A 144,179-nucleotide genomic window follows, 5' to 3' on the forward strand; every position below is an offset into this window, starting at 1 on the left:
TTAGGTAGCTACAGGTAAAATCATACTAGGCGTTATAGGAGTAGTGCAATCAACATTGCATTATTTGTCATGTTTCGGAGCTGCCAATTTCAACCCAACATGAATGATGGGAGACAATACAGACAATATTGCTCCTACCAAGACTAACTCCTACTTGCTCCCACATACTGCATGTTGCTCTATACACTGCCGACAAAAATAGTAAACCACACCTACATTGTTAATATTAGGGAATATTGATGGTTTGAGTGGCAGCACTCTGATGCCACTCAAAACCCTATAGTTTATTATGATTAGCAATGTCAGAAAGAGCAGAACTCTTCAATAATCCCCCTCTACTTTGTCATATTGGTATCGTCTCACAACAGCTGTTGATTGATCATCATCATCGACCCCAATCTTCGCTAAGACCTTTGGGACTTTATCAGAATAATGTGTGAAAAAACTGTCTGGATTTGGCTTGGCTATCGAGACTAAAAGGCGCCCAGACGATCCAATATGTCGTTTTATCTGACTCTGTCCAGGCTGCAGCCACTGTCACCACAACCGCATCAATCACTAGATTTCTCCTATCAATATAAATGCAAATCATACAATCTGAGAGGCTGTGGATTATGACTTAGCAATAGACTGTCTGTGCAAATGATGCTGTGAAAGGTCATTGGCTCATTAAGTTAGAGCGATTGCCAAGACTGGAGCACCGAGCATAAGGGGATGAGTCGACTCTACTATACAGTGTAAAGAGCAGGAATATTGCCAGGTCTTTCAAGATTTACAGAGCTGAGACTCATCGTGGGCTGCAGCCTACAGTAGAGGGTAGCAGCTGTCTGATGTGTCAGACCACTTACAGTAAGGTATATCTGGAGGATATAACAGGATGGCCTTTGTCATTTGTTTCCATCTTTTTTATCTTTTGTTTGGCTTACCTTGTTTAACATACATCTGGGCAACTACTGTATCTACTGTAGAGTACACACAATACAGATCATTCATATTTAAAGACAGCATGATGCAAAGCTACCGTGGTTTCAAAGTAGAAGACGGCAAGACATAATGAAAATTAATGTAATAAGATTTCAAGAAAATTGTTGAGGGGACATTTTAGGGGGCAAAAAAATGTTTGTGCGCATAATAAAGAGAGCATGATTTGAATAACTTAAACGAATTACTAAAAATGTCCGATGCACATATTCATGAGTCCTAATGGGCAAATTAAATATTACAAATTAGTATTTCACAACATGGTTGGGCTTTTGATATGCCCCAATGACAACACACTGTGTGTGTGTGTGTGTGTGTGTGTGTGTGTGTGTGTGTGTGTGTGTGTGTGTGTGTGTGTGTGTGTGTGTGTTAGTTATTATAGTCTTGGATTTTTCATTAGTTTTTATTTTCATATAGCTTTCAATTTTTATTTCAATTTCAGTTTAGGTTTAGTTAATTTTCAGTCTTCCAGACTTTTGCTTACTTTTAATTCTTTACAAATGTTTACTTTTACTAGTAACTAGAACTAGTTTCAGTTCTAGTTTTAGTGTTTTTGGTAGGGCTGGTAATTTTTAAGTTGAGAACAGGTATTTTGTACATATTTGCAACAGGTATTGTGTAATACAAACAATAAATGATACATTCTTTTGAAAATTAATTTACATTCATTTTTCAAAACATCTACTCTAACTTAAAGTTGGGACCAACTTGGTTTCATGCTGCACAAATGAAATGCAGCAGCAGACTCAACAGCAATCTGAATTCCAAACAGGACTGCAGTGTTTTCTCCCAAGTATTTCTGATTGCATTGGCAACGCTGGCACTTCCTCCAAAAGCAGAAGAGGCTCATGGGATCTAATAAGTCGCGCTACGGGATAGCGCCCCCTTGTGGCGTAGTTTGCATTCAGTAAAAATAGCCAAAAATTCTCTGCCCAAAATTCTTGATTTTTTTACACTGCAAATAAAAAAAAAGACAAAATATTTCACATATTTTTATTTTATTTTAGTTAGTTGTAGACATAGTAGTTCAACACACACACAAACACACTCAAACACACACCCACACCCACACCACACCCACATCCACACTCACACACAAACACAAACACACACACACACCTCTGCCCTGGACTTAATCTAGTGGTGACTAAATTCCAGCCTCTATCAAACGGTCCATTTCAATTAGAGACCTTTCTCCACTCTGGGGATAATTATCCCCATTATTCTACTGATGAAGGGGCACCTGAAAATCCTTTTAATATTTTACAGCCTTTGTGTTTTGCAGCTCTAATGCAACAACATGCCTCCTCTCTCCCAGAAGTACAAAGGTCTTGAGAGGAAGTTATAATGACAGTGTGGCCTTGTGGTTAGAGAGACAATCACATAAACAAAAATTCACTGGTTCAACCTCCACAACAAACATGTGTCCATTCCTGTCAAACTTCTCTTAAGGAACACACTGTCTGGAGAAATGTCTACATGTATGCAAGTAAATAAATTGCAACAAATTCCTGATATGATGATCAATGTGCATTACAGTAGCCTAGAAACTGCCTTAAAATATACAAATCACCAAGTTATTCCACAAATTGTTATTCATTCATGCTGTCCTCACCCCCCCCAACCCCCCTCACCCTCCCCACCCCTCCCTCTTCCTCTCCCTCTCACAGAGGTTTCAGCGGCACGGCTTCTTCCTCATTTGTTTTGCAAACTAATTCAGAGCTATCAGTGGCCGGGCCGATTAATTAGGCAATCAGTGGGGAGCAGAGGGAGTTACGAGGTCACTGAATGAGGTGTCTATTATTCTCATCTCCAGGCAAGGTGTATCTAAACCTCGTACTCTTGGCCATTTATCAGCGAATACAATACTGACCCTGAATGTGTAAGTGACTTACTCAACATTATGTGGCATATAGATTTGTGTGCAAGAGTAGAATAAATTGGAATTCCTTTTCAAATAACTTTGGAACAGAGATAATGTGAAGTACACTGATCCCCTCAAAAGCCAAACTATCAATCCCTGTTGCAGTGCCGTTGAGGCCATAAATGTACACCTACTTGTTCCAGGTGTTGCCGGCTGCTATTACATTCCTACTATAAAACTCTGTAAATTGATTGCACCATTGTCACTGAGAAAAACTGCCTCTAAAAGTGATTTAAATTTTTGATGGCAGCACATTACCAATCACAGTGACATAAGAGAGTTGGATGAATATTGGTCATAACTGTGAAAATGTGTTGCATGTCCCTGTCACTCTGAAAATGACTGCCTGTATCAAAATTGTATCTCTCATCATTCCTATAGGCTGCTCAAGTGAGTCTGATTCTGTGGCATTATCGGCGACATTTAACAAATCCCCTAATTCTGACTGGTTGAACAGTCATTGTTGCTAGTACAATCCTGGAAGCTGCGGGTTGCTATTCACACACACACACACACACACACACACATACACACACGCACACGCGGGATCATGGGGACTGAGGAGACTGCCCTAATCAATGTCATAACAAACGGTTGGCTCATAGTGCCCCCTGCTGGATAATGGGGATTATAATACACTTTGAGGATGCAGCGGCTGACAGTTCAAGTGCAACATGCTGAAGGTGCAGACCAGCTTCAATTTGGCACGGCTAAGCTCACACACTCGTGTCAAACTAAAACTGCACTGATAAAGTAAAGTGTTAGCGTGGGAAATGCAACAAATCGTAGTGATAATTCTTAGTGAAAGCTGGTGATATGCTGTCTTGATTGGTCCATAAAGGCATGGCGTTTTCTATAATCAGTTTGCAAAGAGTGATTTCCAGGATAGACGAGCTGCTGCAACTCGAATATAATACGAACTAGCCTATATAATATAAAAAGGATTGGTTTACTTTATACTTTTGTGTCTTTGTGGCATTTGTCTAAAATTACGTGGTTTTGTTGGATGCCTTATTAACCAGAAACAGCAAAGTGATTAATAAAGTGATTTGGTCAAAACTGATTGATGAATTAGTCCAGCGTCTTTGTGTTCTTTATCAATCCGAGACCTGACTTTCGTTCCAATCACACAAAACCAAAAAAAGAGCACAACTTTGGAGTTCAAATAAAAAAAAGTGTGTTTGATGTTGTCACAATAAAGAACTCTGAAAGGACGAGTACAGTTAGAAATCACACATCCTCTAAAGCTTTTTGATATTTTCACAACTCGTGCTCATCAAAAAGAGTCCAAGCTTTGTAGTTTGCTGTCTGCACTTTCTTCTGCGTGGGCTACGTGTGAGTGTGAAAGTGTTCAGAAGAGCGCCTTGTCAGATGTCATTGTTATCATATATTATGCCTATTTACACCCATGACAGTTTTATACGCCGTTATTTACTTTCATCTGCGGTAGTTTCAAGTTTCAGGTGAGGCTGTTTTATCGGGTTTTATTTTTATTTTTTATCATTTGAAGTGTTGCATTAGCAGCTCAATGTTATTGACGCCCCCCTTAACCAACTCACCAAAAGTTTGAACTGCAGTATAAGTGGATGAGTGGATGCTCCTATATGGGAATTAAATTGATGCCATTGACTTCATTACCATATCACAGAGTTTTGTAGCTCATTAAAGATAATATCCTGGCAATCATTTTCCTTGACGTGGCTTCTTTGAACCTTTGAGGAAATGGAAACTTCTTCCAGTTAAATTTAGGATAGGATATTTTTTTTTATAGGATATTATTTATTATTATTTACAGTAGAGTCACTATTATTTGGGTCAAATTTTGACACATACAGACAAAATGATCAGCCTTTATAAACAATATATTTTTAAACATACAAACAACAAACTATACAAGCCTATAATAACAACTGCATTTTTGTTGACAATTTACGATATTCACATTTAATTGAAAAACATGACAGAGCATTAAACTGAACTTTTGAGTATACATGTATGATTAATAGACTGTCAGTTGTTTACCAGTATTAGGACTTATAGCAAATTGTACCATACAATAGTGACAAGTACATTTAGAGTATAGCTATAGTAGGTTTCATTATTATGCTTGGCCTAATCTCTCAAAAGTGACAGGATAAAATGGGAACCGGTGGGAAATGACAGATGATTAAAATGTGTCATGGAACATATTGACCAGCATCATTTTTCCCCTAGAGGAGATGTTGTGTGAAATGTTGGCCATTATAGCCGGCCCATTACAAAGTGGAAATGTGATAGATTATTTTATTATTATTAGCTCCGTTGTCCCAGGCCTAACAGGTCATGACAGTTCACAACAGAAGGTGATTCGTGATTAACTCCCGTGTTGGTTCCCCATTAATCACAGCGCTGTGTCCAGCTTGTAATCTCCTTAACTAATATTATAGTCATGCTTCCTTATCAAAGGGATCTCTAATATACACAACAACAACAATCAGTGGAGAAGTATTAAAGTTGTTCACACCTCGGCCACTACAAAGAGCGATTGGTTTCGATACACAACGACCTTGTGACATTGTAAAGCTTTGAGCTCTCTCTGTATTCCCGTGGATCACACACACCCTTCAAAAGCTCGTGGCTTGACAGAAGTCTTCAAAAGACAGCAGTAGCAATTGGGCTTTCATAAGCGACTATAACTCCAGGTCACAGCATCTCAACTCAGTCTCAAACAGAGAGGCTAAAGAGAAGGACCTCCTGCGTCTCCTGTCTCTACCCAACGCATAGACCTATTGAGCATCACTGATTTGGATCTACCTGCCTACCAACTCGGAATTATGAAGGGACTAACTCTGGGTTTCTCATGTGCGCTTCTTCTTCTTCTGGTGGATTTGGTTCGGGTTCTTGGCGCAGGGCCCTTTCCTAGGATCCACCGGGACGCACTGCTCCTCGGGATGGCTGGTCTTCCTCGGCCCGGCGGCTCCAGAAGCACCGTGCAGCACCAGCAGTCCAGCAGGCTGCCGCTCTACATGATGCAGCTCTACCGGACCCTACTGGCCGAGGACCGGACCAGGACGCCGGCTGTCAGCTCCGGCCGGACCCCGACCGAGGACAACCCCCGTCTGCATGACTCCGACTCCGTGACCAGCCTTGTCGCTAAAAGTAAGTCTATTCAACTTTGAAAAAAAAAAAAAGTAGGCTAAAGTTTGTGATAAATCATAGTACAAAAACATATCTTGACAATAAGTAAATTTTTTCATGTGATTTAAGATTTTTTTTAAGATACAACGGTGCTTTTTAGAATAAGCTTGGTTAAATGCCGTTAAAAACTGGTTATGAGTCTGTAGGGCTATCTTGTTATTTGTATAAATCCACGTTTCCTTACGAAAAAAAATAGGCCTACGGTAATCCTATAATACATTTTATAAGGATTTCACACTTGTAGGCCTAAATACTAGCAAAAACTATATATAGTAGCTCTTGCACTTTGGCACCTCCTGCTGTTGGAGAACTTGAAATGCTTATTGCAGAATAGGCCCTATGAGCATGTACTATCCCAGTGTGTATAGCAGTCCCAGGCTGTCACGAGTGTGTCAAGAGCAAAGCAATCCACAGTGAGACAATAACAACATGTTTTTGTACCTGCTCATCACATGTCAAAAGACACTGGGCCTTGGGGACAAGCATATAAAAGCCCAAAGAGGTGCAAGAGCAGTTGTGTTTCCCTGCACACTATCCTAATCTTGAATGCTGAGACTAGTTCATGAATAATCCTAACCGACTTGTTTCCTCTCTCCTTTATAGGTTGCCAGCAGATTGGTGGGAGGTGGTCTGTCACCTTTGACTTGTCTTCCATGTCTGCAAGCGACAACGTCCGGCGGTCTGAACTTCGCATCCGCCTACCTGCCTTCACTGAGTCTTCCCGAGCCTCTGTGGATATCTACCACTCCCAGAGAGGCCAGTGCTCCAGCAAGCCGTGCCCAGAGAAGAGGCTGTTCCTTGGCCGCCTGAAAGCCCAACCCAGTGCTCTGGTCTCTCCCTCCTCCTGGAAGGTGTTCAACATGACAGAGATGCTCCGTCGCTGGCTGCAGCAGGAGCACTCCCCACCAAGGCCTGAGGAGAGGGAGGAGGAGCAGCAGGGCCAGGAGAGAGTTCAGCACCCAACAGCCGACCAGGTCATGATGGTTGTCTTTTCGAAGCATAACCAGAACCCTGATGGCCTGCGAACCCCGACACTCATCCGCACAGCAGAGCACTCCAAATACGTCACCCTGGACAGGGAGCGAGTGACAGCTGGCTCCAACACCAGGACAAGGAGCCGCAGAGCCAAGAGGCACCACCAGAGGCAGCAGAGAGGCAGCGTGGTGGGGGCGGCTCCTGCCAGCATGCCCACAGAGGAGAGGAAGGGCCCCTTGTGCAGGAAAGTGGACATGTGGGTGGACTTTGACCAGCTTGGATGGAGCGACTGGATTGTCTATCCCAAACGATACAATGCCTACCGCTGTGAAGGGAGCTGTCCTACACCAGTAGACGAGACCTTCACCCCAACGAACCATGCATACATGCAGGTAAGACTGAATCTCTGCACATCACCAAGACAAATTCCTTTACTTTTATTGTATTTGCTGATAAAATTATTTTGATTCCTACCCTATTTGCATAGATTGACTCTAACCCATCACTTTCTTCTCTTTCTCTCTCCAGAGCCTGCTAAAGCTTCACCACCCAGACCGGGTGCCATGTCCGTCCTGTGTGCCAACACGCCTGGCGCCGCTATCCATGCTGTACTACGAGAATGGAGAGATGGTTATGAGGCATCACGAGGGCATGGTGGTGGAGGAGTGTGGCTGCCACTGAGCAATAGGCCCTTAGGCCTATGGCCTTATGTCACATAAACATTGGACTGTAGCCACTGAGCCACTCAGAGGCAAAAATGGATGAATGTCCATTGGCACTTTACACAGTCCAGTCTGACACTGGAACACAGGTCATTGCTGTGAAGGAGGACTGAAAGAAGGAACTATGCTGGACACTGTTCTCTGAATTCACCTGATTCCAAAATCAGGTATCCATATATTTGAAAAACGTGACACCTACTCTTATAAAATGATTGACAGAAAGACATTTTAAAAATTATGGTACTTTTGGGAGAACAGTAGGTGACTTGGTCCTTGGTTGACAAAATTACAACACTTTTGCCACTGGATCTACTATATGAGATAGTAAGGATGAGACAACAAGATCAAGATATCAACACAAGATGGTCACTGACAAAAGCACTAGAGGAGATTCACAAAAAGTTGCACACAAGACGTCACTGTACTCGTTTTTTTGCCTGAAGACTCCATATTTTGTAATGCCATGAAAATGACTTATACAAATGTCAGAATTAACAATGGTGCAAGCGCTTTAACCTTCCTGCGAAGTTTGGGTCAAACTGACCCATGTATATGTTTACTGTATAATAAAATTTATTATTCTTAAATTCTTATCTTGGTGCAAGGTTTCATGATTGTCCATTTTGATTGCGTTTAAACAACATTTTCCTCTTTTTATTTTTACAATGGTGGTGTTCATAGGTTTGACCTCATAGAAAATGTATTGGTTGCTGACAGCATCACAATATTTAATGCCACAACTCACTTCAACCAAAGCACATAAACAATGATTGACCCCTCCATTACACTCACCGGAGTGTAGATAGTACAGAAAAGTTTTAATAAAATACAACTAAAATAACACACACACACACACGCTCAAATACACTCTTTCTCTCTGTCACATACACATGCAATCACATACACACACGCACACACACGAATACACTCTATCTCTCTCTCACATACAATCACACAAAATGTCCCTTGCCTTGATCTTTTGTCCTCCCCTTTCCCCACATGCTGGATTGTGGGAACTATTTATTTATTTTCACAAGAATGAATAGAACGTACGAGGTAGGGGAGTGAAAAATATCACACTATCACATAGTTTTCTTGCTTTGTTGATGTACAAAAGTACAGAAGTACAGATTGTTCAGGGCATTGTCCACATTTCAGTGTGTAGAAATATCTGTCAAACTCAAAAAGCTTCCCTCCCCAAAAGAGAATGATAATGGCATGAGGAAAGTGCAGGATGGATTTCTATTTGAATGATATCGCACTCAGCAAAGAAAACAGATTTCAATACTATTATTTATTTATTTTTATGAAAGGCAAAGGGTGATACTGAGAGGAGAAAGTGTCTACAACGTATGAATGATAAAGCCTCCTCTGCTGTAACAAAACAATCCAAAACAAAACAGTAAAACTGGGGCCTAAATAACCAGTGGGAGGTAGAGAAGGAGGTTAACTGGAAACACAATCACAATGGCCGAATATTCAGTTTAAAGTTACACAGGTACAGTATGTCTGTTGCATTGTTACTAAAACTAATTCTTATACAGGACATGATGTAGGCCTAACAATCCTTGGTGCCATAATCCAAGGTGAGCATCCATACAGAAGCCCAAATCAGATAATATGATGATGTATTATGATGTATTAACACACAAACCGTGACTATAGAGGACATCAAGCTAACCTGTCATAAATCTACAGGTCCATCAGACAGGCCGCACCATTCACCAGCCACCTAATTTAAATATTACAGGGTTGAGTGTGTGACTGCGGGTATGTCATGGAGTTATCAACCATCACAGATGTTTTGTTGAATTAGGCACACTACACCTCCAGAATTAAGGCTCAACAGTGATTCCCCCCCACCCCCACCCCACACACACACAACACCAAACACAGCTATAATCACCTACAATACACTGTACATACACTTAGGCTTATCCCTAATTACTACCTGACATTACCCAATAATTTCTAAACTCGCTACAACAATAAGCTAATGGGACCCCCAGAAAATTTTGACTGCACTCCCAGTCAAAGCAGGCTATGTCTGGCCCTGAGTTGACCCTTTTTGGATTCAAACAGCCTGTTCAGCACTTCAGAAACCAAAATGTATCAGCAAACAGTAAGCTTGGTTATGTAAAACAATTATACCAAGAGCAGAGAACGGTGTATGGCTACCGAAGCTATCTATCATAGAAGAAATGGATCTTAAATTGGACTTAACTGTTTTCTAAAATAAAACTGACATATATTGTTACTTTAGATGATACATCTTGACAAGAAAATAAAGTTTTCTTTATGACTCACAATAATTTATTTGAAAATATGTTTCTGACTTTATTGTGACAACACTGAAGATTGTACTCATGCACAAAGTGTTTAAAGTCATCAAATAAATCAAATTACATAAAATACAAATGCCATTTTAACTGTTTAATTTAATTTTGTAAAACAGTTTACAGCTATACAAGAAACATTTTCTTTTAATTTCATGTTTCAGTTACACTAGACAAATTTGTAAGCAACTGAATCAGTTGTTCCATAGTTCAAAATATCATCACATGTTTAACAGTACAAAAAAAATACTGTCTTGTTTTCAAAACCCTGAGAGCAAAGATTACACAGCTTAGTAAGACTAGGCTCTTCGTTTTAACTGGTATACTTTCATACCATCACACAGACACTGACACTGGTAGGAATTACTTTGATCTTCATGGGTCTACGCTTCAAATGTCCATTTCAAACTGGGCATCTTCTCCTAGGAAAACAAAATAATACAGTTGAGTAGGGGGGACACACAATTGCAGACGCATGTGCACACAGATGCACACACACACACACACACACACACACACACACACACACACACACACACACACACACACAGTCTCTCTCACACACATAGGAATGCAAACTCTCTCTCTCTCTGTCTCTCTGACACTGTCTCTCTCTCTCACTGTTTCTCTCTCACTCTCTCATATACAATAATAATAATTGATAGCAGTAATGACAGTAGGAAGGATAATGAATAGACAATAACAATTATAATGACAACAACAATAAAAAAAAACAGTAAATGATTATAAGTTCATAACAATAAGATAGATATAGTAGCAGGGAAAGAAATGAAACTATGAAACAGTGTTGGCACGGTATAATTCAGGTGTTTCGTACTCTCTCTCATTCTCTCTCTCTCTCTCTTACACACACACACACACACACACACACACACACACACACACACACACACACACACACACACACACACACGCACACACACACACACTTTCAAGACCCTTACCTGTGCTCTCCTCTGTCAGCAGGCTGTGGTTGGTGTTGTTGGCTGTCTGTTGGGGCAGGCTGTGTCAGGCAGGGCGGAGCAGTCGGGTTTGAGCGGCTGGTGACTCCTGGGATGTCCGGCAGGCTGGGGGGGTGCGCGCCAGAGGGGACGTCCGACACTGCAGGAGGAACTTCCTGTCGTAGATGATTCTGGTTCCTGGGTGGCAGCGGCGAAGGTGAGGTGAAGTCCAGTGGGATTTCACACAGAGATGGAAACAAAAAAGGAGACATTCATCATACATTTTCTTTTCATTTCACACTTACGTTCCTCTAGATAATGTTTTAAACAGACTGAATATTTTTTTCCTAAAGGTACAAAACACATCAAATAAAGAGTTCACACTGTCTTATATTCAAAAGCCTGAGAGCTCTTAGAGATCTTAACACCTCTTTGCTAATTATTTTCAATGACCAATATTTCACAGCAGCTGTGCTCAGATAGTCCTTTTTTGTTGAATAGTTGATTTGAATGCACAAGGTTTTATTTTGGCTAGTCTACTCCATCAACTTCTTCTGTTAGGAAATGTGTTATTTGGGTTATTATTTTTCCAAAGGTAACTCAGTGTACCAGCAGCTAACCTTGACATTAAACACTTAGCTACACTGAACAAATTACATTTCCGAAACTTAGTTTTTCCAGGCCTGGAAATTACAATTTTCAAATGACTTTTCTTACTGCTATATATTGTATAATATTGTATACCTGAAAACAACCTGCTGAGCTGGAAACATCGCTGAATAAAACACCAAGGGAACATCAATCTAGTGTGTATGTGCTTCTTTTTTATTTTTTTTCAAACTTTTGTATCAAACGCCTGGTCAGTATTCTGGAGGTGCACACACTACCTTCTTTCTGCAAGAGCTTGAAATGTGTCACATGCTATGACAGTTTCCATGAGAGTGTGACTTAGGGCTGGGCGATATTTTGTATAATATCGATAATGTGATATGAGAATAGATATCGTCTGGGATTTTGGTTCGTAATATTGTGAAATAACTGAAATGTTACTTCTTCCTCATCTTAAAGGCTGCGTTACAGTAAAGTGATACAGTTTTCTGAACTTATTAGTTTGTTCTGGCTGAGTAAATTGAACAATGATTGGCTTTATCTGCTCATCATATCCACATTACTTATTACTGATCACACATTACTGATTACTAATTATCATTACTAATTTTTGGAGGTAAATACCTTATGAAAGCACCAATACTCATTCCCCCAAAATATCGTCACATTATCGATATGGAGGATTCTGTCTAAAATATTGTGATATTTGATTTTTTCAGTATCATCCAGCGCTGCAGTGTGAAGTATAGGCTACACATGCCCATACATGCCCATGAACAATGACCCATTTCATTTGGCACCCATATCAGTGAGGTTTAACACACCTTGACTGACTCAATTTTATTTGATCTGGCAAAACCTGTTCCACCTGGGATTGTTACAGAACATGATATCACTTATGGACAGCTGCACTCTGCGCCAACTTTCCCACAATATCCCGATGGGCACAAACATCTTCTTTTGGTGCGACTGTTGACTGTTCAGTGTGGCAGCAGGATTCAACAAACAGGGTTACTCAGTACCAAAACTGGCCACTGCCCAAGGTCTCCCCATGTAGGAGTTTGAGTTAAAACGCTGAAGAAGTAGCTACACAACTAAACCAGCTGACGAAAGAAGGGATTTCTATGAGCCAGGGTTTTCTCTGGATGATGAGCTCAGTTAACATTATTTGTACTGTTTTGTTTCCATGATGGCTGAATAAAACTGCCTCTAAAAGAATTGTGTTTTGGTTCAAATTAATGTTTAAGTTTCCTATATTATCCTCATTATGTATTTCTACCAAGAATTAATATATATCTCATTACATATTCAAATTATGTGACACATGCACCGGGCCTCAATCCCTCCAAAAACAAATTGCAATGAATCAGTTTTCTGTAAAGAGCTGGAAGGTGGTGGATTGCCAGGGATTTCTAGTTATTTGCATATGTCCATTGAAAACTATGTGTTCCACTTTATAAAGTACTTAGTAGCTTCCGTTCTTATTCATAAAAATAATCACAGTGTCAGCTATAGGGCACAGTGTAGCCCACATTTAGTAAACATGTTGTGGCAGTCCAACAACAGCCTGCTGTAATAACAAGAAACACACCTATAAATAGGATCTGACGGGGAATAGGCCTATATTTGACCCTACAGATGCTAATTGTAGGTCTGTGAACAATCCAGAGCTAGGGGTTCCCCATTCTGGATATTGATAGGTCTACTGATTTCTGATTTCAGCTATGCAGAATTGCAGCCAATACCAATCAATGTGGATTCACTAAAAAACTTGCCATAACAAGTGCTAAAATGTGACTGTGTGTTAAGTATAGGCACAGAGTGTCTTTGGGAGCTTACAAAGAAGGAATCAGGCTATCACACATAAACTACAAGCAGGATTGCTTAATAACATTGTTAGAATTATATGCTGCAATGAAATAAAAAATAAGATAATGCACTGAAGTCTGTGCAGTCTTTTTGCTGGTGTGGTCGAAGAAACATCCATTTTTTCACTGCCTTCTGTTAAATCTGCCAGCCGACAGCCCCTATATGAACATGACTGTTGAGAATATCAAATGAAGGCTCGCATGGGTGAATATTAATTGACAACGGTTTAGCGCTGCAATCAATTCCTACATCAAAGACAACCAGTGGAATGTTTTAAATTGGTAACAGTAGTGAAATTGGCCAAGACCTAACATATAACTTGATATCAAACACAACAACTTGTCAAATCGTACAATGTGCAGCATAATATATTTTCCTGTTCCTTTAGCCCTCACCAAGCACCAGTGCTGCCAAACATGAACACAGGCAAAAAAGACAACATTGGAAACAGGTTTTAAAAAGCGTTTAGTGTTGTGATGAATCAACAAATGATTCAAGCGCTTAAAAAAACCCCCAACAACTCTCAATCAGTTTTCAATCAATCACAGTCTCCTGTTTGTCTCAGTTTCTATATCACAAAGTCCAGCTTCAAGAATCACTAGGCTTTATAAACTTTTAATTTGCAACCCATCTAGGCTACTCCACTGTTAAAGGGCCAACATACAACCTGACCAAGAGATAGACTATAGGCAGGTTTTGGTATAGACCTACATCAGTAAACATTACATTTCTGTCCCCAGAGTCAAAAGTAAACATGGAGAAGCAGCGTTCAGTTTTTATGCTCCACATATCTGGAACAAACTCCCACTCTGCTGCAACTCTCAGTTCTTTTAAATCAAGGCTGAAGACTTTTCTGTCTGCCGCTGCCTTTTATTAAATCAAATAACTATTCATCTCTCACACTGTAACCTTTATTCTTGTATTTTACACCTGTCTTATTCTATTTTAGCCTATTTTTGTTTTGGTTTTATTCTCTTAGCTCTTTAATGAACTTTATTTTGTTTTGGTCTTTTATATGAATTTCATCCTTTTCATTTTGTCTCGATTTGCTTTTAATGTTTTAAAGCACTTTGAATTGCCTTGTTGCTGAAATGTGCTATATAAATAAACTTACCTTGCCTTGCCTTACTTCCTGGCAGAGTAGTGCTATAAAGTCTGAATTGGATCATAACTCGTCTTATTGCATCATGTTGCCCAACAGAAAGCGGCTGAATATGAAGGGCTATAAACCGCATTACCTTTCCCGATACTGCCTCGGCATCCTTGACTTATCTGCTTCAGGTTTCGCATCTTCTAACAGTCTGCCTATCACTGACGGCTGGAAGCGGGGTGAAAAGTCTGCTCCGTCCTCTGTCTTGACACTCGCTATTCTCATGGCAGGCTACAGACCTAATTCCTTGGCCTTGTCTTAAAAAAAAATAACATTCCTGATAAGATTTTGAGTTGTTGATTCTTTTCCCTTTCTAACTCCCGCCCACACCGACATGCCCCGGCTCATCATTACCTCCTGGCGTGGTGCTGAACAGGGTCCCGCCGGGGGTTGTGGAGTAGTCCCGGGGCATCAGGGCAGCATCGTGGATGATGACCCGTCTGGTGGCCGGGATTTCCCGACTTTTTGTGGTCTGGCTTCCCGTCGACATCTCTTAACGACCGGACAGTGGACAGGGACAGACGAGGAAAGTAGTTTTGTGTTGCCTTCTGCAGCTTGGGGAATTAAGTGTAAACAAAAAAACAAACAAACAAAGATGTAGTCCCCGAAAGTTTTGTCATTCAGGTTCTTGTTTTCGCGGCCACGTTACCTTGAGCCTCCACGTGGTGTGAGCTGCTCCAAAACAACCCACAGCCTTCCTTCAAAACAACACGTGGGACGGACAGCTGTGATTGGCTGAAAATGGGGGAGGGGAGGCGGCATTAACAGGGGAAGTTGTAGTTTTTCCGGCTATATAGGTCAGAGTGTAAACCTATGGCTCAATTCTAATAATAAACCTGTGGTAATTACATAAGGGTCAAACCTTTTGCACGTGGTTAAAAAATAAATGTGTAAATTCAAGTGAGCATCTGTCAGCAGGTGTGCTAATGAATGGGGTGTTAATTGCTGGGGGTGTGGACTGGATTATAACCCTTGCGTTTATGTAGGCTATTTATTTATTTATTTATTCATGTATTTTTTTTGCATTTGTTTTAATATTGTTTATCTGTTATTTTTCTGTGTGTAATCTCATGTCTATTATGTCTTTAAATTGTATTCTGTCACCCTTCCTCAAAGAAAATGTAATAAAAAAAAAAAAAAAAAAAGTATGATAAGGTCACTACAAAGTCATTACTGAGTATGACATACACACTATAGGAATACTGTAACAGAAAGAAAATAAATATAAATAAATGCACAAATTTTACTTTCACCAAAGAACAGGCAGCAGTTATGTCACATCTTTGTTTATTAATTCTTGTAAATGGTTTGAGCTGGTGTACAGGGTAAGATGATCTATACATATCTTCATGTCAGAATGATTCTGATTGAAAGGCTTGTATACATATTCACGTTTGTTTTTCCTCTCTCCAGGACGATACAAAAGAAAAGAAAACAAGTGGTAATACCTACAAAGCCTCTACATTCCCCATGATGTGGGCGTTTGCCTAGTCTAGATAATGCTTAAAGAACATCCATAACAACTCTATGAGGGTGCATAGCATTCTAATTAAATATATTTTGTCATATATTTATACATATATTTTCATAAAAACATCTTTTCTTGTGCATGTGCGCAGTTGCATTCCTTAGGATAGAGTAATATGATATTGCGTTTACATTGTCATGTATCCATTCTAAAGGAGTATAGGTGATCTCTATTCTTTGCAACAGTTAAAATTTTACAATACTCTTTTAAAATACATCGTCGTAGGTTAAATGTCCTCTCATGTCACTTGCCCACTTTGAAAACCTTCTCTCCTCCCCCTGATACAACTAGTTTTTGAACCAGGCACTCACACACTCACACACACACACACACGCACACACACACACACGGTGGAGTCTACTTTTGTCATAGTGCAGAGGCTCACCGACTAGTTTAAATCAGACTGACGGTAAATCCAAACCATCTGTTAAAAATCTTGTAGACACAGAAGATTCCCATAACTAAAGACTATTCATCAAGCATATTGTACAGTACACCATTTTCATTTTTTCACTCAGTGGCCAAGTGTCAATACCATCATCCCTTTGCATGTGATCAATACCTGGTCTTTCCATTGCATCGCTAAACACAGGGATATCTAATCAAACACAGTTAACACAGGATTACATAATTTATTTTCTGTGCAGGCCTAAATTCAGCCTCTTTCTTGTGCTGATGCAAGAAAGAGATTGACTTACTAATAGAATCAGTGAAGTGAGAAATCAGTTTACTGACTGAGAAAACCCCCCAAACCCTTCATCATCCAAAAGCAGTAAACTGAATCAATCACCTCACCTGGAGGTGAGGAGAGAAAGTCATCATGTCGCCCTCTGGTGGGTGCGTTCAAAGCTCAGTGAGAAAGGCTTGATTTCTCCATGGGGAATTTCATATATAGTGCATTCGATTTACATTTCCATATAAAAAACAATTTTCCTTAAAGTGTAATTTACCTGTGGGCTGCTAAAGACTGAGCTTTTATAGTGTTTTCAGTGTTTTATTGCAGTTATTTATTTTTTGTTTTGTTTAAGTAATATTTTGTAACCTTATCTTTTCAGCTGTTCTAACAGCTGTTCTGGTAAAGTTCAAACAGGTAATGGTTCATGAGATTTTCTTTTTTTTTTTTTCACCAATGGCAAAATTAATTGGTATTTTCTTTGGATGAACACAACCAGCAGAGGTGTCAGTTGTCACTTTCCCTCCCCAGCGGAGAAGACGGCTCTCCACACAGAATTGCACCTACAGGGCTTCGCATGGCTACTGAACTCACACTTCGTACCCTGTGTCCTTTTTGGTCTTACTTAATAAATAAAAGAGCTCCCCACCACACACACACACACACACACGCACGCACACACACAAACCACCATGCTTCATACACCCCCCACAATCCCCCGTGCGTCCCCATCCCACCCCAGCTGACCCCAACACCAAAGTCTTTTTTCTGAAGCACTCATGTTGGGTCCCGCACTCTCCTTTGAGAGCGGGACTCAAAACTAAAAAACAGAAGAGGGCAAAGCTTGGATCCTGACAGAGCAGAACTGAAAACCTGAGTGGAGTTAAGAAAGTGGAAAGTAAGTGATATGTAATAAACATGTAGCATCCCAGATGAGGCTCTCATGTGCACGGACTGGGCAGGGAATACGCGTGACTTTGTGAATGTGTGATGTGTAACTAGTCTATTCATTCATTCAGTGTCTCACTCATTCGAGCTACAGTAGCATATACAGTACTCATGGGATAAATATTGTGTTTTGATTTCCAGGAAATGTATGCTACTATGGTATGACCCCTTTGTAGTGCTGTTGTCGGACAAAAAACACATATCTGCAAAACGTACGTGTTTTGGAAGTGAAGAGAACAATACTTTTCTTTTTTTGTTTGTTGCAGCGGTCCAAGAGACATGAAACTCACTAAAATCCATTAATGACAAAGCAAAGTTACAATTAAAGCAAGAAAAAGAAAAAAAACACCAAAACTGCAGTTATGTGGTTTCCCCCCGGCAGCAGCAATAGACTCATTCATAGGTTTCAATGTATGAAGTTCACATATCCTGGCTTATATTTTGCTACGTTAAGTGCTGAACAACAAAACCATCCCTATCAGGCCTTTTACTGTCCCACACTGCTACAACTGGGTCGCCTGATCTTGTATTTCCACTCCCTGACATAGAGTGGCAGTGTGTCCGCTCTAATTCGCTCACATCAAGATCAGTGGAACCAGACAGATACAGCACAGTTGCCCAGTGCTGAACTTGAACGCTGCTAGTCCAGATAGAGTTCAGTTAAAATACTGGCCCAACGTTACACCTTCCATGCCTTTACATGCTTTTTTTTAGTCTGTATCAATCCTTTAGATACACATTGAACACACTCCTACTTCATACATTCTTCTGTGTTCTTTTTGTTAGGTATTATTGCTGTGGCAGACACCAAAAACAACCAGTCTGACCAGGCATTCATTATTTATGTACTGTACGTGTTTATGTTTGCGTGTGTGTGTTTGCATATGTGCGTGTGTGCTTGTCTGCGGATGTGCATGCAATTTTTGTCGGTTTATGTGAATGTTTGTGTTTCTTCACAGTTCACGAGTCTGGGGTCAGTGTTAATAAGACGATCACAGTGCTATCCTGTCTGTCTTTACTGCAGAGTTCCTATATCGCAACACGCGTTACAGTGCCGTACCGCTAATTTACACCGGCAACTCTTTTTCTAGGATATCCTCCAAATCGCCATGTATCCCCACACGAAGAAGATTCTCCATGTTTTCTCCACTTCACTCACTTTTTTGTTTCAAATGAACAAACCAAAATGTGGACCATCTCAGGAATCAACAGCGAGGCGCTACAGCCATTGCAAACAGAGAAAGAGAGAGCACATAAAAGTTTTTAAAACATTAGATGGAGGAGCACTAGATGTCGATGTAAAGGCGTATGATTTCACTGCATATTGACTGAGGCTACTGGAAAGCATGTCAAGATTGTGGATCAACATGACATGTGTGCTACTAGGTAAAATGACAGAAGAAGGTAGAAAAGGTCATCACACCTGCCATCCTAGGAAAAAAAAAAAAAAGTAGCAATCTTTGTGTTGTAGAGTCCACTGGCTGCTGCACAATGCTATCAAGCAACCAACCCCTTTCCAAAGAAAACATTCCCAGTGTCTGAAAAACACACTTCCCCCCCAAAAAAAAACACAAGGGGGAGTGGGGGGGAAGAGATTCAGTTCCCTACCGAAGTCAAACAAAGCTTAAAATCAAGGTGGACAGGTCCCAAAGAAACAATACAGGAAGCGATCGCGTTCACAAAAGGAAAGACATCAGCACACGCGGACGGAACACTCACAAGCAAAAAGGGGGAGCACAGCGGCTTTCTCATTCCAGCGCTGAGCACGCCGTGACATCACAGGGGCACGGACCAATCATGGGGCGGGCTCAGCGCCAAGCCAGAAGCAGGGAACACATGCGGTAGAGAAGAGTACACGCACACATACACACACATACACACACCGACACACGTCCACGTAGCATAGAGTGCATATATCACATTGAGAATAATAGGGAAAAGGGTCCAAGTGGATGAAGCATTGGTAGGCTCAGCGTCGGCTTAGCTGTATACAGAACAATCCATTGAGGGAAAAAAGACTGTTGCTTTTTTTGGCTGTAGTGTTATCGGACTCGTCTTGCTGACACAAACAACTCCATTTGGGGGGAATAAGGTCCATAACTTGGCCTGTGGCCCGATCTTGGGCCGGGCCCATACCTTGTACCCCTTCAGTTTGTAGATAATGACAGTTCAAAAGGTCAAAGGGCATGCACCAGCAGTCATCATGCGATTACAGTTGACAGGAAGCACTTTTTGTTGCTTTTTTTTTTTCTCGTTTGTTTTTTCCGACATTTATTTTTTTGTAGAAAAATCATCATGCCCTAGTCTAGTTGATATTTTTTCTTTAAAAATGTTACAAAACTACAAGTTTGAACTCCTCTTTTTTCCTTCTCTTCTCTTTTGTGGTGCTCCATGGTCACTTTGAGGATGATTTTGTGTTTGTAATTTTGTAGTTTGCACTTCTAAGTCTTTGTCTCAAGTCTTCTTCTCCTCGCTCAATCCCTTCCTCATTTTCCTCTGCGTTCTGGTTGTGTTTTTGTGGAGGATGGTTTGGCAGTGGATGTCCGGTCCTAGAAAACAGAGAGACTCCATTAAAACATAAAACGCAGATTAAGAACTAAATTATTATGACCGTTTTCACTTACGGGTTAGGTGAAAAAGCAAGAGAATATGGGTTGTATACAAAACATCAGATCCTAATTGATATAGTACATTGACTCAGCGTGTGGGTGAGAGTCGGGTCGTTCACATACACACTAGGCTCTGATGAACAGAGTCCAATAGATCCTCACAGAAGCCTCTATTCAAGCACTGGGATGCACAAGTGCTTGGTGTGTGTCCCGTACCTTGAGGACTGGGTAGTATGTGTGTTTCAGTGTTTTACTCTCCGCAGACTGGTGCGCTTGACTGACTGAGCGCCCTTTCTCACATCCACCCCCACCTGGAGCAAGGAGGGAGGGAGGAGGGAAGGAAACAAGACTTGGACCAGTTAACTGCTGTAGCCTCTACATGGAAGCAGGGAAGGAAACTAACTTTTGTGTCCACCGGCCAGCTGCAGTGGCTGGTGCATCCCAAAATCCACCAGCTGTCCCTGTTTTACCATTTCATCTGCCAATTAGATTGGAAGAGATAATTTCCAAAACACTTAAAATCCATTGTCAGAAAAACAAACAAACAAAAAAACATTACCCTAACCACATTATTCAATATCTCTATAATATAGTGGATCCAGTCTGTAAAGGTGTTAGCGAACCAAGAACTTAGTTTTCTTTTTTCCTTCCAAAAGTATGACAACATCTGTTTCAATTTTGTGCTATCAATCATTTTGTGCGAGTAGGCGTCACATTTTCAAATGTAAAATATCAAAATATCTCATTTTGGAATGAAACTCTTCCAAGTTCTCAAAAATCATAGCTGGTTTGTCGCCAGATTGGCTGGTGTAGGGGACATTATGCATTTTATCAGCATTTGGCTGGCGGCTGGTGTTAATTTCCCACCCTCTGCGCAAGGCTACATGAGTGTGTCACAGTGAACTGCTGTCTGCTTGGGTTGGGTTGGCTGTGTTTGTGTGGGAATATGGTTGTATGCATATTTGTGTTTGTGAGTGTGTGTATCTGTGTGAATATGACTCAGTGTAAACGATGTAAACATGACATACTCACCTTTCTAGTCAGGACGTTTCCATGTTCATCAACAAACTGCTCCTCAGCAGCGTACTCCTCTTTCTCATCTCTCTGTATCAAAATAACACAATTTACATATAAATAGCAATTCATATTATTCATACTATTGCAATGTGTTGTTTTGCAGTCAATCATGTGAAACAAAACCAAAAATTATTTGATATGGCAGATTTCCCCCATGTGTTGCATCAAACCAAACAACACATTTCTCTGGTCATGTTCTGGGACATCATCAAAATGATCAGTTTTGATGGTTGGTATTTTGTAAGACTGAAATTGTTGATGAAAAAATCATATTGAATAATTTTCTTCTCATTCGATATTCTGAAAAAAAAAAAAAAGAATAGGAATGGACAGGAAGTTCCTCCTCCAGGCACAGGAAGCGGCGGGTGGTCGGCGTGACAACCTGACCTGGCCCCGCCTCCGCTCCTGTTCCCAAGCACGTAGCCCCGCCTCCTGGTGAGAGAAGCCCAGCCCCTTGTCAAAGGGCTGCGTGCCCTGCAGGAGGCGCCCACGCAGCACATGTGAGTAACCCGTGTCACACACCGGAGTCAGCAGAGCCTCCTGGGCCACGCGCAAGCCGGGCACACTGCCGTCGCGTCCCGATGACACCCTGGCCTGTGAGCCCACCCAGCCCTGCAGGGAGTCCTTATCTGGCAGGTAGGGTTGGAACGCTCCGCCTCCCACAACCCTGGAAACCAGAGAGAGAGAGAGAGAGAGAGAGAGAGAGAGAGAGAGAGGAAGAGAGAAAGACAGAGTAGAGGAGACAAATAAGGCAAACGGACAGAGAAAGAGAAACAAGGAGAAACAACAAGAGAAAGTGATACAGGAGATATAAAGACCATTTTGACTACTGGCAGGGAGAAGCACAGCACACAGTGTTGCAACACAGTTTGACTTGAGTTGCAGTGGTTTTACCTGTTGTCTCCATTATGCTCCACAGCGCGACTCAGTCCCGACATCTCACACAGCTGGGCATAAACCTGCTGGCCTGCAACAACAGAAAGCCCTTCCACTGAACCCAGCCCTACACCTCCACCTCCTCCTTTTGCTCCTCCTCCTCCTGCTGCATTGGCCTCCCCCCTCCTCCCGTCCGACCTCTGACCTCCCAGCTGGCCGTTTAGGTTGACCTTGGGAACGGCGCCACTGGCCCTCACCCTGTCCCTCTCCGCCAGTGCGGTTGCCGGCTCCTGCGGCGCCTCCTCCTCCTCAACCTCCCCTTCCTCCTCCTCCTCCTCCTCCTCCTCCAGCTCCATGATGGAGCCGCTGGCCCCGCTGGCGCAGCTGCTGGGCCGACCCAAGCTGCAGGGAAGGGAGAGCGTGGCTCCCTCCGAGTCGTCGGCTCGACTGCTGCCCTCTAGCGACGAGTCCTCCACCGTAACCAGCGAGGGGCTGACCCCCGCCGGCCACACCTGCACGTCCGACATCTCCATTAACGTGTCTTCCTCGGTGGTGGCGATGGGGGCGCACTCTAGGCTGGAGACTTCCTGCCAGTAGGGCTCCGCGCCCAGCGGCGAGGGCAGGCTGTACTGCATGGAGGCCGGGGACAGCAGCTCCTCCTGCACCAGCCCATAACCTGGAGGGAAGACAGGGGCGAGACAAGAGAGAGACTAACACCACGCAGGCACAGCGGGGGCGAGGGGTGGGGAGGAAGTGGGGCGACTAACCTGAAACAGCGGGGCTCGGCCCTGTCCCAATATACAAGGAAAGAGACGAGAGTCGGTCTTTATCAAGCACTTCAGAGTGGGACCGCTGATTTAGGATCCAAATATCCTTCAGTCTATTTCATTCAATGCGATAAAGAAAGACATATTGATCCTGAACCAGCAACCCCACTCCAAGATCCTCAATAAATTCCAGCCCATATGTTTTATGCTACTTTCAGTTTAAAAGGTAGTACACATTTCTAAGAATTTTAATGATTCCCAAATCTTACTGGAAGTAGTAAAACATCGTCTTTCTTTCCTAAAACTTCTTTTCAGCTTCCTTTATCTTTCTACTATTGACTTGATGAATCTGTTGATATATTTCCTCCTGTTTGTGGGTTTGAAGCAAAGGAAGCAGTTTAGGTTACCATCATTGGGACACAGCAATACAAGTGAAGTGAGGGATAAGGGGTTCAGGTGTGTCATCCATTTGTCTGTGGGGTGATGAGTGCATGGCTCTAGTTTCTTAATAGGTAAGAAAATGAAGCTGCAGCGGATACGCTGTGTTCCTTGATAAGAAGAGAGAAGAGGTGAGTCTGGAGTTAGGTGTTGTAAATGGGGTTGGCACGATATTCAAGGTTCATTTATCATAATAGTGGCATGAGGCGTTTCACCACTGTTGAAAATGTTGGATTTTCTGGATCTGGATCAATTGCATTGCAAGTATTCATTTCTGACCATAAAGAGAAATGAAAAAGGAATATATCTAGTGCAAATTTGACATGGTTAAATGTGTGCCACATAAGTTTATGGTATCTTCCCCTGTAAAATTAAGCTGTACCAATAAGAGTTCAGTGTCCTGATCACAACTGCAGCTCTCTGAGAGGCTGGCAAGACACAGGAAAAAACTGTAGGACTGACATACACCCAATCACCAATAGACCAATATGTATCAATTACTTTTGATTTTTCAGAATTCAATAACAATATTTAAAGGGTACATATTTGAAATAAATCAGTCGGAGTGGTTAAATGTGAGGCAAGCCTGGAGTTTTATGGCCATCACAGATATTTATTTGGATCTATTGCATATAGTATTTCACTTCTGTAGATCACTGCAATGATCAATCAAGGCAGAGGCTAGGTGCTGTACTGTCTGTACTTTCAAACTGTTGTAGACGTTTAGAAGACCAGAAAAAAGTTGTACTGAAACGTCTCTATTATCGTTCCAACCCTCATCACAAGTCATAGATGTGGGTCAGCAGCAACTTGCAGATTCTGCAGAGGAAACTGCAAGTTACTGTTGTTTCATTCTTCTGTACTTGCACATAAGAGTCATGCATTTGTGTATGTATCCAAAACACACTCATAGAAATGTCATTACACATACACACACTCACGCACGCGCGCACACGCACACACACACAGGACAAAAACTATTAACTAATATTTAAAGAAAGCTTTCTAGTTTATGTGTCTTTGTTAGCAGAGTCATTTTATAAGTTATTATAGCTAGTATTCATTAAGTATTTATTCATTTATTCCAAAACTCACTGGGTCATTTATTTTCCGTACATAATAATCACGTAGTTATATGTTATTTTGTGAAGTGCAAAAAAAGCTTGTGTTATTTATGAATCAGAGGCTTTTATTTATATTATTTATTTGATTGGATTCTCATTAACTCCAGCAAAATCTGCAGGTATTCTTCTTAGGGTCCATAAAGATCATGACCTTATAGACATAACTGGACCGAAATAACAAAAAAACAAAAAAAAGAGTGAAGACGACTGTTTTCTTTTGAGAGCTGCACAGGATAGAAACCTCTTTATGACCATGGCTTTGTACTGTGTTGCATTTATTTGTTTTAGGTTTGGAAAGTATAAATAGACCTTCAGTTGCATGTGTGGTTGGGTTATTTTGTCTGTCTGAACTGAATAAGAACTGCTTATACAGTACATTTGTAAAAAAAAAAAAATAGATTACAGAAAGTAGCAAGACAGTTTTTACTTGAGCCAGGACAGAGACTCATGGTGCATTGAGTTTATATTCATTCAATATGAGCAATGAAGAGCAACATGCTTTTTTAAGCTTTTTTATGGTCTAGCTGCACTAGACCATACTGTTGGGAAGTAGCCCAAATGTGACAACCCTAAAACATGAATCACTTGTCTGATGGAATATGGTGTCAGAAATGTTTAATATCTTCCATAACTGACTATTCCCCATTGTAAGCACAATTTTATCTCTATGCTTAGATCATGACAATTCATAGCCGCACCAAGGAGTTTTGTACGCTTCTTCAATATCCAAATTCAGCTGAGTCTGACAAAATGATCTGTTCCAAGTCTAATGCTTTTTGCCTTTGAGAATTTGAGCCCAATTTCAGCACCGCCTGCAAGCAGTGAGCCTGCTGGCTGTGTTTGCTGACACACATATTCTTCAGTTATCTGCGGATGTGAAGACACTGACCTTGAGGGCCAAACGTACATCATAAAAGTAATGTGTAGTAGTGGACCTAGTGGACATTTAGATCAAATAGTTTGATCTAAATGTGACGGGTCCTTCATGTTTAACGCATACTTCTAGTTAGACTGGTATTGCTTTTATATCATCATTTTAATTTCTAATGTTTCTAATGTCTAAATACAGACCAGAATATAGAATGACTTCCGATGTCATTTAGATTTTATCAACTGATTTTTCTTTTCATGATGTTAAGTCATGTCATTACATCCAGCATTTTTATTCCCTTTCTCTCTTTCATCATTTGGAATGTGCAAGTAAATTTCAAATTAATAATTTAATTTAATAATTTATTGTGTCATATATATATATATATATATATTCATTCACTGTGTTTAAAAGTTTTATGTAATTCACGGTTAAATGTTTGTTTAAATTTTTCCAAATACAAATATTAAAGTATTTAAAATCTTTACAGATGCAGAAGTCTTGAAAAACATGAAAGTGAAATGCAATGTAAATAAAGCCTGAGTTAAAGACCATTGTCATTTAAACAACACTTTCAGTACAATTTTGCTCATAAATTGCTGTATCAATGAATTCCGATGAGATTAGGTGGAATTAAACAGTTAAAAGAGTATTTCACCCAAAATCAAAGTTAGGGTGCATTCGCACTATTCTGTTTTTTTGTGCCACAGCCTTAAGCCAATGGGGCACAGCTGCAAGGTGAACAGAAAGCTGCCAGTTTGAAAACGCAATGTGTCTGTCATCTTGTTCAGCAGGCAGAGCACTTTGGTTGAGAAGGTTGAGAAAAGCCAAACTTTTTAGAGGAGCGGCTATGATGTGGACTTTTATGAGCCAAATATAACAATGAAGGTGGGGTTTCACCGCATGTATGAAGCTGGCAGTTTACGACAACAACAACCAGAATGAAAATGGTAAATAGTAGAAAAGTTGGTAGTAGGCGTTACTCTGATGGGAGTGTATTCGTATATGGTAAGAGTTTGATGATAGCGGCAGCTGGTTGTTATGGAAACAAAAGTGCATGTTGCGTGCATAAAATGTGTAATAGTGTGAGCGCACCCTTGGGGTTTTGTGATCATCATTTCACTTAATCTTTCGAAAATGTAGATTGGTACAAGTTCATGTCACAAGGAATATTACCTATGATGTTGAATATTTCACATTGCAATGAAACAATTTAATCAAAAGCTAAGATTTTCAGCATCTTCTGACCTGCTCCTACCTAGATTCTTCTACAAACAGCGGCATGTAGCTGAGGAACGCAGATGTAGCTTCTTTAAGGAATCAATTACAGGTTATGTTTGCTGATTTAATTCATCCCCAGACTTTATACCAACAATGATTTTTTTCTATAGCAATAATACAGAAGAGGGTAAAGGTGATGTTCTGTGCAAGTGTTGGTATCAACAAAGTAACCATAATTAGTAAAGAATGCTCACTAAGCTATTATGGCTTTTATACAGAGGTTAGCTACCCACATATGTTTGCTATATGGAAAGTAGTGCTCAGCTATAAAACATAAAACACAGGAAAACGTAAGAGAGATCGCTAGAGATCACAAGAGTTAAATTAGCAGCCAATTCCCCATAAAGCACGGCTAGCTGTGCTTTATTGAAATTGTCAGCATAGTTGACACTTTTTTGATCAATTGTTTGGCTAAAGCAACACATTGTATAATGTTAAATAACTTCCTAACCAGTAAGTCATAAAGGTCCAACTATAGGTGGAACAGGATCGGGTGAAACTATAGAGCAACGTTCACCTTGCTTGACCTGGCAATAAGGTTTCAATAGCTCAAAGGTCCGATGCTCTTCGTCAATGTAGATAATTTGCGTTTTACCATAAAGATTTGGAATGAAAGCTTACAGCAATTCAGATTAAACAAAATATTGCAAATACAAATGTGTAGCTAAAAGCTAAAAAGCTAAACGTCTTCTGATTGAATCCATAACACCTAAGGTGAGTACAAAATAATAAGTATTAATGGGTGAAATACTTCTTTCACTGGAAGCTGGATAACACTGCTGGTTATTATGAAGTTGACTGAAGTCGCTGTCTTTCAGAGTGTTTATGCCAATGGACACCAGTGTGAATAAGCATGTGTGTGTGTGTGTGTGTGTCTGGGATGGTATAGGGCCAGGATGATGAGAGGCGGTTTCAGAATGAGGTGAATGGGAGGGGGGGATGAGTCAGAATTAGAATGAGTTAGAATGAGTTAGATGAATCTGGGTTAGCCTTTCCCTTCACTCCTGCTATTTAAACATAAACACACACACACACACAGGTGTAGAAGGCACAGAATGTGGTGAAGCACAAATAAACTCCACAGAGATTGTCATGGCACAAAAAAAACAACAAAAAAAACCACAACACAACACAATACACTGCACAGCACGCCACTCACACAGACACACACAAACACACATAAACAACACGCAGATATTGCACTCAGATTGAAAAAACAGATGAGGACACACTCTTGGTTCACAGGTGAGGCCACATCTTGAATGTACTCAAATACTCTTACACACACCCAAAGCACTACATGAACACACTTCACACCAATATTCCTGCTGGCAGATAATGTTCAGACGATGTAACAGTGAGTCAGTCATCAGACATGGGCAATAAACTGTGTATTAAATGTAGTGTTAAATATCTGAATGTATGCTTGATTTTAACTTGTGTGCTTTATTAGTCTCTGAGTCATTTTCAACACATCCATGTGGGACAACACGTTTATTTTTTTTTACTTTTGAGCACAACACATGTTAATAGCAACATATAATGGGACAATAAACATTTGTTGTGTTGAAAAGTAACAGAGATGTGAGTTGTCCAAACTACACATGCGTATGTGTTGAAAATGACACGTCGTTTTTGTAAAAACTGGTGAGATAATATAAGTTGAACTCATATTTATTAAATATAATTAACCATTATTTTGCCCATGTCAGGTAGGCATCACATCACAGCTACATTGTACCTCCAACATTATGTGCTGTGCAGTTGACCATGTGTTACAGCTTAGCATCAAAAAACACACCATTGATTTTTACAGAAAAAAAGCATTTTTGTTAATAATATAGCATTTAAAACAAGAAAAACAACCATTGAACAGAGAAACATTTTACAGAGTAAGGAAAACTTCATACATAGAAAGCATGCCATGCACATAAAGATGTTTTTAATTAAAAAACAGCAAACTCAATAAATGGTCTTTATTTCATTCACATAACCCCTTGCTCACACTGACCCTCCCCACCAAACTACACACTGTACACACTCCTGTCGCCATGTACACAACCTCACCAGACCGGGGCAAAATGTATTTGAAGATATTTCAGATATTCAAAGTATTAAGTTGTCCTTTTTTTACCTCACCAGATATTGCAAAAGCTTATCTTGTGTACACATACATATTGTACACATATTCCTTGCAAGCTAAGCTAAATCAAGTGATTTTCTTTTTCGTCTTTAAATACTTGAATCATATTCAACTACTATTTAGCCCCGGTCTGAAACGTGTGCACACACACACACACACTCACACACTCACACTCACTCACACACACACACACACAAACAGACAGGTACCGTACAGCAAAGCATGCAGCATGCACATGCATAATCTGTAGTACACACACACAGAGCTGGATTGAGAGAGGAGGAGAGGGTCCCCGCTCGACTGAACGAGGGAGGAGCACGGGAAAATAAGATGACAGGAGAGAGGAGGCCCAGAGGTCAACATGAGGTCATATGAGGTCAGAGGTCGGACAGGAAGAGCTGTGAGGAGGAAGAGCAGGAGGAGGAAGAGGAGGAAGAGTAGGGCGGCTGGGCAGCAGATATGACATGTCATAGGTTCAGAGAGAAAGACTGAGGGGAAGACAGAGAGAGATCCGCCTGAGAAAAAGACAAAATTTCAAGACCCAGAGAACATTGCAGTGTGTTACAATGTCTGTCAAATCAGCAGAGCTGGAATGTTGAAATTCTGTCTTTTTCTCAGGGGAGAAAGAAAGAGAAAGATAGAGAGATAGAGAGAATGAAAGAAGAGAGAGAGGGAGGAATAGAAACAAGGTATGAAGGCCCAGAGCACACTATCTGCGTACTAGCGCCACTTTTTGACTAGTGTATCCATCCCAGACATACACACACACACACAGACATGTATGCACACACACACACACACGCATGCACGTGCGTGCGTGCACACACAGAAAGACACACACTCACCCTCACACACTCACACATACATCCATTTATCTTCATCTACACACCATTCTAAACAATCTCAAACACCCAGAATGAAAAAAACATGAATTAGATAATTTTGCATTAGTATGTTAATTCTAAGTGTCGTTACTCTTAAAATCCTGTCAGTGAGAAGGTGCTATCCTCGTTTCTCATATTAAGTTGTGTTAGAACCATCATGTTTAGGGCTAAAGCATGAGGTGTGAAAAACTGTAACTGAAAAAATGACTCGTGCCCCGCTGAGGAATGCACAGAGGCGGTGTGTTAACGCATGCTGGCAACAGCGGCCGAGTGTATGGTGGGAGAATCACACCATTCCTCAGACCGCAACGTTACTCAAAAAGATCATTTGAGAGTCATCAGCATCATCAACATCATCATCATCATCATCATCATCATCATCATGTACATGAGCAGCAAACCACCATGCAGCCCGGGTTCCCTTCAACTTACCCCTTCTGAAAAACGGGGGTCTAATAACGCGGGGCTTGTGCACTAGGCGCGGTGGCCTTGTGTCCGTGACCTCTTGTGGAGCAACAGAGACAAGGTAAAATTGCTGTTACCCATACACCGGGGAAGCAGGGAGGTTTTCAGAGGTGGAAAGTCACTGATCACAGTAACTGCAGCTGTTGTGCTGCAGCAGTGCAGAATGTTTTGAGTGGCGGAACAATTTAGCAAATTGTGTACGTGTTACTGGAGTACTTTTGGAATGTTTTCTGTGATTTTTAGTATGGAAAATAATTATCAATCACTTATGTTGTCATGACAGTACATGCATTTACAAGCACATTTGAGTCAACAAATCTTTGGGGGGATAATTCGGAAATCTGCACAAAATCTTGTTGATTTTAATTTAAAGTAAAGAAGTCCAACTTTTCCAGTGAGCTAATTTCATAGGTAAGTACTCTTTCTTTAAAAAATAACTAAATAAATAAATGAATACATACATACATTTTATTATTATTTTTAAGTACCTATTTTTTGGTGTACTATGTGAATTCCTACAAGTTCTTAATATATATCTCTGCAAATGTCACCAAGATAAATTTGTAAATTGTACTTAATGATTGGAATAATTGTGATTTTGAATAGCTGTGTTTCCAAATTCAACTTGAGCAAATTATTTCCATAAACTTTCCACCTCTGGAGGTTACAGGTCCTCATGGGAGAAAGTATCATACAAAAGGCATCAATCTCCCCTGTGCCTGTAAAGGATGAACTGAGTTTTTATTTTAGCAAGTAATTTGATGTTGCATTCAGCCTTAAAATCTTTGTTAAAATAAGTGTACACATTTCAGTCAGTTGGGGCATTAGTGTACTTTTACATCTTTTCCTTTTCATTTCCTTGCAACAAATGACAATATCTTGAAATAGGGAAGATCCCTCCAATTGTTTCAAGATAATTTCACTTGAATCAAGAAAGTTCTTGAAACAACTCGTATTGGAAAGAAGGAAAATTATCTTTCCCTTGCTTTATGGAAATGAACTTTACGACTGAATACAAGATTAAATCACTTGTTAAAATGGGCATTATTGTCTAAATGTGTGTGTGTGTGGGGGGGGCGTCAGTTCATTGTTCAGTGGGGCCTTTTTTTTTATCATTAATTTCAGAAGCAAGCGTCTTGGTAAGTTTGTGTATTGCTGAGTCTTAAGCGTCCTAAGTGTGTGTGTATGTGTGTGTGTGTCTTACCATTGATGACACTGGGGGACAGCAGGGTGGAGTCACGGTCGCCCAGTCGACAGGCGCCCTCCTCTGAGGAACCGGGTGCTGGCTGCGGAGCCTGGCCCTCCAGGGAACTCACAATGTCTGAACGGTCGATGTTCTTCAGAGCGCCGTACAGACTTTCCACTGAGAGAGAGGGGAGGGGAAAGAAAGACAGAAAGAGAGAGAAAGAGAGATAGAGGTGGAGTATGTGTGTGAGGAAGCAATGAGAGAAAAAGCAATAGGGAGAAAGTCAGGGAAACAGGAAGAGAGTGAGAGAGAAAGTGAAAAAGATACAGAGAGGGACAGGGACAGAGAGTGAGACAGAGAGAGAGACGGGGAGGTGGGTGGGTTAGACTAGACAGACTCAATAATTTTTACTGGATTGTGAGTCCTTGGATCATGTCCAAACAGGGGAACACTCTATGGTAGAGACCACCAACCATCTCAAACTGTAAGGATGCCTCTCTGTCTCTATGTCTTCATGAAAAGTGTACTCTCTCCAAGACAACTTGGGAAGAAGGTTCTCCACAAGGACATAAGTATTGACTTCTTGGGTTTGATATATATATTTTTTTGGAATTTGCACATGTACACTTGAGGTTTGGGTTTGCCGTACCCATATTCAAAACAAAACGATGCATAGAATATGAACATGCAAAGTCAACAAATACACACAATCTATGTTATCAGTCTCTCAGCCCTAAACATCTGTGACTGGAACTGTCCAACTGTTAATCCCAAGGACATGGCACAGCTATTGATTAAAGTATATTATTCAGGTTCAGATAGCTCATAATTTATCTAATAGGCAAAGGTTTAGTGTTGGACATACTCTTGGCCCTTTTGCCCTCTCTGCTGGCCCACAGGTTGAGCAGGGCGGAGCTCTGGTCCAGCAGGGAGTTGGGGTTCTCCACGCGGATCCTGTTGATGTCGTCCACACCAAACTGAAGCTCCCGCGCCAACTCTGACAGGAAGGTTGGTAAATAGTTAGATACAGACTACATAGATAGATAGATAGATAGATAGATAGATCTTTTTAAGAACTAACCTGCCCAGCTCAAACCAAGCTGCTCAGATATGATGTTGATCTTGATCTCAGTCCTCTCCATGGCGTTCACTGTGGCTGAATAGAAACAAGGCCCAGTTTAGAAACACACAGGAACATGCAGAGAGCAACACCAAGCCAATGCCACCAAGATAAATTACTGTACATTCATTGCACTTGCATCTAAGGAGATTGTGATTCTGATCCTGATTCTGACATGCAAACCTCATAACATCCTCACATTATACTATACTGACCACAACCGTGACTCAATACTGGTTGTTATAAAAAACAGAGCAAAAAAAAAAAAAAAAAAAAACTCCCTGAAAGGTAAAGGTAAAGCAAGACTCACTCTAAGTGATACTATAAAGGAAATATTATGGCCTGTTTGGGTGCTTCTGTGTGAGTTTAGCAAAATTAATTCATTAGGTAATTTTCTAAAACTTTCTATAAATCACAGCTGTGTTACTCAAACAAATTCACTGACCACAGACAGTTACTATTTGATTTGTTTGTTTTTCTTTTGGTTCAATTGATCTGTTGTGTCTGTTTTTTTGCTCTGCAAAGCATTTGTGGAAAGTGAATCATAAATTTGACTTGAATTTGATTTGACCTGCTATTAAAATGGTTAATAGCAATACTTACCCTGACAAAAGCACTGATCTGTTGAAGGGAATAAGCAATACCCGTAATGTATAGTGTTTTTGTCCATACGATCCTCGGGGTTAGCAGACCATATGGGCAGGGGAGGTTAGAATTGGGGGTAGATAGGGAGGTAGAGTATCATTCAGGTGCTAGTCCCAGTGATTAAAGTAGCATTCAGTAACCATTATAGAGGGACTGAGGTGCAATGTAGCAGCGCTGTGTACTTAATAGACAGAAAAGGCCTTGCCCCCTAACCCCCCCATCATCGTCACCATTTAAACCAATCAGAACGCCCTTCTTGACCTCACTCCTTTACCACGGGCCACAACATGAGGGCTCCTCTGTCTAGCTCCACTGCGAGGTCCTGCCCATTCCCATTGCTAAGCTACGGAAAAATGCTAACAGCATCTGCTGCCATGCCGATGGAAATCGCAGTGGAGAAACCAGCGCCATGCAAAACCAATCACAGAAGTCATTCATCAGTTGTTATGGCTACCAGGACAGTCAGGAAAGAAAAGGCTAATTTGCCATGTGCCATGGAGCCATTTTGGGTAATATTGGTGTCTGCTGCTCATCTTTTGGCGCACATTCAATATGATTTCCTCTAATCGCACTGCAAAGAACTCTGGGGCATATAGTAGAGCAGTGCGGTGCATCCAAGGCTCAGTCTTTGTGCCATGCGTGCGCGCGAGACAGATAGGGAGAAATAGAGAGGGAAGAGTGGGAAGCAGAGGGGTGTGGGTAGAGGGGCAGTGCAACATTCAGGGCCCGTCTCCACCATATGTATACTGGGAGAGGGCTGGAGGTCAGGCATGGAGGGACTCACCCACACCAGGCTCGTTCAGCGCACTGTAGCGCTCTCTCAGGGCAAGAGGGGTTAGAGTTCGCCTGCGCTCTTCACTCCCAACGACCTGAGACAAGCACACAACAATCACAACAATTATAAAAAATGCCACCAAAGTAGCACTTTTCAAAACAGTGTTACAAATTGCTTTACTACAGGCTGAAACTTGCACTAACAGAAGTTGTTTGTGATCATTGAAAATGACTTCCATGATCCCATGGCTACCTGAATTTACCTTAAGTGAAATTGTATTTACCTTGTTCTGAAATTCAGGTTCTCAGTATTCAGTTCAAATCACTTGAATTAGAAAATGACTAGTCTCACAAGCAATGACTAACCAAATCCCCCAGCGACGATCTAGGTAAGTAAGACATTAGAATAAATGAAATTAGCTACTGTGATTGAAAACAAATTATTGGCTTTATATTTCTACAAAGGGTCTTGGTCCCACTGATTTATACTGAGGTGGGTGGTTTCATTTTTTCTGCAGCTAACCAGTAGAGAACAATAGAGGGTCCGTCTCTCCCAGGACTTCTCTCACTAGCTTCAGAAGCTGGTCACTGCTTTAACAGAACATACAGCTATTTGCTTGGCTAGCCAATAAAGTTGCTTTGCTTGCTAACTTTGACAAGTAAGCTACAGGTACCTGACAAAATGATGGACACACCGCAGTAAATGAAGTATAATTAAACTGTATTTTATGACACAAAGTGTATTGGAAACACGGTTCTGGAAGCTCTGTTGTAGCAAGGAATTAATTTTCCTGGCATGGTCTGAAACCTTTTGAATGCATAAGCTGTCATCTCCATACAGCAAAGCAACTTTATCGGCTAGCCAAGCAAATAGCTCTATGTTCTGCTAAAGAAGTGAGCAATTAATAACAAGTGAATATGACTACTGTCATGATACATTTACATCATCATTTTGGTGGTTGCTGGGGTGTTTGGTTAGCCATTGCTTGAAAGACGCTCCAGTGATGGGACATAGCACTTTCTCTTAGACTTGATAATGCTTGTATTTTCTTGATCCTGACAAAGAGTGCATTTTTTGCACTCAAAATAGCAAAAGGATATGGCAACATAGAAACACTTTGGCTTGAATTTAATTTCCAATTGATACGTTTGTTGTCCTTTTACAACAAATGCACAAGATACTTCACACTGTTTCACTTCACTCTGTTACTTATTTTTTTCATTTGTCTATTTTTAGCTTTTTGAAGCTCAGTCTTTCATCATTCATTAAATGAGGAAATTGCCAGCTTCCCTGGAAAGACCACATTCCATCTGCAGACAGACTGAACAATCAATCAATTTGCAATTACAAAAACCTGGGAAAAGGTCTTGCTTCATAGTAACCATGAAATGAAACCCTACCCTACCCTAACCCTACTGTGGATTGGAAGTACAGAGAGAGAGAGAGAAAGATACTGGTCAGATAATGATTGCTACTTCTTAGCATTTTTTTAGAGTACCAGCTGGTGTTTACTGCATCATGGCAGGAATGTGTTAGGTAAGCTGTCAATCACAGAAAAGTGCTAATTACTGATTTGACTTTCAAATACTTTCCTGTGATTGTCTAAATATTTGGGCCGAAAACCAACCCATTTGGAACCGGAGTGAGCTAAAACAAACTATAAAATGTATTTGAAAATACAATTTGGGCCAGGGCTGGTGTGTGTGTGTGTGTGTGTGTGTGTGTGTGTGTCTGCGCTTGTGCAGGTGTGTCAGTGTTTGTGTGCCAGTTGTTACCTTGACACAGGGCGGCATGGCGATGTTAAGGTTACACAGTACGTGCTGTGTGTCCTCGTACTTGGTAGACTTGCGCAGGAAGGACAAAAACCCAGTGGAATCCTTGTTGCTATCTCTGACCTGACAGACAGAGCGAGAGAGAGAGAGAGAGAGAGAGAGAGAGAGAGAGAGAGAGAGAACAGATGGAAACAATAGAAAGATAGAGGAGTAAATGAGAATAGAGAAGAGGAAAATAGGGGTAAAAGAGGAGAGAGACAGGTAGAGATAGCGATAGTGGAGAGGCCAAAAAAATAAAGAACAAAGTGTAACAAATGACAGAGGGAGAGAGAAAGTGAGAAAAGAGGATGAAGGAAGCAAGTGAAAGAAAGAGAGAGAAAGACAATGGGATGAGAGAAAGAGAGAAGATGAAAAACAGAAGAGGATGAAAGAGAGCAAGACAGAAGAGGGAAGAAGAAAAACAGAGCAAAGCGGGTATTAGACCCTCCTGCAGTGTCACGAGTGTGCGGAGCAGTAACATGGGACGAGGAGCAGGGGGGGAAACAGGGATGGAAAGCAGTCCACAGGCAGGCGAGAGAGAGAGAGAGATTTACCTGCACACTTTACCTGGACGTCTGTCAGACCAGACAGTTACAGAGTGACCGTGAGAGAGAGAAAGAGAGACAGTGAGACAGACACATACAGACAGGCAAGGCCGCAAGATAGGAAGGCAGGCAAAGAAAGTGAGAGTGTCATAGGACATGCAAACAATTACCCAAGAGAGTAGATAGGTAGATAGGTAGGTAGGTTGTTTATGGTTAGGCTACACCATAATGGAGAGATACTTAAGCTATTCGTCTGGCTGAGACCGAACAGTGGTGGACGCCACGCAGACAGACACACAGACGGACACAAAGACAGACAGAGACCAATGGCTGGACAGATGGAAAGACAGACAAGTGAACACTAACAGACAACAAAGACAGACGAATGAACACACAGACATACAGATGGACACAAGACAGACATGAAAAGGCACATACAGACAGAGACGTACAGTATGAATACAGATACACACAGCAGCACAGACTGACAGGTCATCTGTGACAGACGAGGGTTGTATAGAAGAACAAATAAATGAGTAGGGAAGACAAGGGAAACCAAGAAATGAGCTGTGATGACAAAGACTGACTGAGATTCGAGGGTAATTAAGAATATTGAGGAAGTACACTCTTACAAAGGATGTGTCATTTTTAACACGTCTGTGTGTCTTTTTCCGGACAACACACACTTGTGTTACTTTTCAACACAACACATGTTAATGACACGTGTTGTTATTAACATATCTTATGTTGAAAAGTAACACATGCTCTTACAAAGGATGTGTCATTATGTTACTTTTCAACACATATATGTTAATAACAACACGTGTTACAATACATTTTTATATTTTAATACGTGTTGTTATTAACATATCTTATGTTGAAAAAGTAACACGCTCTTACAAAGGATGTGTCATTATGTTACTTTTCAACACATATATGTTAATAACAACACGTGTTACAATACATTTTTATATTTTAATACGTGTTGTTATTAACATATCTTGTGGTGAAAAGTAACAAAATGACACATCCTTTGTAAGAGTGTACTCATGAAATTCAAATACTCATTATCACATATGATTAAATTAAAATAGGAAAAGAACCAAAGCAAATTGTCAATACACAATGTGCACATTACTTAAGTAATGTGTTATTTCTTTAAGAAATTATGAAGTTATTATGAATGAACACAAAACATCACAACCAGGAGGAAGGATGGACTGACAGAAGACACACAGATATACACAGGAATGCCTGGGAGACCTACACACATACACAGATAGGTTAACATATCATTGAATCTTTGTGGTTGCAAACAGTAATTCTACACATTAGGATTACACTTGTTTTTAAAGGAAAATTATGCTGTTATACTATTATTTTAATTCAAATTTTCTCTGCAGTGGGTATACATTTCTCAGTGTAGCGGGTGCAGGAGTGTTGAATGAGCACAAAGGAAACACTGCGCTGTGCTGTTATCTGAAAATGAACTAGCTAATGGACAGACAAACTGAATGATTGACTGACTGACAGATGTGAGACTGAAAACTGACACACAAAGCATCGACATATGAACAGACTATTTGAGTGATCATCAGGTGCTTTGGGTGAGGGAGGGAAAACAAAAAAACTGACACACTAACTGACGAGCGGATATATTGATACACCAAATCTGACAAGCGAACAAACAAAACCACAATATGAGTCACGGCTTCACAGGGCTGTAGTAGCGAGCGATATAGAAACACAGACAAATATACAGAGGGATAGACTGCGAGACAGACCTTGACGGAGACGGGAAGTCTGTTATCTCTGAAGGCCTGGAAGCTGAAGCTGCGAGGCTGCTGGGTGGCCTTCCTGACCGGCACCAGGTTCCCAGAACACTCCAGGTGCAGCGGCATGCCCTCCATCACCTGTGGAGGCGGGAGGTGTTAAGGGTGACGGGGCGGCCTTGTGGCTCGGGAGAACGTTTGGTAACGTCAACATCATAGATCTGATCACAGCCAGAGTGAGGATCCATATCAAAACATCCTTGAGGAAGACACTGAAGACACTAAAAGCCTGCATTTTTGCTCTGGCTTTTAACTAGGTGTGTAATGTTTGTAGTGTTTTAGCTCATCTTAATTTTTCTTATTTGTATTATTTTATATTGTGTCTTATTTTATTTGTTTTATCTCCAACTGTTCTGTGCATTGGTCTCTATTGCTATAAGTTGTCCATTTTGTGTCTTATCTACTGCACTAGAAAGCACCTTGAATTGCATTCAGTTGTACGAAAAGTGTCATGTTTATTTTATTTCTCAAATTTGTGCTTTTTTTCTTACAAAATACTGAAGAGTTTTCAGCCTCTAGGCCTCTGATAATGAATCAAATAAAACCTGAACAGGGAAAATCATTCTTTCGTTAAACTGCATATGCACACCTGAAATGCGGGTTGCAAACTCATCGGCATCACTTTGTTTTAAGTGTCACAGGCCAAAATGGTTGAGAACCACTGACCTACATGAACCTTACCAGAGCAGTTTACATTTTCTCATACATACAGAGAGGATGACCTTTGAACAGCCTCAATAAAATTCAGTTTATTTGAAAAATTCTCAAGAAACAAGAGGCAATTTTGCTGGTATCTTGTTACTTGTTGCTGGAAAATGGATAAAATCTGAATGAAGTGAAATTATCTTACCTCACTGGTTATTTTTATTTCAAAAAACATTTAAGATTCAATACAAAATTAAAATATGTGCTAATTTGTAGTGCACAAATCATCATTCACACAAAGGAATGTTCAATTAACCAAGAGGGCACAGTAGATAACCTCAATAGATACAGCAAATTAAAATTGACTGCACATTGATTTACCAAGGCATTTACCAAATGAGTGGGTCAACCATCATCTGACTTGGTCAATAAAACGATTTGATCATGGTGATGAAAATGACTTCCCACTGTTATTTCAGGGTGCCATAACCCTTTCTTCCCCTCCATCCCACCCTCCCTTTCTTGTCACCCTTGCCACCTTTTGACCTTCGCCCCCATGCTGACCTCGATGTCTCGACTGCGAGCCACTTCGGTGAAGTTTTCGTGCAGCTCCAGGGTTTTGTCCATCTTGTCGTCCGTCATGCAGTAGCAGCGCAGGCGTCCCTCTCGCGCCTCGTTCATCTTGGCGAAAACAACAAACTTGGCCATGTATGGAACTGACATCAGCTCCCGGTACAGCAAGTTGGCAAAGGTCACCGCCTCCGCCGTGCGTGGGCAGTCTGCAAGCCAGAATCTGGAGAGATGGATGGACAGACAGGCAGAGAGAGAGAAGAACAAAGAGCAGGATAAAAGAGATGGATAGATACTTGATTAATATACAGATGCAGGCTAAAGGGAATTCCACGGCTTCCACTGCAGCAAAAGAGAATCAGAGCTGACTACTGATAACTTTGGAGTCTAGCAGATTACGGTGAAGTGAGATGTGGAGTCTCTCACCTTGCAGAAACATTGGTGGTGAAGTTGGCACAGTTGTTGGCGTACATCAGCTTGGTGGTGCCAGTGATGTCCTCCCACTGGGCCGGTGCCGTCCCACCTGGGACAGAACAACCACACTGTGTGTCATTCATACCCCGATAACTAAGGTAACAGACCCCTATATTTACACTTTCTCCCTTTATGTGATATATTAGTCCAACTATTCAAAAACAATACAAGTAGTCTCTCTCTCTCCCCGTCTGTCTGTCCATCTCTCTCTCTCTCTCTCTCTCTGTCTGTCTGTCCTCTCTCTCTCCCCCCACCTCTCCCCATCTGCCTGTCCGTCTCTCTCCCCCTCTCCCTCTCCCTGTCCATCTGTCCATCTCTCTCTCTCTCTCTTTCTGTCCGTCTGACTCTCTCTCTCTCTCTCTGTCACTCTCTCTCTCTCCCTGTCAGTCCGTCAGTCTCTCTTTATCTCTCTGTCTCTCTCTCTCTATTTTTTTTTCAATTCAAGGTGCTTTATTGGCATGAAATACAAAATTATTTATTGCCAAAGCAAAGTCAACAAATTCAACTTCAAATGCAAATGACAGTAATCAAACTTGAATCTCTCTCTCTCTCCCTCTTATCATCAGCAATGCTTGTGAAGCTTTTAAATTATTAGTCAAATGCCCATTACCTGTGCCATAGAACAAGCTAAACTGGCAATCACCACCAAGACAAGGGAACTTGGTGAACTTGTTTTCTTTTTTTTTTATCCACTTCAAGCTGGACCCTACCAATGACACTGCAGAGGAGGCGCAGGCTGGTGGTGTCGCCCTCCCCGGCGTCACGTGGGCTCTCCCTCCAGGACGGTGGCAATGGGATGCGCAAGCCAATTGGACGGTGGAATTTGCGTCGGCGTGGTTCGACGGTCACCACAGGGCTGAAGGTCGCCTGGTTACCAAGCTGCCGAGTCAGCAGTTCATCTGGGATTGGCTGCGCCTGAGGGCGGGGAGGGGGAAAAGGAAAAGATTATCGAGAGGGAAGGTGAAGAAGAAGAAGAAGAGTGAGATAAAAGGATATGGATTCGAACAGAAGGTTGGATGTACAGATGTGTGAGGAAAAGATAAGAGCACAAACACAATTCATATGCTGATAGAAGTATACAGGTTATCGAGAAGGATAGTGAAGAGGCAAGGGATAGGAATAAAGAGAGGCTGGATACAAAACAAAGGAGAGACAGCACACTTACAATACACTGAAACATCAAACTCACAACCATACTCACACATGCAACCAATTCATATGTCACACCTGACCCAGCTCAGATCAGTGCATCAGCTCGGTCAGTGTGGCTCACAACTTAAATCAGGGAACTGAGGAGTGATGAATGGCTGGATAAAAAGGAAAACATAAACAGAGAAGCATAAGGCAAAGAAAAACTCTGACACATGCAATTTTGTTTTCCTTAAATAACGGAGATCAGTGCTATAACAGATAATGAAAAAAAAAAAAATGCACATTGAAACATAAGTGATAAACAAACAAACAAACAAAAAAAAAAGAAACGTAGAACCCATAATCCATCATAATCTGCCATGGAAATGGAAGGCAAGCGTAGGTGTGGTGTAAAACGAGGTAGTCAGCGTGAGGGTTTGCCAAGTTCCCATATGTGTGTCTGTGGTAGTCTGGATGAATGACAGTCAGCCACACTGATGCCAGAAGCTCTTGTTTGGCAGGACAGACGCCACGTGTTGGGAATGCTAATTTAGAAGCGGTGCAGTATGACATGAAAGGCTGAGATGCTCTTGTCAGGTGAAGTAATTCTTGGGTTCGGCAGTGTCTACAGAATAATTTATTACACCGTAAAAATTCATATAGATAAAAATGGTATGACGTTCCAAATGGGCCACGCCTACAAAGTGCAGCAGGTACAAGTGCGAAACCCCGTTCAATTTCTATGAGAAAAACAATAAATCGTTAGTTGCTTTTTCTGTCTTCTAATAATTTATGTGAAATGTATACAGTGTTGTTCATTGCCCTTAACCTTTTCACGTCTGTCAAACAACTGCAGGATCATTATAATTGAATTATCTGGAAGTTGCAAAATACTAACAAGCTAGCCAACTTCCGTCCAACTTCCGTGTTCAAGAGAGGAGTCACATTAGCATTTTGAGACTTAAAGAAAAAAATATTTTAATAATCATGCTGTTATTTGACAACTGTGAAGAGGTAACGACAAATTATTTACACCACATACAGTACACATCACATAAATTATTAGAACACAGAAAAAGCAACCACAGAAAATGTCAATTTATTGTTTTGCTCATAGAAATTGAATAGGGTTACACACTTGTACAGCACTTTGTAGGTGTGGCCTTTTTGCCGGGTCATCGCCATTCTTATCTATTGTATTTGTAAAACTTTAAATAAATGGAAAGCATCAACTAACCTGTGTCTAAGAGATAGAGAAGAACGTGTCATATCTTAAAATATAGGCTTTTGCTGTATGTCTCTAATATATGCCGAATCAAAAACCAGCTTGTCACATGACAATTCAAGAACCTCCTGCAAACGTCAAGAACCTATCTTGCAAAATAATGAGAGAATAAACCATCTGTCTGCAGTCAGCAGTATGGCGTGCAGAAGATTGACGGCACAAGCCTTACATGTTCAGGCTCGTCTGTCTGACTGACAAGCCATCAGCTTGAGGACATGTGAATCTGTGAAATCTGAACTCAAAGAGACCAAATGCAGAACAAAAAAAACAGGAGATGCTGCAGGTAAGTACTCTGGCATAGATCCGTAGAGTCAGAGAGTGAGAGTCAGCTGTTTTATCAATTGAACATCTGTCTCCAGTAATAGCTGCTTTCTAAAAAGCACCAGATTCTCTCTGTTGGAGAAGCAAAGTAAACACCCAAGCAATTAAGGGAGGTGTGGATTTGCATAGAATCGATCTCATGAGCCTTTTAAATTAGGGGATCAAACCCAGAAAATCAATCTACTTTGCCTCAAGGTCTGAAATTTTCTGAGCTAATAGATCTCCATTCTCCTCTTTTTCCCCAATCTCTTCCTCTTCCCTTTTCCCTTCTCTACTTCCTCCTTTTCCTCTCCTCCTCCCTCTATACCACCTCCCTTTCCATCCTCCTCGTCCATTTCACTCTCCTTCTCTTTCTACCTCCTTCTTTCTACCTCCCGCTTTCTCCTCATCCTCCTTCTCCTGTCTCTTCTCGTTTCTCCTCCTCCTCCCCGACTCCTTCAACTCCTTCTCTTCCTTGTCCAACTCCTCTCTCCTCCTTCTGCTCCCTCACCTTTCCTCATCACCTACTTTAAGTCCTTCTCCCTTCTCTCCTCTTCTTCCCTTTTCATTCTTCCTCTACCTTCTCATTAACATCCTGCTGTCTCTCCCTCCTTCTCTTCCTCATCCCTGTTTTTTTCTTCCTCATCCTTTTCTTTTCTCCCTCCCTGCTGCCTTCTCCACCCTTGTCTATCTTGTCTTGTTCTACCTCTCCCTGCTCCTCTTCCTTTAAAATCCTTCTTCTCCTCTGTCTCCTCATCCTTTTCTTTTCTCCCTCCCTGCTGCCTTCTCCACCCTTGTCTATCTTGTCTTGTTCTACCTCTCCCTGCTCCTCTTCCTTTAAAATCCTTCTTCTCCTCTGTCTCCTCCAGCTTTACATCCTCCCTCTCCTCCTTCCTTACCACCTTCTCCGCCCCTTTCCTCTTTATTCTTCCTTCTCTACCTCCTCCTGCTACCTCTCCATCCTCTTGTTCTCCTCCTCACCTGCAGTCCCAGTCTCACTCTCTTGGTGACAGCCGTCTCGGGGAAGATGGCCTCGACATGGGGCACCAGCTTACTGGTCAGCCGCCCGCCCTCCGGACCAATCAGATCGCTCTCCTGCTGGACGCGGGAGACCACAGCAAAGTAGAGGGGGAAGTCGGTGGAGATGATCCGACGGATTCTCTTCTTCTCCAGCTCCTCTTGACTCTCCAGATCTACAGAGAGGAAGGATGGGGGAGTGAAGAGGAAGAGAGAGAGAAAGGACAGGAATAGAGAAAGAGAGAGACAGAGGGAATGGGTAGGAGGCTCTTTGTTAATGTACAAGTCTAATACACATTTTCTAATCTAGACTAGTCAACTATATAGTTGTCAGTTCCCACTTATGCTTGTCTGTGTGTCTACGTGAAATTTCCCATTTCTCATGTGAAAATGACATTTTCACCGTATCTTTGCTTGTGAAATTACGTTTTCACATGTGAACAAATATTGTTATAGGGTTAGGCAGGTGAAAAAATCTGAAAAAAATGTTCACATGGAAAAAAAAAAAACACTTTTCACTTATGATGTGATGTCAGAATGTAAAAAAACCCCAATAATGTTCACACATGAAAACCAACAAGTGTCCAAAAAGCACATGTGCCTTGAATTCACATGTGGGTTTTCACATTTGACACATTTGATTTCACATGTGACTTTTTTGTAAGGGTTACTACTGAGACAAGTTTCCCATAAAAGTATCCTCTTCCTGCTGCGCTGATTCTTATTAAACTCCACAGTCATACATCAAGATTAACAATGACTGATCTGCAACAGTACGAGGCGTCATGGAGCCTTGCCTGAGCTGCAGTGGCATCCGTTACATCACACTGACCTTCATCCATGCCATTCAGAATAGTTTCCAGCACTTCGTCGCCATAGCGATTGCGATGTTCCTTCCAGACGGAACCGTTCTCGCTGCGGAGAACCACAAGCTCTCGGTCCCCTCGGCCAAGCGCAGCAAAGTGGGGGATTTCCACGATCACTGGCCTGTGGAAGTGACAAAATAACTGAATAAAGTTTATGTTTTGAATGTGTTTTACAGGTTCTATATTTACTCACAGAGAAGAGGACTGACGATGAAGTAAGAAAATGAATAAAACACACAAAAATAAATGGGGTTTACAGCAGCAATAATAATTCTATTCTATTCTGTTCTATTCTATTCATTGTTGTCATTCAGTGAGATTACTCACTGAGATGTACAAACATCTGTGTCCACTAGGTGGCACAATGATCATTACCTTGTCTATTTTTGAAGGACATTGACAGTAAATATATAATCAGTATCCTACACAAACATTATGCTTTTTATTTTTTATTTTTGGTTGAAATTGAGAGCTAGCATTTTTTCATGTGTAGAAAATGTGAACTGGCTTTGGGGTTAAGCAACATTGTTAATAATGGATTGAAACATGTCTACAATACATTCATTACAGTACAGTTTTAACCCTGAAAAACTGATTAACTGATTAGTTAGATACATAATAATGTTTAGCAGAAATGGTCATGCAAGTATAGGTTTTGATTTTAGGCATCTAGCTCATGTTATTAGCCAGCAGAATAAGCTTAGATTCCCAGATCACCAACCAAAACATAACCACGCTGGGTAGGGCCTGCCACATGCTACACACACGTATACGCATGAAGGACCTTTTCTGTGCTATGGTTGACAAGTTCTCTTTACATGCATGTGTTTTAAAATTACAACCAAGTACTGAGCGGACTCACCCCAGGAACTGCATACTGGACGGCCCCAGGGAGATGATGCGGCTTGCAAGCCCCTCCCCCTCCACCAGCGGAGGAGGAGTGGTCAGTTTCTGGGGTTTGACCAGACGGCAGGTGATGCGTGTTGGAGCAGCGCAGGTTCGAGGAGGGATGATGACACGCAGGCCGTGGTGTCTGCTGCCCCGCATGGAGCCGCCTCGAGCGTCCACCATGAAACTCACCAGGAAGCTGACAGTCATATGGCAATTAAATGAAAGGATTCAGACGATCACTTAATCATATTCTACTGTCTGTCACTGTGAACAGGATCTACATTTATCAAGAAATAACACAGGACAGCAACTTGAAATTCAACCACCAATATTGAGACAAATGGTTCCTACTGAATGAAATAGAAAAGATATACTTACACACTGGATTGATGTTTTATTTGTGGTTTATTCAGCAATGTTTTGTGTTTTGACCATATCAGTGGCCAGTTGCATAAAGCAGTTTAATACTAGTCTAAGCCTTAGACTGGTCTTAGATTCTCAGGTTGGACTAGGCTAATTAAGACTGTCTGTTACTGAAATATTACGACTGACTTATTTTGGAGGTAGGAAAGTTACCCACCTTCCCCCTGGCTAATCTTGACTTAAGAACTTTGTTGTTATGGCAACGAGTCGGCCTAACTGTCAAGAGTGCGAATTAAAAATACTGTCACTATTTCATACAAGATGGCAAATCTTTGGTTTTTGGAAAGACCTGAAGAAGAGAGCGAGTCTTTAGAGACAGAAACAACAAATTATAGATCTACAACAATCAAGAAGTAGTTGGAACAGGTAAATATACGTAAGTGTCTATAGCAAGTTTGACTTAAGGTCAGATTTAAGTAAGACTAGGTCTATCTTTATGCAACTGGCAGCTGGTCTCTGTCAGTCACAAAGGAGGCACCAATCCAATGTGTGGGTGTGTTTTTTTTATTTTTTTATTGTCTCAATACACACCCTGATGAAGGCAGCCTGCCTGTCAAAGCATTGATGATGATAAAGGATGGAGGACGGTTCTGCATTGGAGTTACGACTATGCAGCTATACTTCTAGTTTGAGGAGTTTGTGGATTTGTCTTACCTCCTTAGATATAATGTATCTCCATGGTGTTAGTATGTTCCTATCCATTTTCAGTCATACTAACATGGCTAATATACAGTAAGCTAATTAGTGAAGGCAAGAGCTGACATGAATGTTGTGGATATGTTCAAAGTGATTGTAATTTGATTAAAGAGAAAGCCTAAAGCCAGTTTAAACCATTTTTAGCCTATTCTCATTGATTTCATCCTTTATTATTTAATCTCCCATCTCCTTCTATCCGTAGGTTTTTTTTTTTCTTTTTCTTTTTATTGATTTGTATTTAGCATATATTTAACCTGGTAAACCCACTCTTATTTATGAAAGAGTAAGACCTATAGCTAGGAAAGCCGCATCAATGACAAGTATAACATTTGCAGACCAACAATGTGCAACAAATACAATCAAAAATTAGCAATAAAATGCAACAAAATGTGTATTAGCTGACCCAGTGTGAATCGGGCTGGCCACGGGGCTGACATTGTCCGAAGTCTCTGTAGCTGGACTGCTAGGGATGAGGGAGTCTTCGTCATATTCCTTTGGCAGCGGGATCGGGGTGTGCTGAGGTCAGAGAGGGAGAAAACATTGATCTTTTGTTGATGTATTATTTATTGAGAGAAACAAGATTGAGAAGACTGAGACAGAGGAAAGGGGGAAGGAAAGAGAGAGAGGAAAGGAGAGTAAGGGAGAGAAAGGAGGCAGATGATAAGAAAGAGAAGAGGACAGGTTGAGAGAGAATGAGGAACAGAGAGAGGAGGGACAGACAGAAATGGAGAGAGGAGGTGGAGGTGATAAAGAAAGATGGCAAGATGGAGGGAGTGAAAAGGAAAGAGAAAGCAGGTGGAGAGAAAAAGCAAAAATGAGAAAGAGAAAGAGACAGAGAGCAAAACAAAAAGAGAGGAGACTGCAAGTTGGTACTGTAAACATGCAAGAGACTCTAAAACAAGAGAAGGAGAAAATGAAAATGAAAGAAAGGGAACAAAGCAAATCTCAGGATATTTATTGCTATTTTAGGTAAATGGCATTCCCAGATTAGCATCTGTGTTCAGCAGGATAAAGAAACCAATGCTTACAAAATGTAATGCATCCTCTGAACATACCAGCAGTTAAGCCTACCTGATCCAGCAGAACGGTCTCTGGGGAAACACAAGGGATCCTGGGAATAGCAGGAGAGTACGGCCTATGGGAAATGAGAATAAAGGACTGACTATAATGCTGCAAGAAAAAATTCAGCAAAATCTGATATTAAATTACAAATTGTGTACAAAATGTTCTCTCGCCTCAACTCGCCTCATCTCATCTCATATTACAAGACAAAGAACAGTAATCCATGACACACAGTCTCACACACACACACACACACACACACTGTCATGACTTACGTGGTGCCCAAGCCACTCTCAAAGTCTCTGAGGGTCTTTTTAGGGGAGAGGAAGTCATCGTCCTGGTCCTTGAGGTCATCAAGCTTCAAGTAGCGCGCTCCATCCATCCCGAGCAACTCATCTCCTGCAGGCAACACAGACAAGTCAGAAAGACGGAGGGGGAGGAGGGAGGAAAAAAAGGAAGATGGGCAAAGGACAGGTTGTAAAGAGCACAGACAGAATTAAAAAAGAAAGAGGGGGGAAACCAGAGGAAAGAGAGAATGCACAGTCTAATAATCTTGCATTCAGTCTTAAAATGTTACTTTACTTTTCTTCTTTTCCAATATATCTCGACTCGTCAAGAATTGTCTTGATTTAAGTGACAGTATCTTGAAGAGGGAGACTTCCCCACTTCAAAATTCACTTCTTCCGCGCATCAAAATAATGTCACTAGATTCAAGAACATTGCTGAAACAATTTGAATCATGCCTTTGGCAAAAATAGGATTCTAAGACTCAATACAAAACTAAACGATGCGTTAAAATGCAAACATTTACTGCGGTGTAACAAGGAAAGTTGGAATAGAGGCAGTTATCTTAATCATTACACCACCATCCTTCCCGTCCCTTCATGATCCCACAGAAAAAAATGGCCACAAAGCAGTCTCAGATATTTTGGTCCAAGCAATGGAGTCAAACCGACAACAATCAGAGCCAATGGAGACCAATGGAGTGAAAGAAGAGGATTGGTAAGACAGTGAATATTAACACAGTTTAACACACTGCATGGACGCCAACTGCAAGGCACCTGGTAACAGCTTTTTTAGTGAGCATGCCCATTAAAGATGAAATCACATGTGGTGATGGTTATTTCTGTGTAGGAGAAAATACCTCAGTTATCAAGTGAGGACTGTCATTGTAATAATCATAATGAAAAGTAAACTTTATTTGTATTGCACTTTTCAAAACAGTTGTAAAGTTGTTTGCAGACAATAAAACAATCATAAATAAAAGCTGTTCAGGAAACCAATAAAAAATTCAGACATAAACTAAAAAACATGTTAAAGCAGAATAAAATGAACAAAATAAAACAATTACAACAGGAAAAAAATAGATTAAAACAAACTATTTAAAAATCTGCCTGTAAAAATGTGTAGAAATTGTGACACCAATATTATCAGATTTTGCTATGACATTATTTACGGCAGAAAAAGAGGAGTGTGTAAACAACAACTGTGTGTGCAGTTTGCTGGTTAGTGTCTCAGCTGGGGCGCAGCATGAGTGTAATTAGTTTATTGATCAATTAAGCTGAGTAGGGCAGGAGCTCTCATGTTCAAAATGAAAGGAGGCACAGCAACGCTGCATTGGGAGGGAGCTGTTTGTCTTTTTAAATGCTGAAATACTGTAGTCCTGTCAATAATGAGTCCACGGACAGATGTACTCTGAACGCTGGTAAAAAGGAAAATGTCATGACTACATGCCGATGAAAAACACACACTATTTTCACATAAATATTTGAGGAAGTGGGAGAGAAAGGATAAGAGAGAGGATAAAGAGAGAGAAGATACAGATAAGGGAAAGAAAGTTCAACAGGGCTAGAGTTGAGAGCAGAGTCAAAGTAACAGGTTAGAAAGACAATTAGTGATGCACAGAGAAAATGAGAATTGCAATGAAGGCACAAGTTCACTAGCCACCGGACCGGACAAAGCAGAGATACAGACACAATCCTACCTAACGTTAGCTGGGCAACCCCTACAAAACAAATGAAAAAAGGGTGTTATAAAGAGTCATGTATCAGTTTAAATTCATGGTAGCACTGCCACATGTCAATTCACCTCCCAAACACTCTTCTTCTATCATAATACTGAGTCAGAGCTGAAAATGAATTATCAAAACTGAACAAGTAACTGTATTTTATCCACAATACCGAATCTACCAGCCTACCTTCATCCTCCGAAACATCCAAAATCTCATCTACTGTCTCTGGAAAACTCATCCGATGCTTCTCTGTGGTGATCTGTTGAGAGCAGAGAGAGAGGGAAAGAGAGAGAGATGGAGAGGCAGAGGGAGGGAGAAAAGAGGGAGAGAGGAGAAAAAAGGGAAACTTAACTTATTTTAAAGCAAACATGAGAGAGACAGCTGAACTTACTGAAAGATGCTAGAGCAAAACTGATTGATTGAGAATTTGAGTCACGGCGTGCGTCAAGGTTGCTGCCGTGTACATGGGTGTAACCATGTGAACCGTGTATCACGCGTTGCTCACCGCGGAGACAGCCTCCTCGGTGACCAGCTTCAGCACATCTATGACAGAGATGTATCCCAGTCGCTTAGCAATCCCCAGGGGTGACGTCCCATTCTATAGAGAAGAGAAAAATCAGATGAACGTCATGGAAAATATCTCCATAAAGATGACTTCTCATGAATATCACTACGTTGTAAGGTCTCCAAATAGAAATAATCATTTCAAATGACCTTTTCAATATTATTTCATATTGAGGTGCACTTTCAGACCCACTATTATTTTGTCAGAGAAGACATCAATTTGGTTGACATGGATAATAACAGATGAAAGAAATGAATGGGTAAGGAGGACAGGAGGGTTGTTATATTCTAGCCAAGATGCAAAGCTGGAACTCATCATAATTTTCACCTGAAATTATGAATACAAGACGAACCCTAGCATTAACCCTAACCTTAATCTCATTGGAGGCTGTATGCCTCTATGTATAACATAGAGTACATAGAGAAACAATCATCAACATTTAAAGATATAGCAATTTATGAATTTGTGGCTTGGCCAGAAAATGAAAAGATGTGAACAAGCGGAGAGCAGTGTTGAAATACTGTGGTTTAAGAGGTGTGTGATGGGAGGATAAACAAGAGGGACTGAAGGAAGATAAGGAGAAAAATTGTCATTTTTGACACAGTGCTGTTGGGTTTATTTGTTAGTTTGTTTGGGGTATTTTGTGTTTTTTCCTTCACATGTCCGTTTGAGACAAATGTACATGTACACATTTCGGCAGAGAGGCCAGAGTGCAGGGGGAGGCAGCAGGAGGCTGGTGTCGGAAGGAAGGAAAACAGAGGCCAAGATAGTCAGAAAAGTGTCTCACTGAAGTAATCTCATTGGGCTGGGCTCCGTGTTTCAACAACAGTGTGACAATATCCGTATGGCCTTGCTGAGCTGCCTGGTGGAGGGGGGTGTAGCCCACCTGGAGAGAAAGAGAGAGAGAGAGGGAGAGAGATAGACAGAGAGAGAGGGAGGGAGAGAAAGATTGAGAAAGAGAGATAGAGTACACAGACAGTGTTTCAATACATGCTTTTGTCCCCTAATGCTAATATCAGTGCTGCTCCAATCATTCATGACACTGACAGGGCAAAATTTAAAAGCAATTGCATCTCAAATCGCATGGTACGAGCTATCAGTATGTGAAAGGCAGACATTTTGAAAGCATATCATAATGATTGTATTGTAAAAACGTCCATCTTAATAAGTCTTTTAATCTCATATTCAGTCTTAAAATCTTATTTTTCTTAGAACAAGATAACAATTCTGCCAATGGGGTGAGATAACTCTACTTGTTTCCAATGCTGTTTCACAGTCTCATACGTGTCAATATCTTGAAACAAGTCAGAATAAGGCAGATCACTGCCCTACTATCAAGAAAATGACACTTGATTCTACACTATTTTTGAAACAAGTTGATTTGCATTGGAAACAAGTGAAGTTATCAAACCCCACTGGCAGATTTCTTCACTTTTTTTTTTTTTTAAGAAAATTACGATTATAGGACTCAATAATTGACTAAATGACTTGTTAAGATGGCTATTGCTGCAGTGTAAGAATGTATGTGAACAGTGACCTTGATGCAACAACATGCATGTCTATCCGGAAATGTGTGCAAATGTGTGTGTGTGTGTGTGAAGGAAAAAAACAGAGAGTGCAAGTGAGAGAGGGCGAGAGAGTTTACCCTTGTCTTGCTATTCACATGAGCCTGCTGCTGCAGAAGGAACTTCACCATCTTGATGTTGCCATAGTGACAGGCCACATGAAGGGGTGTGTAGCCCATCTGAGAAAATGAGAGGGAGACAGTTGGCTGTTATTCAATGGCCTCATTATTGCCTCATTACAGGCAGCTTGTTTCTTGTGTAAACATGTGTAAACTTGTATAAACATAATACATCCAAAGATGTCAAAACAAGTGCTGGCAACAAACAATCAAAAAAAAAAACTTCACACAGCCTGCATGGAGAGATTGGTTCCAAAACTGATTATTCATTCATTTAAAATAAGTGTCAGCTACGTTTGTAATAAAATCACTGCTAGCACAACATTAAAACAAATGATGGTACTTTTTTTTTAGATTCATTTTTGGGGCAGAGAAAGAGAGAGAAAGAGAGAGAGAGAGAGAGAGAGAGAGAGAGAGAGAGAGAGAGAGAGAGAGATGACATATGACAAAGGTCCTGGGCCAGATTCGAACCCAGGATTGTGTTTATATGGCATGCGCATTCGACCATTGACCCACCAGGACGCCCATGATGGTACTTCTTGAAGGAAAGTGCATAATGAGCTCTTAGACTGACAAAATGATAACACATACAACACTAGATCTACTATATTTCAGAGATATACTGAATGATGAACTTAGGTCATTTATTTCAGCCATCCTGGTAAATAGGTGTTCTAATTTTGTCACCTATTACCAATTCACATCCTGTGTATTGTTAAACAGGTGACAAAATGGTAACACATACAACACTGGATCCTCAATATTTCAAAGAAACTGAATGATGAACTTAGGTAATGATATTTCTCTAAGATGGATATAAAGTGTTTTTGAAGAAACCCTGTGTCTAGTTTTAGAAACAGGGGATTCCCCAGCATGGGTTTCTCTGTCTCCAAGATGATTATTGCACCTGTATAGAGCATGCAACCTCACTACAGTAATCCAAACCTATATACAACCTTATTCATTCTAACCCAGAGGTAATGGTTTTCATCTAAATGAATGACAAGTTTGTGTGACTGACAAACTGAAAAACTGAAACCAGAGCAAAACTTATAAATATGATACAGTCATTCATATGGATGAGATAACCCTAAACCAAAACCCTTACAACAACCTAATTTGCAGGAGATGGTATCATACAATGCAAAATGAAAAATGTATGAAATATGTTTGGGTATTTTTGCATGTGTTTGGTTTTTTTTATGCCTATTTGGTAGACTAATCTGTCTGTCAGATGTCTGACATTGGATGAATGAGGCTGTATAGCAACAAGTGCGCTGGTGCTGTCTAGCTGCGGGTGGAGGAGTGGGGTTGGGGGTAGAAACTATGTTGACTTTAAAAACTCCACCTGTTGACACCAAAGTGCTGCGGTAGCACAGTGTTGTTAGAACTAAGAGAATTGCTGAACAAAATATTTAATTCATGCGTTGACTTAGCCACTCCACTGCACTCTGCTGCACTGCGCTTTGCAAAAAGCGTCACGCATGATCGAATGGACGGAAGGAACGAACAAACGAACGAATGAGCGAACAAACGAACAAACGAACGAGCGAGCCAACAAATGAACAAACAAATCAATGAATGAACCAACAGTCAGCAAAGCACCAATATTTTTCTCTAGAAGGGAAGAAATCAACAGCTCTGATTTTATTCATTTTTTACTTTGATCTTTGGTTCCTGCACCTGGGATAAGAGAGTCTGACCAATTAGACTGCTAGTCTGTGACAACATGGGTCAGGCCCAGGCTACATTGCAGATGTTTCAGTCCCTTATGAGCTGGAGTGCGGCCCAAGATAACCCTAAGGTCCCTTCTGACCGTCCTGCTGTCTCAGCTAAAGGCTAAAAGTGATGGCACTTTTGCCATCAGGGCTCCTAAAATGTGGAACGCCCTGCCTGAGGAACTTAGCTAGCTAATTCAGTGTCATCTTTTAACTCACTGCTTAAAACACTTTTAGAGACTTGCTTTTATATAATGACTTTGTTTTTGCCCATGTAAAATCTTGTATTCTTTTTTTTTTTTTAACACTTTTCTTTTGAATGTGCTTTCCAATTTGTGTAAAAAAAAAAAGAAATATATATATAGCTTTGTTTTTTTTTTTACGTTTTTGGATGATGAACCACCAAAATTGTTGACTGGACATTGATGTGCAACTCGTGTGTATTGTGTATTGTAAGACCCCCTCGAAAACGAGATGCAACATATCAAGAGGCTTATCCTACTAAATAAATAACATTTACTCTACTAATAAGAATAATGCTTATTGTGTCATTCTGTGAACCAGCGGAGGCATGTGTCTTACCCGTGAAGCAGCGTAAACAGAGGCTCCCTGTTTGACCAAGGTGTCAGCGATGCCCACATGACCTTCCTGGGCCACCAGATGCAGAGGGGTCAGTCCGTTCTGGGAGACACAGGAGGAATGGACAGATGAGCAAGATGAGCAAACTATCTTTTCTTAAACAGCACTTTTAGGGTATTTCTACTTTGTTAGATGTTAAACAGCGGACAGAAAGAGAAAGTACAGGAAAGGAGATGACATGTAACAAAGTTTATCAGCTGGGTTTGAGCCCACAATGTCACAAGTACATCATAGTACACAAGCCAATTAACACAATTAATTAATTCCTGACTGTAAAGTTTTCATGATTTGACCCTAACCTGATACTTTTGTTCAAAATCTCTCATAGATATCCGACTCAAAAATGTCAAGTTACAAGCTCTTAATCCTCCCTGAAACTGTTTACAGTGCAATACTTTGTTGATCCTTGAGTGACAGCATACCATGAGCCAGGATTAAAACCCATTCACTATTTCATACGATCACTTAAGTGCCTGCTTTTTCATGCACTAAACAGTTACTATAAATTATTAATCAAAAGTTGTCCAAATCAAAACACAGGCCTCCCATGAGTGCAAATATAATTGTTTTGAATGATATGGTACTGTTGTTTTTGTATTGGTTTTGTATTATTGAGGAGGAAGGAGATTTGAGATTTTTGTGTCCTTACATGAATTCAAGTTTTACAATTTCCTGACCCTTGGACTTAAGAGAACCCCCGTTGAAAACCCATCATAAAATGTAATCGATCTTCGATAAGGGAGTGTTTTTTTTTCTAAATTCTTATAACATTCTAATCTTATGTACAAAGTTTCTTAGATACAAAGTTTTCATCCGAAAGCAGTTACATGCTGTTATGCAAATCCAATTTTGCACTCTGGGATTGATAAAGTTGAATCCAGTCTAATACTGCACCTTGTTTCCCAGGTTTACGTTGGCCTGTTTGGAGATGAGCAGGGCCACCATGTCGGGCCGCCCCTCCTGGGAGGCCAGGTGCAGGGGCGTGATGCCTTGGAGGGATTCGGAGTTAGCCGATGCCCCGTTCTGCAGCAGACAACTGGCCACCTCCATCTGGTTCTGCTTGGCTGCTATGTGCAGGGGGGTGTAGCCATTCTGTAGAGAGGGACAAGGACATACAGTACATGCACAGACAGACAGATGAACAGGCAGACAGAAGGGTGGACAGACAGACAAACAGACAGACAGACAGACAGACAGACAGGGCCACATGTAAGTCCACATGTAAGTCCAGAGTCCACTGATGTGAATGCAGTGTTGAGTTGGTTGGCTGAAGTGTGGTGCACAGTAGAGGAAGAGTTAATTTCTAATCTGTTACGTATTCACTTTGAATTTTAATTTACCCACTATCCTTAGAGAGGGCATCGCTTTTTTAATACGGTCGATGTCTCATTTTGGACTGAAACTCAAATGCTTTTGTGTGAGAGTGCTTCAAAGTTGATGTGTCAATGCTAAACAAGGATAGTCATGGAGGCTAATGTGTTTTGAGTATCGTACACTTGTTTGGAGTTTGTGTGTGTGTGTGTGTGTGTGCACGCGCATGTGTCTTACTCGGGCAGTGCTGTGTGCAGATCCTCCTTTGCTGACCAGGAGTTTAACAACGTCCAGGTTGTTGTGATGGACGGCCACATGAAGGGGGGTCAGACCATTCTGTAAAACACACACACACACACACACACACACATAATGGCCCACTACTATCATCTTTTTTGTGCATTTACTGCCTTCTAAGCAGTGGAATATTACATGGGCGTAAATAACAGCGAGCACAGTGTGGATTCTCTCACCTTCCCAGCTGCGTTGGGGTTCGCTCCTCGCTCTAGCAGCAGCTCAGCTACGTCCACCTTTCCATATTTAGAGGCCACATGGAGTGGAGTGAAGCCTTTCTGCTCAAAAAAAAAAAATAAAAAATCCATAGAGAGAGCTGTTTACCATGCTGCTCACTGCTGTACAACATGCTCCTTGTTGTTGAATAAAAACTAGGTATTGCCAAAGGTTTATCCTACTATAAAATGAGGAAAACTCTGTCTGCATCCATTTTGCTCCTCGATGGGTTGGCCAATCAATCTGAAACTGCACATGGGCATTGAGCATTGGCATAGGCAGGGACTGACGAAGCTGATTTTTCCACTTTTCCAAATATACGCTGTTTATGTGCATTTTTGGCAAGTCTGCTCGGAGTTGTGGCGTGCGCATCCCCGGGTATGGACTAGTCAATAATAAAGACAAAAATGCTTATGTTCTCATTAATTCCCATGTAGTTTAGAAACTATACAATGTGTTTTTAACAACTGTCAAATACCTAACAGTAATGATTCTCAGTCTGAAAAACGTGTGATAGAATGAGAATAAGGGATCATTATAAAGATGTAAGATACCGTGTAGATTACTATAAAACAGAGATAAATGAACGAGAGATCTAGAAGTAGGCAGACAACAGAAGATTGTATTTGCACTCGGTAGCTCCCAGGTGTGAATGTGATTAACTGAAAGAATGGTGCTGAAAAATAGCATACATACTCAATAAATCTTTCCTGAAATTACCATAAGTAAAAGTGGTCTCTAAACACAATATACACCATACTTTTCCTTTACAAGTATATGCTTGATGAAGACCAGCTGAGGCCGAAATGTTGTTGAGCTATTGCACTAAGGGAGCATTAATCCAGATGCAAGTATCTTTTTTCTATCTCATGCTCTCTGCACTACCTTGGTCATCTTGGTCTGCTGTGCCACTTCATCCAGCAGGATTCGAATGGTGTGGACATGTCCTTCACGGGCGGCGATGTGTAAAGGTGTGTGGCCTGCGGTGGTGGCTGAGTCTGGGTTGGCCTTGTGCTCCAGGAGCAGCTTGACAAGCTCCTTGTGGCCCATTCGGGCCGCACAGTGTAGGGGGGTCTGGTCATCCTAGACAAATAGAGGAGAGAGAGGTTAGTTTAAGCTTATTAGAGGAAAAACAAATAGGCACTAAGCGGATCAAACCTACAAACTTTTTACTTCTGGGCGGCCACCCAAACCAACCAAACAAAAGTGGACAGCAGAAAGACTTGCTCGATTTAAAAAAAAAATCCTCTGTTATGCCAAAGTTATTATTATATTATTAGGTTATTGTGCTATTATATATGTTTTTTGTGCTGCTCACAACTGTGAAATGGCAGCTATACCAGGCATGTTGCATGTCTCTGTCATACATGATCATTGTAGGGATGAAGGCATATTTGTTTCATGTATTCTATCCATCTTGTCTACGAGCAATACAGCATTGACCCTTGCCCTCTTTACAAGCTGTTGCATGTCATGTTGGTGATCTCAGAATCGAAAACTTTAAGAAATATTACTGTATGTTGCTCTGGTTGAGAGTATGATCTAAATGGCTAAAACATGAATGTGGATGCAATATTTTAGATGTTTTTTGTGCTACCAACAACTATCAAATGGCAGCTACAGATAGCATGCAACATTTGCTTAGGGACGGGACGAGTGAAAGCAGACAGAATGGTACCTTGGCCTTGGCGTCCACCTGCGCCGTGTTCTGCAGCAGGAACTGAGCGACTTCACAGTGTCCTGCTCTGGACGCCATGTGGAGCGGAGTCTCCACTTTCTGGTTTAGACAATCACAGAAAAACACGTCACTCACACTACAACACACAATAATTAAATGCAGTTTTCTTGATAGATAGTATACTGTGTATGAAGAGCTGTATTTCCAAATGTTTTGTGTATTTTGCAGGAAAAAAAATACATTTCACCATGCAATATTTAGAGGATCCAGTGTGCTTTATCAACCAAGGACTCAAGTCATATACTATCCCATAAAGAGCAATATTTTGTTCTTTGTTGTTTTTATAGTAATCTTTTATTTATTATTATTTTGATACTTTTTGATTGTGGATTATTGTTGTTTGATTTTTTTTTTTTTTACTTAAAAAGCTAAGATTCAGTCCATCAATTCCAGTAATAATGAATTTGTTCATACTCATTCTGCAATATCCATTTTAGTCACTGAATTACAGTGGGCTATTGATTTACTTTTTGAATTGGTAGAACAGAAAGTGAACCGTGCTATGGCTAATTGTTGAGTTTGCAACATAATGCATCTTATGAAGTAATTAATTCTTGTATTCAGTCGGAAACTCCTATTCTTAAAATAAGTCAAAAAATGCCAATACGGTAAGATCATTTTACTTTCTGCAATACATCTCAACTTGAAGAATTTTCTTCACACAAGTAAAAATATCTTGAAATAAGATGTAGCTCTACTTGTTTCAGGATCATGTCTCTTGAGTCAGGAAAATTTAGTTTTATTGCACCTGAGACAAGTGGAATCATCTCACTCCAATGGACATTTTTTTTAAATTACTATTTTACTTTTAGAAATAAGACTTTAAGAATGAACACATGATTAAATGACTTGTTCACATGGCCGGCCTTTACAGTGTAAAGTTACACAAGGAGTTCTCACCACATTGGAAGCATTGGGCGAAGCCCCTCTTTGGAGAAGGCTCTTCACTATGTTCAAGTGGCCCATGAATGCTGCTACATGGAGAGGAGTGAGACCAGACTGCACACACACACACACACACAAAACAGAAAGAGAGGGTCATCAGGTTTTACTGTTTCAGCCGTCACATGCAACTGCTTGATGCTATTCCGTCTATAGAGAAGTGAAAGAGCAGACTAGCTTGTTAGTCACATCTGGTATATTGGCATTGGCAGTGTTAGCATGGGTTGCTATCAATGTTAGTGCCAGGGGTTTGGTATGAGAAGACAACATCATGAATAATTTCCTTTTACAATACAACCACATCGGTCATCTTTGAAACTTTTAGACAGATGTTAGCATTATAAACGACAATATTGGTACATATTGGCATTGATTTCTGTTCCCCATAACACTTGTATATGATACCTACAGTTCACTTGAAAAACAACATCATCCCTAACAGCCATGCCTAGGGAATAGGGGATATATGAATCTAAAATTCAGCATTTTCACTGTCATTTCTAATCCATATACAAGTTCTGACACTGAAATAGACTGACTACTATTATGTGCAAGGCAGTATATGCACATCCAAAATGCAAACACATGCTTGATACAAAAGGCGAGGCATGGCTGACGAGGATCAGTTGGGGTGAAAACCTTGTTGATTACACCAATATGGGAGAGTTTTCGAGATCTGCTCTTTTTTTTCCACTGACATCTCATGCATCATCATCTCACCTCTGTGACAGCTTCTAAAGAGGCAGAGTGCTTAAGCAGCAGGTCCATGGAGCGCATGTGGTTCTTCTTACAGGCAATGTGGAGAGGTGTGAAGCCATTCTGGAGACAGCAGAAACCGTACAGTTAGACAAATACATGTCCAGTCCTGACACTGGAATCACAGGCTTTCCTGTTTAATTTAGTATATTAGCAGTGTGTGCATGTGTAGTTTGAGTTTTGGTTCCACATCCATCCCTGTTTTTGGACCTAGGTATTGTTCTAGTAAAGGTGGCAATTCTAAAAACATTTTTCACTGGATACTTTATTGTATTCAACAGATTAATTCTAAAGTTTGGGACACTTAATTGTGTTTTAGAAGAAAATTAGTCTAAATTATGCTTGTGAGTCATGTTAATTTTCACATTTTCTCTAGCAGTGATGGTGATTTTCTTGCAACACTGCTGAATGAACACATAATTAAACACTGAACTGGCAGTGTAAGATTAGTTTTCTTTTTTACAAAATAGCGAGTAATGTGCGTCTTCAATTGTAACCAAGAGAAAGCAAGTCTGCAAACACTGAGTGAGCAAAATCAAGATGATATTGGCAAAAACAACATCACAGACGCCAAACGTAATAATAACAATAATCTAAGAATTCATTACTAAATTCAGTTCACTACGTCATGAAGACCACAATGGACACACAGTAAGACTCATCTCAATGATCTTATTTATGCTTGTTATGTTGTGAAATCATCAAAATAAAATAAAAAAAACCAACAACAGTTACTCACCAGCGCCCTCGCATTGGCTTTGGCTCCCTTGTCCAGCAGGACTTTGGCCATGCGATGATGCCCGCAGTGGGCCGCTACATGAAGAGGGGTCAGGTGGTCGAGCGTGATGTCATCAATCTCAGCGTTGTATTGGAGTAGCTGCCTGACACAGTCCATGTGATCCCCCTGGGCTGCCATGTGGATGGGGGACAGACCGTTCTGTAAGAGGGGGATAAGGATGGAGGGAGGGAGAGACATTAAAAGTGGGAGGGAGAGGGAAAAGGAGAGAAAGAGGGAGAGAGTGAAAGGCAAGGCAGGGAGAGAGGGTAAGGATGGAAGAGGGAAGTGAAACAGGAGAAGAGATGGAGAGACAGAGGGAGAGAGAGAGAGAAAGGAGACAGGGAGAGAGGCAGGGGGGGAGGGAGGGAGACAGAGATAAAGAGAGACAGTGTCAAAATTTCTCTGAACCAATGTTGCCAAACTAAATCCCAGCGCATTTATTATACAGAGTCAGTTAAGTGATTCTGATTCTGTTTTCTGATTTTGAGAGAAGCGGAGAGACCCTCTGAGTCCACATAATCTACAAATGAATGACACTAAAATAACTTGGGGATAACGCTGTCAGCAAGGAAGCTTGTGGCAAAGATTACTGCTAAGTATGCAAATCCATGGCTGAAGTGGCTCGGAGCTTGGCTGTTCAGTTTCCCGATGTGTCAGAGACCAAAAGGCCGTTTATCCCTGCCTGACCTTCATCTTAGCCAAAGTGTCTAAGTTTGGTCAAAGTGTCTTCAAGATCCAGTGCAATAATTTCAGCTCAGTCAGGAAAAGTTTGATGTTGATTTCTAACACAATGAGCATCAGTGTTTTTCAGTTTTTGATGGTTAGATGGGACAAAGATGTAGGACTGAGTGAGAGCCGAACCTTCCACTGCAGACAATATTTCTATCTTTGGAGAACAAATATCCAGAGTTGGAACTTCGGCACCCAGCAACAATGGAGGCACAAAGATTTTGGCTGTTTGGCAAGTAGCTGCATGGCTATTGTCTGACAGACTATGGGACACCTAATTAACTATGCATATACTGTCAACCAATCAGAGCATTTTGTGAACCCTGAGTGTCGGTGACATCATTTAAACCAAGAAGAACATTGGATTTCTAAATCTGTTCTTTTTTTGATCTGTTTGAGTTTTTCAAAAGTCGTCAAATTTCCACAATGCTGACAGTTGTAATAATTTGGATAACTTTACATTAAAGGTCCCTTGTTAAATTATACCAAGAAATACAATTCTCATTGCACTGGACCTTAAACTTTCTAGGAAACAGATTTATACATCAATCTTCTGATAGCTTTAGATATATTATTAATGAAATAACCTGGGATTCTTTTTTTTTTTTTTGGTTATTTCGTTTTTTTTGGTTATTTTAGTTCTTTCAACTGACTCAATATTCAAAAAGTCAAAATCCAATCTTAACAGGAAAGCCTGATCTGCTCTGATTAAAAAGCACCCCTGGTAAACACTGACTGAACCTCAGTCTCTGTTTTTAGCCTTGGTAAAGGTTATGCACTACATCTTACTTTTCTTTCTGTACAGGTGTAGTGCATGTGGTGTTTCATCCATTTGATCTACCTTGGTTTTAGCCTGGATGGGAGCGCCCTGGTCCAGCAGGATCTCGATGATACGGACATGACCATTCCTGGCCGCACAGTGCAGAGGAGTCAGCTCATCCTGGAGAAAAGATGGGCAGACAGAGAAGGGAGAGAGACAGGAAAAGAAGTTGGGAAGGTGCAAAGCAAAACGACAGACAGAAATGAGAAAAGCAGCAGGGAGAGGGAGAAAGGAAGACAGATGGGGAAAGCAAACAGCAGGAAGGCGTTAAGCGTTACGCACAGAAGTGACAAAATGTCTTAAAAAAGTGTCAGTGACTTCCACTGTAGACAAAACACTGCTGAGTACAAAGCACAGGAGAGCACAGCAGAGAGCGGAAAGCAGCTGAACAGTGCAGAACACATTACCTTAGTTTTGGCATCAATCTGTGCCCCTCTGTCCAGCAGTAGTCTGACCATGATCACATTTCCCCTCCTGGAGGCTATGTGAAGGGGCGTGATGCCATTCTAGAGAAGCAGGGGTTAAGAAACGAGTCAGTCATGTCACTCATCACCTTTCTGGACCAGTGATTCTCAACCTTTTTCATATCAAGGACCCCTAATTTAGTCCACATTAGAGCCACAGACCCCCATTTGATGGGATTTTGTCTCTTGGACCAAAATCTGAGAATATTTTTATTGTTAGATATGATTTTGTCCAGAATCCCATGACTATCTGTATTGTAGGTAGAGAGATAACAGTGAAACTATGATCAAAACAGTCATTCTTCTACATTCTCTAATTGTGTTAACTTCTTGTAAATGAAATAATGCTGAAGTTTAACAATTCATCAATTTGCTGGGGACCCCCTGGAACCTCAAGGACCCCTGGTGGTCCCCTGACCCCACGTTGAGAACCACTGTTCTAGACCACATAAAACTGCACTTTATTGTTGTTTACATGGAAATATGTCCCACATCACGTGTCCAGAACCTCAGTTAACATAAAATAAGAATGAGATATAAGACTAAGAGTCCAAATCGGTGTAAGGCCTGACATCTTAAGGCAAAAATCATGCTGCTGATCTATGGTGCAAGTGATGTCACCACCTGTTGTTCTCTATAGAAGGTGACTAAATCACCTGGCCCCAAAGATCAGCCAATAGCAGATGGCCAGTTCAGTAGCATGCTTTTTACCATTAGATTTCAGGTTTTACCCTGATTTGAGTTTGGTGTTTAGTTACTCTTTAAGACATTCTTCTCTCAACATAGCCTCTATCCATACAATACCATCATAGGGTTTCTAAAATGTGCGCCCGAACCACATACACTCACACGCACATTTCCAACCAAAATGTTCTATCAGCACATCCATCATTTCTTTCCGGTGTCATCTCTGATCCGGGCAGATTGCAGCTGAGATGAACTGACCTTGGGGGTGAAGTTGACATTGGCTCCTCTGTTAAGCAGCAGTTGGGCTACACTCAGGTTCTCATAGTGGGCTGCGATATGGAGAGGAGTGAAACCAGTCTACAGAGACAGAGACAGAGACAGAGACAGAGACAGAGACAGAGAGGGAGAGAGAGAGAGAGACAGAGAGAGAGAGAGAGAGAGAGAGAGAGAGAGAGAGAGAAAGAGAGAGAGAGAGAGAGAGAGAGAGTAAATAAAGATAATTACACTATTTACATAGCACTTAAAAAAAACAAGGTTACAAAGTGCTTGACACAGATTAATCAGCAGTTGAAGACAAAGCAAGAAAAGCAGGTTAATAACAGGGAGAGACAGAGAGATAGAAGAACAGTCAGACAATAGGATGAAGGAGATTTTATAATCAAGTTTTCTGTTTGATGATGTGTATTTTAATAATAAATAGCATGTTTATTTTAATCATTAGCGTTAAGAAAGCTATGACACCTAACTGTCCTTTTTTTTTGGCCCCAGTCTGCATCAACCAAGTTTTCTGTTGATCCATATAATCAAATCACTATTGTTGCTGCTGTTGCTTTTTTTTTCCTGCTCATTCAACACAGTGGTACTTTGCCTGATTGCCTCAGCACAATAAATCTAAGTAAATCATCAGAGCGATATACACACAAACACAGCAGGTGCATTACCTTGCTGAGAACATCGGGGTTGGGGTCGTTCTGCAGCAGCACTGCGGCGGTGCGCGTGTCATCATTGCGTGCGGCGATGTGCAGCGCGGGGAGGCGGACCTTGCCCTTGGTGCCATAGTTGATGAGCAACGCCACAACGTTTTCATGGCCTTGCTGGAGCGCCACCGCCAGGGGAGTGAAGCCATCCTGAGGGACGGGACGGGACGGAGAAAAGGGGAGATTGATGGAGACAAGAGGGGGAGAGGGGGCAGGGAGTTTAGAGTTAGAGGGGGGGTGGGGGGTGGGGGGGGGGGGGTGGAGGATTCATGGTGGGATTGAAAGAGAGAGAGCAGAAAAGGGGCAGAAAAGAGAATCAGAGGAAAGGAAAGGCGAGGATGGAAGGAGGGATGGAGAGGGAGGGAAGGAGAGACAGTGAATTTGAGACCATGCAAAATGATATTGTTTGCACAAATACAGAGAGGGATGAAATGTAGCCTACTGTAGCACAGTTATCCCTTCAACTGGAATATGCACTGCCAGTGTTACTACACATTTTCCATGATAAAATTCAATACTTTTTCAGATCTTGCTGCAGGTTTATCACTCACTGTTCTACACCTTTGACTACAGGCTATTAATATTACTATATTATATACTTAGCAATGTTCAATTGGTTATCCAGAGTGTCCATGATTTTTTTTGTGCTTTTCCATACATTCAAAGACCTGGAAATTGTCAAAATCATCTTCCGTACATTCCAAGTGACAAGTTGTGAAGAGCTGGAAATGGGTCCAATATCCAATTTGATCCCTTACTGTATGTTCATAATATTATAGCAGGTCAGCTCTGACTCTCTGAAATTTTGACTCAATAAGTCTGTAATGCATTCCTGTGGTAGAGTCCATATCCGAGTGCCCCGTGTGAAAGAATGCAAACAATTATGCCTAGCAGTGTCCCACTCTGCTCAACTTTCTGTGCTACTTTATTTTTCCTAAAATAAACACCCTGTATTTTCTAACAGCATCTGGAATCTGTATTTTATTCTTTATTTCTGTATTTCGTTCTAGGAGTGAGAGCAGACAGAAAACCCATGATCTTTAAAGCTATAAAAAGAAGAACAGGAGAGCCATAATAATCACCTATATGGCTTGTCAGGACCACTGCTACAGAGCTCACAAAAACCCAACAGTAGGAACAGACTCTTACCTCTGTTGGGAGACTCTGATTGGCACCGTTCTCTAGCAGAAACTTCACTACCTCTAGGTGGTTCTCCTGCGCTGCCATGTAGAGTGGACTGAACCCTTTCTGTTAGGGCACAGATACATTATGTATAGTTACAGTATATATGCACTCACCCCCACCCCATCACACACACACACACACACACACACACACACACACACACACACACACACACTAAAACATATCAAAATATGTCACCTGAGGAAGCAAGTATTCATAGAGTAGGTATTTTCTATCTATTCAAACACACACACACACATACACACTTAACACACTCACACGTCCATTGCTCTCTTGCCCAGAGCTCGTAATGACTCACCTGTGACTGGGCATTAACGTTGGCACCATAGTGAACAAGCTCAGCCACCACTCTCTCCTGCCCTGCCAACGCAGCGATATGGAGGGCAGTGTTCCCTTTCTGGAGGTCACACACACACACACACACACACACACACACACACACACACAGAGGAAGAGAGAGGGGAGGGGAGTGTGAGTGAGAGGGAAATGAGTGCAACCCAATGACCTAGATCTCTACTTAAAAGCACTCACAAATGAATGATTCTATATTGGTAATTGATCAAAACAATACATTGGTGTTCATATTTATATTTTTGGCATTTAGCTGTAGTTGTCTCCAGGATGACATAGAATATGTAAAACAGTAGGATTTAAATACCTAGATTGCAAGAAAAAAGCAACCAATTGTGAAGATGTAACAAATTCTGCAAATATTTATGTATGTATATAAGAGAAATGTTAGGCAAAGCAATACAAGCCAGGCAGAAAATGAAAGCCATCTAAATCAGTAAATGCTAAAAATAATTTAATAAATGGAAATAACTTACACTTGTTAGAAACAACACTGAATAATTCTTTTCACTTGTTCCTCAAATGTCATTTAGGAATAATCTTTCCTCAAATGTCATTTAGGAGTAATCTGATATATATCGTCCTTTAGGTGTAAAGTCACAGGTTTGATCTCTTCAACAGCCAATGGGTTCTGCCTTAGCAAAACACTGAGCCTTTTCCTACTGATATGATACTGAATACTTCATATACAGTAATGCATATTATTAAACAGCTTCGTTGAATACTCAATTCTGATTGGCCAATTCCAATTGTCCAGGCTAGACGTTACTCCTTGGTACACAGCACAAAACTGCACTGATTGCTGGTTAGAAACTTAGCAGGAATCTTGCTGGATTTGCTTACGTTGCCATGGTTACAGTTCAGCTACAGTGAAGCCATGCATGCTAACTGCGGACGTTTCTATGATCAGAGTTCTGCTAGCGTAGCCCATGGATGCTAGCTGCATACATTTCTATAGTTGCAGTCCTGCTGAAGTAATTTTTGGCGGAGGCTTGTAATTTACTTTAGCTCATAATAAAATAATTTGAAATGAATATTTTGTGTCAAGTCATTAATTTATTTGGTAAGTAGCCATGTAATGAGCAGGATAATGTATCCTTTTACATAATTAATCCCAGGGAACTCTTTTACCCCCCCAATCCTTCTACAGGGCGGTCAGAGCTCAGGGTCAGATAGAGACTCAGTGTCTTGCTCAAGGACACTTCAGCAGAGTGGATGCTTGCCATCACAGGGGTTTGGACCTGGTCCTCTGGTTAAAGGACAGTCTCCCCACTCAATACACCAGCATACCGTCCCAGTGAGGTAACCTTTAGGTTAGAATAGGATGGAACTTAGGGATAAGATGACAATTTTACACTAATGCAGCTTAGAATATACAAGCCAATTTAAGCCCAGCTGGTAATATACAGTAAATTAGAAGCAGAGTAGGGGTTTCTGGCACAACTTCACCTACTTCCAAGGTGCATGGAGAATTGAAAAAGATCTAAAAAGGTCAAAACTCCAGCAACACTTGTAGTATAGAACAACTTTTTATTGGTCTAACAATAAAGTTATTCTATACTACAAGTGTTGCTTGACCTTAGTATACAGTAAATTACAAGATAGTGGGCACTGCTATTAGTGGGCATGGGGGAGTTGTGGGATAATATTTAAATTCAGTTCAATCTTTACACTCCTATTGAGAAACAAACATTGAGCAGCAACCACAATGTTGTTGGTGGTTTCCAACACAATACTAGCAAATAGTTCCCAACTGACAGACAGCAAGATAGGTAAGTGGCAATTACAGAGGTTGGTAGAGGTGATGAAAGAGTTCTACAGGTGTGTGTAGAGCGTGTGTGTTTGTGTCTATGTGCATGGGTATGCGTGTTTTATGGGTAGGAAAGGTTGAGGAGAGTGTTAAGTACTTTAATGTAAGCATAAAGAGTGCAGCAAGTACCTTGGTGGTGGTTTCCAGCACAATGCCAGAGTGTAGTAGCTCCAAGACCATTTTGACGTGACCTTCTTTAGAGGCCAGGTGTAACCCGTTGAGACCATTCTTGGGAGAAAACAGAAAGATTAAGACATGTAAGAGTTTCATTCCAAAGATACAGTATCCCCTGAAAAGGTGACACCTACCCTTATTAAATGATTAATATCATAATATGATAACAAACTGCAGTCTTTTGACAAAATCAGATCATTTCACACATTAGATCTAGATGGAGTAGAGCTCTTCAGTTGCAGCAAAGCCTTTTGTCAAACGGTAATCTCCAAAAGTCACAGTTCATTCACAGTTCACAGTTCAAATTAACTGGAGAGTGATAAAACACCTCTCAGGGCTATTTATTATTAAGTTAAGTTGTGCTCCTACATCAGTCAGTGTAATAACACGAAAGACCCATGAGGAGCAACACATTCTGCTTTCCCAAAATCACAGTTCATTCAAAAAGAATATTACATAATTGGATAGATCATTGATCGAGCACTTACACGCAGCCCTCTTTCAACAGTATTTAAACAGTATGAGTTGTCTGTGCAATTCTGGCAACCAGCTAGACACGAGTTTTGATATCTGAGAAAGGCTGTCTCTTAATCTGGGGCCCATTTTAATAATAACATAAACTTGCCATGTAAAGACCCAAGAGAAGTAGTCTTGGCCTCCACTGGCCATTGAGATACTGTGCAAAGCATAAATTTGCTATTAGTGTAATGGTCGCCTATGGACTAGGAACCCAGAGGTTGTGTGTTTGAGCCTTGCCATTGAAGACGTGTGATAGACGATCAAACTCACAAATTCATATCACATCCTTTTTAGATGCAATCTGCTAATGAACATGGGGGAATGATGAGTAAACAAATCAGACTGTATGCCCCAGTCTCATGCCCTTACGAGCCCCCCAAAATATGTCCAATTTCCTCCAGCTATGCAGAACATCGCTTGTCTAGTCATCTCTAAAAATAAACCCACGGCGGCAACAGAAAGACTCAGATCTTACAAAATGCACAACCTGCAGACTGAAGCATAGGGAGGAGTGGAGGGAGGCTGAGAGACAATCTTTTTATCTCAGTGCTGTGTGTCTGCCTGACTGTCTATCTGTCTCTGTCTGTCTTTCTATCTGTCTGTCTGGCTGGCTGGCTGGCTGGCTGCATGGCTGGCTGGCTGCAGATTGCATGGGCACAGTGTGTTCTCCAACCTGCCTGCTGTAACCGATGTGGCCACCAGGAGTCTCAGTGAGCCACACTGGTCTCAACCTAGACTTCATACTGCAGTGTCACTCAATTCTAATGGGTAACACACTCCCACTGTGAGCATGCGCAGAGTGAGGGGGAGACACACGTGAACGCCATGTATCAGTGGTGAATACACAAACACACACACACACACACAGACAAATGTAGTATGTAGTGTGCAGCTAGTGTGCACACAGGAATGAAGCAGATACATTTGATTCACAGTTTTGTACATAAATAAAACCATGCATATCAATTCCCATACACATGCCCCTCCCCCCACTCCTCCCACCCTGCCACACACGCAGACACGTGCAAGCATGTATGCACACATGGACATGACGGCGCACACACACACACACACACACACACACACCAATGGTTTATAGATACATACATAGGTAGAGAGAGAGAGAGACAGACAGAAAGAGAGAGAGAGCACACTAACAGGAGACTGCACAGTTGTAGCTACAGCAAGGACATGTTACTGCAGTGGAATCACATAAATAACATAAAAAACCATCTCTGCCCTTGTCTCAGTCCTCGGTATAAAGCCAGTCATATGACTCTAAACAAAAACCCATTGTAAGACAGAAAGACACCAGAGAAACTAAACAAGCAGAAAGAGGCATAACTACACTATATAAGGAATCAAAGGGAAAGTAATTAGTAGTAAATATTTAACTTTACACAAATTGACCACACTGATGTGTATGAGAAATACAGCTATTGTAGATTATATCAATACTTATTATCTAGGTAGTTAGAATGATATATGTTGCATGTCGTGACTCCAATCCTGGTAACTAATGACCCTTGAAAAAATGTGAAAATTTCCTATTAGAGCAGTGGTCATCTATCTGTGTGTGTGTGTGTGTGTGTGTGTGTGTGTGTGTGTGTATGTGTGTGTGTGTGTGTGTGTGCTTGCATCAGTAGTACAATACAGACAGAGGGAGACCATCGGCTCTCTGCCAGTGTTTTGTGTGTAAAAGCTTCTGTCCATTCATTCACCAAACATCACTCCCACTCATGGCAAACCAACAAGAGACCAGTGAGCTAGTGAATTGAGTATGTGTCAAAACCACACATATTCATCAGTCACAGAAGAAATAAAAAGGACACTGACTTAAAAATGTATAATTTTCTTTTGCAGTACAATGTACAGTATATTACATTCACCTAGGCTGTTTGTGTCTTAATTGGCTGGAACTGTTGTATTTAGGCCATGATGCAACAAGGTGTAATGGAACTGACAGCAAGAGAGAAGACTGGAGGAGAGGGAATACAATGTACGTGCATGGGCAATTGTGAAGGTTTTTTCTCATATATACAATCACACACTCACACATGCACACACACACAAACACACATATAAACATACCAGTGGCATACGCTATACAGGCGGCTGAGAAGGCTGCTGACTGGCCCGGGGGAACCACATAAAACTCTTTAGCTTTTCAATATCTGTTTGTAGCTGGGTTAAAGCAAATGAGCTTACAGTGCATCATGAGGTTTCCCCCACCTATGAAAAATATCACCTAGACCAGCACCGGCTGAAATTTCTCTTGAGAAACATTAGCAACACAAGCAATAAAGTTTTCTCACCTTGGCCTGTGTGTTTGGGTTCAGCAGCCCTTTTTAATTTTTTTACTAAGTAATGACAACTTAAATGTCCCCATAGCTAACTTTATCCAAGACTTAGCAATACTGTATGTTTACTAGATTACATAATAGTAAGGGTTTAATTAACTTGTGCAGCTAACATGAGATAGCTGTATCTTCATATTATTCATGCAGAGTAATATTTCTTCGTCATTATGCAGGACTGTTTTGTGTTTATTTACCTTTTTGCTGTGTCCACTTTCCCTCAACCTGCCTCATCTACTTCTGCTTCAGTTAGTGATTTCCTACATTTCCCAGAATGCTTTTCGGCAACCCGAACTCACCTGGACTTGATGCACCCAGCCATTAACTGTTTTTGTTTTACATTTTTTAAATTTGCTCCTACTCCATTGCAGCTGTGTTGTTAATAGCATCCACGTGATAACATGATGTCACATGAAGATATTCATGGCCAGTTATCCGGGGGAATAAGAAAAATACACGACCAAACAATAAAAAGGACCTGAGTTAAGTGTGTGTTTAAGTGTTTTAAGGTGGATTTTTCCTTTAAGGTTGAATATTGTAAATTAAGAGTGTTCAGAGTTAAGGTTAGTTCTCTCCACCTTCAAAGTTGTATAACTTTTTTCTATATTCATAGAAGTAGACAAGTGTTAATTATGCTAGAGAACATTTTTCCTCTAATTTCAGTATGAGTTAAGATTCACATTTACTTAAATTGAATTGATTAAACTTAAACTGTCTTAAAATGTTGATGCTGTGATTTTGTAGACCTATCAGATGACAGTTCAGATGACAAGCCTCCTTGTAATGTGTCTAAACATCTTTGTCCCCAGTCCTATCCTTGTATAATCTACTATTCACTCAATTTTTACAATACACAAAGCCTCTCAGTATGGCCGGAGTAAGTCCTTGGTCCTGCTGGGAGAGTAAAATATGCAAACACACACACACATTTTTGAACTGGTGTATGAAAATATCTTACTTGATTAGCAATGTTAATGTCGATGCCATTCTTGATGTGGTCGAGCGCTTTGTCCAGGTTCCCTGAACGGGCCGCACGCAGAAAGCTGGTGGCTGCATCCGCCTGTAATAAACAAGAAAGATGGGTGTTAAAAAAGAGCAGAGGAGGAGAGGAAGAATTAGGAGGAGAAGGGAGAGAATATAACTTAGATGTAGATCAACAGTATTTACTGAGTGCTTCAAAACTAAAGCTGGAATACAGGGACACTGTTCAGCACAAAAACCCATTCATCCCATGAACAGGAATTAATCTCCACCACCAAATGTTGAAAACTAGGGAAAACACAACATATATACCAACACAAATATATGGTTGAAATATGTATACATGCTATAAACATACACATAATAGATAGTCGCTCAACATCACCCGCCCATCCAATATTATCCATGACAACAACAAATACAACCATCTACTCTCCTGCCCTCTGTAACAAGCTAAAAATGTCTGACTTTTTACTAACTGTTGAGCTTCGCCCACACTGGGAGTTTGGCAGACATCCATAGCTGAGCACGCTCCGACACGAGCCTTGCTGTCTGCCTGTCTGATCTCAGAGGAAAGCTCTTGTGGTGTGTGTGTGTGTGTGTGTGTATGTGTGTGTGTGTGCGCCCACCTCTGAATTCATTCATCAGCCAATAGTGTAGTATGGCTGACCTGCAGACTGAGATGTTTCCAAAGCCCTGAGGAGAAAATAGTGCGTAGCGTAGTGTACTCTTGACCCTGCCTCCACTCCTGTCACAGGCAATATGATGAATCTGTTAGAGGTGTTATTCTCAAGTGGCTTAATTATGCTGAATTGCTGAAAGATATGCCTGCCCTTTTCATATGACTGAGACTTTTTTTTTTATTTTCTGGTCTCCTCTCATCTCTTATCTGTGCCAACTCGTCAGGAGCCAATGTTCTTTGTCTCTGAAAACCATGCAGTCCATTAGATTTTATCCAAAAACAACTACTACAATTTGCTTTTTCAGCAGCCTCTCCCTATCCGCTCTTTTACCAATCAGTCTAATGTTCCTCTTCATTGTATACTTGTAACACCCACATCTGTATTTCCTTCACACGTATCCTTTGCACCTATGTCTACTACCTGTTCCCCTATCATCTACCTCTTCTCTCCTAATGTCTCAGGATTCCCCCCTCTCTCCTTGGCTATGCACCTCCTTTGATCTCCTGCTAAGTTAAATCACAATCTTAGGGGTGTAAGCAATCCTTTCCCTTTCTTTTCCTCAGACACTCAAGACTCTCCCTCTCTCTCCATCCCTATTTCTCTCAGTGATTGAAGAGATGGAAAAAAACAAATGGTGGGTAAACTATGAAACAGCGATCATCATATTTCTAAGAACTACTGTCACATACCAAAAAAAAACCCTTTTTTGCAGGAATATTGCACATTTTTCTTTGAATAGACCTTAATTTGGTTAACATTACATATAAGGCTAATATTATACTTTCTATTATGAACTTTTTATTATTCCATTATCTTTAAAAGGGAAGACAAGCTCTACTTCCCTAGTAAAGATGCAGGTACACTCAGCTTATGTGGTCTTCCCCCCTCTCAGTCTAGGTCACAAACTGTTACACAATTCAGTGTACACATTTAATTTTGCATCCACTCTGAGGTTGTGTTAGATATTCTGGCAGAAAAAGAAGCCCTCCCGCTCAGACAGGCTTTATTTACTGTATATTGAGTCTCAATTTGCTCCGGGTTAATATAGACTTCTGTAGGAGTGAATCAAACAGCTATAGCCTTTGTGGCTGGAATTGCCACAACTAATTCACAGACATTTGTTGAAAATTGACTATTGAAGTGAAAAAGAGTTTGATTCCATTTTAGCTCACACAAATATTTCCCATTAAAGGATATGACATGATACAGACAGGATACAGACTACAGTCCGTATCCTGTAATGTCCTTTAATGTATTTTCTCTATTCCCCCCTTTCTCTCTCCTCTTTTCTCTCCTTTCTCTCTCTCTCTCTCTCTTACCCTCTCCCTTCACTTCTCATCACTAAGTGGCTGTCTGAGTGGTAATAAGATCTGTGTACCATCTCATCTGTCTGATTTGACCACTCATCTTCGACAGTCCTCAGCTTGCAGTGTGTGTGTGTGTGTGTGTGTGTGTGTGTGTGTGTGTGTGTAAGAGAGAGAGAGAGAAAATTGATAGAGAGGATTACAAACAACCAATGTCACTGACAGGAGCCTTTACAACTTTACAAGCCATTGTGTTGGAATATGTTCTAGGTTTCTGTCATGCTATGCAGAACTCTAACATTTTTATTCTAAAATGAAATATGGACCAATAGACAAAGTGACACATAACTTTGTTTAGAAAATAATAGCCTTTTAGTTGATGTAGTCACTTGTTTTTTTTGTTTTTTGTTTTCAAACACTGGACAAACAATATCAGGGAACTTTTTCCTTCTTAGCACTACACACTTCAGCCTCAAAGCCGGTATGTTTTCATCAGCCGAGTGCTCAGCTGCATGTATTTATGCTATGATTTTCATTCAGTAGCCTACAGCCATCTCAAATTTCACAGCTGGTGACTGACTCCTTGTATGTTTCTCTTCATCCTAAGTGTGCCATGGTGTGTGTGTGTGTGTGTGTGTGTGTCTGTGTCTGTGTAATACTGATTACAGAGAGTCTCCACATGCATCCCTCCTCCTCCTCCATGGCTTTGGTATGTATTTATCCTCCGTAATGTGTGTTTGTTGATGAGTGTATGAGAGGGACAGACAGAGTTGATAAATGCTGGTCAGGGTTTTTTTTTGGTGTGGCTGTGTGTGTGTGTGTGTGTTTGCAGGCAAACACGCGTAGCTGCCCATGAACCATGAGCCAACCGTGTTTTCCAGCAAATGGAAAGGCTTGCAGTACCTCTCTAGAAACTAATTCCATGGCAGCCTGTGCTGTCTTGCTGGGAGGCTGAAATCCATTTTCCTCCCTGTCCCACTAACCTCCCCGCCCCACTCTCCAACCCCCCAACGTCCCACATCTCCTTTTCTTATTTTTATCCCCTTCTCCGTCCTTCCCTACATCCCTCCATCTATGATATGTGGACAGATTAGATCTGTGCATCCAGACCTTGTTGTACTTTACTTCTTTTTCTTTTTACTTCTCATTTTTGTTTGTCGTCTTGTTTTTTCTTTTTTTTCTTTTTTTTTAAATTCACTAATAATAATCGCATTTAGGGAACATATAAGATTGATTCTTAACTATAGTTCTCATAGGCTTCACTTTCAGCACTCTTATCTCCTCATGTACAGACAGCTATACACCTATATAATTCAGTATCAAATCAGCAACACAAAAAAAATCTTTCCACATGGGATCCCTTGCACGAAATCTTATCAAATGTGTGCAGTCTAATGTGTGTCTATCTGGGGGTCAATGGCATGCATGAAAACATCCAAGAACCTCTGGCCAATTATAGTTCCCAGGTGTGAATGTGTAAATGTAATGACCGTGTAAACTATTCCCTCAGGTCACTGCTAATTAAGAATCTATTCTTAAGGCTGGGGACACATTGGAGGATTATTGGGCCGATTCAAAGCCATATCTAGTCGTACCAACAATCGGGAGGGGGAATCTCGATCTGAGGCTTGGTTGGGACCGATGGTCAGAACAGATTATCTGGCAGTGTGAGGGGATTTAAGATTTAATCTGACAGACCCTGATCGATTCACTGACTGATCTGAGCCGCTCTGATAATATCAAACATGTTTACAGCAACATGATGGTACCACAGGGTATAAACTAAAGAAAACCCTGGGTGTGTGTCTTGATTTTTTTTGTTTCTTTCCATTATTTTATTCTAGGCCAGATTCATTTAAAGGGAACCACTCAGTGTGAATGTGCATTATGATATAATGACATTTTTGGTGATGTTTAAATGAATGCCCACAGTTACAGTTAAAGATAAAGTGGGTTGCATGTTATGCTGGTTAGCATTAATCTGGTAATTTGGTTGTGATGCACAGTATTAAAGGGGGGTATTGAACACATACAGTATTTTCATCACAGGTTAAGAATACCATTGAGTGTAAGAGCATAAATTGTCTCAAAAGTGTTTATGCATGGGAGTTAGTGTTCACCATAACAGTATAGCTACATATTTACTTAAAAATCTTAAAAGCTAGCTTTGGCTTCCCAGTCACCAAACTGAGAATCTAGACATCTAGATATGTACTGGTAAATCCCACCAAAGCTCATCTCATGCGTTTTTCTGTATTGGCGGTAATGTCAAGGTAATCTTACTATGTAAATATTATGTAAATGAGCACATGGTGGAAGGGCTGCATTTTCATCGACAATATTTGCGGAAGAATCTCACGGTGAATCTCTGTGCTTATCTGTCTTGACAGGTTAACAGGTTCAAGGTGGTCGTTTCAGGGCTCCTGGTTTTAGACGTGAGATTGTAACCATAAGGTTAGCAGTTTAAATTCCTGCAATTGTAGGTCGGGAAAGTAAAAGAGTAATGCTATCCTATGTTTCAAAAATTTATCGTGGCAGTGCCCTCAAGCAAGGCAATTAAGCTCCATTTGCTCTGGAGATGGCCAACAGAAGAAGAAGTGGTTACACATGAAGGCTCCCTGGTGTGAGTGTGTGTAACCTTGAATGCGAAGCAGGGTGTTTGCTGAAACACACCTTCCCTGGATGAATAAAGGTTAAATTAAATAAAAGAAGATAGTGAAGATGGTTTGGCCCTTTCCCCTCTACGGAAAGGCGGAGAGGTGCAAGCTAGATTCCTGCTTACAGTACAGAACCTCATGAACTTCAACTTCATTGTTCATGATTTTTATATTGTTACCTGAAGAAAGACTACACAGTTTGTCATGGTTTGAGAAAACGTTATGATCCTTGAGCTTGTAAGACCCAAATCAAATCACAATGTGCAATTTCAAAAATTGATGGCCGTCAATCTCTAAATAAAACTGTTTTCTACATTTCTGGAAAGGTGACATTTTGAAGATAAGTCAGTTTGTCAGTCAATGGCAGCGATTTGTAGATTGATTTCCTTTCATGCTGTATTGATTGAGGTAATCCTCCAATATGAAAAATGGTCAGGAACTAGAAAAGACCAAGGTGACTCTGTGATGAAAGTCAAGCATCACTGTGGCTTTAAGCCAAGAGTGAGAGAAGGTCTTACTGACACACTCATATGAATAAAATGGACAAACCAGACCATATATACGTACGTACCATAACAGTAAACACACAGAGCACTTGATAAAGACCATCATACAATTGAATATTTAACACATTTGAATGATAAATGTACAGTAACACACATGAACACACACACACACACACACATACATCAGAGAGAACAGCACACTCCACCAACGCACATTGGAACACACAGGAGAGAGAAAGTTGCAAAGAGAGACAAAACAGCACTGGAAAAGCACGACTGAGCATGACTAGAGACTCGCCAGCCAGGTCACAACAACAACAACACAACAGTCCTCCTGTACACAGCACTAGAGAAGTCACAGGAACATGACACTGAGAGGAAATATTAGAGAAGCAACAGCAAAACACAACCACCGCCACCACACTGCAAAAAAGTCTATCTAACAAGTCGTTTAATCAGGTATTCAGTTTTAAAATCTGATTTTTCTCAAAAAAATATTCCGAAAATCTGCCAGTGGGGTGATGTAATGTCATTTTATCCCAATGCATCTTAAGTTGTTCAAGAATTTAATTGGTAACTGGAGAGACCTGCTTTACATTACAAGACTGTTACTTGTAAAGGATCCTGGTTTCCCCCAGTTTTGTGAAATGAGCATGATGTCTTAAAGGTCACATGACTAGAAACAGGCCATAGTTTGACATTGAAATAGTGTGGCAGATACATCTGCCTTCAATTCTGACTACCTGGTTTTCATTTTTTATCCTGTTTCTTATTTACCCATGACCAAATCCTTACCCAAATCTTAACCAAATTGTTTTGGTTGCCTAAACTTAACCAAATTTTTAGTTGCCTAAAACTAATCCTAACCTAAGCCCAAACCTTAACCCTAACTATAACTGAAATAGTTTTACTTATGCACAAACTTAACTTGCTAGCATTAGTGTTACATAATCCAATTCGTGGTGGAGGAATGTTTAACATAATTCATGTCCACAAAATGTAATCTGTTTTTCAAACCTTGTGCTCATTTCACCAAAATGTGCTGCACTTGTCATGCGGAAATTCTTGAAACAAATTGAGTGCACTGGAAGCAAGTGGCAATATCTCCCCACATTGGTAGATGTATTCATGTGTTTTGAGAAATATAAGATCAAGACTGAGTACAAAACTACTCAAAGACTTTTTTTTTTTGCAATGTATGAAGAAACACACACCACGGCAGCTGCTATAGAATAAACACAGAAAGTGTTGAGGAAGTATATATAGGGTCGGCACAAAGATGTACACATGTATCATATTTACTCTGTCATCAAAGAGCCATATTCCCCGGGCTTCGGCCGACCTCTCAGAGCCAACACTACTGACCTGATGGACAAGCCAGCGCTGAACCACATGAGCCTAGAAAACAACACACACCAGCAACACACCAAGACAAGGCCAGTTAATGGGAGAGACATACAGAGAACACACAGACACACACCTGATTCAATGAGGTGCCAACTAACGGCGTGTAATGTGTAATTCTTGAAATTATTGTCATACAGATGTAACTCTGATTCAGAATTTATATTTATTAGGCTACAGTTTTTCTGAATTGATTTGGCACAAACTAAAGCTCACAGTAAATGAAAATGTTTCATCAACAGTTTATAAAATTAGATTAGGGAAGTTTGTGATAAACATGTCTATTATTAGCATTCCTGTGTGTATAAGGCTGAATATATTATCTAATGAAGACATGATATGTATAGCTTTCAAAAAAATAAAGATGTGATATGAAAAGAAAGCAGCACTTAATTTTGAAATGGAATTGGGCTAAAAATGAGAGTGTTTCCAAGGCTGTGATAACTGTTTTGAGAGCATGAATCTTATTTTGGAGAAATGTGTCAAATCAACTGAGAAAAACTGTATTACCTACATTTCAACGTGCAGGGCCCCATGCCACGTCAGTAAGAACAAAGGTTTATTCTGTATTGGAGTTACAAATGTGTGGCTATATTTTCAAAACTTAAGAAACATGAACACATAAAACATAAAAAAACACTCAAGATGACAACAACATACAAAAACGTCACCAAATGGTTAAGGGCTGGTTAATGAAGGACACATACAGTACATATATTCATTCAACACACATGGGTCAATTGCTTACTGAAGTTCTACTGTACTATGAGTGATTACTTTTACTATCTGGAGTTTATCTGGAGGGCCAGATTTAAATGACAGAAAATTAATCTCAAATACTTACTGTGAACACATTTTATTTTACCCAGGTCTATCAAACACACACACACACACACACAGTTTGCATATATGATGAATTTTAAACTTATAGAAAAACGTCAGCATCATAAATACGAATGGGTGTATTTTATACTGGACTTATTCACATTTATAAGCCGACACGTTGCCCCACACACAGGGACAATGTCAAATGCATATTGATAGAGTGTATATTGTCCATGAAGTGTTCTTTTGTGCTGTATGTGAGATCCTGTTGTCCTTGTGCCATGTGTGTCAGCGTGCACTGTGCTGCACAAGGCTTTTTAATTTGTCGACATGTCTCTGCACCAAGATACATTCTTGTACGTTTATTATACTTGGTGAAGTGATTCTGATTCTGAACAAAAGGCTTTTATATTCTGAATGAGGTACTTTGGCAATATCAGCATGCTCACTCATACTATTGAAAATCATATGAGCTTATATTCACACAATAAAACACAGACTCATATATGTCCAGCAAATTAAAGATGGCTTTTTAAAGATACAGATAGTGCAATCAAAAGCAAGTGCATGCAGAGACTGAAGATGTCAAGTAGAGTAAGAACACTGAAGCACAAAGGCCCCGTCTTTTTCTCAATGGTTGTACAGTTTAACAATTTTCAGCTGTCATAAAACCACACACTAGTGGAAACAAAAAACCTGATTAGCTATTGATTTCATGACAAACCTGCATAGAGTGTTTGCAATTTAATCCATCGCCTTGCTCTTGCATGATTCTACATTTGTCTTTTGTTTTTGTTTTGTTTTGTTTTTCACCTTTTTGAAAAACAATCACAGCCTGACATTTCTCCTCCATCGTGGCCACAAACACTCACACACACACACACACACACACACACACACACACACACACACACACACACACAAACTGCTAAATTAATAGTCAAGCACTGTTGTGAGGACTGCAATATAGCATCCTTCATACCTCAAAAACAAAGAAATTATGAGAAACAGATGGCATTTACTAACACCCGATGGGTTAATTTGAGCAAAACTGTTGTTGATGTAAACTGGTGTCTGTGTATGTGTATGTATATATTTGTGAAATTTTCCATTTTCTATTGTCGACTGTATAATCTGAGGTACTATTCTGAATATTTCCACTGGTGCAAGTGTCCATAAATTTTTATAATTCAATCTCATAAAAAATAAAGTGTAGCCACACACACTCAACTCTCATTGTGTGACGTTTTATTAAGGACACCAACGTTTCAGCAAGAACGTTACCTCTAGGATATTTGGAAGAAAATGCAAAGTAGGCATGTTTTAGATGAGATTAGATTATATCATATTAGATTAGACTGATTCTACTGTCCACAGTAGTAGATATTTGCCATTGGCTTCTTCCCACATACACTAACTCTATTGTTTTCTGCAATAAACAATCAAGATTATGAGGGAAAAAGAGAAAATCAATCTCTGAATCCCAGAAATTCAATCTCTGTTTTGGCAGCATTTGGTGGTCTTCTGTGGGTCTTGGCTGACAGAAGTCATTGGCAGCACAGCGGTTAAGTGTACTTATTGTAGTGACAGGCCCTGTCACTTCTGATTTGGAAGTGAGTCCTTGTGTCACTTCAAGTTGAGACTGTTTCTCACAGCTCAACATGCATCTCGTCTCCCTTACAGTGAAGGTACATATAGAAAAACCTGGGAGTTTAGCTACTGCTGACGTAGACAGAAGACATGGCAAAAGTTCATTTAGTGAGAATTTGGGTCAGTTATAAAACACTCACAAAGGGAATTTAACTGGAATACAGGCACACACACAAATATACACACATAATTCTCCACTACCCTGTTATATTTTGTGTCCAAATGTTGTTGGGTTATCATCTGTTTTATTCTGGCGTCTGTATTGTATTTCTTTACGTGTAACTTGAGCCTCTGTTTTTTGTTTTCTTCATCATTCTCAGTGTTTATATAAAGTGCAAAGTGTAAAATATACTTTAAATAAACTAGATTTGCCCTCTTATTTCTCTGAGTAACTCCATCGTCTCATTCCCATTGAGGAAAGAGAAACAAGAATTTCTAATGCAATCGAATACCTCCAGACAATAAGGCAAAATGCACATTTTGAATGTTTTTTATGCTAAACAAACAGCATTATGGGGTAAATATCTTTTTCTCTTGGTGAGTCAATTATCTCATTTACTTCAAGGAGAGGTAGCTTGCTATATCATTAAGACACATGCATTTAATCACTGTCTTTCAGTCTGAATTTCACTTTGTATTTCACACAAACAGATGATTCCATTCTCAAAAATACTTATATTTTAAGGTCTTAAAACAACTAATAACGTAATTTTTTTTTACCATTATAAGTTTCACTTAAATGTAGGTATGACCTCTTTCATCTGATCGATATCTCATTTTGGAATTTTCCATATGAAATCAAACCTCTAACCACTAGAAACCTAATTCTAACTCTATGTTGTTCAGTGTTGCTATGTTGTGTTGAAGTAACACAAATGTTGTTATTGCACCAAATAAGACACATGGACATGCTGAATATGATTTTTTGTGTGAGTGTAGAAAGTACCAAGCTGATTTTGTTTTCACTCTCTGGCATCATTAAATGGACAGATGGAGAGAGAGAGAACAATATAGACAGAGAAAGAGAGAGGAACACAGAGAAAGATGGACAGAAAATGAAAGAGCTGGAAAGAGGGAGAGGGGGAGAGAGAGAGAGAGAGAGAGAGAGAGAGAGAGAGAGAGAGAGAGAGAGAGACAAACTGACAGACACATCTTTATAGAGCTGAGTTGAGGTAGCTGGACAATCAAGGAATCAAAAACCCATGATGATTGTCTGATGAGGAGTGGAAGTAGAGTTGATGAATACTGGTATGCGGTAATAGATTTCAAAGGAAGATGGTAAAATCAGTGGATGCTGTTGCACGTTGTAAACTTAAACACAACAAACTCATTCACAAAAAGATGAACACATATGGAGATAGATACCTACACACACGCACACGCACCAACACCAAAAATAGCCCTACAAACGTCACGGTGCGTTAAGAGTCGGCACCAACAGGGAGGGAGATGGATCACAGTAATGAACCCTCCTGGGTTTAAACACAGACCCACTTCTACCACAAAAGACACTCACACACAAACAAATTCACTCACACATAAAATTGGTGCATGCACAAAATATAAAAATGTAAACTGCACACATAACAATGCTCAAGCTTTGGCAGCAGGAAAACTGAGTATCTTTTTAAGTGGTGGAAGCCTTGCAGGTCTCTGGAGTCAGGTTTTTCTCACAGCCACTAGTAAGAAAGCAAATACACAAACAGATGCACACATATACACGTAAACACATATATATACGCCCACCCAAATGTTCATTTATGCCCATGCCAACAAGCGCGCACACACACACGTCACGTAAAAAAAAAAGCCACACAATACATGCCATTTGGTGGGACTTTTATCCAAGGCGTCATACAGAAGCAAGAGTGCACATATTTTTAGCGTGGGTTGTCCTAGTGGGAAATCAACCCCAAACCTTGGCAGTGTCAGTGCCATGCTCTACCAATGTGATACACAGAGGGAAGAAAAAAAAACCTAAACTTGGCAGTGTCAGTGCTGAGGACTATTCAGCTACACAAGGCCACATAAACATAAGCCGTCTAAATGCATCACCTCTAACATCACTGTTACTGTTTTTTCCCCACAGGGTTTTCCCTCAGTTGTTCCAGCAATTCCCTAATTCCCTCATCTTGAGGCCTCTAATTGTAAAATATTACCTTGGCAGGAAGGTAGACCCTGAGTTAATGAAAAACTGTAATCAGTTTAATCACAAATGAGCATCTGATCTACACTGGCAGTGACTCTCTGTAGCTCTGTGATATACATATTCATAAATGATTTTCATACACGATTTTAGTTGAAAATGAACAACTAAATACACCATTACAAGCTAATCTTTAAATACAGTGATACGCAGGGCAACTTATTGGGTGATATGGATAAGCAACTGTGCCCAACCAGTTGCTTGAGCATTGTTACTGTATTCACATTGTGCTGATTGCACAATTTTCCCAACAACAATCTATATGTTATCTTACCGCATCAGGAAACAGTTACATAGATTTTTGACAATGTGTCTCATTTTGCTGCCTACTGCCAGAAGCATTGACAATCAATGCTAAAGACTTGCCACCCTAATGGCATGACTGCTCTTTCTGATTCTTTGATTTTCTATTCCTCTAATAGAAATATCCATATATGAAACTAATGCTAACGTTAAGCTTCCACAAATATAGCTCTAACCATGTTGTCCCCCCACAAATTATATAGTTCCACTTACAGCCAATCAGTAAGAAATATGTCACACTGTTTTCACCAGTAATTGTAGCGTCCCCATTGGGCCAATCAGTCTAATTTTGAAAATATTGGAATGCAGCTGTGGGACACATCATTTCCCCAACTATCATCCGAATCAGATCAGCGGTGTGATGTTTAATTTTCAAAATCCCCAAACACATAATTTTCCCAAGTTTTTTTTTTTTTTTTTTTTTTTTAAATCTGATCATTGGTGTCTGTCTGTCTGTCTATCACATGTGACAGACAGACAGACGAAATTCCACATCGGTGTAGTAGAGATCTAGGCTATTCTATTCTATTCTATTCTATTTGTACCACTACATTAGCAAATAGTTTTTTGTAATGTACATCAGATGGATTTTAGAACATTTTCAAGATATTGGTCTTGACTTTTTACTGTATGAAACAATTAACATGGTGTCAAAGAGGTGTAACATGCTGCTGACATTAATCGCTAGAATTCACAAATGAGAAGCTGTAATGCGATTAGAGTGATTTTTTTTTCGGGACAATTTTACATTTCTGTTCTATAAAGCGCAGATCATTTCAAGACCATGTCCGTGCCTGGCAGGATGAAGTCACAGCCCTAAGAATGAGAAATCAATAGCAAGTCTGGCAGGCTCTACAGAGTGGGAGTTGATCAAATATTGATGGATGCTGTGTGTGTGTGTGTGTGTGTGTGTGTGTGTGTGTGTGTGTGTGTGTGCATGTGTGTGTGGGAGGGGGTATGTGGGAGGGGTTGTACAAACTGACATACATAGCTACATTCTTGCACATCCACAGTCACACAGATAAAGACAAAAATCCACAAACACATACACACACACACACACATGCACGTAACCATATGCTGTAGGCCCCACCCGTACACACACAGACACACACATTCAAGACTGCACTCTGCATCCACATGCACATGCGCATGTAAACCCACACCGGCAAGTGTCACTCCAGGACAAGCATGCGATTTAAAAAGCAATGACTAGCTGAACTTGCAGATAGAGAGGAGAGCGCTAAAAAGCAACACTGTAAAAAATGTTCACCTTAGCCAGTCATTTAAATTTCGCTGTTTCAATACATGATAGAGACAACACATGAAGACAATTGTTGAAAGAAGTGAAACTGCATTGGATATAAGTGAGATCATATAATTTCAGTGGCAGATTTTAACACTAAGTCAAAATTTAAGACTGAAGACTTCTTAAGACAGACATTTTTTTTTGCAATGTGGCTTTTTAGAGCCATGCATCTCTGCAAACGGCTGCTCATCTGCAGTTTACTTGATCTTATATTCAGTCTAAAACAAGATTTTAAGGCTGAATATAAGCTTAAATGATTCGTTAAGATGAATGTTTTTTTGCAGTGCACCAAATTCCTTCTTTCCTCATGAAAGAATGATGAGACACATCAAAATAAGGATCTTCCTGTTGTCTTCTACCCCCGTGCTAAAACGGAGCATCTGAAATATTTATAGCCTCTGTCAGGCCACTGCTTCTGCAATCCATTATAATCAAAGCATACTTTCCCTTATTTTTATCTATCTAACTGCGTGCACAAATGCAGGCACACACATAGGCCTAACACATTCATGCAACTGCTACGCAATATGTAGGCTAGGCTTGGATTCTGTGGGGATGATGGTCCATATAAGCCTGCAGACACATGATTGTAAGGGCGGTGGTACTAAATACATACACACAAATACGTACACAGGCACACAGTCACACACACACACACACATTATGCATGTGTACATGCATGAGTCACCTCCATTCTTACTTTCGCCACTCTCCTTAGATACCGTACTGATTTTTGTTATCAATATTGATTTCAGATGGTACTGCAATTTGTCAAAAAGCTCCAAAATTTGGGATTTTTAAAACAAGAAATCAGGTTTTCTTCTTTTTTTATGCTGCACAAGACATCATGATGATACTGAAATGTACTTTCATTTTAATAAAGAAAGGCATTGTAAAAATGATCATGTTAGAACAGTAAATATCAAAGCCAGCACTGGTATTGGAACTTTTCTGACAAGACCCACCTCTACTGGTTTAGTTGTGAAGCAGCCGACAACAAAACACCATAAATCAGCTGTCACATTCTCCAATTAATCTGCATCATCTATTCTTCCTCCATATTAACCTTCTCAGTCTACGCCATATATCTATATATCACATCTACATATCTATATCACAATCTTGTGTCAAAAATCTAGTGTCTCTTTATAATAAGCCTTCAGATCAAAGACAGCCACACACAGAGAAAGAGAGACATGCATGCCTTTTTACTGTATATAACACTTTCATTAGGTTTCAAAGCTCAGACCTTAAACAAGGGACTTGGATATTGATATTTCCCCTTTTATCTTCTCCTTCTAACTGGTTCTGCCTCTCCACAATATCTAGTTCCCATTCTCCTTTACCCCCTCTATCTCTAATGTCCCTATTTTGAGCATTTCGGCTTTTTCTGGACAGCAAAGAGGGAAGACACAAGGAAGATGGGAGAGAGAAGACATGTGACGCAGGATGAGCCAGACCTGAACTCATGATTTTGCAAACATGTTATGCACCTTCATCTGCTGAGCTACATCCACCTCTCTTTTCAGTATCTCTCTCTACCTCCCTATCTCTCTCTCCTTCACTCTGAATTTCTGCCAGTTTATTGCTATGTCTCTCTCTCTCTCTCCCCCTCTGTCCACCTCCTCCCTCTCTCCCTTTGTTGCCTTTCAATATTCATGAGCACTGCAGAAGCGCTGCAAGCAAAGCATGCTGGGTAGAGCTGTCCCTCAGAGTCTGGTCCTGACGTCATCACTCTATGCTGATAATCTACACTGGGCTCCCTCACCTCCTCAACACAGGCGGAAAGTCAAACACCATATCAGCACATCTGCTGATATGTAAATACATATTGGTACACACAGGAAGGGGGCGGGGGCAGGAGTGTGGTCTTCCTTTGAAAAAGTTATTTCAGGTTCATTTTACAGACACACTAACCTGTGAAACAATACAGATTGTAGACAATTGGAATTCAGTAATTAACTAAAAGGTGCACAAAATGTCACAGCTGAAATCTTAGTTATTCCAGTTTTTCTCACTTGTTCAAACACTAACACTTGAAACACAGTTGACATAGTGACACTCAAGTACCAAACTCTTAAACCAATTCTGCAAATATACAGGCGCATCTGCTGCTTTTCAGTCAGACTGCAAGTCTAAAGTGCATTTTTTACAAAACACTACACACAATTCTAATTTGGCAAAGTCTTCAATACTAAATTTTGTTGTGTTCTCTTGCAAAGCACTGCCATTCAAAATGCTGAACTGAAATCATCAATTTGCAACACCGACCTCTCACAGGTACAAACATTAGTTGCTAAATTGTTCAGTTACAAATCAGAGCACAGGGCCAAAGGTGAGTTCTCCTGTTTTGGAGGTGAATGGATGCCAACATTGCAGAGAGACATCGAGGGATAGGATGGGTGCGGATAAGAGGAGGAGGAGGGGGAAGAGGAGGAAGAGGAAAAGCATCCAGGCTGGATCCGTCTCGCCTGGCGATACTTCCTCCGCCGCTTAGCCAGGGAGAACATTGCCTGCAATGTGGACCAGATCCTGTGGCCAAATAGAAACCCAAGACAGGATGCAACCATTTAGAGCAAACAATAGTCCTATTTTCTTCTTCCATTGTGTGTTCTGTAGAACATTTTACATAACCCAACTGTGTTTTCTGAAATGTTTACAGTATTTTGTTTTTGCATTTGTGTGTTTGTTTTATATTTGAGTATAACATGATAATATTTTACAAACAGGCTCCTGTACATTTGTAAGTAGTAAGTATAACAGTAAATGACAAAGAACTAAGAAGGCGTGAGCCTGCTGATATAGCATAGTTAGTATTCATAGCAGTGCTTTCCACTGAGTAGAATCAGTGGGCAGTTGGTTCTTCTATTCATATGATGCTGTGTGTGTATCAGTTGGATGCAAAATTCAATTTGGAGAAGACATGACATGGTTTTAAGTTTAGCATTTTGTGTTTGTTTTTTGTGTTGTTTTTTGTGTACATAAGGAAATAAGATACAATTTCAGATAATTTCTTTTGAATGGCAGTGCTTTCCGTATATACAGAATTGCATGTAGTGTTTGCAGTCTGAGTGAAAAGCAGAAAATGTGCCTGTGTTTTTGCAGAATTGGTCTGTCACTGTAATTAACTGAAAGATTTCCAAGAAACAAACAAGCAAAGATGATACACAAAAAGCAAGAACATTATACAATTTAGAAAAACACGCATTTATTGTTTTCATTTATTGTTTTCATAATGTGGGCACTATGAAGCCCTTTCAGACTGTAACTGTGATTAAGGGCTATACAAATCAACTTGACTTGACAAGACATTACATACCAAAAAAGAATTTAACTGGTGCTGGACAGAGAGGCGACAACTTGAAAAAAGGCAAGAATCGGCTTCCGTCATTGTCCTACATGTTATAGACCATGCCAAATATTCATGATTGGTAGCAGTACATCAGCACAAATTATTGCCTTTTGTGAACGCAGCACATTATAAATGAATTATGGAGTCAAACTGTGAGAGCAGAATGACAGGATGTAATGACACATTCTTACAAAGACTGTTTCACTGACATGTGCCTTCCCTGAACAGTGTGGTCCCACGCTGAGGCAGGTTTACTGGCATGATAATGGCCTATGCCCACACTGATTCTGACACTGACACAATTCAGAAGGTTTTGTTGATAATAAAATCATGACCTGTGACTATATGGGACAATATGCTTATGCCATGATGCGATTCAATACACCATATGGGGTTCACGATTCGATACAACCACAACACAATGTATTAAAGTTCAATGTCGTGTTTATTTCTGAGCCACAAATCTTTCTAGCAATAGGATTGGCTTGTTATGTAACAATGTTGTTACAAAGTGCAAACAATATAATTTAGATGGAGAGCTTGTGAAATTGTGATGGCCAAGCCGACTCATTTGTGATTACTACAGCAGAATAAAATGGAGCTAATATTGCAATTTTCTGCCAAACGATACCTACTGTCACATTTTTGTATTGCGATATCTTGAATTTTGATATATTGTTCCATCCCTACCTATCTTGATGAACACTGGAATTATTTCCTAGCTAATACAACAAAGTATGTGACAGTATACAAAATGAGACAGAAAACAAGAGCCAAACTAGAGATATGGCAAAATAAACATTAAACTTGAAAACGTCTTTTCCAAAGGTGACGGGGGGGTAGGGATGCCAAACCTGGCGACCCCTAGATGGTAAAGGAAGGTGCATAAAAACTGCAAAGGCAGAAAGAGGGAGAGTGGCAAAAGTAAAGAGGAGAGGAGGAAGAAGAGGAGACATAGAGGAGATAGGAGCCAGGGTGTCTGAGCGTTTTGTGTGTGCAAGCCTAACACAAAGCACTCCGCTGCACACAGTCAATGACTCCACCAACTCCCATCGGGCCAATATACCATCACCGTGATGATGGAGAGCATCTAGCAGAGGGAGGGAAGAGCAAGAGTGATGGAGAGGAAGGAAGGAGAAGACAGGAAGGACATACAGAAACAGAGGGAGGGGCACTGAGAGGGTGAGCGCGCAAAAAAACAACAGAAGGCAGGGAAAGGGATTGAAGGAGCAAGAGCAGGGAGGAGAGAAGGGCAAAGAGAAGGAGAAGGGTAGGGAGGAGAGGAGGTGAGAGGGGAGGGGAATAGAGGGGGAGGAGCTAGAGAGAGCTGATAAGACAGAGAGGGAGGAGGGGCAGGGAAGGCAAGCCGGAAGAAGAGCGAGATATGGAGGAGAGTTGCAGTGATATAGAGAGAGGTAGAGGTCAGGTGCTGGTGCTGAGGGAAGTGAGAGAGGAGGAGAGAGGAGGGAGTGACAGTGTAGAATGAGAAAATTTGCGTCAGTGCTTCCCCTACATATATTCTGCCGCTACAGTAAGATCATTACACAACATGCTAAACATATTTTCAAAATAATTGTATTTTTTGCTGAAATGGTCTCACTTGGTAGGCTAAGCTGCTGCGTACTGAGGACTGTGTTTCTAGGTGCCACTGCTGAAAATGCACACAATCTTTTTATTTTTTTGTGATAATTTTTTTCTTAAAACATAATTTCATTTGGGAACAGAGAGGAGAAAAAAGAAAAAAGAATAATGAACTTTCAAACTCTCACATCCTCCCATTCAATACAAATATCCACTCAGATGTCAATCTCCTTTAGATCTGAGATTATAATAAAATAAAAGAAGAGAAAAATAAAGAAAAAGGATATGTAGCCTATTTCTGCTGAGACGCACCTACAGGTATATGATCAAAAGTGACAAACAAACAACGTGTGGTTGCGGACAGAAGGAGAGAAGAACAAAGACACACTGCTGCCAATAGTGTTTCAATAATCATTCAGTCATTCATTCTTATCAAAAGGGCTGTCTATAGTGTTTCTATAATCATTCAGTCACTTCCTATAGTAAATGCTGCCTACAGTGTTTCTCTTCCAGACAATGCCGCTGCTGTAAGAAAAAAATTGAGGGAAACACCGATTAGTGTGTTACACGGACTTATCCATGTGTAATGTGAGCGGTAATGTGAGCGGTACACGTATTAAAGCAATGGAACAACTTAACATAACAATGTGATCCCTTTCTGATCCCCAGAGGAAAATTCTCTTTTCACTTTCACAGGAAGAACAGCTGAAGAACGGCCCCTCTACAGCTGGGAGGGGATCACAGTCTTGCTCAAGGACATTCAAGGGAATCATTTGTGCTGCTGCCCGGGGGGTTGAAGGGCGTTTTCCATAATCACTGCACCACCCTGCTGCCCCGGATCTGACTCCATGAGTCAACACATTTCCACCTGATAAAATCTGTTAATGGAAGTGCTCAATACAACTCATCTATCTATCTATCTATCTATCTATCTATCTATCTATCTATCTATCTATCTATCTATCTGCTGGTCTATATCACTTTTGGCTGGAGAGAGGGGAGACTTTAGAAACCAGACCATCAAAAATAGAAAGTTCACCATGACAGCTATTCCTCTCTGTCTGTCTCTTGGCTGCTCAAGTCAATCTTGAATACACAGCAGACATACGTCCATGCTGATGCACGCACATATACACACACTCACACACACACACTCACACACACATACACACACACACACACACACACACACACACTCTCACACACACACACACACACACACACACACACACTAAAACACATAAATGAGAAACAAAAGCTTCTCTGCACTGGTGTCCCAGTAGATGACACACAGTCGTAACACTTCCCTTTTCAGCAGTGTCAGTTTATCACTCCATCACTCCATCCTCCCCCATCCATCTGTGTGTCATCTGTTCATCTTGAGGTGATGTCGGGACAAGGCCAAGGTCTTTGCCATCCGGGCTTCTGGGCTTTGGTAACCCCTGCCTTGTTCTGTAGGCTGGCAAAATCTTACAGCACGTTTTACAGATTTTTACTTTATACAGGATGTTTTATTTATTTTGTTCTCGCTGTATTGGCCATTCCGTTTGATTCCTACATAACCTTGTCTTTAATTCATGTATAAGATTTTTTAGATTTTTTATCTTATTGCCTTTCATTTATTATGGTTTGATTATTTAAAAAACACGTTATATAGATAAAGCTTATTATAACTCTTATTACATTTGTCTGTCATTGCTGCATTATTAAGCACAGACTCACAAACTCTGAAGGTAAAAACATTGGTTTCTACAAGTATCAAATATATATTCAATACAGCCTAACCAACTAAAAGGTCAGTTGAGCGGCAGGAAGGCCTCATTGTTAGAGAGGCCATCCCATACCTGGAAGGCCACAGAAATGATGCCTGCAGGCTGCAGGCTGCAGGCATCATATCTGCAGGCTGTAGCAGTAAGTGGCTACATTTACGTGCATAGAGTATCCCGGCTATTGGCCATACTTACATGAACCTTTAATACCCTGTGACTGATTGTCCCTGTTGCTATGAATAAGTAAATTAACAGAATATTCCTGTCCACCTGTGGCATCCCAACCACAGACAGAACAGTCCACCTGACAGCTAACTTACACTTTCTTAGACTGAGCAACAGTAGGTTCCTGCTAATCCATGGGAAAGAAATAATGTTCCAATATGACAGTATGACATATGATAGTATGATTTTACAGGCAATTACACTTTACTAGGTTGACATCAAAATGTATCCATACCGCTCTGAGTTTGTGCAGATGATGAAAACCAAAGTAAAAGCAGTGTTTACATGCCACAGTAACGTGTTCAATTTCGAGTAAGGTAGGCATCTTAACCAGGGCTCTCTCAGTTGGCCGGTAGCAGTAAGTAACAATCAATCATCATGATTGCAAAAACTAGGGAAATAAGGCCCAGGATGAAAATAACTGGAATTATCCTTTAAGAGATTAAGTGACACCGTAGACAGTTGAGAAATATCAGGAAACTGGAAGCTTTGGACAATTTGAGAATGTTTGAAATTTTTGTGGAATCAATGTAAATTAATATTCTCTCACTTTATCCTAAATGCTAATCAATGAAAAGACCAAAATAATCTCATACGCATGCAGCCAATTGTGTCCTGTGGAAAGGTCATTTACAACTTGCAGTGAGTGACTCATCCAAATGATCCTGAGTCATAATGAAAAGTTGTAATAGAGAAAGCCTGGTGCTGTAGTAGTGTAGAACAAGGGAGCTGCACTGTAGTTAATTTGCATACGATAAAATGTAAATTTTAATATAGAAAAGATAAAACCAAGACAGAAGAGAAAAATGCTAATTGTTCAGGCTGAATGAAAAAGCACAAGGGTTTTATGAAAAAGAATAAAAATATCTCACCTCAAATGAAAAAACATAGGAAAACAAATAAAAACAATCAAAATGACAAACAAAACCACAACTGGATTGGATACCAGGAAGTAATATAAGGGCAGAACTCGACAGGGAACTTACTGCAAGGTCACTGCAGTATGACTGTGTTGGTGAGGGCACAGTTGGATGTTGGATGTCAAAGTTGCTTTAATCGCGGCCAGGAGAGAGAGAGAGAGAGTGAGAGAGAGAGAGAGAGAGAGTGAGAGAGAGAGAGAGAGAGAGAGAGAGAGACACAGAGGGGCTGAGGAGAGAGAGAGAGAGAGAAAGCGGGCGCCGCTGCCCTATCCTGACGTTGACTGACTGACTCCCAAATCACCCCTGTCATGAATCAGGACTGTAGAGGGCTCTGGAGCTGACACATACAAACTCACGCAGCAACACACACACACACACACACACATAGAAATACACAAACACATAGAAATACACAAACACAGTTAAATCAAAGGTAAATGCACACACACCCGCAAACTCAAGATGTGCACACATAAGCAGACACAAACACTTAAATACAGACACGTACCAACACTAATTCAGATGAACATTCACACTTGCATAAAGACACACACACACATACACTCATATGTGCCCCCACACACGTCACGTGCAGACATATCACACAGTCGAGACACGTATACTCTACATCATCTTAGCCCCGCTGCCAACAGGCGGCCACAGAACCTGACATATGCTCCTCACTGCAGGATATAGTGACTCCTCCAACACACACAAGGATGGACGTGTCAGCTCTCTGCTCACTCTCTATAGTGCATTAGCGCACATGCAGGTCAATTCAGAAGGCTTCCAGATCAGTTGTCTAAGGTGCATGCCATGTATTAATGATGTTACAGGTTTGAGTCCAGTTCACAAGCTTTGCCACTTCATCCCTTCCCTCTGAACGCTGCCCAAAGAGGTAGACATGCATTAAAAATTATTTTTGAAAAGATAGTTTTCAAAAAACAGCCACACATATAGTATATTCAAAATGTTCTGTTCTCATACCTCAATCTCCCCCCCTCCCCCAAAACCTAATTTCCCAGCAGCCTTTGCAGCAGCACTGGGGATGAGGAATCCCTTCCTTCGCTTCACTTCCCTCTTGTTAGCACCTTCTCAAACGAGTTGGAGGAAAAGATCACAGGGAGGAGAGATGGAGGGAACTCAAACCAGGGCAGCATGTCACAAGAGAGAGAGAGAGAGAGAGAGAGAGAGAGAGAGAGAGAGAGAGAGAGAGAGAGAGAGAGAGAGAGAGAGAGAGAGAGAGAGAGAGAGAGGCAAGGAAAGAAAGAAAGCTACAAAGCAAGAAAGCAAGAAAGAAAGTCTGGTAAAACTAAAGAGACAGGGTGAAGAAAATGATACATATAATGTGTGCTCTCCATTTTGAATCTTCACTATCTCCAGAAATATGAAATATACATGTGTGCTGTGTGTGTGTATGTGTGTGTGTATGCCTCATTTTATGTACGTGTGTGAATTTTCATGTTTACGCATGTTTTTCCTATGTGTCTGTCATGTGCACCTGTGTGTGCATGTGGCGGCTCTGTGTTCCAACATGTATGTATTGAGCGGGTCCCACAGTGCATATCTGTGTTAGTGACAGCGGGTCGTCGCTAATCACTCAGTGAGTGTTGTCAAACTGCTAAGCGACACGCTGGGAGGGGGGATGGGGTGCGGGGTGCGGGGGGTTGATGGAGGATGGAGGCGGAAAAGACACAGAGGACGATCACAAGATGCTGCAGAGGACAAGAACAGAGGGCAACTTCTTCTCCACGGTTCCACCAAGAACCGTGTTGAAGTCTAGTAGGACTGCTACTATTATTACTACATACGTATAGCCTATAATTAGGTCTTGTGTTGTCACTGCTTTCCTTGTGTAATGATAATAAAAATAATAATAACAGTAAGATATGTGTTCCATCACTCAAAAAAGAACCACAACAATGGTGAATCAACCATATGTGAACCGACTGTCGCCACCCTAACAGAATTACGGCATTACCCTCGGCCACAAGTCACCGTTGCTGCTCTGCTGGACTTAACGAGATGGTGACCACTCCCTCGGGCCGATCGATAAACCCAGCTCCTTATGATTCAGCATTCTGCGTGGGTTCACGGGGGGGCGTTTTAACCAAAGAGGAGCCATTCATCAGTGGGACACACTGCTGATGCCAGGGTCAGGCCTGAGGCGCAAGGTCCAATAGGGGTTAACGCGTTGCCTGTCCATTTGAAGCTGCAGCAAGTGGCTTCTCCCCAGAGGCCAGCCAAACAGTTTTCCATAAAGTGAGGATTAGAGAAGTGAGTCACAGAGAGAGAGAGAGAGAGAGAGAGAAAAAAGAAAAGAAAAAAAAAGAGAGAGAGGGAGAGAGACTGGAATACCAAATGAACCCTGATTTAAACTCATTAGCATAGTGAACAAAAACATCCAAAGACCCTGGGCCAAAGCAGACACTGAGATGATCACAGTGACACAAACACACATACACACACATGGTGTGAGATTATTAAATCCATCCAAAATGCCTGTGTTAATCCAGCTCTCAAGTCCAGTCAACAAGGCAGTGACACAGCAAAAATACTGCAACCATAAACCATATTGCTGTTGTCAAGTGAAAACTCTGTATCTCCAAAATGACAGCTTTTCATGAAATAAGAAAAACACCCTTACATTTTGACTGGGGACCATGCATCTTTGGGCCTTAGGATAATAAGTCCCGATTCACCAAAACGACCATGTAATATGTAATAACCATGTCAAGTAAAAACATAACATCTACAGTAACAAGCTTCATTTGTGTCCACAGTGCTGTGTAACCAAATCACACAGTGTAGTGTGTAGCAACGTTGTGACACATGTCACATGGTGGCGCAATGAGAAGTCACTGAGCCCTTTCTAACGCTCATTCTATAATAAACCTTATGCACCAGGGAGAGCTAAGAATATGGGCCAGACATGCTGACATACTGCATTCCCAGAAAGCTGCTTTTCATTCAGAGCGCCATCAATCAGCTTCATCATTCACCAGTTGCTGATGCTTGTTCTCTGTGCTGTGCATCGAACAGACTACATGATTCGACATAGCTGTACATTGGCATACCATCAATGAGTACACATAAATCTAAAGGGTCAGGGCTGTACAATACATGAAAGGTTTCAAAACACTTTAACTACATTTTGGGATAAATTTACTGTCTGTTATTAATTTCAAAAATGCAGATTGCATCATTAGAAATGCTCTTGTTTCATATGCTTAGATGGATCAAATTTCAATAGTATTCCATAATCCATAATGGTGTCCTATTTTACTTTCATCCCAACAATCATTTTGTCTGAGGTTGTTGCACTTTTTCTCATTTTGGAACAAATACCATACACAAGTACCTACGTCCAGTGTCTAAACCTTGCTTTCAGGACAATCTATGTATGAAACATTAATTTTCCAATTAATTCATGTCATAGTGGAAATGCCTCTGAAACCCATATTAAAACCACAAAATGCAAAACCCTGCGGAAAACACTGGTATCAGTTGTGTCAGATATTTCTTGCAACCTGGAGGATGATTTTGAGCCATGCAGACAGTAAGAATGTCTTTGAAACACAAAAGGTAGCAGCAGCTACCACTGTACCTGTGTTTTTTGGCAGGAGTAAGCAAGGGAAAAGACTCCCTAGCCTTTCTTACTGGGTCACTACTAGCCCCAATGCCTGCACTTGACCTCATTAATTATTTCTAAAGGCAATAGCAAGTGAAAGCAGCATGGCAGACACTTCAGCCATTATGAGCCAGGAAGTGCATCAGTGCACACCTAATGCCAGTTATGCAGGTAAAAAACTGTAGCTATAAAACTCCAGACTCAAAGATGTGGCCAACAAGAGACAGATCTGTAAATTGAGATGAAGGATGTGTTTACAGCTCCAAGAGTCGATTTCTCCCCATTTCAGTGGGTGATACAAATTATAGTGTAATCTATCATTCTAGTAATTTTTCTTTGCTTGGTTCAGTGAACTTGGTCTGTTGAATTCAGATGATGAAGTCTGATGCAGCCAGCTTGTCAACCTGTTGATGAAACCTGTGACAAACTGTGCTGTAGTCAGATCACTCTCTCTCTCACTTTAGTTCAACGGCACTCAGGTGCCACAGACAGAGGTGGCGTGTGTCATACACTCCCTGCATATTTGTGTGTGTGTGTGTATGTCTAATATGTGTGTGTGTCTGTTCTTCCTCTCACCTTGGCCTTTCCCATGGGGCCACTGGTGCAGAGCCAGCAGCACACGCCCTGTCACCCTGTCAGACTCTCTGGTTCATTATGATCAGGCCATGTTCCACAAATATTTGTGTGTGTGTGTGTGTGTGTGTGTGTGTGTGTGTGTGTGTGTGTGTGTGTGGGAGAGAGAGAGAGAGGGAGAAAGAGAGTGAGAGGGAGAGAGAGAGCAAGAAAGAGAAAGACAGGTCATGAGAGAATGAGTGAGAGCAATAATGTAGAATCTCTAATCGAGAGAGAGAGAGAGAGAGAGAGAGAGAGAGAGAGAGAGAGAGAGAGAGAGAGAGAGAGAGAGAATGTTGAGTGCTTGTGTGCATGTGTGTGTACAGAATGTGAGTTATGTGTGTGTGTATGTGTGTGACAGAGAGAGAGAGAGAGGGAGAGAGAGAGGGTGTAAAAATTCAAAAAATGCAATAGAGTCGAGCAATCCAAAAAGCTGCCAGACACTGTCATCATAAATCAACCGTTGTAATAAGGCTTGTGGGTCCTTCTGGCAAAACACAAAGTGTGAAACTAAGTGTCAAGTAGTCCGACTGCATCACCATGCTACTGTCCCATGGCCGATCGGAACTAGCCGGTTGCTAACCAGTGGTGCTGAGGCTAACAGTAGTGATTGACTGTCTGCTGATGGGCGATGTGCAGCTGCAGCTAACTTCTCCACACAAACATCAAAGGAAATTAGGCAGCTGTGGTCAACAAACACCAACATTAAATTCATCAATAACAAATTGACTTCAAGTGATTGTTTTCTCGAGTTGCTTGTGGTGTGTATGCATGGTAAGATGCTGTCCTCCAAATTGGAGATAGAAAGATAGATAGATAGATAGATAGATAGATAGATAGATAGATAGATAGATAGATAGATAGATAGATCCCCTACTTTGACAACTGGAAGGTTAAAATCAATGATAACATTCTCCATTTGGTGCCTTCACAGCAATATTGTCCTCTCATCTGTTCCTGCACCCCTGCTGACCCCATATCTTCTAAATGCTAGAAAATCATATTTTATGACTCATAGGTTGTTCTGGCAAAACATAAAGTGTTATATCTACTGTCAAGTAGTCAGCCTCTACCTCTGTCTTCAGGCAGCAAGCAAACACATGCACATGCTGCTGTCTGATGGATGGTTTGAAGTAGCTGCCTGATTGCTTGCTGTAGCACCAAAGGTGATGCAATAATACGAAAGCCACCAAGCAACGCTAGTGTATGGCAGGCTGCTGACGGGCGATGTTTACACTGACAAACAAGGAAAACAAGGCATGGTCTGGTCATGGAAAATGGACACTTACTCTGAACGTTTTCCTGAGTTCTTTGTGGTGTTTGAATGAACTTAACCCATTCCCTGTCTTCTAGCCCATCCTTTCTTTCTCAGATATGTGTCTCAAATAACAGGTATGCACAGACAAAGCCAGTCTGGCTCAGTGGGCCGTGGTCAATATCATTATCGTGGCAAGAGTGTAGGGGAGAGAAGGGAGAGAGAGAGGGAAGGGTCCAGGGAGGGATAGACGGATGGTTGGAGGCAGGGAGGTGGAAAGATGGGGAGAGGGAGGGAGGAGGGCGAGCAATGTGCTCAGGTTTTCCAGTGAGAAAAATCCTCATGTCAGTTAATGAGGCAGAATGTGCACACCAAGCAGTAAATTAACATTTGGTACGGTGCAGTGCACGAGCAACACATCCTTACCAGTCAATAACAGCACAGTGGCACAGCGCTGTCTCACACACTATGCACACAGTCAGGCACACACACACACATGTGCACACACACACACGTCCTTGGTAAAAAGGAGCCTCTGATTCTATGCTGTCCATATTGTATTAAGATAAATCAGACTAAAAGACTTTGGCTTTTACTGTTGCATATATTTTCAAATAACAGTGATAGTATTCACATTTCCAAAGCTTTTCAAGTACAGTGAATTGCTTGTGTGCTTTAAGATCAACAACTCTACAAACACATAAACATGCAATTATTCTCTGTTGGTCATAGTGCAAGTAGCCCCATTGAGAAATCAACAAAAACAAAACAATGAGCATTTTACAGGAAACAATAGGACGGCTAATGTAACTGTCCTCCTTCTCAACCTCTACCATTAAAGAGTCAGAGGGCGTGCGAGAGAGAGAGAGAGAGAGAGAGAGAGAGAGAGAGAGAGAGAGAGAGAGAGGAGAGACGGAAGAGGGAGACAGAGAGAGAGAGGAGGTGAGAAAGAGCTGGGAAGGAGAAGGAAAAAGGGAGGAGGGAGAGAAGAAGAAGGGATGCAGAGAGAAAGACAGGGGGAGGAGAGAGAATAGGGAGAGAGACAGAGAGATAGCTGATGGATAAAAGGACTGAGGGCATGGTGGAAGAAACAAGCAGTTGCTCCACTTTCCTCCCTTCCATCTACAGTTTAAAATTGAATTAGCAATGAAGTATTTATACAAGCGCAGTGTGGATTTTCCAACTCAATGCCTCTGTACAGTGGACGGCAGGGGGGGATAGTGACTTGAAAGTAGGGATACAGAGAGTACAAATTGATTGGTACCTTTTATTTTTCTGTATGTGCTACAGGCATAATGACACATTCACAGCCACACACACATGATCATTCCCACACAGAGAGAGAGAGAGAGAGAGAGAGAAAGAGAGAGAGAGAGAGGAAGAGAGAGAAAGATAGTGAGAGAGACAGAAAGTACCAGAGGGACGATGACAAATGAGAGTTGACTGTGGAAAAACACCTAGCTTAAGTTTGTTTCTAGCTGTCTCCCCTTGTTGCCATACACCCAGTCTAATGTGACAATGGTGAATGCTGATGTAAGCTCTCTTGGATCAGAGTGTGAGCAGTGATATCACTGAATGAATGGCAGCTCTTCTTGGCAGAGAGGTCTGGAAACTGTTGGTTTGATACTTTGTCCTTTCCAGTAGTTTTACTACTTGAAAACTGATATTCTTTACAATACGGGATCATTATAACTCAATGGCTATGATAGTGTTTCTGTGTGTGTGTGTGTGTGTGTGTGTGCCATGTATCACCGGGATTGCAGCCTGATGGCAGATGGACTGGCTCCACCCTGTTCAAACTCATCACTCAATAACCAATCTACGCTGGTGGAGAGCACACACACACATGCACACACATACACACAAACAATAACACACAGACAAATAGCAACAGTAGAGGTGACACTGCACAGTACTTTGTTGCAGTCCGTCAAGGAATTACATATTTCTTTGGAAAAAACAAATATCTCTGTAAACATTAAAGAGGTTTGAATTTTTGACCATCCCCCATAGTTTTATAACAAAAACACTCATATTTGGTACTCTATAAAGTGAGAGTGACAGCAATTTTCAGAAATCATTGAATTTAACAGTCTAATCCCAATATCTGTCAATAAGCAAATTTCTTTCATTTTGTCTTTGAGTCACAGTTTTCTTTTTTTTTCCTCTTTCTGTTTCATTTTTTTCTACTCCACAAATAAACACAAAAATGTAGCTTGCAATAATCATAAGAAACACAAACACAACAGAAGTTATTGCCCACCAAATATCTACTATGGCTTACCCAGACATCTATAACCTCTGAACCATGACTGTAACCTCGCTAAATGACTTGCTATGAACATTTTTCTCTGTTTTCTATGTAGGCAAGTATCACTTGCCTTGGTCAACCCTAAAACATTTCTAACCTATGTTCTTACTAAGTACTTGCTGCCTTTCCTAGGAAGGTTAACAATACAGTATCTGCTTTGTCTCATGGGTTGGAGCCTGAATGTGGCCCCCAGCAAAAGGCTGTGGTTGTGGTTTACTGAATGTGAAGCAAGGCCTCGCTGAAAAAATACACACACACTCTCAGTAAAGCTTCCTGGAGGTTTAAAAGAAAAGACATGCCTCCAATCGGATGTTAAAAAGCCATATAGCCATAGGGGTTAAACTGGAGTGGAGCCAACCAGAGTGCAACTCTGCTACATAGCTGAACCCCGGCCCATCAGCCTCAGCACCCATAGGTGCGTACTCCATACAGCAAATGGGGACAAGTCTGTCATTTTGCCCAGTACCTTTTTTATCATTGACAGTTACTATTTTTGGCCCTAATATACATGAATATAATCTAATAAATAACACAGACATTTTTTTAAAAAGTCATTGGAAATGTATTGTCACCTCTGTGACACCCCTGCTGCTGATATTAATCCAAAAAAATCCCAAATAAATGCATTTTGAAATAACTTGTATTTATCTATATACAGTATTACCAATGCAATGCCATTGTGGACAGACTGTAAGAGTTCACATCAACATTTCATTAACAGAAACCAAAACGGAATTGACAGAAATGACTGCTGGACTGAAATTTAGAAAAGGATATTGAAAGGCAGCCTTATTACACTGAAACCAATCATATTTAAGACTTAGAACTGTAGGGAATTGTCATCAAACTAAGACTGTATGGACTGTATTACACTTGAAAGACTGTATTGAAACTAGAGTGTATAGACTCCTTGAAATGAATGACTGAAGCTTATTACCTGGTTATAATGACACTGAACTCTTTCAGAGCAAAAATAGTTGTTATTGTACATTGAAACTTTGTGATGTGAATGATAAAGAAACTGTGACTCATATTTATTGTATTTACTCAGAATAAGGTTTAATACTTTCACTTCAAAGAGAGATCACTAAAGTCTTGATATACCATTAATAAAAAACGTAATACTCAGTCTGACCACTACTGCTGCCGCACACATGCGTACACAGCTGCTAATCCCGGTAAATTCCCGGTAGATCTTTCCTGGTTTGTTTTTTCTGCATTCACACAGTAATATTGCTCCAAAACAGCAAGAAAATTACCACTACTGGGGCCGGACCCGAACCCAGGACTCCGTACCCACATGGCACTTGCCCCAGACCACCATGCCACCAGGACGCACCCTAATTTATTTTTAAAACAAGTAGTTTTTTATCAAGTATCCAAACAACATTTTTGGGCACTTCAAACGGTGCTAGAACCAAAACGAGAATTCATGTGCAACCAAATCTAAAAATACCTCATAGAAGGGATACTGTGTGAGATTTCAGATCAAACAGTGTGTCCATTATGCTGCAAAATCTGTCCAGGCCAGGAAAGTGATGGGGGCAGGGTGTGCCCAAGGGCAGTTGCTTCAGTACATTAGTGGGCTCCTGCAGGTCACATGATCCATATAGACCTTCAGGAGCTCTAATTCCATTACATAATGTCCAGCCGTGTGTGTGTGTGTGTGTGTGTCAATGTGCCAGTGTGTGCCAGTGTGTATCTCTTTCATTCTTTCTCTGATGATTCTTTGCTATTGAACTGTTCGCCTTTACTGAATTTGATAATGACCTGTATTGTAGAGCTGCAACGATTAATCGATTAATCGATTAGTTGTCAACTATTAAATTAATCGCCAACTATTTTGATAATCGATTAATCGGTTTGAGTAATTTTTTAAGAAAAATAAGTCAAAATTCTCTGATTCCAGCTTCTTAAATGTGAATATTTTCTGGTTTCTTTCCTCCTCTATGACAGTAAACTGAATATGTTTGGGTTGTGGACAAAACAAGACATTTGAGGACGTCATCTTGGGCTTTGGGAAACACTGATCGACATTTTTCACCATTTTCTGACATTTTATAGACCAAACAACTAATCGATTAATCGAGAAAATAATCGACAGATTAATCGACAATGAAAATAATCGTTAGTTGCAGCCCTACTGTATTGAATCCAATACAATGTATTGGATTCAATACAGTGCACCCATGATGTATTGAATACATCATGGGTGCAATATTAGAGAAAGTATAGGGTATATATGATGTGAATCAGATGTGCATTTTGTAACTGATGTACATTTGTACATAGATAGAAATAGAAATCCCATGAAATCTGGGACACATACTATCTAACTTGTCTTTTCTTATTGATCCAGGTCTCATTAGAGGCATTGTGAGTTGAAGATGAAGGTCAACATCCAAATAATTCTGGACCCATGTTGCAGCTTTTTTATCTTGATAGTCTTACAGTAACAAACTATTTTCCTTCCAGGATTTCGTGTCTTGCAGCATGACAAGTTACATATCACATCTTATCACCATCCAAGGCAGACACCCATCCATCTCCCCGTCCCTCCATCACCCCGCAAACATACTTCAGCTCTCACTCACGTGCCGTGTCACACTGTAATCACCACGGTAACATCAGTCACTTCAGACCGCCTGCCGCTCGACCCCGGGGTCAGGATAAACTTTGCCAATAGATTTACAGCTGTTAGCCCTCCCTCTGCGTGCCAGGGCTTCAGGTCGGCTGGCCTTGCTAACAATAGTGATGGATGCTGTGACTAACGGGTACGGACTGGCAGAGGAGCTTTGATTGGTGAAGATCTCTACGACTGCACATCGCTCTAATGGGCCATTGGCAGAGTGACTCTCTGATCCCTTGGCACGGCTGCATCAACATTTCATCTATTGCTGGTGTTACGGCCCAATATCAAGCTTCTCAGAGGAGAAAAGTAACATAATGTAGATAAAATGATGCCAAAAACAAAGAAATATTTAATGCCAAAGTGCAAAGGTGTCAAAAGTGCTACAACAGAAGCAAAATAAATAAATAAATAACATTGTGATAAAATGGCAGATGGCAAAACTAAGGTGATAATTCCAGGCCGGACACTATAAAAGGCACAATACACTTTATATTATTTTATTTATTATGTTTGACCAGTGATTTAATCTTGCACTCAGTCCTAAAATCTTATTTTGTTAAAAAGTGTAAAATCTGCTATTGGGGTTAAATAAATTTACTTGTTTCCAATGCAGTTTATCTTATTTCACTAATTATTGAACCATCACTTATTACTCAGTTAACTTGAAGAAAGGTAAATCACTCATCTTGTTTCAAAATGCAGAAATGCCCACCCCATTGGCAGATTTTTTTTTCTTCACTCATTTTAACAAAAATAAGATTTGAGATTGGCTATAATGTTAAATGACTTGTCATGATGGACATTTTTTTGAAAAGTAGCACCCCTCTACCTTTTCATCTCCCTTTCATTTTCCCTCAATACCTCAGTTTGGCAGGGTGTCTGCTGGCATGGGATCAGTGCTTCGGCTGAAGGATAAAATTAGCTTGGGCAAAGTTTCAGAGGTTGGGTGTCTCTGAAGAAGGTATTGATTTTTGATGAGCCAATTCAGTGTGGGTTTGTCTCTATCCAAAGTCTGTCAGAGGGACTTTTGATCTGACTTCATTATGTTACACAGTGGCATGTAGAGGAAGTAGATACAGGAATGATAGAAAAATGAATCGTGATATTAGCTACATTTTATTCTGCTGTAATCACAAATGAGACGGCTTGCCCATCACAATTTCACAAGTACTCCATCCAAATTATATTATTTTCACTTTATAATGACACTTTTAAATCGTTGTTTACATTCTAGTAGGGCTGCAACTAACGATTATTTTCATTGTCGATTAATCTGTCGATTATTTTCTCGATTAATCGATCAGTTGTTTGGTCTATAAAATGTCAGAAAATGGTGAAAAATGTCGATCAGTGTTTCCCAAAGCCCAAGATGACGTCCTCAAATGTCTTGTTTTGTCCACAACCCAAAGATATTCAGTTTACTGTCATAGAGGAGGAAAGAAACCAGAAAATATTCACATTTAAGAAGCTGGAATCAGAGCATTTTGACTTATTTTTCTTAAAAAATTACTTAAACCGATTACTCGATTATCAAAATAGTTGGCGATTAATTTAATAGTTGACAACTAATCGATTAATCGTTGCAGCTCTACATTCTAGCAAGCCAGTGCCATCGCTAGAAAGATTTGTGTCTCAGAAATAAACATAATTCTACAGTCATACTTTGTTGTCATTGAACTTTTATTTATCACATCGTATCGTGGTTGAATCGAATTGTGACCCCTATATCATGTATTGAATCGTAGCGTGAGATAAGCATATTGTCCCATCCCTACTATCTATCTATCTATCTATCTGTCTGTCTGTCTGTCTGTCTGTCTGTCTATCTGTCTATCTGTCTGTCTCTGTGTCTGTCTGCCTGTCTTCTTGTCTTAAATTGCGGACAGTCAGAGTCTTTCAGACAAAGGCAGACAGAGACATTATGTCATAAACACACTCAGCATTACGATGAAATGCAGACATGTAAGAGCGCACCCATAGCTGAGAGCATTCATGGACCAGCGCCGCCCTGCAAGACTCAGACATACGCTGTTGACATTCAGGCACAGACTGTGAAATACTGAGCGTGCAAACACAGAAACTGACACACAAACATTTACCAACACACATACATTTTGTATAGCAGTGGTGCTTGGGAATAATTTAGTTTTGGTACCACATTCATCATTGTTTTGGCCCAAGTTATGCTATAGTGCAGATTGCAGTGCTGATTTCTTTTCTTTTTTTGGAAAATTCACCATAATAAATAATAAATACATTAAACAGACAATTCGTTTTATTTTATTGAGAAATTCGGCAAAAATGATGCTGTTATTGTAATTTCCTTTTTTTTTTTTTTCCCCAGTTGTCGCAATTTTCTTTTTACTGTTGTGGCCCACCACTAATGAATGAATTTACCCATCCATACATACAAAAACACAAGCACACACTCACATGAGCCAACACACACACACACACACAGATCCATAATGTTGCAGTCAAAACCCTCAAGTCTCAGCAGTTGTGTGTCCAGCTGCAGATCAAGAGAGCCTGTGGCAAGACAGCTTCACCCTCACCTCTTTCCTGTCCTCCCCTCGCTCACAGACACACACACACACACATACACACACGCCTGCGTATCACCAACCGCCAAACACACACAAAAAGGCTTACACAATTATTCCAGATAACTAATATTGCAAATAATCACTGTACTCTATATATTGGCACAATTACATACAAACAGTAAAGGTAATAGATAGAAATATTCTTTTATAAAAGCTCATGACATGGAGCTAAAGGCCTCTACTAAAGTCTTAGAGTTCCCTCTGAGAGCTGGTAATCACAGATCTATTGGTTAAAGTGCCACTGATTGAGCAGAGCGAGCCAAAATGATAATTATATTTGACTTCAAAAAGACACGACTGGACATGCAGAAAGTAATCATACTGTATTAAGTGTACTGCTGAATAGGCCTTATATGGTTCAATAGTCTCATAAACAAACTCTAGATACCAGACACATCTCCACATAACAGACACTAAATTTCCAATATGTTAACATCAATAGTGAAAGAAGAATCAGTTGGGCGCTGTGACTCTGGCCCTTGCACTTGTTAGTGTTGGTTGTTGGAATATTAAAATATAGAAGAATGCCGCAGCGCTCTGATGACTCAGTGTTGCAGATGCAAGGAACAAACTTCAGATGAAGTAAAAAGTAAAAAATATTCTGCACACTCCCAAAAGTTAGCTGGACAAAAATCTAGCCAAAATAATAAATTTATTAACACAAATGCATAGTGACACACTTATGGGAGTAAGTGCATCAGCAAAAGAACAAAAAGGAAGAAATAGGGCTGCAGGAGCAGATGTTTCATCAATCAACACATCGCCCATTAAGATAAGACTTCCTGATTAGATGAGGAAATTGACAACAGGTGAGTCACTTAGATTTCCTCATAGTTCCTAATACAACTTATCATCAACCTAGCTCATCAACCAGAGGTGAAGATTCTTCATTGATGACTACAGCCCAAATTTCATGAAATGAGTCTTAAAATGCAAATTTGTGTTCTGTGCACGAAAAGTGAGAGAAATACTAAACATCGAACAAAAAGTTCGGAAATTTGTGTTTGGTAGATTATTTCTCTGTTGTAACAATGCTTCTTGGCAATACATTTTCTACCGTTGGAAAGCCTGTTTATTTCCCTTTTAAATGGTGCCTTATTTGTAAGGAACATGCATTTGTGGGATGAGCAGCACAGCTGAGTATGTGGGTTGTGCTCATGAAAAATTTGCCAAATCTTCTCTGCCAATGCCAAACAGCTTATTCTGCTGTTGCTATTGACTCTTGTTTTGAGCTTCCGGTACCCCCAGGTGCTGACAATCAGGTACCTGATTGGCACCTGCACTGGAACCTGAACATGTGTTGGAACGTTATGTCCAGTGATGAGTCCAGATTCTGCCTACAGAAGTTGGATCGTAGGGTCAAAGTGTGGAGAAGACGGGGAGAACGCTATGCTGATCGCTGCACCAATAGAGTAACACCTTTTGGTGGAGGCAGTGTGATGGTGTGGGGCGGCATCTCCATCACTGGAAAAACGAGACTTGTCATCATTGGAGGCGATCTCAATGCAGAGAGATATCGAGATGAGATTCTGCAACCAGTGGCGATCCCATATCTCCACAGTCTGGGACCGAACTCCATCCTCCAAGATGATAACGCTCGCCCCCACAGAGCGGGGTTTATCAGAGACTACCTCCAGAATTTGGGAGTAGAGAGAATGGAATGGTCTGCCAACAGTCCTGACCTCAACCCAATTGAACACTTATGGGATCAGCTTGGGCGTGCTGTTCGTGCTAGAGTGACCGACACAACCACGTTGGCTGACTTGCGACAAATCCTGGTTGAGGAGTGGAATGCCATCCCACAGCAGTGTGTGACCAGGCTGGTGACCAGCATGAGGAGGAGGTGCCGGGCTGTTGTGGCTGTGTATGGTTCTTCCACACGCTACTGAGGCTCCTGACTGTTTGTTAAATGAATAAATTGTAAAATTGCCAATATGTCTTGTTTCTTCCTTGTTACTGATAGACTTCAATCATCCAATCCACCAAACAACACCAAACAAGAGTCAATAGCAACAGCAGAATAAGCTGTTTGGCATTGGCAGAGAAGATTTGGCAAATTTTACATGAGCGCAACCCACATACTCAGCTGTGCTGCTCATCCCACAAATGCATGTTCCTTACAAATGAGGCACCATTTAAAAGGGAAATAAACAGGCTTTCCAACGGTATAAAATGTATTGCCAAGAAGCATTGTTATAACAGAGAAATAATCTACCAAACACAAATTTCCGAACTTTTTGTTCGATGTTTATTTCCAGTTACGTGAAGGGGGCAACAACGGCAATAACCAAAGATATGAATTAACGACTGGTTCTGTTTACTAGAATAATCCATGATTTGGGTCCCTTAACAGCGATGATACTATAAAAACAAATAATCAATGGACACACCATCAGACAATAGTCACCTGGCCAGGGTTAATAACCAGGGTTATTAATAAACTCTGGCATGTCATTTAGAGCAATGACCTACTTGGTGAGACTTTCTCTGACCCCCTGCTGTTTGTCTTCTCAAAAAGCCGGAGTTTGCAGGATCAGTTGGTTTGGGCCTGCAGAAAGTGTTTCTTATTCCCATTATCTCAGATGTGATTCTTTTACACATCCTTTACATAATAAGTTAAAATAAAACAGCTCATCACACATGCAAGTCCACTCATGTGGTGTACATAATTATTTGCCCATGTTCCTTGACAGTACGCCCCTAAGCATCAGAATTACAGAATATAGTGCAATTTGCAGGCAGGATTAGAGATCTGTTGTTTTTCTACATTTCTGCTAATCATTCACCTTCTTAATTAACAGTTTCTGGACAATGAAAGAGTCCCTCAGCAGCGTAGAGGTGGTGACCAGAAAATACAATCAATTGTACCCTTAAGTTTGTCATTATGCATTTGTGTTAATAAATTGATTGTTTTGGCTAGATTTTTGTCCAGCTAATATGTGGCAGTGTGTGGAATAAGTCTTGGAAATTATGCCTATTCTAGTGTTACACTCTACATGCATTAACACATATTTCACAATGGTTTTGAACATGATTCAGACATTATAAACTGAGAACCAGAATTATTTGTTTCACAAAGCCATATTTATAGAGAGTTGCTCTTGTACCTATGTTAAATATAGAATTCTATGGATTCTATTAATATAGGTACAGGATCAAGACTGCCCATCATTCAATAATCTCAAGCAATTGAAAAATGAAACCTTTAGCAAAATGTCTACAGTTTACAGTTTGAAATTTTCCTTTTAAGTAATAACTGTCTTCTGGACAGCTGAGCAGTGTGGCAAATGGAATGGGATGGTACAGTGTGTCAGTGTAATGGACATTAAAATTGAAGCCTGCACTGAGAACAAATTCCACCTCTGACCCTTCTCTGTCATATTTCATAGGTGTAACCTACATACACAGCAGGACACACAGTCTTACATGCATGCAGGCACAGATCTGTGCAAGTACACACAGTGGGAGCTTGTATATCCCTCATAAACCTTTACATGTGCCCTTGTGCTTGCAGACAAAGATACATGTATGCATACACACACACATACACACAAGCACACACTATACATTTTAATTACGCGTTCCTCTCCTTTTATTCTTTCTTCTCTTTCGCTTGTAGTGCCACCAGTGGTGACTGTTGGCCACACTAGCTACTGAGTTTTTGCATTGACAGTTCAAAATGCTTCTCCTGATATTTATCAAAGGTCTCCCACCAGGAGCGCTGCTTATCTAAAATCAGTTTGATCTTCAGATGAAAAACAAATATTAAAAATTACAGAGTCGAGTCCTAGATCAGCGCACAGAGAGGCTTGATAAATATCGGCCATCATGCTTCTATTCTGGAATCTTCCTGTGTTGTTGGAGCAGGTACAGATCCAGGGCAACATCAGATACAGTATCAGAGCAGGTGCTCAGTTAGCACACGGTAGTGGTGTGTAGATAGATGGGTAGCTCTGGTCTCAGATGCAGTGTAACCCTAGGCTGGGAGGTAAATATAGCCTGTGGCTGCTCAGGGCCGGGCTGAGTGGTGCTTACAGCTCGGCTCGACCTTGGCTCATCCTGCCTTCCCTCTCCTCACAGGCACCAACCCAGACTGTTATGGTACATATTATTGTCGCATACAACAAAAACAAAACATGTATCTCCAAAAAGGAAATTATTCAAGAACTGATCCCATTTTAAAGTAAACATTGGGTTTTCAAAAGGTTTCACAGACCGACGACTCCCTGAACTACACTCAATACATAAATGTACAGTACATGTACAATTTTATATCAAGTAAGAAAATAAAAAGCAGGTTACATGGTTCTTACCTCACACACAAACCAGAAACACGTATACTTTGTGAGCCATGAATACTCACACACGCACATCTGTGTCCACACAGAAACACGCAGGCGTACCGCAACACATGTGTGCACACAGGTGGACACGGGCACATACATGCGCACAGGTCCCTTGGAATCTGGGACACTTCGTTTAGAGCCCTCCGCGCTCATAGGCGCAAATAAACATACTCTCTCTCTCCCTTTCTCTCTCTCTCTCTCACACACACAGACAAAGAATCACGGCGTTCTTTTCATACCACCTCTTACACTGAATCTGGGGCAACATATTTACACACAGTAGAGCTGCACTGGCCTGCGCAACAAGACCTGTGTTGGTTTACCACCTAGTTCACAGGTATAAGGAACTGAAACTCATGGGTTATAACAGCAGCTAGCTATGTAGCAGGTGATGCATGTCTTTAATCAGTGCTACTCTCTATAGCCCCGAGATCTGTCACTTGGAAAATATATATAGCATCATCATGTGCATGCGGTTCACAGTCGTCAGAGGCGCAATCGTTCAGGTAGAACTGTGTGCTGCAGCGTGTGATTCTAAGATTTGCTCATTGGACTGCTTTCCAAAGATGGGATCACAGCCTTCCACTGTGGACCGCAGGATGATTAAGTGGGCACCGAAATTAGTATCCAAAGCTATTGGGATATATACTGTAAGTTGGCAAAGAATTTTCCAAGTCTCATTTCCAAGTACTGAGGAAATCATTTGCTATGATGTAACTATTGCTTGTGCTATTTTGGGTGAGCACCTATGTAGAAAGAGATAGAGAGGCAAAGAAAAGGGACACAGAGACACAGAGGCAGCGAGGGAGACAGAGAGGCAGAGAGAGAGACAGAGAGGCAGAGAGAGAGACAGAGAGGCAGAGAGAGAGAGAAACAGAGAGAGAGAGAGAGAGAGAGAGAGAGAGAGACAACGGGGCAGAGGCAGAAGAGATAGAGTCTTAGTGTGTGGCCAATTAGAAGTGGGCATCCATAAGGTTACATAAAAGAGGAATGAGATACCCTGAAGCTATGCTATTGCACACACACACACACACACACACACACACACACAGAAAAACATATGTGCATGTGTGCATATACACATACAGCTCCTTTGAAAACACACAACACACACACATGCACACGCACACAAAGAGCACACAGTATCCATTAGTAGATATTTGGATCTATTGTATTAAGTGCATGCCTGGAGGAAACAGGAAAATGTGCAGGCCCAAGAAGCCTGATGCTGAGTTATTACAACAGAGAAAACGTTTCACGTCCCAGCTTACCCTATCCCACTGGTTAGAAAACACCACTGCAGTTTAACGATGACCATGTCTTTTTATTTACTTCCTGGTTCACATAACCCGTTCTTAGTATAATCAGTTTTGTCACTATTTATTGACTCAATAAGACTCATATATTTTGTTGCACACTTCTTTTAGCCATGTATGTACAGTATGTATACATGTACAGTATGTGCAGGGTTTCCCATATGTTGGTGCAGCCTGTCCAGGTAAATTAACAGCCAAAAATCTGCACAGCAGCGAGCGGCTTTAAGGCGTAAAGCATGCTAATGCTAGTCGTCCTCCTGGCACCAGTTTAGCCATGGAGCCATCAAGATAGTGATCTGCCCCTAGACGTCATCTAGCCAGGATCAGTAGAATTAGAGCTCGGGCATTTCTTGCCACACGATGAAAAACAAAGACTTAATACTGCTAAATATGCTTTGCATATAAATAAAGGCACTGATGTTGTATATATGCAAATATAATCTGGTATTTTAATTACTTTTGCATCAGTCATAGCTACTTTCCTTGGAAGAGAGTTGGCAACTCTCAGAAGCGTGCCAAGTTTGTGTCTACACAAACTGAATAGAGAGGCAAAGTTTGAAATGAAGCTGCACACTGAGGAGGTAACACATTTGTAAATAGATGTTATAGTTGCTTCACAAAACTAGCAATAATCAAATGTGAGTAAAAGTACAAAGCTAGCCAATGCTAGCCACATTAGGTTATAGTTAATAGAGTAATAAGGTGACCAGATTTTTTTGGAGCAAATCATGGGACATTTGTGGTTAAGTTGGAATTTTTACCTGGATAGCTGGAGAAAATCACTGACCCTGTCCGGACTGCATTAGTATTACTAGAGGAGGTCTGGTAATGTAGTTTTTACTGGAGTGATTCAGTCATTTCAATCTCATTCCCGATCAACGTTATTTGTAATTATTTCAGAATTCAAGTCCCTGTGGCAGTGGTAGTAACAGAGCAAATAACGTATACTTTTTCAACCAATTCAATTACCAACCACTAGACCTCCCCTGACAATACTAATGCTTTCCGGAGAGGGGGAAATCCAGGGACATTTCTGAGGTCAGTGCCAGCCGCAGCCACAGACCAAATCTGGGGCCCGGACATGGACGTCTGCTCACCCTAGAGTAAGAGACTCTACTTCATGAACAAAAACAAAGTTTGCTAAATGAAATGTTTTCTAAATGAAATGTCAATAAAAACACTGTCTTACATATACACTGTACGAACACTACTGATAAAACAAAAAACAAGTCCATCATCATTTCAACAGATTTGACACACAGCCCTTCCATCCATCCATCCATCCATCTTCTGTCTGAATGATGCTATTCCAGAAGCACAGGCACACTTTTTGCCTGTCAGAAATTAGATTACATCCAAAAAAATTCAATTCAAGAACTGACATAGCCATCAAATGACATGTGGTTTTAAAATACAATAAATGCATCACCCAAATTGATCATCTGTAAAACTGAGAACAATGCTAGGTGCACTCAGAGATTTCCAATTGGCCGCATAGTGACATTTCCGCGTATTCCTTTGTTTTTAAGTAAATTGTTGGACCAGTTTTGCCTTTATGGGATAGTCACAGTAGATAAAGACAGGAAGCGTTGGGGGGTGACATGCGACGAAGGTCCTGGGTCAGGTTTGAACCCAGGACGTTGCAGTTATGTGGTATATGCACCTGAGCCAGCTGAGCCACCAGGATGCCCCTGCACTTTCCTTTCTTTATGGATTCCTTAACCCCATTACTATCCAGTATATCCAGAGTAATGATAGGATCTCTGTTGGCAGTACAGTGGATGACCTTTGTGCGAGGGGAGGAGTAGAGTAGTAGAGATGCCATGCTGCCGAGTTTGATTTACATCCAATGGAACTAATTAACATCCGCAGAACATTAAGGCCTGCCTCTACCTCTTCCCCCTCTCTCTCTCTTTCTCTCTCTGTCTCTCCTTCTGGGTGCATAGCAACAATCTACTGGAGACAGAGAGATTCAGAGAGAGATAGACAGAGAGACAAAAAAACGTGGACAGAGAAAGACAGTGACAGTTGTTGATGGGATTGAGAGAGAGAGAGAGAGAGAGAGAGAGAGAGAGAGCAACCACTCAGACAGAATCAATGAAGCAGAGAGGGGGTTGTAAACTACAAAATTTTTCACATTGCCTCATGAGACGTGTCTTAAGCTTGTAAACTCCTGGAAAACTTTACAATGACATTGATGCTGTAAATTGCTTTGTCATTCTCTTGTACTTTGTAATGCTGTAAAGAAATAAAATTCGATCAGAAAGAAGTATTCACACATAAAATTAATTTTTCACTACAATGTCTGTAATCACCAGTTATAGCCAATAGAAAAGGCACTGAACAATTTGTGCCCAGACTCGCATATTGTCATACTTTCACATTATTCATAATATTTCTTTGTCACATTCCAAGACACTGTTTTGCATTAAGATTGAATAATATGAATTGTTCAGATATGCTCAGATAGTGATTTTGTAGATTCTGTTTTTCAGGCTAAAGATTGGGGTTTAACAAATGGCTAGGTTTAAGAGTATGAGGCGATAGATATCTGTTATTATGATGCAGTTTTGACATAATGACTTGTGAAAATCAAAAATTACAATTCAGATGCACTTTTATATTGGCTTGGAGGACATCCGAAAAGCGTCTCTTCATATTCTCACCAACGTGACAAAATTCCAGATCATGTTGTCTCCAGTTAACTTTTAATCAGGAAAAAAAAATGTTTGTTGTCTTGTGTTTATTCAAAATCTCCCACAACAAACATTCAGTCATTCAGATTGCTGGCAAACCCATGCTTCTGTCTGATGGCAGATTTGAGCCTGATGATTGATTGGTGGGACATATAATAAGCTCATACATAAGCTCACCTGCAGTCAACTTTACAGGAAAAAAGCAACCGTGGTCAACATTGGTGGACAGATCTCTGATCACAGAAAATGTATATGGCATACTGTGGAAGCACGGTCACAGTATATTGCTAAAATCCCTCCTCTCTCAATTTGTTTTAATTCAGTATGCCTCATTGTCACAACTGTTACATGATCAATATCGACAAAGTCTCTCAATAGAATGAGAATTCATCATAAAAATTCTCTCTCTCTCTCTGATAGAGGTCAGTGATGAAAGCTGAACCCTGGCGGTTGTTATGGGCGATCTGCTCATGGCTGTCACTGACTGCTGAGATATTTCACCACTGTTACAACCACTGTCACTGGTGGCTGTGCTATCTTTCTTTCATTGTTTCTCATTTACTTCTCTCTTTTTGTCTCTCTCTTTCATACATCTATCTCCCTCTCCCTCTCATCCATCTGTGTGTGCATGTGTGTTGCAGTTGCTTGTTAAAGAAAGGCTCCTCTCTCTCTCCACTCTCTCTGTATATTACTCCCTCTTTCTAAACATCTCCTGCCATGATGTTGTGAGTGGAGTAGTATCACAGTAGACCGAGACCTCAGCCTCTCTCCATCTAATAATGATGTTTATATCTTGGTCCCAGTGAATACTCAGTTCTGATTGACGGGAGGAGTGTTCATTATCACTTTACATCAAAAACTAATACAATTGTGTCTGCTCAGCTTCGCATCACAGGGTTTTTAGGCCCTGCCACATGCATTATGTTTCAGTGTAATGTAACCGTACACCCTGACTGTGTTTTATTTCTTACACTGCCAGAAAATGACCATCTTCCCAAGTCATTTGAGCTTTTTATGAAATCAACGCAATGTTAAAATCCATGACTAGAGCGTGTGATTCTAAGACTAGAGGTTTTCCACTGTGAACAAAGCTTCAATTTTTAGGGTTCAGAGTTTTCCTTATTTAACCATGACCAAAACTTTACCTTAACCTCAACCAAAGTTGTTGACTTGCCTAAACTTAACCGTTAACTAACGTTTTCACGTGTGACAGGTGAAAATGGCGCGTCCGATTCGTGCTATTGTTACATAATCCTTTCACAGTGGAGGAATATAAATCTTCACATTATCCGTGTCCACAACACGTAATCTGTGTTTCACAGTTTCACAGTGCTGATTTCACAAAATTTTATGAGACTGTCTTGTTCCAATTCCACTTTATCATCCAATCTAGGTCTCTACATAGGTTCTCACTCAGATAGCACAAGGGATAGTTACATCAGATCCTGTGTACAAGTCCTGTGTCCTGTGTCAAGAATTCTGATAGCATGAAGGATATTGATTAATTTGTCAAAGCTGCCAGTTAGACAGGGACTGTCTTGCTGTCTTGTCTATTTTATTTTTACCTTTGGATGTCACTACAGCAAGCAGAATGATACATTCTGAGTTGTGCAGTTATTGAAAAATAATATTATATCATTCCATATTCACATTGTTGAATGAATCAGCATCACAATACTGAATACAGAGAGTCTGACAAACAACAAACAAGCAAAGCAAGCTGAACATACTACCCAAAGCCTCACAGCTGTGCATATTGGACCTTTCATTCTTATTCCTTCATTATGTAGCCTACAGCTAGTATAAAAACAACAAGCTGTTTTCTACGAAGAGAGCATTAAACTACCTTAGAGGGAAAAGAAACCACAGAGCACATTAGCTCTCTCTAAATAACAGATCTAATTTGGTGGACACTCTGTTGTCCTTTCTCTTTTCTCTATCTTTCTGTCTCATTCTCTCTCTTTCTCTCTCGCTCTCTCTCTCTCATACACACACGCACACACCTCCACACACTCTCATCTCACAGAGTGACTATAAAACAACCCTCTACCCTCTGTCACCACCACCACCACATTAGATATGTGCAGCACATAGTAACGCTACAGGAGGAGGAGGAAACAATCGAGTGCTGGCATTCCACTGAGCCATTAGCTGATGTACTCGGTGGGAAATACTATCTGAATTAATGAAAGTAAAACAATATTCTACTGACCAAACATCTTTCCAAAAAGAATACTGAATACGGAATATTTTTCAGAAAACATTACAATACTGGCCAGCTGCAGGGCAAGGCAGCACCACCCCAATAAAATCAGCGCCTAAAGGCACAGCCAGAAGAGTGGGAGAGGGGAGAGGGGTGGAGAACTGAGATGGAGGGGTGAATGAGAGTTCCCCTGCCTGCAGGATGTGTCATTTTCAGCATATTTGGGTGCCTAGTTTGTGGCAGTACATGTTCTTGTTCATTTTTTACACAATATAGCAACACATAATGTATGTTGTCATTAGCATATATTGGGTTGAAAAGTAACACAATCATATACAGTATGTCCCAAACTACGTAGACACATAGATGTGGTAAAAATGACACATCCATTATAAGAGCGTACCTCCGTTTTCCCCCACCATTTTGCATCTTCCCCCACGAATCTATCATATGGGGGAAAAGACCAGAACTAAGACCAAGACACCCTTCTGGGAAAGAAGAGAGCATGCAGAGCACATTACTGGGGATGTGATTAAGAGCACAAAAATAGCAGGAGTGCGCTAATCTCCCACTGGAAATGAATAAGAGTTGTGCGTCCATAAAAAGCTGAAATCCACAAACATAATGTATATGTTTTGAAATATCACATTCCCTGTTACTCGACAAACAGCACATCTTGGTCACCCCTCAACCGCCATGACAATCAGCGCCAGTCTCCTTCTCCTCCCCCTAAAGCTAAACGTCTGACCGAGCACACAACCACAACCTGCACCGGAGCATCTGTGCATGACCGGTTACACACATGCACACCCGTTGAGGCCGCAAGATCATCTGTGCAATGATACGTGTGTAAATGCATCCTAACCAAACCTTGCACAATAGATAGAGGGAGAGAGACTGATAGAGAAATAGGGAGAGAGAGAGGGAGAGAGAGAGAGGGAGAGAGATGGATGGAGGAAATACCGTCACCTCCCCTGCCTCCTGAGGCCAGCCATACCTTGCGCCTGCGGTCCCTGGATCGATTCCTCTTCTTGTTCTTCTCCTCCTCCTTCTCTCGCTGCTCCTGGGCGGCGGCCTCCGCTAGGTCCTTGTTCTTGCGGAGCTGCTTGGCGGCTTGCGCCATGGTGCCGCTGCTACTGCTGCTGCTGCTGCTGTCGCCGTAGCTCCAGCCCTCCTCCTGTTAGGCACTAGCACCAGTCGTCCCCGTTTCCTGTTCCTGTGCCCCTCTGTCCCCCAGCCCCGTCACTTACCACCTCTTCCTTGGTGGCCACCACGGTGCTTGTGCGTATAAGGCTAGCAATGGGAGCGTCTATGTCTATATGTGTGTGTGTGTGTGTATGTGTGTGTGTGAAAGAGATTGATGCTACAGCAGCCACAAGAGAGCCTCCAGCAGCCACAAAGAAAGATGCTACAGCTAGTGGTGCTGATGCTGCTGCTGCCTGCCGCGGCTGCTACTCATCCAGTCAGCTTGCACTGCGCTGAATTGCCTCCCCTCCCCCTTCCTTCCTCCTCCCTTCTCTCCTCCCTCTTTCCCTCTGCCTGCACAGACCAGTCACGCAGGCCTGTGCTGAACACGGTGGGGATCCTGCTGCAGAGCTCCCTCTCTTTCTATCTATCTATCGAATGTCCTCCTCTTCCCGCTGCTCTGCCTCTTTCTCTCCGTTTTCCTCCTCTGCCGAACGCCTCTCTTTCACTCTGACTGTCGTGGTGCCTTGCACACGTGAAGTGCAAGTGATGATGGCGACAGAGCTGCAGAATACCTTCAAATTATGTTTCGTTTTTTTTCCTCATGTCTTCCCTCCTTCTGAGCATTGGCTTTTCCACGGCTCCAGCACCTCCCTCCTAGAAAGTGGGGGAGAGAGAGCAAGAGTGAGAGAGATGGAGGCTGGTAGAATAGAAATGGAGACCTTTTATTATCTAATATGCAGTTGTTGAGTGCTTGTAATTCTGTGGGTTCATTCGGTGCACAGCCTGGTTATTTCTTTGGGTATCAAAAGATTGCTATTAAGGTGAAAACGTGGTGCCATAAATTGACATTCACACATTGACGCCGGCCTGCTTTCCTCTTGTTTTAGTGTCAAAATCAAACAAGAAGAAAAACATCAACAACATGAATGCTTCATAAAAACTGCATGCTCTCCCCTCCCCTGTGTTTCCACTGCTTTCCCTCTTCCCCTCTCTCTTCACATCAGGAGGGCATGCATGGACGTTTGATGCAGCAATTCAGTTGCAGGTGATTAGACAACAGAGCATGAACAGAAGATAAGACAGGAAGATTTACAGAAAGAGTGACAGTGATTATCAGTCTATATTTTGGTGTTACATAAAACCCTTTTTTTTGGAGGGGGGGGATATTAGCCTATTATCTTTTGATAGTCACTACAATTAGTCATCACTGAATTGACTTGAACTGAACTGAGAGCAACAGAACATCCAACCAATCACATCTGTTCCCTGCATTTCACAATCAAGCTCAATCTAATATTGCTCTGTCTCACTGTCTAGACATAAAGACCTTAGTGAAAATAAGCTAAATTTATGACTATTTCAATATTTGTATATTATTTACTTCTATTTGTATTATTGTGTATTATTTAATTTTAATAAGACATTTTATTATCCTGATGTTTTCTGTTTTATAGTAATACATTTATGTGATTTTTACATTTTAGTAGAACTGTCTATATTCTTATATTTTAAACCCTCAAATGATTTCCATCAATCAGTCAATCAATCTAACAAATATACACACATTAATCTCAATATTTTCAGCAGATCCTTTTGTACACATCAAGGGAAAGGGGAAAGAGCAGTGTTTTTGAAAGCACATTTGTGCATTTTTATTAATTTCTATTCCAGACATTCCACACATCATGTGTTTGCTGTGTTTAGTCCTCTGGTCAGCATCAAAGCAGGGAAACAAAGGAAAAATGCACTGACATCTCTCTCTCCCTCCCTCTCTTCCCCTCTCTCCCTCTCTTCTCCCCTCTGCCATTTCTGCAGAAATATGATGTTGCAGTCCAACGTGCAGCATAGCCTTCAAGACAGAGGCCATGTGACATGACTAGGAATGCATCAATCTTGTGTATTTATGGGTGTCACTTGCCAAAAGATTAGCAACACCTGCGTGATACGGGCCAAAAAGGCACAGCCTGAAAATCATTTCACTGTAATCCAAGCCGTAAATTAAAGCCGGTTGAAATCAGTACGGTGGTTATATGCGAATCTTCGAAATTTAAATTTCCCTTGGCGAGGGCAATATTAGTGAGGACTTCCTTCCCTTGCCAAGTAACATGACCCCAACCCCCACCTGCAGAGCTCATGTGCTTAAAGTGATGCCTCCCCTGTGTCAGCAAGGCAACTGTCTTCTACATTTGTGCATGCTGATCACTATGAGAAATACTGCATAAGAATTAGTAGCAGTAAATTTGTCTGTCTGTGTGTGCCTGTGAGCATTTCTGTGTGTGTGTGTGTGTGTGTGTGTGTGTGTGTCTGTGTGTGTGTGTGTGTTACACGTCCCAGTGTGCATGCATCTGAGGGACAACTTTGTATTTTGTTGTGATAATGGATCTATTAAACTCGAGGCAGTAAACACTATAATGGTTAACCATCCACTCTGCAGTAGTTTTGCCTGAGGAGCTGAATGGTTTTGTAGCGATCTGAAGAAACTTGCTTGATCCCTCCAAATGCCACACGGAAATGACCTTCTGTAGGTTAAAGGTCAAATGTGTATATTCAAGGCTGTGTGCATTATAAAGGATAAATAGAGAAAGGATACCTGTACTCTGGATTGATGTTCCCATGGTGGTTTATTCAGCAATGTGTCAAACTCAACTGGTCTTTGGCAGACACAAATCTCTCAAATGACCAGTTGAGTTTGACTCTACTGAATAAACCATAACCCATGCTGTCACATTGTCTCACCTTTTGCATTGAGAACCTGGTCAGCATTTTGGTGTGCATACACCTGCTGGATAGTAGTAATTAAAACAAATTTCTATTTTATGCTGTATCTTTAAGATATCAAAGATTGGTGTGTTTATGATAATTATTTGAGGTCTGCTGCCACCTGCAGGAATAATTTCCATGTGTTTAAATTAATACAACCTCTCTTCGCATTCATATGAAATGAAGATTCTTGGACCATCTTGGCTCTATAACAATAACCTATTTACATTGTAAAAATACTTTGCTAATGCCCCTGTTATCTAATGAGGATGATGAATCCTGTGTTTCTAAATCACTTTATCATTCATCCTAAACATGATCATGATTCACAGAGCCAGCCAGCACTGGGCTAATTGATGAAGATTGTATCTCATGACGCACATTCGACCAAAGGAGTCCTACATGTGGCCCAAATAGCCTCAAGACGTCACTGTTATTCATATATATTTACATACCCATCAATAGCCAAAATATGGCCAGTGCAAACTCAGCAAATCTTAACAACATAATGAGTATCATAAAAAAGGTTCTGGTACATTGGCTTCCTCCTTTTGATCATATGCATACACATGCATAGGCCTAAGGATTTACTTCAATTACTTCAACAATGTGCTAATAATAAAGGGGGACAGAAATCGTTCTCTTGGCAAATTCTCTGAGTTTTAAAATAGGCATATATAACAGATGGAAAGATTTATGACAGCTTTATACACCCAATTTCTTTCCGAATCAACCCATGCACAGATATTTAAGCAAAATGAGAAATAGGCTAACTCTCCTCCATCTTCAGGTTCTATTCAAACTGACAGAGATTAAATTAACTGCAACTTTTTCAGTTGCAGCTATTTGTTGTCCCTTAATTTCATGTTGTTAAAGGAATAGTTCACCCAAAAATGAAAATTCAGTCATTATCTACTCATCCCCATGCCAGTTGAAAGTTAGTTAGTCCATATAACAGTCCCGGAGCTTGCCAGCACAACTCTGTAGCAGCCTTCTCCAAGACAATTGAAGTCTTTGAGGACCGATCGTTAGAGTTCCAAAGATAACAAAAAATCAATCAACAAATGATCTGAATGATTTCAGGATGTTTAGTCAATTATTGTAAATACAATGATAGCTATCATAGGCATAAATGGACATAAATGGACTGCCAGTCAAAGCTATTAAAAATGCAAGCAAGCATGAAAGTGAGCGAGCAAGCAGATAAATAGATGGATGGATAGATAGATAGATAGATAGATAGATAGATTGATAGAGATAAGATAAATAGATAGATAGATAGATAGATAGATAGATAGATAGATAGATAGATAGATAGATAGATAATCTTTAGTTTGATGATCACGTTAATAGATTATGAACTATGTTAATCTGTTAATCTGTGCTCTTGCTAGCTAGGGGGAAGGGCCATGTGTCCCATAATTGTTTGTTGCATGCTGGCTAATTGTTATGAAAATTTGATAAATTATCCTTGTCAAGTAAAAACCTCATGCTTTCAGGAATATTAATAATATGGGCAAGCCAGCCTATTGTGCACCACAGGAACTTGGCTTTACCACTAATACGCAAGAGTGGTAAGGGACTTGACATTTTTGTTAACTCTAGATGGTATTACTGTGAAAGTTGGTGTCTGTAGCCCAGGATTTGAGCTGCTGACTGCTAGGAGGTAATATAGTGGGGAGAGAGAGTGGCGGTAAACTTTGGAGGAAAAAGGGAAGAAAAGTAAATGAGTTTGATCGCCTTTTTAACAGTAAGACAAGGGAGACGGGGTGCTAGGGGGTGTTAGGGGTGCATACAGCTCCACCGCCCTTGGCAGATCAGACCACAACCTGATGAATCTGGTATCTAAGTATGTGCTCATCGTCCAACAGAAGCCCATTGCCACCAAGACTGTAAAATTGTGGTCTCAGGAATCTATGGGGGTTCTGCAGGACTGTATCTGGGACCTTCTCTGTGGGTCTCACAGTGAGGACATGAAGGGATGCTCCCACTGCGTAATGGATTATGTAATTTTCTGTGTCACCACTGTGAGGTCGCAATTCAAATGAAAAGAGTTTGCTGTCTTCCCAACAACAAACCCTTGATTACAAAACACATTAATCCCTCCTGGGCTTTCAGGACTGGGGACAGGGAGGAGGTTAAGTCAGTCCAGAGGGAGCTGAAGAGGAGAATTAAAGGGGAGCAGCGGCCTTTCATTTTTTTTTTTTTTATTATTCAGAAGGTAATAAAACAAAACAGAAGTGACACTGCCACCTGCTCATGCTTACGCAACCTCATCTCACACAAATACGTGAAATGAACATGACCTGTTAACACCAAATTACGTGTCGGTGGCACATAAAGTGTTAAAATTCTGTGTTCCCAGCACAAAACAAGGAGGCACAAGGAGGTGTTGAGTGGGATGAGAAGGGTCACTAGTTATAGGCAGCTAGGTCAAATGGTGGAGGGGAACAAGCACAGACTGAACGAGTTAGACATGTTTTCAACAGGTATGACACAGGGACCCCCAGACCACCTAACCCCACCCACCAGCTCAGCCCAGTGTGACCCATATTACCACCACCCACCCAACCCACATTCACACTGCCCATCTCTCCCCCTCCCCTTACTGATGAAAATGCAGCTGTCAACACCATCCAGCCCCTCCTGCACAGGGAGAAGCGATGCAGGTGGACAAAACCATGGTTTCCTGGATTGTGGACTACCTAGCATTTTATATTTGTCACAAAATCTGCCAACGTTTGACATGTGCAGAGCAACATGGGGGCCCTTCTATTGTGGGATGCATCAGTGAGAGCAAGGAGGAGCAGTAGAGGAGTATGGTGGAGAGCTTCGTCAGGTGGCAAGGAGAACCATCTGCAGACTAACGTCAGTAAGCCACAGGAGCTGGTAGTGGATTTCTAAAAGAGGAAGAAACCACTAACACCTGTCACCATCCAGGGTGACTGGTCCAACACAGAGACACTGTACAAGAAAGGGAAGACTAGACTGTTCTTCTTGATTAAACTCTGGTCTTTCAATGCATGTAACAGACTACATGTTGTATTAGTGATTGGTGGCCAGTATATTGCTTTTTGCAGGGTGTGCTGGAGAGGCAGCACCAAGGCAGGATTAACAAACTGGATGCAGTAGCAGAGGGGAGGATGAGGACTAATGTCCATCCTGGACAATACCTCCCACTCACTATACAGCACCTCCACCTCATCACCCCAAGGTGCAACACAAAGCGCTTTAGGTGCTCTTTTGTGCAGTTATCAGACCGTATAATGCTTCTTGTACAAATGCCTCTGTCTCAGTCAACTAGGAGGATGCTGAAGCAGAGTGCCAGCACTATCTATGCCAACTATCATTGAATGTCCTTGAATATATCTATGCAGTATTACTTGTACAGATTTATATAGATAGATACATTTAATGCATAAAGTTCTGGGTTTTAGTTAACTTACGATAGACTAACATAGTCAGATACTGTCTGAATTGTGATAGTTGAAATAGAAAAAAAAAAGACATGGCTGCTTTTAGGTTGCATTTTGAAAGGATTGCAGGAGCAGTGGCCAAATCCAGACATCCTCAGCCAAATGCGGACACAAGCTGTTTTGGTATTTTAGAAATGATCAGTTTCCTGCCAACATGCTAGTGAGATGATGTTCGTCACAAAAGCACAAAAAAGCACAAAATAGATTGCATTTTGATTTTAGGTGTCTATGTCTATGTCTTCATGCAGAGGATAGCCATATTTTGAGGCATGCACTTTTTTCTAACATGGTATTTCTCTGCCTTTTCCACTTCTTAATTACTGCTCACACCTCTTGAGCTAACGTAGGTTAGTTGGCTAGTCAAGGCTATGTAAGCCTGAAGATGTAGGCAATGTATAAAGCAGAATTAAGTACAGGCAGGTGACCATGGCCTACACTTGAACCAATCAAAGTAACAGAACAAATTGATACCAAATGAACAAACCATCAAGTCGACACAGCAAACCAAAAAACAATGCTGAAACAATACTCACTCAGCTGAACAGTTGTGTAGCCAAGTAGCCTAGCCTGATTAGCCACACAGGACAATATAACCTACACTACAAGGCAGTAGCTAAAAAAAACTTGATCTTACCGTTTTGCAGAGGGCCGGGTGCGTGATTACAAAGCTCCAACAGTTTATTTTCCTAAAAGTTATCCAGCTTCACGTTATCCCTTCGGATTAAACCCGTCTCTCCACAGCCATAATGCGACAGAAATATACACAACACGGTCCTCCATTTAATGCAGCCACTTCCATTTAGCAAACCAGCTTGGTTGGAAGGCGCGACAAAAAGTTTATTTTACAAACCGCCGCCTGAAAAACTAATATTCCTCGGCTGGTGAGGCTGCCGTTAGCTGGTGGGGCAGGTTAGCTTCTGCTCGCGCCTCTTCATGCTAGCTCCAAGGAGGTTCCAGCTCCTCCGATGCTTTCCCGGTCCGCATCAAACGGAGAGGTGCAAGGGGTGGGCTGAAGCATTAGTAATGTATCCTTGTTGAACACAGCCCTCTTCATTTTATTATTATTTTTTTGTTTTATTATATTCACATCAAAATTTCCCAGCGACGCAGTGTATTATGTTAAAATGGTGACACTCAAAAATCTATGTACAGTTGGTATGCAACCACTAAAAAATATGCTGTTTTCCAGGAAGGAAAAGTAATAGGATTTTGATTTATCAATAAATAAAATACAATTTTAAAATTCCTGTTTTGTTTTTTTGTTGTTTTTTTGTAGAAAATTGTAGATTTCTTAGAATGTAATGTAAATGCTTCTCTTCATTTTGTCTTCAATTGATTTTGTTAAAGGAATCGTACACCCAAGAATGAAAATTCTGTCATTACTCACCCTCATGTCAGCATATAACACATAGGGAGGTTGCCAGCACAACTCTGTAGCAGCCTTCTCCAGTTTCAGTTTGATAATGGTGTAAATACAGGTCTTTTCCACTCAGTTGATTTGGAGAAGCCTGCTACAGAGTTGTGCTTGTAACCTCCCTGTGTGTTATGGACAGACAAACAGGTGTTTCAACTGGCATGAGGGTAAGTAGATTATGACAGATTTTTCATTTTTCTGTGCACTATTCCTTTAAACTGCTCCACCAGCTCTTGGGTCAGGAGATGATACTTACTAGTATGAATTGATTCACTATTATACTATTATACTATTGATTGTATAGTTCTCAAAATGGCTGTGATAAACAATGTGCTTTGGTCAGACAGAATATCTTTCCAACGAGGGAGATAATATGAAACAGCACCGTAGCAACACTCTTGGCATTTATGTTATGCAGAGACACTGTCTTGGGATATCAGTTTGCATAAACAAAGGCAACATCACACAAAGTGATATCCCCATGCACTACGCTGTAATGGCCTGATGAGGTCCAGGCCAATTGAGAAGGTTGATGAGGTCCAGGCCAATTTTTTTGAAGGGGACCTTGATTAATGTGCAAATGCACTTTTGGAGTGGCTGGGGAGTTTGACTAGTTGATATGATCAGCGGGCAGCACACTACCTACGCACATCTGTGGGAATGCCCAGCCAGTAGAACTGGGCCATGAGCTGGTTCAGTGCCTTGTCCTGTCAAGATGGCCACCTGTCAAGATGGCCAGCCATCAGGTTATGAGCTGCCTAGAAAAGCGTTTCCCTACGACCTGTAGGGACTAACAATTGGGTATTTTCTTCATTGGTTTGAATGTTACAACCAACTCTCATCAACTATCAATCATTTGTATGAGTATGTTTGCACTGTGTCAGGGTGAACCAATTAACCATCAACCATAATCACTTGGTCAAAGACGTCACGTACCACAAGATGTCATCCTGACACTGTGAGTAAAGTCTCCCATAGGAAGAACCGGTGGGGCTGCTGGGACCTCTGCCGGGAGCAGAGCAGCCTCTATTTCAGGAGAAAAATTCCCAATTCCTCTCCATCAGTCCTGGACGACACAACGTCACCATTGAACAGAACATACACCACCCTGCTTGTCGTGTATGGACCCTGTGTATTCTCTCAACAACAGTCTTTATGAAGATGGTGATCAAGATCGCGTCCAACTGGGGTAGGAAAATTTGACTTAGTAAAAAAGTGGCTCAATTTGCACCAGGTTAGGAGTAAGTTGATCGGGTGAGCTGAGCCATATGAGGGTAAACTCACCAACTGACTTTTTCAGTTAAAAATCTATGATCATCCTCCGCCAGCAACCAAGGCACTCTTGTTAATCCTGCCAGTGGCATATGCTTGTCTGAAAAATTAAGCAATGCAATTCTCAGTACACATGGCTGGTAGAGCAAAACAGGGAATGGCTAATTAAATCAGCTATGGTTCCTTTGATCACTCCATTGTTACTTGAATAACTGCGGCAAATTCTAGAGCTAATACATGCCAACAAGCGCTGACCTCCGGGGACGCGTGCATTTATCAAACCCAAAACCTATGCAGGCGCCCTGGACGCTTTGATGACTCTAGACAACCTCAAGAAGAAGACTGCTGGCCGTCGTCATGGAGACATGTGCCCTATGAACGTCCAGTGGTACTTTCTGTGCCGTCCATGATGAGTACAGGTAATCCTTAGAAGCATAGGGGGATCAGAAATGATTCGGCTGGGTTTTTTCTTATAGGCCTACAATATCTTTACATTATTTTTTGTTGCTAGTTTGATGATTTGATATCTTTCACAAACTTATATCACTTTATGGATTGACAGTTGTTTTATTGTGTTGTATAGCAATTACATTCTCCATATATCATCTCCAGAATTGTATGCAGAATAACAGACTTTATACCTCACCATTTACTAAGATATTTATGAGTTTTTCTTGGTTGATTCCACAGGATTCACCCCTTTACTTCCAGTTCCACTTCACAGGAAATGGAAGCCTCCTTGGACTTGTTCCTCTTCCTCTTCTTTACTAACCCTTCTTGGGAAAACCTTCCCAAACATTTTGTTCGACAACAATCACTGGAGGTGGGACAGTATCTGTTTGGAAGTACAGAATAAATCAGATATACAAGTCCAAAAAGGTATAGGCCTATTGCATAGGTGCCAGAATAATTTACCAGCACAACTTTCTCTTCCAAAACTGTAAGACAATGAGATGGAGTCATCAGTAGATATCTCTACTGTATATCAGTGAAAATGTAAAAATGTAATGCAACTGTTAAATGCAGGTATCAGTCAAGTGGCAAATTCCCCAACCACTTTAGTCTCACATCTTACAGTGCCTTGGGACAGTAAGTGTGTGTGTGTGTGTGTGTGTGTGTGTGTGTGTGTGTGTGTGTGTGTGTGGTCTCAGCCAACACCAGTAAAACCAAATCAGTACAGTACTGCACAGAATAATGGTCAGAAAAAAATACAAAAAAGCACAATGCTGAGTTGCTGTTAATGAAGGGTAAGTTGAAAAGATTCAGTCAACGTTTATACTGCCTGCCTCTTTAACATCTTTGGATAGGGTGTTCCATATTTTATAAGGATAATAAGTAAAGGCGGCACTCCCAATTTTCTTACGAGTGCTCTTGGGAATATTTAGCAAACCTGCTATAGAGGATCTCAGTTCACATAGTGGGACATAGCATGAGCCTGACAGGGATTCTGACATATATGAGGATGCTAAACCATTCAAAGCTTTAGAAGTAAAATGAATTTAAAATCAAATCTAAAGGAAACATGAGGGTGCACTGAAGCTAAAACAGGAGTGATGCGCTCTAGCTTTCTTGTTTTGGATAAAAGTCTAGCTGCAGCGTTCTGAATTAGTTATAATCTCTCAATTTCACTGTCAGCAGAAACAGTCAGGTCATGGTTCATACCAACCTACATGGTATTGTATAAAAACTTATCAAGAAAAGTGAGGGCCTGCACTCTCAAATGCAGATAAAAAAAAGTCTGGATAATTTGACAGACGTTTCGCCCATTAGGGCTTCATCAATGCCTGTCTGAACAAAGAGGAAACAGTAGCCCATTTAAATAGTTCCACCTATCTGTCAAATAAACCAGACTTTCTATCTGCATTTGAGAGTGCAGGCCTTCTCTTCTCTTGAAATGTGACTACAACAGATACGTAAGTATGTGGGGGTTTTGCTCCCAGTTCTACTATGGCATGAAACCATAACATTTACAGCCAGCATCACATACTCAACATTACTAAGTAGATTCAATAATTCCCTGTGGATGGTGATTCATGAGACTACAGTGCCAAAGTCAATACATGTAAGTACAGCACTAGTATTTAAGACCACACAGCATCCTGGTCCATCCCACACTGTGTTTGAGCACCATCAGGTGGCAGCTGATGGTTATTGCTACTACTTGCTAGTTTTGCATTTTCCTCAATTACCTTCTTTCTTTTTTCTTGATTTTGATCTTATTAATATAATTGAGAGACCCCAAAGTAAAAAGCACAGCTATATTCTACGTTAAGCATTGCTATTCATTAAAGTCTATCACCGACCTATAGCAAAGCTTGAAAACAGTTTATTGTTGTTGTTTTTATTTTTTATTTCTCAGTTTATCCAGCTTTGTCATCCTAATAACAATAATAATAATAATAATTAATTTATTTATTTTCCATACAATTATTTCTATTCAGGGTCACAGGGGGGCTGGAACCTATCCCAGCCTGCATTGGGTGGAAGGCAGGGAAACATCCTGGATAGGTCACCAGCCCAGCACAGGGCTAACACATAGACACACAATAAAATACTAATAATGATAAGTAAAGATTGTTATTATTGTTGTATTATTAGTGGTAGGCCTAGAAGCAGCAGCAGTGTTGTTATTGTTGTCATATTGGTAGTACAGTAGTTGTAATAGTCCTAATATTATTTCCATTATTGACCCAGTATGTCAGTTTGATGTCCCTGAAATGCACCACTACTTTGCAGTGTCTTTCCAGTTGTTTCACATGAAATCTGGCCTAACTCCAGAACAGACTCTCCGTCCCCTGGTCTTTGCCCTTGACGATGACTTGCACTTCCCTCAGTGAAAAGATTCTGGGACTCAGCCAATGCTGCTGTGTCCAATTTAGAGTCTGTGACCATCTCTGAAAAGAGCAGAGGAGCCTGTCAAGGCTGCACTAAAGGACGCGTCTTTGTCTTCACCTTGGTGAAATCTTCCTCTATCTGTGTTATTCTGGAGAGAGGAACCATGACCTTGAGCTCCAGCACCTCAGTTTTCACTACCTCATTTTTAGGTTCCCATTTCCGTCTTTGTTTTTCTAATTTTGGAAATAGATAGATAGATCGATAGACAGCTAGACAGACAGGCAGACAGACAGACAGACAGACAGACAGACAGACAGACAGACACACAGATAGATAGATAGATAGATAGATAGATAGATAGATAGATGAGGGCATTGTTTGCAGTCAGCACAAGCCAGAACACATACAAAACATCATTATTTATTCATTGTGGGAAATAATCTATAAATTAAGCGTCCTTTCAAAACTGTTTTGATAATGTTAAAAAATGGACCACAGAGAAAATGATAGGAAATCTAACATGAGGAAAGATGGATTTTGGAGGAGATAGAGATGCTGGCAGTGGTGGGGTTTTTGGGTTCATGTGTGTGTGTGTGTGTGTGAGAGAGAGAGTGAGAGACAGAGACAGAGAGAGAGAGACAGAGAGAGAGAGAGAGAGGTCACCATAAACATATAGTTTTCATCAGGGCATTGGTGCAGACCCTGGAGACTTGTTTTGCATGGTAGAGCTGCTTTGCTGCTTGCAGTATACTTGCCTTTAAAAAGTAAACAAGATCCCAAGAACTATTTATTTTTTTTAATCCAAAGGTCCAGAAAAATGTTTTGGTGAAAGACATCAATTATGTTTAAAGTTCTGACATTAATATACAAATTATTGATATTTTACAGAGATTCACAGAATGGTGCATCCTCTAGTGGTCTAACTCTCCATTTGATATATTGATCTAACTGCATACATTTGTACAGGATGCTCTTATCCTACCTTTGCTACTACTACTAATACTACTACTACTACTACTACTACTACTACTACTAATAATAATAATAATAACAATACAATATATTTTTGCTTTGCTTTACAGTAAGAGTGAGGAAACAGAATATGAATATATAATGAAAAACTCTGGATTTTTGTTTAGATTTGATTAATCCAAAATAAAAGTAACAGTACATTATTATGGACCATGTGTCAGATAAGGAGGTGTTTTGAAGATCATAGACATAATTTAACTGGCTAAAAGGGCAATGGATAGATTAAATATTTATAATATTGTGATTTTTATTCAATAAAAAAATCAGTTGACATTAATTTATTCTTTGAATATCAATGCTCAAATTGATTTAACGAAAATACTGAAATGTCCTTAGTGGAAAATGTATTGTTATTGTTATTGTTTATTGAGTAGTTAAGATAGCTAAATGTAAATAATGCATTGTGATATTTTTCTACTGACAGAGGTACAAAGACAGTTTCTACATTTTCATCTTTCTTGGCAGATATCACATATACAAAATTAAAAGGTTTAGGACTGATGCAACTTTTAAACTATTGATTGAATTTAAAATATATACCTACACATTTATAAAAGGAAGTGAAACACAGCAAAGCAAACCCATGTACTGTGTTACTGTGTTTTATGTTGCTTTTGTCATGCATATGTTTAATTGTAATACATATATTGAGCTAGTGTTAGCCAGTGTTTGAGCCAGTGTTATTTAAATATATTTAAATATATTTCAACATGAATATTTCTGTGACAGGTAAACTATTCATCATTTTCTACTCTAAGAAGTTAATGCTTCTCTGACAGAACAGTTCTTTAACTGTACTTATGCACTTGAAACTGTAGGTGTCAGTAAAGTCTCAGAATATGAACCTGTCACACCAGGCATTGAGGGAAAATCAGAACACACCCCAAAAAATGAAGTTAAGAAACAAACACCAGCACCACAAAACTAAACAAAATACGGTAGGCTACACAATGGCAAATACCTCCGTCTCCTCTTTCTTTCTGTCTGTCTGTCTGTCTCTCTCTCTCTCTCTCTCTCTCTCTCTCTCCCTCTCACTCTCTCAATGTCTCTGCAATATGGTGGCAGAGATTTGTGTGACCAGCTCAAAACTGCACTGCACGTATGCAGAAATATTGTGTGTGTGTGTGTGCATGCGTGTGTGTGTGTGTGTGTGTGTGTGTGTGTGTGTGTGTGTGTGTCTGTGCCTGTCTGCACAAGTTGCACATTGTCTATAAAGGCTATGTAGAGCAACTATGTTTTGAAGCAGAGGGTGGTCACATCTCCCTTACACCACTACTACTAATAATGATATGAAGAAGAAGGAGAGGCAGGATTTAAGTGCAGTATTTTTATAAAGAAAGCTACAAAGTGCCTTACTCCTTGTTAATTAACAAAGGGACTAAAACATGTGTAACATAACAATCATCTGCAGTGCAATAACCCTTTAAAGACTTGTACTGCTCAGCAGAACAGAAATAGTACATGACTATGTAATATGACAACAATGCAAATACACACTAAAAAAACCCCAAACACTATGGGCTAGAGAGTTTACTCAGCAATTCAGCAGCCATAGGACAATGGGGACATGTGGTTCTCGTCGTGAGGCATCTTAACTACCACAGTTAATCATGACCGGATTTCTAAAAAGGCCTGCACTGCAAAAAATGTTCCTCCTAATAATTGGTATTCAGGCTTCAAATATGTTTTTTCCTATGGCATATGAGAAAATCTGCCAATGGGGTTAATTACATTTGCCCCAAGTGCAGTTCAACTTGTTTCAAGAATTTTATTGAAAAATGTGACTTTATCTTGAAACAGTGGAGTGGAGTGATCTGCATTATGTCAACATGTTATCACTCGTTTCAAGAATTTTCTTGAAACAACTGAGACTGCTTGGAAACAAGCTGAATTATCTCATTGCATTGACAGATTTTTTTTTCACTTGTTATTCATAAAGTATGTTTGTAAAACAGGATTAAAGTGCAAAATGAAATTACTTGTTAAGATAAATACTTTTAGAGCGTATTCTTGGGATGACTTCTGCATATTTGAATGTCTGGTGAAAATTAGATTGGGGCAATAGATTTATGCTTGCCATAAAGCAAATTGCTTCAGCAAAAAGTAAAGAATCTCTGTTCTTTTCTAATATCATGCTGTGCATGACCACTTCTCCATTAGGAACCATCGATCATTAGAGCTGGGCATGCTCGACCCACTCTGTGAGAATCAAAGTGCTTGGGGGCAAAAAGCACTTGGCAGACGCCCAAAAATTCTTTCAGAGTCACCCCTGTGGAAGCCAAGACACCACAATACTGCAGACCAGCTTCCTGTCAAGGAGAAGAATAATGCAAACTTTCTCTCTTTCCATCCGAAATGCTGATGAGGAGACTAGCGCACACGGCATTACTTATAATACAGTCTCCTTTTTCATTGTCAAAGCCCTTTCAGTTAGCAGCTGATGATGATGTAGCTTGCATAAATTTATCAGTCATTAGTTGTTGCTGGGATTTTTCCTTGTCCCTTATACTTGTGCCTCCCAATAGCTTCCAAGTTTCTGTTAAGTTTGTTTGTGGGTAAAAATATGAGGCACTTTGAGAAGTGTTAATTAACTCTTGAAATTCACGACTCTTTGTGAATCCGGCCCAAGACTGCTTTGTCTCTTTTTATTTTGGAGCTGCAGCCTCTCTCGTCCTGCCGGGAAATTTGCTGACCTTTGAGGCTTAGATTACCCGGCAGGGCCTGACAGAGCAGCTCCAGAGCACTTGAGGACAAGACTCACGCCGCTCCAGATCAATGCACATCGACTTTGCCCTTTTTACAAGAGTTACATTACAGTAAATGTGTTTGCTTTGCAGCAGTTCTGCAAACTGCAACTGCAAATACATTGTTCCATAGATTAAGAGAAGTGGTACACCTGAGATATATTGGTCTGGTCCTCTTCCAATGGCACTGCTGCCTCCAGTATGACAAAGCAAGAACTCATTATTAGTGTCTGAACCATACTGTAATCCTCAATCCACATAACATAACATAACATAACATAACATAACATAACATAACATAACATGGCATGGCATGGCATAAGATAACACAACATGGCATGGTACAACATAACATAACATAACATTGCATGGCATGGCATGGCATAACACAACATAACATAACACAACACAACACAACACAACATGGCATAACATAACATAACATAACATAACATAACAACATAACATAACATAACATAGCATAGCGAAGCATAGCATTGCATAACACAGCATAACATAACATAACATAACAATAACATAACATAACATAACATAACATAACAATAGCATAACATAACATGACAATGGCATAACATAACATAACATCACATAACAACATTGCACAGCACAGCATAGCATAACACAGCATAGCATAGCATAGCATAGCATAACATAGCATAACATAACATAACATAACATAACATAACAATAGCATAACATAACATAACATAACATGGCATGATGTGACACGACGGGACGGGACGTGATGGGACGGGACATGATGGGACATGATGTGACAGGACATGATGTGACATGATGTGATGTGACGTAACAGGATGTGACATGACACAACATAACACAAAACTATGCACACAACACTACTCTCTCTCTCTAAACAATACGGAAATGGGACCCGTGACCCTGGCTGTGGTAGTGCAGTGGGGATATACATGACCACAGTCAAGATTACAACATTGCATTGAAAATGGAGCATACTGCAGGATCCACTAAATAATACAGCAACCCACCACCATTCCTATTGGTATTTTACTGATCTGCTTTCCTCTCTGCTCCTCCTTTTCTGTCATTAGTCACACGTGCAAGGTAAAAGAAATGCAACCTGACATATCTTCACTGTGGGACTCACAGTCACAGATCAAGGCCACTGAGCCGGGACAGTTGGGTCCTTTCCTATCATTCATTCAAGTAATAGCTCCCAATCTATTAATCTATTATCTTTGATGGCCTCATCCTTTCCTTCTGAAGATGTAATCTGAGACATGCTTCTTCTCATTTTCCAAGTACTCCCAAATGCCCAGAACAGTTTTAGATAACTTTGTCTTAAGCATGACAATAATAAGAATTAATTCATTTACAAACCCCCTCGTTTCAAAGCTATAAAGTGTTTTAAAATAAAAAAAAAATAAAAAAAAAATATTAACAAACACATTATGACGTATAATAATGGGAATACTTAATTGTATATACTTATTTATTGCTTGATCACTTAAGACCAGTAGCTCATTAGAGTCTCTGCAAAATTCAGAAACCATGTCGGACTTCCAACAAATTGATAAACATTTAGCTGGCCTGCATGAGCCTGTTGGGGTTAATAAGTTTACTAACTGAGGAGGGAGAAAGATGATGGAGATGTCTTGTTTCTTTTGAAAAGAAACAAGACATTTGATTTCTTTTATCTCCTGCACAGTCTATCTTTCTTCTTCTTTCTGTGTTATACATGTACACATTAATAAACTATTGAATAACAAAACTAAACTAGAGAGTGAGTTAATGAGTGAGCAAGCAAGTAAATGAGTGAGTTTGTCAAACATTCTTTGAACCAAGTATTTTGAATGACAACAAATTGTCATTAACATTAACAGCGAAGTGTAGATATGCACTCTTTTTCTGTATATAGGACGCAGTGCAGTTTTGAGCTAGTGAGTGACATAGAGGAACTCACTTCATCGTCCCCTCGCCCCCTCATTGCCTCATTGCAGAGAGCCAGAAGAGCCAGAGTAAGTGGGAGAGAGACAGACAGACAAAGAGAGGGAGAGAGAGAGAGAGAGAGAGAGAGAGGCAAGGGTGTTCAGATCAGGGGAGGGAGGGGTACATTTTTTGGAAACAGGGAAGTACGCAGCACTGCAGCAACTGGGCGTTGGCTCGACACTAGGAAGGAAAGAGAATAAGGTGGAGGAGAGAAAGAAAGAAAGAAAGAGACACTGAGAGGTGCAGCAGAGGTGTGCTAGATTGAGATGCTTTGCAAGGAAATATAGAGATGAGATAAGATAAGATAAAATAAGATAAGAAAAGATAGCACTTTATTGATCCCCTTTGGGAAATTCAGGACAGACAAGTAAAGACTAAATATAACCACTAAAGACAAAGAATGTGAATATGAATGTAATTTTGTGTAAAAGTGAGAGAAAGAAAGACGGCATTGTGTGTGTCTGTGTGTGTGTGTGTGTGTGTGTGTGTGTGTGTGTGTGTGTGTAAGGCCAATGATTGACACCTTTTCCCTTGGCCTGACTGAAGGAAACAGAGCTGCTTCACTCTCTAGTGGTAAGGGCCAGAGATGAAGGTTGAAGTATAGCAGCATCTCTCCCTCTTCTCTCTCTCTCTCTCTCTCTCTCTCTCTCTCCTTCTTTATCCCTCTCTATTTTTCTGTCTTTCTCACTTTCACCCTTCCCTTCCCTCTCTTTCATTCTTTCTTGTTCTTTCTCCCCCTTCTCTTTTTGTCTCTCCTTCTCCCAACCCTGTCCTCTCACATTTCATTATACATGACTACACAGTCACAGTGCAATTATAAAAACTTTATGTCTGTTACAAGTAGCAGCTCTGCAAATTGTAAAGGTACAACTTTGGTATGTTTGGTATGAAATATATTGCACTAAATAAAGCATGCCACTGCTCAACAAAATTCCAACAATCTTCTTAAGGTATGTTGCACTGCATTTTAAAATTAAATTATATTTTTGACCAAGGTAACCTATTCTTCACACCGTCAGCCCTCTTCAAAAAGCTGCTCAGCAAATTTCCGAGGTCTGCTCATGGAACTGTATGTAATACTACATTTCACATTAAAATGTTTTGCTTATTAATGCAGTATGCACTATGAATGCACTTGCTGGCAGTGTAAGAAAACCTACTAAGAGATGCAGAGAAGAGACGCATTAAGGGGAAGGAGGGATGGAGGATGGATGGATAAAAGAAGGTGTGGACGGAGGGGGAGTGCTTTCCTCATGGAGATGACTCATGGTTGTTGGAGTCTTACATCAGCACTGTGCCTCAACCACTGCTCTTACATGAAAATCTTTGAAGTTAGTGCTTCTCATTTTTTTTCTAATTTGTACACTAGAAAGTATGCAAATATATCCTCCCCATGCCCCCATTTCCCTGGTCACTCAACTACTGCCCTTTCCATTTGGAGTCTTGTACATTTCAGTATGACTTTTGGGATAATATATAGTGATGTATGCCTTTCTGCAAGTCAAAGTATAAATAGTATGATTATAAATAGGCCTTTATGTGCCAGGCTTCTTGTTAGTGCACCTGCACCAACACCCCAACTTTGCCAAGTCACACTGCACAAAGTTAACAGTCAATCAACCCAAATCACTGGATTCCAGAAAATAATTGAAACAACTTTATTTGTACTGGAAATATTTGAAATAATTTAACCTCAATGGAAGATTTTTTCACTTGTTTTAAGAAAAAATTGAACAACCAAATGTTTATTGTGGTGCTCTGTACAGGTCAATGGACAGAGCTTGGCAAATACTGTATGATTCCCACAAGGTCACCCATGCAAAAATGTATACACTCACAATACTGTTACATGCATAGATACTGTATATAGTGGCCATCAATTGGCATATTTACGTAATCAAAATATCCAATGTGAAATAATGTTCCTTTTGTTTCTAATCCATGTATTATAATGGAAACCTGCCCTTTTCATAGTACAGGATCCTGCAAAACTCCACTACAAGGCAGTCAGGCTGAACGGAGTTAGAGTAGCCTACTATCAAACGTTCACGGTTGAGTAAGCCGTCTCTTTGGAGTGAGTCACGAAACACGAAGTCACGCAACTCTGACTGGTGGATGGTGGCGACTGAGCTTAACTCTACATATTTCATGAGACTGACAGGCTGCAGAAAAGTGCTTCTTGCTAGCTCTGTGTGTGTGTGGAGGGGGTGTACATTAAGCATGCACTTTTACCTTCTTTCATCATACTCACTGTATCAGGGGATATGTAGCCAACTGGAACAGAAATACATTGCTGTAATAAAACACAGAACACCGCCTCAAAACTTTTGTAAATTGGGTGTTGGCTATTTATTAACAAAGCAGGTTTATCAAACGGGTTTGTCACAAAGTGCTTTACAGAACAACTTACGGGATCGATCTGATCAGAATCAGATCTGATCCCAGCAGATTTTAATGTATCGTTGTTAGGTTGGTTAGGTTGTTTGATCAACTTCTGATCTATTTATTTATTCCTTATTTATTCCTCCACTGACGCAAATTGACGGAAAAAGTACAGTATTTGTGATAAACAAGCATTGTCCACCACTTATGGCAGTGTGGAGCATGGTTTGAAAGCAGCTGGTTAGCAGTCATGTCTGCAGTTTGGAATTACTTTAAAATAGATAACGAATGTAGTCAAACAGCTAATTATAATGTTTGCAATACAAGTGTTTCGAGGGGTGACTTGAAGAAACACCATTTGAAGGAGCACAACAATTTCTCACAGATAGCAGCAGCTCAGAAGAAGTATGCGCCCAAGCAGTGAAGAGGATGCGCTGAAAAAAACGAGATACCCATGACAGCGAAAAAGCAAAAAATACGTAAACTAAATAACAGTGAGGATTATTGAGTTTATTACACTGAATGACCAGTGCAATATGTGGGGTTTTGCTGTTTAATGGAGCATTTGGAGCCACGCTGAAGTTTGCCCTCTCAACACTCTTTACAACAAGGTTTTGGTTGTTGTTACTGTTTTTAGATTGATCAGAGAGATGAATATAGCATGCAGCTGTTACAAAAATATCGGATCCATACTCAGTATCGGATGATAGTCAATGTTAAGTAACCGGTAAACGGTATCGGAGACAAAAATAACATTAGATTGGGAGCTCTCTAACATAGACACATCATACATTTTAGGGAACTTATTGTCGGAAGAAGTGAGTAGCACAGTTAAAACTACCAAAGACTGACAAAGATGAAATAGCATAGGCCTTCCCTCTGGGTTGCCTGATCCACTTTGAAGCTTCAGAAAGAACAGTGCCAAAATGCCTCATCTTTAGATGAGAGAGAACAGTCCCAGCTTCATCAGCATATCTCTCGTTCCCTCTGAAGAGAGAAAGGGAACGGAGGAGTTGGGGTGTTGGGGGGAGGGGGGAGTGTTTTGCATTTTGGGTGTGGCACACGTTCCCGCGGGTGAGAAGAGCATGAAGTTTTGCCTTCTCTCTACAGAGTCCCAAGACTCTTTGTTCTTTTTGCAAGTTTGGAGCTTTGTTGTTTATGTCCCTCCCACACAATGTTGTTTTCTCACAATTTGAGACCCAACTCCTCTAAGTCAAATGGAAGTTAGAACACTAGAATGCTATTGAGGTGAATATTAAACAAATGCACACCTACAAACAACCATGAGTCACGGATATTAGCCTCTTGACTACATCCTAGTCTTTGTGTTTGTGTGTGCGTGTGTGTGTGTGGGTGGGGAAAATTTCAACATGTTAAGTAGACTGTAAAAGTGGATTTATGGATTACTTATATATGTTACTGTCTCCATTGTTTACTTAAATATGGATTACTAAATATGAAACATTAGTTTATATGTAGATTTAAGTAGATAGAAGCAAATATATGTATAAATAATCACAGTGTTATAAAAACGGTATGTAAGTGTGTGTGTGTGCAGGTGCCATCACACACATTATGTACTGTATGCGTGCATGCCTGCTTGTGAATGTGTGTAGCTGTCAGTATACTTTATGAGTGGGTCTAGCATTTTCACTATAATTCTAACCTGAGGCCAGAGTAGACAGGATTTAGCTGGGGAGATCTCATCAATATTTCAGAGGCACAGCCAGTGGTGAAGCAGGTCTGATGCAGTCAGACACTGATGCTGGAAACACCGCATTACATACTATGCATCAACAACAGCTCACACTGAAAACAATGCAAATCTTAGTGATTTAGCTTGTACTTAGTCTTCAAACCTTATTTTCCTTGGAACAAGTGAAACTATCTGATATATCCAATGCATCTGGAAATTACACAGATTACTCAACTTGCTTCAAAATAATGTCACTTGATTACATAAAATTCTTGAATCATGTTCAATTGCTTTGGAAACAAGTGAATTTATTTCACCTCATTTTTTTTCTCCTTTGTGGAAAATTATAATCTTTAGAACATTAAAAGATTAAATCATTTGATGCATGGTGTGTGGCAGATAATCTAATGTACTGCCACTATTTTAATGCTAATAACCTACCACTTACATTAGGTCAAGAGTAACACAATATGCATCACCTACAGAATAAAGTTTTCAATGTTTTTGTTGGGGGCCCACTTTTTTTTCTGTATTCTGGAACTGTATTGTAGTCTTGAAAATACTATGGCAGCATAACATGGCAACATCAGTACTGATTATACTATAAAGATAAGATAGATTGATAATCACACAATGCTGTGTATTTTAAAGTATGACTAGTTAGTAGTTACTGACACAATACTGGTTGTTATTACACTCTCCATTGAAATTTGGTGTTGTTTGTGGTTCTTTCTGGTTCTTTCTGGTTCTTTGTGTTACATATTGGTACTTTCCGGTAGGCTTTGTTGTACGTGGTTCTTTGTGGTACTTTTTTGTACACTTTTTTGGTACTTTGTCGTACTTCAAGGTTCTTTGTGGTACTTTGTGGCACTTTGTTGTACTTTGTGGTTCTTTGTAGTACTTTGTGGTATGCTTTGTGGTACTTTGTGCTACTTCATGGTTCTTTGTGGTATACTTTGGTACTTTGTGATACTTCATGGTTCTTTGTGGTACTTTGTGCTACTACATGGTTCTTTGTGGGACTCTGTGGTAGGCTATTTTGTGGCCCTGTGTATTAGATTGTGACAAAAGGACCCCTGCAAAAATTTACACAAACATTTTTTTCATCCTTAAAGAAGTGCAAAAATCTGTGGGGTGGGGTGAATTTTGAAGTCAATTTCATTTCTTTCTAAGAATTTTTTTGGAATGTCAATTTTTGAGCTGCAGTGGAAACAAAGTTTTCTACCATATATTCTTTGTCTCATTTATAATGAAAAAATGTTTTAAGCCCTCAAGATAAGTTCAAATAAATTAAATTACTTGTCAAGGTGAACGTTAATATATGAGTATGATGGATAGTTTTTGCTGTGTGAAAAATAGGAATTGCCTCACATTGATAACAGAGACTTTCCACCACTTCAACTTTTATTAAAACCCTTTTTCTCTTAGACTGTCTTTCTCCATCATGTCCTCCTCTCTGATTTTCTTCCTGTATGTTTATTTCTCTCGTTTTGTCTTTCTCTCACTTTCTGTCTTACTCCTCACCCTCTCTTTTTCTCTCACTCTTGCTTTCTTTACCTCATTTTCAATTTTCTCTCTCTCTCTCTTGCTCTCTCTCTCTCTCTCTCTCTCTTTCTTGCTCTCTCTCTCTGTCTCAGTCTCTATTCCTTTAAAAGCAAATGCAGCTCTCCCGATAGCAAAAGGCAGCGCCATTATCAATTACTCCCCGTCTCCTGCACCAAATAACCTCCCTGCAGACACAGCACATTTGCCTGGCCCAGAGAGAGAGAGAGAGAGAGGGAGAGAGAGAGAGAGAGAGAGAGAGAGAGAGAGAGAGAGAGAGAGAGGGGAAGATAAATGGATGAATGGATGAAGACAGAGAAAGCGAGAGAAAGAAGGGCATAGAGAGAGAGAGAGAGAGAGAGAAAGAGAGAGAGATAGACAGAGGCAAAAACTGAGAAAAATAGAAGGAAAGGGAGACAGAGAAAGCAAGAGAGACACAGACAGAGAGAGACACAGAGACAGACAGAGAGAGATAGAAATGCGTACAGCAATAAACATCATATTGCCTTACTCAAGGTGGGCTAGGTGATAAGGGAGCTAAAGAGATTGCACATTACGCCTTGAAATAAAAAGCTAATTGCCTCCCCCATAAAACCAAACTATAGCAGGTGGACTGATCCTCTGCAGTCTGTCTGATTCGTGTCCTCATTTGACCCACCCAATTCTCTCTCTCTCTCTCTCTCACACACACACACACACACACACACACACACACACACACACACACATGCATGCACGCACACACACACACACACTTGCATACAGTTTTTATAACACTGATTATACATACTTGTATTTATATGTATATTTGCTTATATCTGCGTATATCTACATATAAACTAATGTTTCATATTGGAGACAGTAATATATATCAGTAACAACTCTAAGTGAATTCACGAATGTTAGTGATCCATTTCTTCCCCTACTTTCCACTTTTACAGTCTACTTAACATGTTGAAACTGACAGCAACATATTTTCTACCTATATTATCTATATTATATTATCTATTTTATTGCTTTTACCGTTTTATTATTTATTTTTAGGGACAGACAAACAGACCCCCCCCCCCCCCCCCCGACACACACACACCAGTGAAGACATTCTATTGTTTTATATTCATTTCCAAATCTATGACTCTAAACTTTACCCTAAGCACTAAATCCCTCACCCTAACCATTACTCTAACATTAATCTAACCCTAATTCTAAAACCAAAACAACTTGTTTTATAGAGATTACTGATAAAATGTATTTATTTCATGAGGATTTTCCTCATCTTTCTTTGCTCAATGTTTCCTTTGTAATTTTGTGCATCAGTGGAGCTCATGGTAGTTTTGGCTCCACATCCATCTCTGTTTTGTTCCCACTTTTGTTTTTGGTGCTAACTAGAATAAAATATTAAACATCAGGACTATAGCACTTTGTGTTTTAGGGGGAAAATTTACTTAGTGCTATACTTGGCAATGGCCTTATTCTTGTGCCCTGTGTATTTACTTTGTATTTACCAATGAAAAGTATTGCAAAGTGCTCAAGTGTGATGTTTGTACATTATGTGTATGTGTATGTGTGTACTGTTTCTATAACTGTGGTGGTTGTGTCCATGCTATGGCAGAACCTCCACTGCTGAATCACTGTATAGGAATCAGTGGTCCTTATGAAAACAATTGGTCCTCCTAAGAGTAGCAATACAAGAACACACACTGACATCACAAGCACTTATTTCACCTATCTCATGTCTTCTATACGATGAGAGGCTGAGACATACACACACACACACACACACGCACACACACACACGCACACCCTTCTAGAGGCAGTCACAATGACTGTGGCAAAGAGGTACTTAGAGGATCGGCTACAGCCAGGCTAGACTGGTGCTGTGTTACTGAACCTATTACTGTCTGTAAATAACTTTCCCCTCGTTCACCTCCAGCCTCCAGAATCACAATCACTTTAATCCCCAGGTAAAAAAAAAAATACTAGTACTGGGATTTCTCTTGGTGATTTTGTTGCAGAGACATATTGACGACTTCTAGGGTTTCACAAACATTTTGACACACATGGTACAGGGATGTCACACACAGTGCAAACACTCAATGCAAGACATACTATGAAAAACAGACTCGACAGATCACTCTACACACACACAGACACACACAGACACACACACACACTGCACTCGCTCCACCCTTGTCTTGTTAAGCATTGTATTGCATTATTTCCACTAATTAAGGAGGGATAAAATCTAGTACAATAATCCCACAACAGACATCATCACACAACAGACAGAGAATTCCTTCCTCCACTGCAATAATGTTCTGTTCCTGCTGCAGCAATAGGTGCAGTTATGTAACCAATTTTGATTGGATGCCCCAACCTCCACCCCCCCTCCTAAAAAAAAACAAAAAAAAACACCTGTCTACGCCTTCATTTGACATTTTTTTCCTCAACTCAAAGCTCCATGTCATCCCTCCCCCTCACTCTCCCTCTCTCCATTCCTCTCCCTCGCTCCCTCGCTCTCTCCTTCCCTCGCTCGCCCCTCTACCCCTCCCTCCCTCCCTCGTTCAGCTGTATCATGATTCTGCAGCTCAGCCTCTGCAGCATGACTCTACTATCCTCCCCCTGCCTCTCAGTCCGTCTCTCCAGCATCTCCGTCACAAGTCCACCGCCAAGAGAACCACTGTAATGGCTTTAAGTAACTTGAGACAGACCTACTGTGTGTCACACACACACACACACACACACACACACACACACACACTCTAAGTCTGTCTCTCTCTCTCTCTCTACACACACACACATAACCCACACATACCCTTTATTTACGCAAGCACGCACACATACACACACACACACACATAAGCACACACCCACATACCCTCTCCTTTTGCTCCCGCTCTTTCTCTGTCTCTTTTTCTCTCTCTAAACACACACACACACACACACACACACACACACACACACACACACACACACACACACACACACACGCACGCACGCACAGCAGTTCTCTGCTCGTGTCTCAACAAAACAGACAGTAGCATACACAGGGTTTAATTCCTTCTGGAGGGAATCATTAGCTCTTTTTAAAACAAACTCACACAGTGCTGTGATGACAGCTGACTAAACAACACCATACAGTTATCCCAGCGGAGTTGTTCAACAATCATCACACTAAAAAGACGCTGTAATGTTCTTGCCCTTATTATTGCATCATAAAGTGCATACAGCACTCTATACACACACATTGTCAGATATTTACAAAATGGTAAAAGCAACACAGTCTGAAAAACATTCGTGAAATGATGACTTGTTGTTGACAGAAATATTTTGAAGATTAGATTCCTCCACAATGAAAAGATCATGTGACATTAGCATGAATTGGATATGCCATTTTCATGTGTTCTCCACATGAAAGGGATAGCTAAAAGTTAAGTTTTCACAAGTAAAACAACTTTGGTTGAGGTTAGGTTTTGGTCATGGTTAAATAAGCTCTGAAAATGAAAACTTGCCTCATGATATAAAAAATTCTTCGCATGAGTTGTTATTGAAGTGAGTCAGTGCATGAAATGTGAGAAATGTGAGAAATGTAAGGCCGATGTATAAACCCATCCACCACCCTGACCTCCACAGCCTTACTTTCTACTGTGCTATTTCAATGCCGAACTGCTGCTTGCTTCTGGTCATATCTCCTCTATGTAATCCTTTTGATGCAGGGAAACATATTGTATTTCCCTCGCTTTTCATGCACAGAGCAGATCGTGCTCATTTCACGCAATTTAATGAGGCCAGGCTGGATAAAAGACATTTGAAGAGATTTATTCCAAAATGAGATATTCACCATTATAAAGAACTGGCACCTTCTCTTCAAAACTGATTGCTGGCATAAACGCTCAACTCACTTTGGAATGCCATTCAAGTTTGCTATCTTAGCTTAGAGCTACACTAATAAAAGGACTTTAATAAAAGATAAGATCAGCTTTATTCATGAATTATTGAATGGAATTAAACCTTCATTTAGATATGAATGTGTTGTACATGCATTCAGTCAGTCAGTCTCACACACACACACACACACACACACACACACACACACAGGTACAATAACTGCTGCAACTGACTCATTCATATGAGTCATCCTGGTTGGCGAGAGACAA

The 144,179-nt window shown here is 40.6% G+C and overlaps 2 protein-coding genes and 1 pseudogene across 2 annotated transcripts; 1 reads left to right on the top strand and 2 right to left on the bottom strand.

Moving 5' to 3' along the window:
* Nucleotides 1-5,835: 5,835 nt before the first annotated feature.
* ndr1 (nodal-related 1) lies at nucleotides 5,836-7,738 on the top strand. The gene is made up of 3 exons (XM_071535813.1): nucleotides 5,836-6,043; nucleotides 6,686-7,449; nucleotides 7,586-7,738. The coding sequence occupies exons 1-3, from the start codon at nucleotides 5,836-5,838 to the stop codon at nucleotides 7,736-7,738; spliced, it is 1,125 nt and encodes a 374-aa protein (XP_071391914.1).
* A 2,465-nt stretch (nucleotides 7,739-10,203) lies between these two features.
* On the bottom strand, nucleotides 10,204-15,358 carry LOC139657869 (eukaryotic translation initiation factor 4E-binding protein 1-like; annotated as a pseudogene).
* A 5,347-nt stretch (nucleotides 15,359-20,705) lies between these two features.
* On the bottom strand, nucleotides 20,706-116,815 carry ank1b (ankyrin 1, erythrocytic b). Its single transcript, XM_071535743.1, has 43 exons — nucleotides 116,690-116,815; nucleotides 77,843-77,938; nucleotides 71,368-71,469; nucleotides 67,489-67,587; nucleotides 65,497-65,595; nucleotides 65,142-65,240; nucleotides 63,957-64,142; nucleotides 63,274-63,372; nucleotides 62,272-62,370; nucleotides 61,886-61,984; nucleotides 60,277-60,474; nucleotides 59,502-59,600; nucleotides 58,740-58,838; nucleotides 57,780-57,878; nucleotides 56,987-57,184; nucleotides 56,065-56,163; nucleotides 55,829-55,927; nucleotides 55,175-55,372; nucleotides 54,224-54,322; nucleotides 51,885-51,983; nucleotides 51,027-51,125; nucleotides 50,180-50,272; nucleotides 49,861-49,933; nucleotides 49,648-49,668; nucleotides 47,939-48,062; nucleotides 47,673-47,736; nucleotides 47,005-47,117; nucleotides 45,454-45,678; nucleotides 44,558-44,712; nucleotides 43,690-43,901; nucleotides 40,703-40,907; nucleotides 39,945-40,041; nucleotides 39,513-39,741; nucleotides 38,256-38,384; nucleotides 35,891-36,010; nucleotides 34,125-34,209; nucleotides 32,657-32,731; nucleotides 32,441-32,572; nucleotides 31,594-31,752; nucleotides 22,435-23,092; nucleotides 21,928-22,207; nucleotides 21,496-21,567; nucleotides 20,706-20,774 (listed from the first exon to the last, which is right to left on the bottom strand). Exons 1-43 carry the CDS (start codon nucleotides 116,813-116,815, stop codon nucleotides 20,706-20,708), a joined length of 5,880 nt encoding a protein of 1,959 aa, XP_071391844.1.
* Nucleotides 116,816-144,179: the final 27,364 nt, after the last annotated feature.

Source organism: Centroberyx affinis, unplaced genomic scaffold (assembly GCF_046629955.1).
Source record: "Centroberyx affinis isolate AG114_WGS23_722 - 3 ecotype Tasmania unplaced genomic scaffold, CSIRO-AGI_Caff_v1 ptg000180l_1, whole genome shotgun sequence".
NCBI lineage: Eukaryota > Metazoa > Chordata > Actinopteri > Beryciformes > Berycidae > Centroberyx > Centroberyx affinis.

Coding starts and splice junctions, on each gene's coding strand:
- ndr1 (XM_071535813.1), top strand. CDS start 5,836: ATGGCTGGTCTTCCTCGGCCCGGCGGCTCCAGAAGCACCGTGCAGCAC. Junction 6,044..6,685: donor GACCAGCCTTGTCGCTAAAA/GTAAGTCTATTC, acceptor TCTCCTTTATAG/GTTGCCAGCAGATTGGTGGG. Junction 7,450..7,585: donor CGAACCATGCATACATGCAG/GTAAGACTGAAT, acceptor TTCTCTCTCCAG/AGCCTGCTAAAGCTTCACCA.
- ank1b (XM_071535743.1), bottom strand. CDS start 116,815: ATGGCGCAAGCCGCCAAGCAGCTCCGCAAGAACAAGGACCTAGCGGAG. Junction 60,475..61,885: donor CCATCCAGGCTAAAACCAAG/GTAGATCAAATG, acceptor CCCCTCTTACAG/AACGGTCTGTCCCCCATCCA. Junction 58,839..59,501: donor CTTTAGAAGCTGTCACAGAG/GTGAGATGATGA, acceptor GTGTGTGTGCAG/TCTGGTCTCACTCCTCTCCA.